The sequence below is a fragment of the Marmota flaviventris genome, chromosome 16 (genome assembly GCF_047511675.1).
Source record: "Marmota flaviventris isolate mMarFla1 chromosome 16, mMarFla1.hap1, whole genome shotgun sequence".
Lineage (NCBI taxonomy): Eukaryota > Metazoa > Chordata > Mammalia > Rodentia > Sciuridae > Marmota > Marmota flaviventris.
In genome coordinates, this window is record NC_092513.1 from 65,786,441 (window position 1) to 65,929,084 (window position 142,644).

Consider the following 142,644-nt stretch of genomic DNA (forward strand, 5'->3'; position numbering starts at 1 on the left):
GGAAGGGGTATGGAATGGGACATGAGGTTTTATCTTTGCCTGTGTAATTTTAACATATTAAAGATTCTGAAAGCTTATCTCTTTTGGAGAAAAATATCTCCCTTAATGTTGGCCTTCTGTGAGCTGAATGATGAGTGCAGTACTTGTAAACCTACTTGACACTCTAGTAAACCAAACTGAAATTTGGGGGGAAAAAAACAACAAAAACTGAAAGCATGGAAGACTGAGAATTCGGTGCATGCAGGGGCTTGTTTTTACCTCCCTCAAGCTGCCAGAAGTTGGGCAGAATCAATTGACTGACATTTACAACAGCCCTCACACTAAAAATGCCATCTTACTCCAAAAACACCCGGGACCTCTGCGGCCTCACCTCTGCACAGATCAGAGAAGCTGCCCTGACACTATCCAGCCTTCAGCACATGCTTTCCAAATCACAGCCTCACATGCTTCCCTCCAGAACACAACTCCCAAGATGACACACTTAGACAATGACCCTGTGAAGTGACAGAGTCATCCTGAAACCTGGGAACAAGAGGCTGCACTGGAAAGAGTGGGGTACAGTGACCCAGAGATTGTCCCTCCTCACCCACCAGTGGACTGGGCACAGCAGAGCCAGTGAATGTGGCCTTCGGGGCCCCAGGGATTAGGGCTGGGTGCATGCAGCGAATCCTCCAGGGGGAATCCTCCAAAGGACCTTCAAGATAATGTTTAAAAAGGAGAAAAAAAGGGGGCTGGGGATGTGGCTCAAGTGGTAGCACGCTCGTCTGGCATGCGTGCGGCCCGGGTTCAATCCTCAGCACCACATACCAACAAAGATGTTGTGTCTGCCAATAACTAAAAAAATAAATAAATAAATAAATAAGTTTAAAAAAAAAGGAGAAAAAAAGCCAGGCATAGCGACACACACCTGTAATCCCGACAGCTCAGGAGGCCAAGATAGGAGGACTGGGAGCTCAAAGCCAGCCTCAGCAAAAAGCAAGGCACTGAACAACTCAGTGAAACTTCTAAATAAAATACAAAATAGGGCTGGGGATATGGCTCTGTAGTCGAGTGCTCTGAGTTCAACCCCCCTAACAACACACAAAAAAAAAAAGTAGGAAAAAAAGACAGTCACAAAACAGTACACACAGCACGATCCTATCTAAGTTTAATGAAAGAAGGGAAAGATCAAACCCCACATGTGAACTTTCACAGGCACGGAGAATTTCTGGAAGGGTCTGTGAGAACAGGGTGGGGGAGTTCACCTGCAGAGGGAGAGCTGAGGACTCTGTTCAACACAGTCCTGTGCTTTTCTTCTAACCAATTAAATATGGGCTGCTTTGACTTTTTTTTTAACTAGTATTGTTCTAAACTTTGATTTCAAAACATTGAGAAAAAGCCTTTTGCCCTGATCCCTGAAATGTCCATGAAACTATGAGGAGAAAACCAGGAAAACAAACTTCAAAAACTTGGAGGTGTTGGCACCCTGAGGCCATCAGTTATAGCGGGAGAGCAGAGCTGGGGCTGGTGACGTAGACAGGGACAGTCCAGCCCAGGCAGGGCCCAAAGCCACCAGTGAGAGCCCAGCAGGTCCCACACCCCAGGTGTCCCAAGAGGGCAGTGCCAGGATCGAGGAATTGCTGCCCAGCCTGTAGGAAGTGGGAGGCCACTGTGTTCCTCCCCTCCCCAGGAGCTGGGGAGTCTCGTCAGAAGTCAGACCACTCCAGAAAAAAGACATTTGGTAATTGACCACAAACCCACCAGACCACAGGACCCCACAGCAAGTCCAGTGGCTCCCAGGGCTCAGCTCCCATCAGTGTGAAGTGACATCTGAGCAGAGCTCCCTGCCAAGGGGTGCAGAGGGGACCTGGGGCAGAAGGAAGCTTCCGGATCAGAGACTGTTTCTGTGAAGCATGGAGGGCACATGCAGGTGGAGGGCAGGGACAGTGTCAGCTCTGCAGAGGGACAGGGCTCAATGGGGACATAAGAAGGAGCTCTCACAGCAAGGTCCCAGTACTGGCAGAAAAGCGCTGGGGGCCGTGCCAGGGAAAGGCAGCAAAGGCCCAGAACAGGCCCAGGGCACAGTGGCAACATGGTGTGGACTGGCGCTGGGGTTCTAGCACTCCTGCAGCCTCCGCATGCCCATGACTGCAGCCTGCACGCTGAGGGCTGCTCCAAGGTCACCAGGGCTTCCGTGCCAGCAGGTTCCCCTCCAGACAGGCCGGAGCCACGTCTAGCTCGCCTTTCTCCATCTTCTTTCTCTTCCTTCCTGTCTTCTTGGAGTTTTTGGGTCAGGAATCTGGTTGAAGATGGAGGCAGGTTAGCTCTGGCTTTGGGGGAAACAGAACCTGAGGAGCCATGACTCACATCAATGCTCGCTCTCTCTCTCTCTCTCTCTCTCTCACACACACACACACACACACACACACACACACTGCAACACCAGCCTGGTAACCTCCCTGAGAGTGCTCAGCTCAGTGCCACCAGGAAAGAGGAAAGACTGTGGCAGCTCTCAGCCTTGGATTCAAGGTCAAGGTCACTGGCAAACTGCAGCTTCAGTGACTGAGGCAAAATCAGCAACAAGTTCTTAAAGACACCAGGACCAGGCAGCTTATTGGCTGAAGGACGGCCAAACGAGAGCAGGCAGGCTGGGGACAGACAGATGGACAAACAATGGGGAGCTGGGCCCAGAGCAGCACAGCCCAGCAGCCTGACGGGGACCAGGAGCATGAGGAGTCCCTGGACAAAGGGAGGCAGGGCTCTGGTCTCCTTTCCCAAGTGAGACGTGGCCAAGGGTGCTGGGCACCCAGTATCAATTTCACAGGCACAAATCAAGCAATGCTTGTGACACTCTCAGACATGCCAGGGATAGTTCTGCCACTGAAGAGAAGCAGGCAGGGGCTAAACACTGGCTCTGGCAGGTGACAGACTATGTATGGTGTGGGGATGGAGCTCAGGGGTAGAAGTATGAGACCCTGGGATCCATCCCCAGCTCCAAAAAAAAGAGAACAAATTTTACCCCAAATGAAATCTCTTCGCCTCAGAAGAGCCTTTAAGCCCATCTTGACCTACCCAAGGAGGGTTCTTCACTAGCCGCGCACTGCAGGAGGAACCTGCAGGCACCAGAGGACAGCAGCTCAAGTGTCCCCGGAAAACACATCCTGCATGAAGCAAGCAAGTGCAAAGCAGTGGGGTTGGAGGGTTCGACCTGGGGATGGACACTGAGAAGCACAGGCCCGGAGAGGAGCGCAGCGGGCTCCTGAGCATCCTCTGCACACGCCCCATGCACGCGGTTAATGAAACGCCAAACATCTGTACCAGGATCACGAGCACTGCAGTGACCACCGTGTATCCCGAGGTGCAGGTCCACGCCTGTTAGCTCACAGCACTTTCAGAATGTTCGATTATCCACTCAATAGCAGCCCAGCCCTGCAGCAACACAGAACAAGGTCCACTGTGAGTTCCGCTGCGGGCCTGCGCAGGCAGCAGGAGAGGGGCGACACTGTGGTAAAGACACAGCAGTGACCTGTCCAGCATCGCCCTCAAGCTCAGAATCAGCCGGAATGTTTTCTCTACCATCTTAGTAAATTGACACCCTTGCTCCAGCTTTCCCAGCCTTGGCACCCCCTTAGTATAACACAGAAGGTCCTCATTCCCCCAGAGGTTTGCGAATGCAACCCTGATGTCCCAAGTCCCAACCCTGAGCCTGCTGCCTAGAGGCCAGGGGGGCCCCGGCCACAGGCCCACCTGCACCCCACCCCCACCCCATCTACACAAGGCTACCAGCTGTTCCTAGGCATATGGAAAGACTAGCCCATCTGCCTTCTTGGTGGCAAAAGGCAGTTCCAGCAGAGAAGATGACTCTTTTCCTCCTAGGTACAGGCAGTGACTCCTTAAGCCTTTCACACACCACCTCTTAGGAAGTGAAGTAAAAGAAAGCCAATGTGGCTCCTCTGCCTTCACCCTGCTTGCTCTCCACGAAGCTCTGAGGGGGCTTTACATCACTGGGCAGCCCCTGTCCCCACCCTCCTGGAATATTTTGTTCCAGTCGACTTCTGAAGCCAAGCACCTGAGGACATGAAGTTGAGGGGCATATCCTCCATGAGAACTCCACACGTTTCCTGCCCCACCTCCCCTGAGTAGAGCAAAGTAACTGCCTACAATTCTCAAATCTGGACTTTTCTTTTTTTGATGGGGGTGGTATTGGTGACTGAACCCAGGGTCTCTTATACTGAGCTACAGCCCCAGCCCCTCTCATTTTTTTAGACAGGGTCTTACAAAGCTGCCCAGGTGGCCTCCAACTTGACATCCTCCTGCCTCAGCCTCCTGAGTTCCTGGGACTACAGGTGGGTACAGCAGAGCCTGCCTCAGATCTAATTTTTCTTTTAAAAAATAATAATAGGGTAGGCAGGCTCTTCTATTTGCAACTAGTTAAAATGCAGGCCAAATGTGGTTTCACCAATTGGTGACTTAAGCATGGAAATGTCAGGGGACAGACAGGTGAGGATGGAGGGAACATGAGGTCAAGAGAACAATTCTATAAAATGGGCCCACTGCGCTGACCCCCAGATGCTTTCTTTTCTAAGAAGCAATTTACATGCATCCTAGCTGGTCTAAGAGGACAGACTATGTCACACTCCTCAGCAAACTACTTATTATCTGCAGAAGAAATCCAAGCCCAAAATAATGTTCATCAGAGGCACCCAGACATTATTATTGGTAATAACCAGATCCTGAAACTCCAGGATATAAGGATAATTCCTCCTAACAATAAAATCTATAAGAATGTATGGTTAAGGATCCAGTTAGAACCAATCAGCACGGGCCAAGGTGACCTAGAGTTGCCATGGCAGTGAATACTTGGAAGTCTGATGTTACCCTGCTGTCATTCAAAGGTCAAGAGGTGGACCTGGGTGGAACATTGGAAACTTCTCTGGGATCCCCAATAAAATGAATGCAGGAGAGGCAAGTTGCCCCTCTCCTCTCCGAGGACCCACTCTCTCCCTTGAGAGTGTTCCCTTTCCCTTTTCCTATTCCTTCAATAAACTCATTTCTGTCACTCTAAGTGACATGCCTGAAATCTTTCTGACTTGATTGCAAGAATCAGGGCTTGGGGGGGGGGGGTGTCTTCATACTGCCTCAGTTTCTCAGAAGGCCCCAGCTCTGAGGAAAGGAAGGACAGCCCAACTGATTCAGAAAATGAAAATGGAGAAGCCAGGGTGGGAGGAATGGACCAGGGGAAGACATGAGCCGTGAAGTGAGCCAAGGTGGAAAGCAAAGGCCCTGCTCTGGCAAGAACCACCTTTAACTTGAGGAACTTCTCCCTTCCCAACTTCCAAGCTCATTCCACCAATCTGATGGAGGGGAAGGACATCTGGACTCCCAGGTTGATCTCTGCCTCTACCCCAGCCCCTGGGCACAGATGGAGACCTCCACAGAGCTCACTCCCAAATCCTGCTAGTGGGCACCACAGCTTGGGGCACTCAAGCACAGCACCTGGTGCCTGTTGTACAGAACATGCTGCCTGACAGCGTCAGAGCACACCATTTCCTAGTGTCATGTGGTGAGCTTGTGTGCTTTTGCAGAACCTCCAGAATTTGGGCTCTCTTGAAGGGGTAGCTGCCCTGGCTGGGTTTATACTCCAGGTCTGCCCCTTACTTTCCCTACTAAGGAGAGTAGCCCTATGGCTCCCCTGGCCATAGACATTTTGCCCTTCAGGCCCTGTCCAGCCTTCCAATGCCACTGGTTTTGAATGTAACTGTGGGAAATGCTGTGGAATTATAAGCTCAGCTACTGATGGAGAGCCCCAGCACCTAGGAGGACTTATAGCACTAAAAATGTCTCCTGCTTCACTTGGCACTTAATGTTCAGACCACAAACAGAGCCCCACACTGGTACAAACCTTCTTGGCATTGGATGATATCGTGTTTGCCATGAGACTTTCCAGATAGCTGCCAAGGTTAATCCCCTTCACGGTGATGATGGCTTCCTGTGTGAGCACAGTCCTGCGGGAGAGAATAGGTGAAGAAGTGGAAAAGGGAGCTCCCCCACCTCTGCTATTCTATGTGCAAATCCCAGGATGAGAAGGCTCACTTTCCAGGGTTCTCCGGGTGAGGTGTGTACACCAACCTCTCATTCACTGACACCAAATTTGTGAGTGTGATCTTCAAAAAGAAAAAAAAAAAAAACAATAGCTTTAAGTTCTATTTCTCTTGTACTTCTTCCCAAACCATCTGCCCATATTCTTCCACCCCAAAATTAACACTGAGCATAGCCAAAGCAAACACATAGGCACCAAAGGCCCAACCACATCACGTTCTAGGGACACCATATTTCAGCTCTTCCTGTGGGCAGCTGGCATCTCTTCTGTGCCAGTGCTCTGGACTCCAGGGTACTTCCAAGCTATAAGATGCACCAGCAGGTACAGGAAAGGACAGTGCCCATGTGAACAATAGCAAGCTCTCTTCCCCCTTGCACCAGAACCAGGTCTTGAGGCCCTGGCTCCTGGGACTGCATGGGACAGACCCCAGTAGCCACATAAAGACTGTGGAGGCCTTGTCTCCTCAACATCACTTCCTGTAAACAGCCAAGTGCCTCATTCATCTAGGTTTTCTGCTTTGGCCTATTGGAGAACTGGTGCTCCAGCACAGCACTGTGAACAGGAGCTGACAGTACTCCCTGACGTGGTGGCTGCAGACACATGAAGTGAATGAACACCTAGAATGTGGCTAGTGTGACTGAAGAATGGGATTTAATTTCATTCATTCCAATTAATTTGTTTAAATAGCCACATGTGGCCAGTTGGCTCCCACCCAGGACCAGGAAGTGCTGGAATTTTTATGCAGGAGAGGCAACTTAGGGAGTCCTTCAGCAACCTAGTATAGAACCCTCTTCTCCAAGAGCCAGTTCCAACACAAAACCTTTGTTTGTTGTTTGAGACCAGGTCTCTCTTTGTTGCCCAGGTTGGTCTCCATCGCCTGGCCTCTAGCAAACCTTAATCCTCCCTACTCTGAAGTAGCTAGGATTTCATGAATGTACCACTGTGCCTAGCAAGACCATTTAAAAAAAAAAAAAGTTTAAGTTGTCAAAAGCAAGATAACCCTTCAGCAGTGATAAACACTTATTTTCTGCTCATATAATAATTTCACTAAAATCCTGTACTTTCCCTATTCCTCCACAGCTAGCCAGCCTCTGCCTGCCCGGCCCATCTGTGTTCTGATACTAGGGTACACCTGCTAGTCTTTCTGGGAAACGCCTGCAGTCTTCAAACCCCAGTCACCCCTTAGCTCCCCTACAAGGTTACCTCATGGCCCCATCGGGGGCTTTTGCCCTTACTGTTTACACACCTGCACAGGTTGGTCATGCTGCACATGGGGTGGTACACCAGCGAGGGCAGGAGTATCTGTCTTGCATTCCCTGCCCCTAGCATGATGCCTGGCAGACAGCAGACTCCTGATGTGGTTAGTGGAACCAATCAATGAATGATTCCAACCAGTGCTGTGGCCCAAGGGACAAAGCAGGCAAACCAGAAAAGGGGGATGATGGAGAAGTAAAGCTCCACAGAGGAGTACTGGGATGGGATTTTTCCCAGAATGGCTCATTTCTGTGGTTACTAAGAATAAGTGATATTTGTAAAATGAGCCATTTTCCTATCCTGTGCATTTTCCCCAACATGCATCTACACAATTTTAATTAAAAGTAGTAAAAGAGGAGTGAAGAGAGAACATGGCTTTCAGCATGACCAGTAGGGCTGAGGGTGTGGCACACTGGCAGAGTTCTTGCCTGGCATGCACAAGGCCCTGGGTTCATCCCCAGCACTGCAAAAACACAAAACAAAATAGGCTTGGTGACATACATCTGTACTCCCAGTGACCTGGAGGCAGAGGCAGGAAGATCACAAGGTCAAGGCTACCCGGGCCACTGAGTAAGAACCTTTCTCATAAAAATTAAAAAGGACTGAGGATGTAGCTTCGTGGTAGAGCACCCCTGGGTTCAAGCCTAGTACCACAAAAACAAAAATAACTGAAAAACCACTAAAAGTCACATCTGCTTCTAGGAATCAAGACAGTGTTTGTTGTTTGTTGTTTGAGACCAGGTCTCTCTTTGTTGCCCAGGTTGCCCAGGGGCTCCTGGGCCTAGTTGTATCCTGTCACCTCATCTGCCAGCCAGTGTGTTCATGTGGTGACAGTCATCAACATGGGCCTTGTTTGTCTTATCCCTCTTAAGTGACACCTGAATACTGTGCATCTTCATGGGCTGGCATGTCAAATACAACACATGCACACACTGTGAGAGGGCTACATCAGGTTGGCACAGTGTCTCCTCCAGTGGTTGTTACCCTTTGTGTTTACAGCACACAGTCTTTCTTCTGGCTTTTCTGAAATACACAGTCCACTGTCGTCATCCATAATCACACCATGGAGTAACAAACAGCTCACAGACTTGGTTCCCTTAATTGGAAATGTGCATTTTTCTACATGCTTATTATATTTGTTTTTGTCTTTTAATTTTTTTTTTTAACTGAGAATTGAGCCCAGTGCACTTTACCACTGAACCACACTTCCAGTGCTTTATTTTTTATTTTGAGACAGGGTCTCACTAGGTTGCTGAAGGACTCCCTAAGTTGCTGATATGGGTCTCAAACTTGCAATCCTCCTGCCTCAGCCTCCCAAGCAGCTGAGATTACAGGAATATGCCACCACACCTGTCTTTATTATATCAGAATAAAAAGTAGGGCTGGGGATGTGGCTCAAGCGGTAGCATGCTCGCCTGGCATGCGTGCGGTCCGGGTTCGATCCTCAGCACCACATACAAACAAAGATGTTGTGTCCGCTGAAAACTAAAAAATAAATATTAAAAATTCTAAAAAAAAAAAAAAAAAGAATAAAAAGCAAATTTAAAAACTCAAATAAATTTGAACTTCCTATGAAATTCAGTGCTCACTGAGGCCAGAGCCAAGCTGGAAGTAAGATTAAATGAAGGCGCTACGCACCATCACCAGGACACGGCTAAGCACCGCTCTCCTAGGCCATTGCTTACATTGCTGGAACAAAGTTCCATTTTCTTTTCCACTGGATCCACAACAGAATGCTCTTTGATGTATGTCAAAGTCCTACTGGTCCCCAAAATCTAAAAAACAAAATGAAACTAGTATAGTAACATGCTAGAATTCCGTTTGCTAATTAATTCACCTATTTACTGGACAATGATGTGACTGGGAAATGGACACAACAGACAAAATCTAGTCTTCAGGACACTTCCATTCCCATAGGAGACAGATGTTGAAAAAACTAAATGAGTTCAGAGCTTGAGTGCATGACAGTAACTAATGCTTTGACAAAAAAGTAGGGTGAGAGATGGGGACCAAAGTGGCCCAGAAGGCCCCTCTGCTGAGAAGGCCTCTGGGATGAATTCTGTGGGAGGGTCAGGCACGAGGGATGTCAGATCCAAGCTGTGGTGTACAAACCCTCATGGAAGAGTCTCTGAGAGAGCCAGTAGCAACAAGGGGCCAGATTTACTCATTTAGTGACCTCCAGAGCAACTCTTCCAGTTATCTGCTGAATTGTGTCCCCTCTAAATCCATATTTTGAAGCCTCAACCCACAGGACCTCAGATTGTGAGTAGGACGGGTTGCTAGACCTCATTTGGTAAAAATGGGGTCCTATGGGTGGGCGCTACTCCAGGATGAGTGGTGTCCTTCCCAGGAAACAGTCAACATGTAGGTAGGGGGCGCAGAGGCCCTGGAGGAAGCCCGCCTGCGGACACCTTGACTTGGGGCTCTGGCCTCCAGGACTGAGAGCCGACAGCCTGAGCTGCAAGTGCACCTTGGCATCTCGGCAGGCAGCCTAGCAGAAGAAGCAGATAAAGCTATTGCGCCCAATGGGGCAGACGGGGTGGGGCAGAGAAGGGCGCAGGGGCCCGCGGCCAGGACGCAGTGGCCCCAAGACGCGGTGGCCAGGCAGGCGCTCACCGCGCGGACGAGGCCAGGCAGCCCCCACTCGGTGCTGAGCAGGCGCAGGCTGTGCAGCCGTCCACGGCCATCCACGCGGCGCTCCAGCACGTCCACGCCCACCACGCACGGGTTCATCGGGTTCGGGTACTTCCGCATGGCTGCCTTGATCACCGTGTCCCACGGGTGGCTGGCGGGAGAAACACAGTCAGCCAGAGAAGTCGCAACCTGGGGACGCTGGGCCGCAGAGCAGGATGCTGCATCTACAGGGAATGGGAGGCAATGCAGTGCTCCTTCCTGGGGGTTCAACGCTTTAGCCAAACTAATCTATGCAGAGAATCTACTCCAGGCCCAACCCTGGATTCTGTGAGCCTTGCTGCTGGTAGGCTCTGGGGCAGAGCAGTTCCCACACCCAGCCTGGCATGCCACAGTAAGCTGCCCTTGGCACCAGGCCCCCGCACACCTGCATCCCTAGCCCAGTTGCCACATGGTGGGCCCTGGGCTGCAGGGTTTTCTTCCTCTGACCCAGGCTGTTTCCTCTCCCAGGCCTCGATCTGTACTCAGGGAGGCAGAATACTGTTGGCAAGAGGTGTCCCTGCAGTGAGTAAATGCTCCCATCTCCATGGTATGTGGCCCTCCCTGGTGCTGCTCCATGGGGACAGAGAACCCTAGGCAGCCAGCACCAGGGTGTGCCTTCCTGCCTGGCTGCCACAGTGAATACAAGCTGGACTCTAACGTCCAGTTGGCCTTGGGGTCCTACATGACCACCTGGACATCTGGTAGCTAAGAATATTATTGTAGAATAAATAGCACAACTTGCCGGGCGCAGTGGCAAATGCCTGTAATCCCAGCTGCTTGGGAGGCTGAAGCAGGAGGATGGCAAATTCAAAGCCAGCCTCAGTAAAAGTGAGGCATTAAGCAACTCAGTGAGACCTTGTCTCTAAATAAAATACAAATTAGGGCAGGGGATGTGGCTCAGTGGTCGGGTGCCCCTGAGTTCAATCCCCAGTACAAAAAATAATAATAATAATAAATAACACACCTGTCTTATATCTGCTCCCAGCCAAACAAGTGCTATCAAAAATCAACTACAGAAGTCCCCCACTTACCATAGCTGGATTTAGGAGTTTTTCAATTTCACTAAGGTACAAATGCATATCCATTCATTCTAGTTTTGACTTACAGTACAGTATCCATAAAGTTACATGAGACACTTAGTGCTCGTGTTTTCTGATATTCATCATAAAATGGGTTTGTGTTGGATGGTTTTGCCCAGGTGTAGGCTAAGGCAACTATTCTGAGTACATTTTAGGCAGCTAGACCATGGTATGGAGTGGGGTAGGCATACTGGATGTATTTTCAACTGGCAATCATTGTCACCTATGATGTGTCTAATTAGGACATGACCCCACGTCCTGAGGAGCAGCTCTGCTTTGTTCCAGCTTCTAAATGGTATATGACCAAGCAGCCACTTTTTTTTTTTTTTTTTTTTTTTTTTTGGTACTGGGGATTGAACTCAGGGTTACTCAACCACTGAGCCACATCCCCAGCCCTATTTTGTATTTTATTTAGAGACACAATCTCACTGAGTTGCTTAGCATCTCAATTTTTTTGGTGAGGCTGGCTTTGAACTCGCAACCCTCCTGTCTCAGTCTTCCTAGCCACTGGGATTACAGGCCAACACCACCGAACCCAGCCCCAAGCAGCCACTTTTATTGTAAAAATGTGTTCAAATTTTTAAAAATAAAGAAAAGTGTGAAGAAATTTAAAAGTTTCTACAAGGTGCCCTCTCCAACAATAACCATGGCAACATTCTAACATGCATCTGCCCCTTCCATCAGCACAAACACCTCGGCTTCCTGGAGGCTAGCCAGTCTGGGAAGATAGTGGGCCACAGGAACAGTGACCATATAAAGGTCACCTTCCACAATGCTCCCCCCTGCTCATACAGGCTCACAATCCTACCACATTCCCAGAGCCTGTGGGGGCCCCAGGTGTCCTCAAGCTGTTTGTAAAGCTTCCCCTACAGGACACCACTTCCCTCTCTGACCCTGAGCCCTGCAACTGAGAAAAGTGAATACTTTTCCCCCTGGTCTGTCTCCTGCCATCAGACAAGCCCCAAACCAGGTACACCACTGCCACTGCTTTCTGAACTCACAGGCCTCAGGCCCATCTGATGGAGCCAACCAGAAGGGCCACCACCCTATAATGGGCATGCACCTTCCCCCAGAACCCTGAGGGGCTGCTGTCAAGTCTGCCAACCTATCCTGGATGTGCTCCCCAGGATGCCTGCAAAAAGAATGTACCTCCACAATGCCATTATCTCTCCAGATGCACCCAGGCAACTGTGAATAGCAAGCTTGGACCCTGCCTAAGCCCTAGGTGCATGCACACACCCATACACAGGTATACACACATGCACACACAATGCATGTGTGCATACACACTCATCTTTTAAAAAATTTAACTGATGATCCCCAGCATCAAAAAAGAAAGATTTGCCAGGCATGGTGGCGCACGCCTGTAATCCTAGCAGCTGGGGAGGCTGAGATAGAAAGATCTCAAGTTCAAGGCTAACCTCAGCAACAGTGAGGTGCTAAACAACTCAGTGAGACCCTGTCTCTAAATAAAGTACAAAATAGGGCTGGCTCAGTGGCTCAGTGGCTAAGTGCCCATGAATTCAAGCCCAGTACAAAAAGAAAGAAAGAAAGAAGAAAAAAAAAAAAAGAAAAACTTACTGGGATTATACTCAATAAGAGTTTATTGAGCACTTCTTATAACTGATAAATTTTCCTGTATCACAAATCTTCTTTCAAAAATATGATTTTTAACAGCTGTATAATAGGTCATCCTATGAATATTCAACCAGTCTCTTAGGGTAACTTATTTTGACTGCTACCAATTTTGCATTATTCAGTCAGGACAGAAGTGAAGAGTGTACATGTGTATAGGAGGTAGTCTTCTAATGTATCTAACTTTTTTTTAGGATAAAGTTCTAGAAATGGAAGTAATAAATCCAATATCAGAAATTATGACCATATTAAAGTTTTGTTCCAGATCTGATGTCGTTTTTAATATAACTGAATGGCCATTAATTTACTTTATTCTCATACAACTCTTGTTGTATAGGTCAAAAAGTCTGCAGCAGGCCTGATTAAAACCAGGTTTCCCAGATCCCTATCCTATTTCTATGGCATTCAGTAGCCTATAAATTGTGAGGACCCAATCTAGAATCCTCTCTTTAACAAGGAACTGCATAGGCTCAGTTTTCAAACCACAGAATCTTGTCACTAGGTTAATGCAGCCACTGGCTTTAACATAAAGGGCTGGGGGCACAGAGAACTGGCTGGTCTCAATCTCTCTAGAGCATCCTGAGAGCCAAGCACAGACACACTCAACCCTAGATCTAGGTAAGGAAAGAGAATCCAGATGCCTGAAAAGCAGAAAGGGTCCTAATCACAAGAAAGGCCTTCTCCATAAACAACCCATGGACTTCTGGTTTGAGTTCCATAAAAGTCATTACTTTAAGCAGAATGGACTACATCTTCCAATATAAAGCCTAAAATGATCTAAATGCAAAGAGATAATTTGCATTACTTATTTTTTAAAATTTTTTTTAGTTATAGGTGGACACAATATCTTTGCTTTATTTTTATGTGGTGCTGAGGATCGAACCCAGTGCCTCATGCATGCAAGGCAAGCACTCTCCCTCTGAGCCACAACCCCAGCCCAAATTTGCATTACTTATCACAGATGGTTCTTTTATATAAAACTTTTGCATCTTTTTGGTTGATGATTTAAACATAATATAACCTGCTTAAAATATGCACATAATTCCATTAATTACAGCATGATGAGCCAAGAACTTACCATAGACATAAGTAAAACTGAAGAAAAGGGTACAATAACCATAACATCTTTATAAGATCTAAGCAGCAAGTCAGTAGCACTCCTGTTGGGTCAACAGTCTGATACCCATTCAACTGGCAAAGCTCCAGTCTAGCATGAGCAAGGGATGGAAAGAGCATGATAGACACAGAGTGCTGGTGGGCACAGCAGTCACAGAAGTGACTCATCTGGAAAGGCTGGTGACAGGCATGCCAACACACTCCCACCTCCAGGTTTAGGAAGATGAGGAATTTGATGAAGTTTACTTTTAGAAGGAGCAGTTCCAGCTATACACTAGACAATGGTGGGAATGCAAACCCTGTCCCCAAAGGGAGGGAGGACTCTGCTGCCTCCCACCTAGGGATGGGTCCCCCATGCAGTTGTACTTTCACATGCCCCCCAGGATGAGAAAGACACCAGGCATCATCTGTGCCAGGGTGGCTAATCCAGGGAAGGTGTAAGGACAATCCTGGCTTCCACACTGGGGCTGCTCTCTCTAGACACAGCTGGGGTGTTACATGAAGAAAAAATTCCATCACTCTAGAATTTGCCAAAAATCACCCAGGGGTAGGGGCAGAGAGTGGGGACACAGGTGAAACCCGAGGGGCTTCCAGAGGACAATCTAGGACATGGCATAAGTACTCAGCACTCTAGTCTAATTTTATATATTTCTGAAATTTCCATAATAAAACTTTTTTTAAAAAAGTAGGTAGCCACAAATAATACAAAAAGGTCAGTTACATCCTACTGCCCAAAGGCTCTTAGGACAGGCCACAGCCTGGGCTCCAGGACCCTTTTAGGAAATGACTATCACAGCACTGCTGAGACATTACTAGCCTTCACCATACTGACGTTTAAACTGATGTTCCAAAAGCAATGGAGGGAAAGTGCCAGACTATCACCAGTGGTCAAGGCAGGACTCCAAACCACAGCCCAGCCACTGTGTTGCTCAACACTGCACACTCAGAGAAACAATGTCAGCTCCTCTTAGGGACATCTGTGGTGAAATGATAGAACGACTAAATCTACTGCCACTTAATCCCTATGTACACCCCTCTGTGCTGTTCTGTGTGAGGCAACAGGAAGTGCAGCAGAGTCCTTCTGCAGCAGACCAAGCTCCCTGGAGACCAAATCACCACCCAAGCCTGTATCTGGATAAACCGCACACATAATTCCATTAATTATGCACATAATTCCATTAATTACAACATGATGAGCCTAGAAGTTAACACAGACATAAGTAGAACTGAAGAAAAGGGTACTGCTTATTCCAATTTGGGATCTGGCAGACTGTTCTAGAAAATTAATAAACTGAGCTTGTTCTTTCAAGACAAACAGTGGTAGTATTTGTTGTCAAAGACGGAATTTGACAAAAACTGGATTCTGGGAAACTTGCCTTGAGCACGTTGACTGCAGCATTCTGCAACACAGGTGAACACTGCGTTCCAACAACCAGTGCAAATGTCACTGAATCACACCCAGGTGAAAGGCCCACTCACAGGCAGTCCTGAGGTTGGAATGGAATGGAGCTGTTTCCTCTGCTCACTATGGTTTTGTTTCAGATTTTATTTTGTAACAATTTTTAATAAGTCACCATTTGTTCTGCCATAGCAGCAAGGAAAAGCCACAAATTACCAACTACATACCTGTGTAAGGCTGGCATTCATCCACACACTCCAACCAAAACAAAACCGCACAACACGAAACACAGAAGCAGGTGGAGAATCAAGCTACCTTCTGCTAATCCAGACTTGCAAATATTGTGTTAAAAATGCCACTCTTCCTGCCAGTTTTTGAAAAATGTAGTTTTTTTTAAATGTTATGTTAGTGCAATAAGTCTGTTATTGTTCATTATATGAATTAATATTTTTTAATTATTTTTTTAATATGGTTGATGTCGATAGACATAATTCATATAAACAAAACTATTAGGGGTCTCCAAAATTGTAAAGTGGTCCTAGGGTTGAACAGCTGAGATCTAGTGGCTTAAATGGGCCCTTGACATAGGGCTGACTACTGCAATAAGCTTTGTAAGGGGAAAATTTGTTTAATGTCCCTTCAAGAAGACAAAGGACAAATATGGCATATTCATATAATGGAATATTATACAGCTATTATAATCAATCCATACATACATTTATACACCTATATACATACACACACACACACACACCTATATGTGTACTTAGGTATGTATCTATCCATATTGATATAGGTATCTATTGATACCGATATCAGATCACATAGATATCAATATGGACAGATCTTAAAAACCTACTGTTGAGAAGAAAAAATGCCAAATGATCTGTCCAAGGTGATGCCATTGATATCTATTTCCAAAAAATGAATGTGTATGTTCTGTGTCCATGTGCATACGTGTACATACATGTAGTCAACTGGACTTTGGCACACACACCAGAGCAAGGATTCCACCAAACCCATCATCTCTTCTGCCTTTGGGGAGAGCAGTGAGGAGAGATGACTGGGTCTGCAGGATGATGGCGATGGTTGTACAACTTACTAAAAATTTAAATTTTCTGCAAATACTGAAATTATGGAGGGCTGGGGATATAGCTCAGCTGGTAGAGTGCTTGCCTCCCATACACAAGACCTTGTGTTCAATCCCCAACATCAAACAAACAAACAAACAAAAGAAAGGAACTGAAATTGTACTATTTAAAACAGGTGACTTATATTACAGATAGGAGTCGAATGATATGTAAATTATATTTAATAAAGCTTAAAAATTAAGTGGGCCCAGGCATTGTGGCTCACACCTACAATTCTGATTTGGCAGGCTGTGGTGGGAAGACCACAAGTTCAGCCAGCCTAAGCAACTTAGTGAGACCCTGTCTCAAGATAAAAAATTAAAAGTGCTGGGGGTGTGGCTCAGTGGTAGAACATTACTGGCTTCAATTCCCAGTTCGGAAAAAAAAATTTAAATGACTGGCAGCTACAAAAATTGTCAAAAATTTCAACAGTGACTTTTCACAGCTGACGCTGGGCAGCCAACATTTCAAGACCCACTAGGGTGGTCCTTCTTAACAGGCCCACAAGGCAACTGATCCCCATCACCCCACTATGTACCGAATTCAACCTCTCCCTCTGCATCCAGAGGAGAATGACTCACCCACACCCCTGGGAGAACAGTCAGAGAAATGCAGCAAGCTGTGCAAAATAATATATCCTATCAAATCTAAAGATTTAATTTAAAAAAAACTTTCAGAGGTTTTCAAGGTACTTGGTAAATATTTAGTATGACTTTACATGTACAAAGGACAAAGAATGACAATTCAAGTTCAAGCAATAATCTCTCACACAAAAACAAAAGGCTTCTCTAAGTGGGGTCGGGGAATTTAAAAATCTTGTTCCTTTAAAAGACATTACAAAATGCCTTCAGATTAGTGACTTGGAGAAGGCCACCACTCAGGTCAGGAGGGCACTTTCCAGTAGCTCCTAGACTGCCAGAGGCTTCCCTGCCTACAAGTAAGCTCACGGCTGTGGTCCCCAGGTGCCTTCCTCTGGCCCAGCTTCCTCAGGGGCCCGAGGCCCCTGGGCCCCTCCTAAGAGGTGCTGTATGTTGAAGATGCCTGCTCTGCACAATCTCGGCAAAGCGCGAGCTGGCTCTGCAGAATCATTGCCTGGGACCTCGCCCCCGCCGCACCGGAGAGCTAGGGTGCTGCGTCCGCCTTCCCGCACCGGAGAGCGAGGGCGCTGCCATCCGGCCTTCCCGCACGGGGAGCCACGGCGCTGCCATCAGGCCTGCACGCACCGGGTGAGGCCTGCGCCCGGTGGCCGGGCTCTCGCCCCAGGATTGCCGCCCCTGCCCGCAGCCCCGCGCAGCGCCCAGCCCAGCTGCCGCAGGCCAGGCTCCGCCGGACTCCGCCCAGCTACGCCGCGGAGAAGAGGGCGCCTGTCCTTAGCGGGATGCCCAGGGCGGGAGCCGAGGTCGCTGCAGACCCCTCATCGGCCCGCAGCCCCGCCTCACCCGAACACGTGCTCGGAGCTCCAGACCTTCATAGCCGCTGGCCCCGCTACTCCGCACTCAGCGATGCTGCACGCCCAGCACGCCGGGGGCGGAACGCGGCGGTGCTAGGAAACGCTCCAGTCACGTGACCGCCAGGTCCCTGCTGCTAAAAATAGGGATGCGCGAGGCTGCCGGCGGTACTCGCACTCTGCAAATGCCAGGGCCAGGCTCCTGCAGGTTGTCCGAATTCTCCCAAAGCCCTATCCAAAAGCCCTTGTTTATATGGCGGGGGTGGGTGGGGGGGCGGATTACAGTGGAAAACAAAACCTGCCAACCCCGCAAGATACTCTCCAGGACAGCTGGGTATTGAGTAAGCTTGAAATCCGAAGGCGATGCGCATTACAGGCAACCCCGGGAGGAGACTGCAAAGACAGAAAGCCCATCGTTTTTCAAACCCCTGGGAAGGTTCTGAACCCAGGGTCTGACTGGGCAATTGAAAGAAGATGCGGGGCTCTGTGGGAATACTGGTCATCCTTTCTTTGGAGCTGGCCATAGTCTTTAGCCAAACCCCCATCTCCCCGCCCCTAGCTACATTTTCATAAGTTAATGTTTATGACCTTGACTCAATGCTGAGTCACAGTGTTTCTGTCCTTGATTAACCATAGCATAGCTGGTTCTCAGCCTTGGCTACACACTAAAAACAACACAGCCTGCAGGCAGCTGGGGAGCATAACTACAGCCATTAGGGGGCCTGCCCCAACAAACTCATGTATATTTGCATGAATGGTCCTGGAGGAAGAGGACTTAACAGCATCTGTCACAGTGTTCATCCTAAAGTCCCCTGGAAATTAATGTGGCACTGTGTTTACCAATTTCCTTCATCCAAAACAGAAATAAATGTATATATTTAGGACAGGAGATAGGTTTGCAACTTGAAGCCTGGTGCTCCCTGAAAATTGGACCCCAGCCCTCCTTGGACGATAGGGATACTTCCTCCTCAAAGATAATATTTCTAGAAGATGATTCCCAAATCCCTCCAGAAAAAAAAAACTGCTCCAGGTTGTAAATACGCAAACAGGCCTTTTTAGCTCTTAAAAAACATGTACCTACATCTCAATAAGATGTAAATTTACAATTATAAGTGTTCTGGGGTAAATCTTCTAAGGAAAAGGAGAGTCTGTTTCCCTTTTTCCCCAAGGGAAAACTGTCAACAGAAGTCCAAGTTCAAAGTTGTAAGATGCTGGTTTGAAGAAGAGGGAAACCCTCTCCAGGGTAGATGTGTAGGGCAGGCCCATTGTCAAGGTCATTACTGACTCTCAACCCCTGGAGCAGGGGCAGGTTGTGGCCAGGAGGAATATTTTTGTGTGAGTCAGGGAAGTGGAAAAAGCAGACAGTGGACAGCATAAAGACCCATGTTAGGACCCTGGCTCCACCATCTACTGTGACCTTAACATCTGTAGCTTTATACTACAGTTCCCTTCAGTTGATATTATTCTACCCATTTTACAAATGAGCAAATGGGTTCAAGAAGGTTTCACAATTCTTCTGCGATTGTAAGCTTGGGGATAAACTAGGGAAGAACTCAGATTTGCAGGATTCACCCTTCACACCATGCCACAGTGATTGGCAACTGTCGCTGTCCAGCCATGGGCTGTGTGTGTGAGCTATGCACATTTGAGTATATGATGGAACTAGGCTGACATTTCTGAGTGATTGGGCTGGGCGAGGTATGTGTGCCCTTTCTCTCTCACTGCCTATGATCCCACACAACACCTGAGATGGGTGTGACTCTTCAAGATGTCATCAAACTGCTGACCACAAGACATCATCAAGCAAGATTCCATCCTCCGAAATCCAATCTCTTGCCTTATATGGGTGGAATATAGTATGAATGGCTTCTCCCCAATAAATAGGGTGTTTTCAGGTGTACTCGCTCTCTTGCCTGCCTCTTGCCTCTTGCCTCCCTTGCTATCCTTGACCTCCAGCATGGGAGCTTAATTCTCAAGAGTGCAGAGCCATCCTGAACCCAAAAAAAGGTACTTTCTGTGTTTGTGTGTTTTTTTTCATTGCCAGCCCAATCCATTCAGAGTGGCCCTGATTCTGTTGCATATTGCGACAAGCAGCTATGAGTAGGTCCCTTGCTGTATGTGTTCTGCATGCTGTGCACTGCTCAGGTACTGCACTTGTGAAGATGTGGAGATGTCACATATGTTCAAGGACACACCAGTAATTGGCTGCCACGGAACTCATGGCCACATCTGACTGACTCCAAAGCTTGGTCTTACTATGTATTTTGCCCCAGGAGTGGGAATAGACTCATCTAACTTGTTTCCTTACCTGTAAAATCAGGAGAGTAATTAACCACTCACACTAGTCTGTTGTGAGGATTAAATGAGTGGTGCATGGATATCCCTGTTAACTGATATTTTTAGATCATCCAGGCCTACTGCCACTAGCTCATACTAGCCAGAGACCTAACTATTCCTTAGCCTTTTATTTCCTAAGTATTCTGAACAGAAGACACTGCAACCATCCTCATCAATGAATCCCATCTGTCAGGAATTATTTCCTAGAAAGATACCCCCAAACCTGGAGGCTGAGTTCTTTGCATGATCATAATTGTAACTTCAATTGTTGGTTGTGCCCTTGCTATGGACCAGAAACTGTTCAATATGCAAAACAACCCTTTGGATGCATAATATGTCACCACCCTAATTTTACTGGCCAGGGAACTAAAGAACATACTCATGGGACATAAGATCTGCAGTTAGAAAGCAAGAAGAGCAGAACCCAAATGTGGTTCTGCCTCCTTGATTGCTCAAATCTGAAGAGGATACTAACCAACCATAATAAATATTCACCATTTTACCTAAAGGCAGAAAGCTATGCTTTGACTTACTTTCCTCCTTTCACTGGGGTGAAAAACTTTGAGATTGGAAACTATGTCATTTTCTTTTTAGTATTTCTGGAGTCAGAAACATAGTAAGTGCACAGTAAGGAAAGAAGCAAAAGTCACATTCCTGCTGTGCTATACTGATGATATCTTTGTTCTCTGCCAAAGTCCCCCCTTTCTAGCCACATCTCTTACTGCCTTCACACTGTTCCACAAGTGGTCTACCTGGAAGTCTGATAGGTCAATTCTTGAGCCCCATCTCAGGCCCCTGGCAGCACAGCATTTTGGGACCAGGAGTTTGTGGTTTAACAAGCTCTCTGGGAGAAACTGATGCTAAAGGGCACTTGCAGTCCAAGATACAGTGACTGTCCATCCTTGGGCAACAGGGTTTTCCATGCACAGCCATTGTCCTGTCCCAGGTATCTGTTCATCATACTATTTCCTCCACTCAGGTGCTCTCCTCCAAATTGTCCTGGAAGCATCTTCTAGGGCAAGAGAGCAGAATGTGCAAAGGCCCAAGGGTGTGAGGGGTGAGACACTTTCAGAGAACTTTAAGTCATCACGAAGGCTGGACTGTACAGTCCACTGCAGGACATGTGGCAAGAACTGAGGCTAGATAGGGGTACAGGAGCCATCACACAAAGGGCTTGCTCCCTCTTCATGGAGCTTTGACAGATTTTAGAGTTGGTGGTGACTGAGGAAAAACAGCTCCAAACCCAGGCTGGATACAGGAAGTGGGCTTGGCTGGCTGTGGGGTCTAATGGAGATGAAGATGAGCAAAGCCTTGACTTCCTTTCCCCCAGTGCAGGGTAAAGATCAACTCCTGGATGCTCGGAGTCCCTGAAGACCTCTGCCCCAGCACCTATCGTCCCCTAGCTGAGTGTCTTGGTGGGTGGGCATGCATGTGCTTCTCACCTTTGTATTCCCAGTATATGGAGGGAGAAGGGCTCAACAGAGGTTTCTTCAATGAAAGGGAGCTACCTGCTGCAGCTACCTCTTAAGATGTGAAGGCAGGGATGGGGTAGGCAGAGCAGTTGGTAAACCAGGCTGCACAGAAGTGAATAATTATCAGAGCAGCTGCTAGGCCTGAACCTCCCACTCTGGATTATTTTTTGATGGTACCTGGACAGTGTGACCTGGACATCAAGAAATTAGAATCTCCCCAGGGGATACAAGTGTGCAGCCAAGAAGAAAAACACAGAAGTAAAGGGAATCCAGGAAGCAAGGAGAACAGTGGAGATTGGAGCCCCAGGACAGGCGAGCGGTGAGTACCCACCTGCACCTGGGCAGTGGGATAAGACCTGCCCACAAGGAAGGCGCTCATAATCAACCCGGTTTGGGGAGAAGAAAAAGGGCTCCTCACCCTCCTTAACTGTTGTCACTGTCACCTACAATTTCTCCATGGCCCCTGATTCTTGCTACACCTCCATCTCTTGCCATAATTCTGGGTGCATTCAATATCCACATGGACAACCCATCCAGAAGCCGAGGCTTGTAACCTGCAGATATTTCTAATTCCAGTTCTTTATCTGCACATCACTTCAGTCACCTGTGCCCCACCAGGTCCACTTCCTGGACCTTGCTGAGTTTTGCATTTTTTTCCACCAGCGGAGATAGATATGTTTATTCTGATTTAAACATTACACAATGGTTATGTGTATTGAAACATTGCTCAGCACCCCATTAATATGGACAACCTTTATGTTTTTATGTAGCAATTTGAAGATCTCAAATTCTAACATCACATTTTGGGGATGCTCTTCTTAATAAACCTTGTCTTATCTGGGTACCCACATTTCTTACTCTCAACCACCCTCATTTCAGTACTGGGGATCCAAACATGGTAAGGAGCCACATGTGACCTGGCACTGGCCAGAAAGACAAAGAATCTGCTGAGAAGCTGTGCAGGGGGAGTTGGGGGGAGGGGGACAGAGCTCTTTGATCCAAAAATCAAGTCCTAAGAAAACTTCTATTATTTAACATCTGGAATTGTGCAGTCTCCTTGCTATCAGCAGAAGGATAAAATCAACACCAAGAAGGAAAGAATAAAGAAGTGATTCTTACAGACATACTGAGGTACTTCTGTCCTAGTCCCATAACAAAATACACAAATTGGGCATTGGAAAAAAACAGAAATTAGTTGTTCACAGTTCCAGGGCCTGTACAGTTAAAGACCCGGGCATGGATAGGTGCAGCATCTGACAGAGTCAGAGCTGTATATTGGCTTGGGGTGGCTAGAGGCCAAGGCTGGAGTGAGCCTACCAGGTGCTAGCCCCATTCACATGTGACTGCAAGCAGGTTAATCTCTGTTTAACAGGGTTGAGTGGACCTCACATAGTCACCAGTTCCGTTCCAGCATAGTGTGGGACCAGGGTATGCCAATCCACAGAGCTGCTAAAATCTACCCCTTCCTGCCCAGGGGGAGGTCCAGGCTCCTCTATCCTCTCCCCACCCTGGACCCTCCTGCATGGTCTTCTGTTCTGGAACTCTCCGTCTTCCACCACTCACACCTCACCCTGATTATCAATATGACCAAGTCTTTCCAACTTAGAAAAACAAAGCCAAAAATCTCTCCCTGACTCTGCACCTGTCAAGAATCCTCCAAGGAATCGCAGGGTTCAATTCATCCACTCGTTGCCTTGTTCATCCCAGAGGAGCCAGGTAGGCTGCTAGGTTTGTGGGGAGAAGGGTGAGAGCCTCAGACACCCACAACTTAAAAACCACATATGCTGTTTAAAACTCAAGGTCAATGAAACAAGGTTCAGGTTTCCTGGAAGTCCTCCAGCCAAGACAAGACTGGCTCAGGGTGTTGTAGACAGACTTACTGAGCACCCCGCAGCTTTGTGGGACAGTTTTGGACAGAGCAACACCTGCCATCTAGACAGCAGCCAAGGAAGCAGGCTATAGGCAGCCACACTGGACCTGCAGACCTGTCTTAGCTATGCCAACAGGTACTTGTTCCAGTCTGGAGTTTCTGTAGAACTTAGACAATGCCATGGAGAAAGGCAACTGGCCAGGTGTTTGCTAGTCTAGCCATGCATAGTCTGCCAGGGTCTCTCCAACAGTTGTCAAGCAGCAACAGGCTGGAGGAGCTGCTCCTGGCTAAGTGTCCCCCAGCAGGGCAGAGCTGGCTTGTCACCAGTGGGCATGAAGACTAATAGTTAAAAAAAAAAAAATCCTGAAGAATGGAGAACTTTGGAGCAAAGTTCATCCCTGGCCTTTATCTCTGGCTGAAATATTTCTACATTTTGGGGAGGTGGGGCAGGTGGCACTTAAGAAACAGGGTCATTTGCCTGGCTACAGAAGCCTGTTTCTATAAGGCAAAGGATGGATTGGACACCATACCATCCTGGAATCTTTGGCCAAATCTGTATGGAGAAGCACTGGTCCCTGTCTTGCAGGCTGTTGCACTGCCCCACAAGTACTGCAACAGGGGTTCACTAGATGCTTCGACTATATCACTTGTTGCTTTGAAACTTCCATGTTTTTTATTTTTCCCAACCTTCTTTTCCCTAACCTCCTCTCTGATCTTCTTTACCCTGATCTTCCCCTTCTTGATGTCTCCTCTCTAATCTCATTTTCTGTGAATCACCTCTTTTAAAAACCCCTATTCCCCATAATGTACAGAATCATAGGCTCTAGGACACGAAGCCCCTGTGTTTCTACCTTGCTAGCAAAGCAATAAAACATTCATTTTCCTGTTCCTGAAGATCTTGTTTTCATTACTGGATTGGCATAGAGGACAAGTTACAGTACCATGCAATTACTTTCAGTTACAGTACCATGCAATTACTCTTCCGCTTCTCAGCCAAATCTTTCCAAAGAAGAGTTCATACTTGGCTATCTCTGTTTTTAATTTTCTATTCATCTTATCATTTTACTGCTTACATATTTCACACTGCTGTGGGATGGGCTTCTAGAGCTCCACACATCACATTAAGGCCACAATAGACCATGGAACTTCCAAACCAGTGGGTCTTGAGAAAAAGGAAAAAGATGGTTTACTGCTTTGCTAGCAGAAGAAAAGCATAGGGGACTCCTGTCCCAAAGGCTGTGATTCTGCCCATCAGCAGGAACAGGGGACTCTTTATAGAGGAGAATCAGAGAAAATGAGATTAGGTTAGGAGAGATTAGGAAGAAGAAGATAGGGAAAAAGAAAAAAAAATGTAAGTTTCAAAGTGACAAGGGATTTGGTCAAAGCATCAAGACTGTTGCCGAAAGCTTGATCCTCATCCCGATGCCAATCCAATAACAAGAACAGTTTTGAGAAAAGGAAAAGGGTATATTGCTTTCCTAACAAAGGAGAAACACAGGGGACTCCTCTCCCAAAGGCTATGACTCTGCCCATCAGCAGGGAACAGGGGGCTTTTAAAGAGGTGACTCAAAGGCTACATTCCTTGTGTTCTCTATTAGAGTTGTAATTCACTTGTTAATTTGGGAGATGGTCTTTTCTGAGATCTTCTGCTACCATCCCTCAAGTTGGATTACTTCTTTCCTGTAGTGGGTGTGTGCTCAAGGACAGATAACTCTGCCTGGGATGAGGAAGAAAGGTAATCCTGTTTCCCCTGAGATTAGGGAGGGGAGAGATTAGGGAGGAGCAGGAGGAGAGAAAGAAACATGTTCATTTTAAAAATAAGTTGCAGTGGCAGAGCAGCAAGTGCTATCTTCAAAGCATAAATTGGACACTGTTACAGGTCTAGAAAGCAATCCCTGAAACACTCCTCCCTTGATTTCAAGGACACTTCCTTTCCCTGTCTCTGTGGTGGATTCCTCTTCCCTAAACCACAACCTGCACAGCACAAAACATTTCTCTGAATGCAGGCAGTGGGTCAGATTAAGAAAATAAGGAATGAACGCCATGCAATGAACTTTCCTCTTAGAACTGCTTTCATAGTGTCCCAGAGATTTCAATATGAGTATTGAGAAACTGATGTGACTCCATTTTTTGAGAAACCAGCTTCTACCTCAAGGCCTGTCCAGAGGGAGGGGGCGTGACCCTTGTCCCTGGAAAAACTCACAGAGTGCTCCTAGGTACATACCCACCCTGCTGAGTTGTTTGTAAATAACAGGAGAAATCTACTGTGCCAGGTGTCCCTGACTCAGTTACGTTAGGTGAGGACCTATAGCAGCCCCCTAGCAACTACCAATCAGTGTGAGACAGGGAAAATACCTGAAATGCCAGGTGACCCTCCCAGTAGTTTTGGTGATTGATAACATGATTAGGCAACCCTGCAGTTTAGCATATAAGCTCTCGCAACCCCTCGAAGCCTAAACCAATTGAAAAACCAGCCTCTACCTCAGAGCAAAGCCTGTCCAAGGAAGGGGGCGTGACCCTTGTCCTTAGAAAGACCCACAGAGCACTCCTAGGCACATACCCATCCTGCTGAGTTGTTTATCTACAAATAACAGGAGAGATCTGCTGCGCCAGGTGTCCCTGACTCAGTCAGGCTAAGTGAGGACCCATAGCAATAAGACAGGGAAAATACCTGGGATATCAGATGACCGTCCCAGTAGTTTATGGTGGTTGATAACATGTTGGGAAATCAAGTAGTTCAGCAGTACACCCCTCATGGCCTAAACCAATCAGTTCAGACGAATCCCCCTCGGGTACTAACCAATCACCCTTACCCAACTTGTTCTCGCCAGTGAATGTGCTAATCAGGTTTTAGAGTTGTTTCATGATTTTCCCGAAGTGTGTGATGATTTTCTAAGAGAGGCTATGATGTATGTGAAGTCCCTGCCTTCCCCAGAGTGTATAAAACTGCTGCAAACCCTGGGCTCAGGGCCTCTCAGCTTCACCAGTTGCTGTGTACCTCAGAGGACTGAGCTAGCTCACAATAAACACCTCTTTGCTGCTTACATCGATCTTGGTCTCTGGTGGTCTTTGGGGGGTCCCGAATTCGAGCATAACATATCACTTATTTGGTGAGTCAAGGATGACTCTGATCCTTAGCTAGGGCTCCATCTAAGGCAATTCCTGATACAGTCAGTCCAGGATGATTCCAGTCATGTTTTGGGAAACCAAGGGATCCTATTGACCACCCACAGTAAGTCAAGAAGCTTTCCACCAATGGTCTTACCTTTATTCTTCTCCTTCTCCTCTCTTGTCTTTGGTGCTAGGGATCAGACTCAAGCACCCAATCATGTGCAACCCAAGCCTGTGCAACTGGGCTGAGCCATGTCCCAGTCCCCTTTTGTTTTTATCTATTTAGATTTTGAATATTGGGATTCCCTATCAAAATTTCATTTCTTATAGAAGACTGCTGCTAAAAATAAATAAATGGGTTTGCAGATTTTGTAGCAGAATAGTTTTTTAATTTACAGAGAAAATCAATCTCCCAGAGAGGAAAAGTTTTTGAAGAATTCTGGAGTTACTTCTTGCCCATTTGCCACAGTTATTTACTGTGTTCATCATTCCCATACTATAACACAACCAGGCTGAGGTGTGTTAGTGGGCCACCAGTGCGGTATTTACAGAGCCTTACCAACCTGCCATATTTTCAGAATAAGCAGACAGGTAGGGATCCAGTCACTGCCACTGCCATGAGGATGGCTAAGATCCCACTTTCAGAATTTACCGAACATGTTGGGGAGGTAGTCCAGTTGTACAGTGCTTGCCTGTCATGTGCTGGGCTGTGGGGCCAGGCATACAAATCTCAGCATCAAAAAGAAAAAAATCACTGGAATCCAAGGACACATTCAGATCCACCCAGAGCCTCCAACAGCTGAACTGCTGTAGCCTACTATTAACCACAGTGAATCCACCTGGCCTTCACTTTCTATGGCCTGGGCTTTCCTTTCCCAGCCCCCACCTAGAGTTCTTCATCTGTCCTACCAGTCACATCTTAAATTTTCCTTCTTATTTCTGCTTTGGAGACTTGGATTCTATCCAATGGAGGCAACATAGCTCTTCACTAGAATCCAGACAAACCATTTCCTTCTCAGGGAGCAAAGTTCTTTCTCACATTGCTTCTGCCCATTGCCACAGCATACTCAAAAGATGCCTCACACCAGGGAGGCATGGGGGCGCATGCCTGTAATCCCAGTGGCTTGGGAGGCTGGGGCAGGAGGATCCCAGGTTCAAAGACAGCCTCAGCAAAAGTGAGGAGCTAAGCAACTCACTGAGACCCTTCTCTAAATAAGTACAAAATATGGCTGGGGATGCAACTCAGTGGCTGTGTGCCCCTGGATTCATTCCCTGGTACCCCACACCCCCTAAAAAAAAGATGCATTATGACAAAATTGTCTGATGTTCCAGAGCAATCATCCATTTTCTCACAATAAACACAATTGAGAAAAATCTAGGAAATTTAAATTTTTCTTGCAGTGCTGTGGATGGAACCCAGGGCCTCCACAAGCTAGATGAGCACTCTACCAATGAGTTGCAGCACCAGCACAAATTTATCACACTATTACTTCAGTATATTTCAGAGGTCAAAACTTTAAGAAAAATATTTGATCTCTATGAAGTAAAGTGGTGAAAAGGAATTTTCTAAATGTGCTTCTGCTGTCTTCCATGCAACTTGCGTTGTTAGCACTCCGGTCCCCCTGTCATGATTCTTTCTTTTTTTCCATTATCATCTAGAAGATATTCACTGGACACTGTATCTGTGTAGACTCCATCAGCTGAGGCACAAACCAGGAGCACAGCTGGAGAATACCCAGTCAGCTTTCCCTCAGGAAAAGCATAGCAGCAATTTGTTAAGGATGAGCTGTGAACGATGTAGAATAATTGAAGTTAAAAAGTAAAAATAAAAAAGGCAAGCCTTGCATGGTGGTGCCAACCTGCAACCCCAGCAACTCCAGGGGTTGAAGTGGGAGGATTGCAAGTTGAAGGCCAGCCTGGGCAACTTAGCAAAACCCCATCTAAAATAAAAATAAAAAGGGTTAGGAATGTGGCTCAGTGGTAGAATGTCCCTGGGGTTCAATCACAATTCCAGCAAAAGGAAGGAGAAGGAGGAGGAGAAAGAGGAGAAACGGAAGGAGGAGAAAAAGAAGGGGAAAAATACCACAAAATAAAATATTCAACCAATCCTGTGAACAAATTGGAGGAGAGAGGGGGACATTCAGAGCAGCCCTTTGAAGGAGAGAGGGGAACATTCCGACTAACCCTTTGAACAAATTTCAAGGTTTTTTGAAATGTGCAATGTTTGTGTGGTTGTCTTAGAGGCCATAGGCCTCTCCTGCCATCTAGTGGGCAAACATACAGAGCAGGTAGCATGAGCAATCTCAGGGTTCTAGCCCTGAGATGATGATGATGATAATGGTACTGTGGACTGAACCCAGGTGTGCTTTACTACTGAGCTACATCCCCAGGCCTTTTTATTTTTTTATTTTGAGACAGAGTCTCACTGAGTTGCAGAAATTGGCCTTGAACTCTGGATCTTCTTGCCTCAGCCTCCTGAATCTCTGGGATTACAACATGCACCACAGCACCTGGCTACATTTTTTTTAAAAAAGTGTGTGGAGGGGCTGTGAATGTAGTTCAGTGGTAGATCATCCCTGGTTAGATCCTCAGCACCCAAAACAAAAAAGCTTATCAAGCAGTGGCTGTGCTAAAAAAAAAAAAAAAAAAAAAAAAAAAACCACCCTCTGAATGGGTACTGGACAAAGAAGGGGAAAAATACCACAAAATAAAATATTCAGACAACCCTGTGAACAAATGGAGGAGGAAGAGGAGAAAGATGGAGGTTCACACACACACACACACACACACACACACACACACACTACATTGTACCATCTGAAATGGAAATAAACTGGAAGCTGGAAACTATTAAGGCTTTACAAGAGAATAAAATGAAGATGATTAAAGAATGGAGGAAATCTATGTTCTTAGTATACAAAGATACCTGTTAACCAAAAAATGAACCTGCACAAAATAACATCATGTAAATATAAGTTTTAGTGTTTGAAAATACATTCAAACAGTGCAGACACACAGAAAAAAAAAAACTGCTTCTGTTACTTTCAGGAGCAAGAATGAGAAATTGAAGGGCTTTTACTTTCCATTTTATAAATTCATACTCTTCTGAACGGATGGGAAAAACTTTATCCTAGAATTTTTATATTTAAATGTTTTCCTTAATTATAGAACTACTTTATGTTTATTATGAAATATTTGGAAAATGTAGATAGGCATGAAATAAATTTTTTAAATTACTTGTAGTCTTAATTTTATGGTATTTTATTTGACTGGATATATTCACAGGGTTCCAAAAAAGTAAACAGTGTCAACAAACACAAGCCAGCCCATCCAGAGGCTGCCTGCCCCCTGCCTTCTGCAGGAAGTCCCCTTGGTTAGATTCTCGCTCACTCTCTAAACTCCCCCAGCTTCTGGCAATCAGTACCTGGGTTCTTTTCTCTGTGGATTTGCCTTCTCTGGACATGTCATAAAAATGGCCTTTCATGTCTGGCTTCACGTGGTGTGATCTCAAGACTCAGGCTGCATGTGTGTGTGCACCTTCACATGGATCAGTGTAAGCATTCCCTACATTTGATGTCTCTATTTACTGGTTGATGAACATTTGGGTTCTTTCCAGTTTGAAGCTACTACGAATAATGCTACTCTCAACATTCAGGGACAGCTTCCTGTGTGGGCAGATGTTTCCAGTTCTCTCAGGGAGATAACTGAGAGTGCCTGTGCTGGGTCACGGGGATGCATGTTCAGCCTTCCCAGTTCCCCTAAGCTCTTTATGATCCTGCTTGAATGGGAGTTCCAAACCCCACTCCCTCAACAATCCTTACTCTCCATTATTTTTTATTGCGGACATCCTGAATTATGAAGTGGAATCTCAATGTGGTTTTGATTTGCTTTTCCCTGATGGCTACTGATGTTGAGCATCTTTTAATGTGTTTATGTAGGCCATTTATATATATATTTTGGAGACACATCTACTCAGATTCTTTGCCCATTTAAAAAAAGTAGCTCTCAAGAGATAGAACTCAGATACTATACAAGTCATCCATTAAAATTGTATAACTCAATAGTTTAGTTCATTCACATAGTTGTGCAGCTATCTCTGCAGTAAATTTTCATGACCGCCCCCCCAAAAAAGCCCCAGCCCTTGGCATGTCCCCTCAACCCTCCACCAGACCTGGGCCACTGTTCATCCACTTCTATATCTATGGAGTTGCCCAGCTGGACGTTTCATGTGTGCACTGTGTGGCTTTTCCTGTCTGGTTTCTGTAACTTAGCATACTCTTTTCAAGGTTCATCCTTCTTTTCTTTCCTTTCCTTTCGAAGCATATTTTTTTTCTGTTGTGTAAAAATTTATAACATAAACTTTGCCATTTTAACAATTTTAAGTGTACAATTCAGTGACCTTAATTATATTCACAATTCCCTGTTGCCACCCTCCCATCAATATCCAAACAGAAACTGTAAGAAGAAAGCAGCCACTCCCAGCCCCCTTTCTCTCTGACCTACTTTGTTTCCATGAAGTTGCCTGTTGAATCAGACAATATTTGTCCTTCTGGCTTTTTTTGAGAAGCACAATGTCTTTGAGGGTCATCCATGTCATAGCATGCATCAGACCTTTGTTCCTATCTATGGATGAATCATATTTCATTGTCTTCCACACTCATTTTGTTCATCCGTCCATTGATGGGCTTGGGTTGTTTCTACTTTGGGGCTATTGTGAAAAATGCTGCTATCAACATTGGTCTACACGTAGTCTTGTTTGCCCACTGGTTACCCTTCCTGGTGCTCCTCCTTCCTTCCTGCAGATCACTTCCCCCTCTGTTTGAAGGGTTTCTGTTTTCTTACAGTACATCCACTCTGGATGAATTCTTGCAGCTTTTTCATATCTGCAAATGTCCTATTTTTCCTTCATCTCATAAATATACTTCCACTGGCCAGGTGCAGTGGCACATACCTGTAATCCCAGCCTCTTAGGAGGCTGAGGCAGGAGGATCCACAAGTTCAAAGCCAGCCTCAGCAAAAGCAAGGCATTAAGCACTCAGTGAGACCCTGTCTCTAAATAAAATACAAAATAGGGCTGGCTCAATGATCAAGTGCCCCTGGGTTCAGTACTCAGTACCCCCAAAATAATAATTTTATTATGTTTTTCCTTTCGGTAGCTTTCTTTGTGTTTCTTGTGCTTATGGTTCATTGAGCTTCTTGGAGCTATGGGTCTATAGTTTTCAGCAAATTTGAAAAATTTCTGGCCATTATTTCTTTGAATATTCTTTCTGTTCCTCCCTCTCTTTCTTCTCCTTTAGGAACTCCAAAGCACTGTCAGATCCCAAAGCTTGTGGATACACTATTAAATTTTGTTGATATTTTTCACTCTTTTAATATTAAATAGTTTCTATGCTATGTCTTTCTTTAAATTCACTAATCTTTCCTTCTGCAATGTAATCTGCCATTCAGTGTCTTTATTCATCTCAGGTGTTGTAATTTTCATTCTTAGATGTTTAGTTTAGTTTTAAATTTGTTTGTGTTCCATGTTTCTCCTTAATATATGCAGTTTTTCTTCTTGTTTCTGGCACATACAGAAAATAGTTGTATTAACTTTTTTCTTTTCTTTTTTTTTTTGTATAGGGGTTTGAACTCAAGAGCACTCTCCCACTGAGCTATGTATCCAGCCCTTTTTATTTTATTTCTTATTTTGAAACAGGGTCTCGCTAAGTTGTTGAGACTGGCCTCAAACTGGTAATCTCCCTGCCTCAGTCTCTGGAGTTGCTGGGATTACAGGAATACACCACTATACTCAGCTATGCTAATGCTAATTCTTTTAAGAGCCCTTATCTACTAATTCTTCCCCCGTGTTATTTCTGTGTCATTTGCAGTTGCTTGATTTTTCTTCTTATTATGGGTGTTCCAAGAGTCCTGGCTCCATCTCTTCAATCTAGGAGACTGTTGTTCTCCGCTTGGGTTCCTTATCTGCAGACCAAGGGATGGAAACTGTCCTGCAATAAGCTGGGGCCATCTCAGGACTTGCCTGTTTGTCTCCTGTCTCTCAGACATTATTGTTGCCTGATGTTCACTGTCTTCAGAATTGTATTTTGTGTCCTCCCCATCTTGTTGTTTCAGGCCCTATTTCTCTATTTTGTCTGACAGCAGAAGTTATTTTCATTTAAAAAAATGGCTATGTAGTATTACATGTGTGAATTTTTCATAGTCTTAGGTCTTAGAGATGCACATGTGTGTGGTTTCCAGTAAATGTTACTAAAAATAACGCTGCAGTTAATATACCTGTACTCAAGTATTTACATGTGGGTGGGTTACCCATCAGGACACATTTCCATAAACCATAAACCGGGTATCTGGGATAGCAAGGAGGATCTTGGTTCTGTAGGTGGCATTGCCCAGGGCCCTCTCATGGGCTTGCACCACTCTGCATACTGTATCATTTATGAGAATGCCTCAGCAGAGGGAGTTGTCAAAGTTTTGCCACTCTGGTGAGTTATGCTGTTAACATTTAGCGTCTGTTTTTCAGTTTCTTCCTGTGTGTACATGCATGGACATGTGCACACTCCTGAAGACTTCTGTTCACCAGTCCTCAGCCTTATCTGCCTTTCTTGCCTTCTACCTTCCACAGCATGGTCAACTAGTAGGCCACACAGCCATGGCAGAGCTAGTGAATGATGACCATGATTCAGAACTTTGTTTCCAAGCCCTCTTTCTCCTCTCTGCAGTCATTGTGTGCTGAACAGTTTGACTTTCTGCCTTCTGGAGGACTCACCTGATTTTGAACATCATTTCTCTTTGAAAGGTATGTAGAGCAGGCTGTGCCCTCTCTGTATTACTCCACGATGTATAGAACAGCAATTTTCAGGCTTTGCCTAAAGCTTTGTTACTTCATTTTGTAAAGCCGTAGTTTGCCATAAGCTGCTCCATTTTGAGTTTAAGTGCTGAGGTGGAAGGACTCCACACCCTCTATGTACAAGTAAACAACCTCCATATGCTGGGTGTAGTCCTAACACAAGAATTGATAAGTAAATTAATCATGCTAATAATGATTACCCAAGAACTTGCCAAATCAATCAGAAGCACACGGCTACATAGAAGCATGTGGATACACGGGCGCATCAAACTCCTTCTGGAAAACCAGGCCCACAAGCTTGTCAAAGACTCCAGACTACCAAATGATGCCTCCTCACTTGAGACCCACAAAAAGAGAGGCACCCTGACCCTGTCACCCAGTCACTCCTTGTCATGAGCTCAGGAAAATTACCATAGCAACCAACTCTGAATTACTGTCCTTGGGCTTCAGCAGAGTGGTTTCTTCTGCCTGTGAGGCTCTCACAGCCCACTCCAAGCTGCCATCTCAAGCTGACACTCCAATATGACACTAATACTGCTGCCTTCTGGATCTTGGCTTAGACTAAGGTCTGTGCTTTGTCAGCTCTGGGCCCTCAACAAGTCCTTTGGCTGGTTCCTGGTCTTACCTGACACCTACAGTCAGTCTCATTCATAGTTGCTCTCTGCCTGCCTCTCAGTCAGCCTTCTAATACCATGTACTTGCCTTAACCGTTTCTTAGCCTTTTGTTAATCTACATGTATGACTGTGTGAAGTATGATGTGTGACTTGAGTGTTACAGATATTAGAAATTAAGATTGAAACAAATCAATCTGATTTCCTGGTTAATGAATACCAGGTGCCCACAAGTATGCGATGAACTGCTGCTGATGAAAGTGGAGTATCCTGTGAGTTTATTGTTATTCCATAAATTCTGACATTGCAGAAAGACACAAATGAGTTTGTCTCTGTTGATGACACAGCACACTTACCACAAAGGGATCCCCATGGGCCCAAGTTAGAGGTTATAGTCTCAACATTTTGATTATCGCGTTTAGATGGCTGGTTTGTGACTCTTTGTGTTGCCTTCCTAGGAGTTAGAGATGTGTTGGGGCATCTTCGCGGCCCGCCACCATGTCGGCCAAAGGTACTGAGCCATATGTGGCAAATGACAGTGAATGCTAAGAGGACAAAGACGACACGGAGCCCTCAGTGGAAAAGATCCTTTCACCCACGACCCCAGCAGCCTTTGCACTTCTTTCTTGCCCTCCCTACCCCCTCCGGTGCCCGCTTTCTCCCTCCCCGCGACCCCAGCCTAAAGGTCCAGCCCTCACGTCCCACCTCCCGCCACGGCCCAGCCCCTTAGGGCCGGCTTTTCAAAACCCCTGCCGACAGGCCCCGCCTCCGCACGCCACGCTTCGCCCTCAGACCCCGTCTCTCGCCACGCCCCTGCCCTTGGGTCTCGCCCTCCACGCTCCTCCCTCTGCCCCTCCTCCTATCACGCTCTCCACGCATTAGGTCCCGCCCTCCACGCCCTGCCCTTAGACCCCGCCCCTCCCTGCCCCCTCCCCGCCCCCCCTCACGGCTCCCTCGGCCCAGCCCTCCACGTTCCTACCCTTCGGTTCCGCTCCGAGGGGGACGTCGACGTCAGCACGCCGGGGCGGGGCCGAGGCGGACGCGCGCGTGGAACTCTGGGGCCCGCGGCAAGCTGCTGGCTTCCAGCCGTCGCGCGTAGCTTTCTACAACCCGAGCCCTCTATCCGAGCCGCCTCCGCACCTGCGCGGCGCTCCGGGCGGAGTGGGCCGCTCCGGGAGGAGTGGGCCGCGCCGGCCGTCATGGCGCACCGCTGCCTGCTGCTGTGGGGCCGCGGCGGCTGTCGGCCCCGCGGCCTCCCGCCGCTCTTCGTTCCCGGCGGCGGCGCGGGCCCCGGCGAGCGGCCCTGCTTGCGAAAGGTGAGTCCCGGCGCCCGCCCTGCGCCTCTCCTGGGCCTGCTTCCGGCCCGGAGGCAGCATCAAGGTCACCGCCCCGCGGCGCGCGGGTCCTGGAGAGCCGGGCCGGCCGCGACTGGCACCCACGTGTGCCGTGTGCTGTCCGCCGGACACGCTTGTCTCCAGAGGGTCGGAGGCTGCGCTCGGTGGGCAGCCCGGCGCCGTCTGGCCCTTGGCGTGAAGAAGCCGCCTCGCCGCGCAGGGCCGTGCGCCGCACTGCGTAACCGCGCCGCCCTCGGGGCGTTGGGGGCGAATGCCGGCCCGCTAGGCCCGCGCGCGGCGGCCAGGGGTCTTTCTGAAGAGATGGTAGTGCTTGACAGCCGTGCAGTCACCTGCCTCGGGTCCAGGTCAGCAGTGTCAGTGACACAGCTTCCTGCTGCCGGCTCCAGCCTGCGCTGGTTTACCGGAGGTACGCAGCAGGTGGTCGAGGCCCTGGGCTCCGTCGCTGGAACTTGGGTGGCCACTTACCAGCCAGATGCCCTTGAGGAAGTTGGCTCAGCCTTTTAAATGGGGGAAGTAATAGTACAGGATCCCTCAGTATCCGCAGGGAATTGATCCCAGGACCCCGGAGGGTACCAGAGCCCAGGGATGCTCTGAGTGTTTGCATATATCCCAGGACCCCGAGGGTACCGATGCTCTGAGTGTTTGCATATATCCTGCCCATGGTCTCCCATATACTTTATTATTTTTTTTAAAGAGAGAGAGAGAATTTTTTTAATATTTATTTTTTAGTTTTCGGCGGACACAACATCTTTGTTTGTATGTGGTGCTGAGGATCGAACCCGGGCCGCACGCATGCCAGGCGAGCGCGCTACCGCTTGAGCCACATGCCCAGCCCTCCCATATACTTTAAATCATCTCTAGATTACTTATACTATTACAATGTAAATATTATGTAAATAGTATACATCGTGGTGTATAGGGAATGACAAGGAAAAAAAGTTCTTTACAGATGCGATCCCTCTTCCCCCGTTCCCATAATGTTTTCAGTCTGCCATTGGTGGAATCCAAGGATGTGGAGAGCTGATTGTACTTGCATTTATGATTTTTACTTGTATGCCAGTCTTGTATTTATTCCGTAGTTCTCTTCATCTTTTTTCTTATTCTCTACTGCGTTGCACTAAGCCTTTTTCAGTTTCTTGTATTGTGTCCATTTTCTTCTTTTCTGGTTTAGATTTTTTTCCTTTTGCTCTAGTGGACGTTGGTCTCAGACGTACAATGGGCAGGTAGGAATCTACCTGGTGAGTTTGCAGTTTTTATGGCAGGAATCTTACCTAAAAGACCTTTCTTTGCAATGGCACTGTTGGCCCTGTGAATCACCAGTGCTGACAGCTACAGCTAATGGATTGGGAGAGTAGTCTGTGCCATATTCCCTAGCATTGAATGGGGGACACTGGGGCATTACTGTGCTACCTATGAGGGAGTCTCATAGGACAGGTTTTCCTTCATGCTACTGTTGAAGATCAGACAGGAGTATTATTCTCACAGTATGGTCCCTTGGAAAAAGATTTTGATGTGTTGAGATACCAGTTCTCAAGTGTTACACCTAGAGGAAATGACTGATAAAGCAACTGAAGACTTCATATTGTCAAACATAGAAGCTGATCCTCTGAGATGAAGTGCTCTAAGCATAAATTTTGTGAATTGGTGTCTCATGTTCTTTGACAAGACACCCTGGGCTTGGGTTGGGTATGCAGAGGAGAAAAGCTTCATTGATGATTCTGTTATAGAAAATAACCTCAGTGAAAAATGCGGTCATGGGGATTATCACTAGGTTAGTAGGAATATTCCATGTCAACGCAATTTGAAAATAGAGCATATAGGGGCTTCTCAATTCAACAAATATTTATGGAGTGCTTACCATATGCCCAGTTCTGGTATGATAAAGAACCTTTTGTATTACCTCCATGCCACTCTTGATTCCATTATCAGGCAGCCCTCCATATCCCAGGGTACACTCACAACAAAACTATTTTTTAAAAAATAGCATTTGTACTCAATAGATAAAGGTTTTTTTGTCATTCTTCCCTAGACAATATAGTATAACAACATTTGACATAAAATTTACATTGTATTATTAAAGTAATCTGAGGTGATGTGAAGTATACAGGAGGATGTGTATAAGTTTTAGGCAAACATTGTACTATTTTAAATAAGGGACTTGAGCATCTGTGGACAGGGGGTCCTGGAACCCCTGAGGAAACTGAAAGATGAGACTACAGGTTTTATATTTTACAAAAATACAAATTTGTAACTGATTTGTTCTCAGCATTTTCTTCCTTGTGCTTCTGAGTTTCCTAGGAGTGGAAACTGGTTCTGATTACCCTTTGGACTCCCCACACCGAGTAGTTGTTCAGGGCATGAGTGTCAGTTGTTGACTTGTCCTGCTTGAAAGACATTGTAATCTATACTCTTAATGAAATTGGCACTGGGAAAAGCTTTATTCACTTATGATGTGTTCTTATCCAGTACCAGTGATTATTTCACAGATCATATGTTTCCATGGCTTGGAAGGTCCAAATACACCATAAGCTCCAAATTCTCTCATACCAGCATTGTGGTCAACTATGTATGTGTAGTGTTTTGGGCCCATTTTGTAGTTAAAATTGTGTATTTATTTTGTGTTGAATCAGCTCATTCTTCTTTTTTTTTTTTTCTTTTTATTGGTGCATTGTAATTATACATAATAAACCAGGCATGGTGGTGCATGCCTGTAAGTGACTCAGGAAGCTAAAGCGGCAGGATCACAAGTTTGAGTATAGCCCGGGCAGCTTAGTGAGGCCTTCAGCTATTTAGTAAGACCCTGTCTTTAAAGAAAAAAAAAAAGAGGGGGCTGGGGATGTAGTTCAATAGTAAAGCACCCTGGGTTCAAATTCCAGTACCCACTCCCCAAAATTATTTATAATGGTGGGATTCATTAGATTCTTTTTCATTGTGCCACATTCATACATGTACATAATAACATAATTTGATTAATCTCATTCCCCCATACTTTTCCTTTCCCTCTCTTTCCTCCCCCTCATTTTTAAATTTATTTTTTATTGACATTTTTATTCACATACCATAAAATTCATCATTTTAAAGTGTACATTTTGGGAGTTTTAAGATATTCACAAGGTTGTACCACCATCACTACTATCCCTAATTCTAGCACAGTTTCATCACTCTAGCAAAGCCCTATAACCATTAGCAGTTACTCCCAGTTTCACCCTAACCATCTTCCCAGGCCTGGGCAACTCCTAATCTACTCTATGGACTTGACTTTTCTGAACATTTCACACTAATGGAACCATAAAATATGTGATCTTTTGTGTCTGCTGGCTTTCACTGAGCATATTTGCAAAGTTCATCTATGCACTGGTATTTCAGTACTTTTTGTGTGTGAATGTGATTCCATTGTATGGATATACCACTTTTTATCTGTTCACCAGTTGATGGACATTTGAGTTGTTCTTCTTTTAACTATTATGAATAATGATGCTCTGAACACTTCTATAAAGCTTTTGGGAGGACATACATTTTCAGGTTTTTATTTTTTATTTTTTTAGTTGTAATTGAACATAACATCTTTATTTATTTATGTTTATGTGGTGCTGAGGATCGAACCAAGGGCCTCGCCCATTCGAGGTGAACGCTCTACCGCTGAGCCACAACCCCAGCCCTCAGTTTTGTTTTGTTTTGTTTTTTTAATAGGAGTGGATTTGCTGGATGCTGTGGTAACTACATTTAACATTTGTGAATCTGCTAAACTGTTTTCCATTGTGGCTTCGCTGTTTCACGTTCTCACCGACAATGTACCAGGGCTCCCATTTCCCCACTTTTTTACCACCACTTGTCTTTTTTTATTATAACCATCCTAGTGGATGTGATGTGGTTTTATTTAGTTTGCAGTGTTTTATTTTTCTCATCACACTATAAAGGAGGCAAATAATGGTGTATATTAATACAGGTGAACATCACTTTAAACATTCCTATTTGTATTTTAAAGCTTGGCCCCATCCCTACCCCCTCAAAAATGGTGGTGAATTTTCACTTTGCAAAAGGAGAATATACCTGAACTTTTTCACAGATTTGGATATATCCTCTCAGTGCTCTTGCCATTGATTGCTTTTAGTTGTACAGTTAAAAATTTATTAGAGAACTTACTTGGTTTGTTTATATTATACTTGGATTTACCTAGATTATGTTTACAGACAACATTTTAGCAACATGTTATGTAAAGCAGAGATGTATGTGTAATGAGACTTGTGTAACCATGATTCTCACAAGGATGTAAATGTATCAAATATCTTTAGCAAATGTTGCTAGTATAAGGGTAATCACTGATTTTGTGTCATAACTTTCTTGAATTAAGATAAATTTAGTATTATCTTTATAAGTGGCAGTGGTCCATAATTTCAGATAAATATCTTGCAGTATTGGCCCTAGCTGGGAACTTGAAAGGCTCCCAAAGGCCATGTATTATATTAAAGGCTTGGTCCCGAGGGTGGTAATATTGGGAAGTGGTGGGACCTTTAAGTGAGGGGATCTAGTGGGAGTTCCTTAGAGCTCATTAGTGATGTACCTTTGAATGGATTAGTGGGACCCTGGCTCCTTGTGCTTCCTGGCAGTGAGTTGAGTGGTTTTGCTCCACGACACATTCCCGCCATGATGTGTCACTTTTCCACAGACCCAAAAGCAACAGGGAAACTTCCAACAGATTGAAACCTCCAAAACTGAGGCGAAGCATAAGTTGATTATCTCAAGTATTCCATTTTAGTGATGGAAAACTAACCACCAGTATTATGGATTCTGACAATGAGTCAGCATGAAACAGCAGATTTTCTGAGTCATAGTTTTATCTTTTGAATGCTACAAGTTAGGTGAACATTGCCAAAGTGAATGTGTTTTCAGATAATTATAATTGGGCTAGAGTTCTAAATTATGTCTGACTTTGAAGTATTCTTATCTTCTGGATAATAATGTGTTGTCTCCTGGTTCTATTGCTGAAATAGAGTAAGAAGTACCAGACAACCCTGGTCCTTCCTGAAAGGAGTCACTATGCTACATATTGCCACCCATGGAAGGGAAACTTTCATCTACTTTGTGATATTAGGAAATAATATTCTTTCACATCTTTTATCTTGATGTAACCCTCGTGCTTTTATTTTGTCATGTTGCAGCTTTATCGATGTGCTACAGCTCAAGCAACAACCAGCAGAAATTCTCTTCTGATAGATGTAATTGCTGCTTATCAACGATTCTGTTCTCGACCTCCCAAAGGTAAAGCCTCTTAGGTATTCCTGTAATGTTCTGCATTTGTTAAAGATGTGTCCTGAGCATGTAGTGACTCATTTCTGTCTTCTGTACCTACTCCTTGACCTCTGACTCAGGTCTTATCATAGTCCTGAAAATGTGGCACCTTCGAATGTAGTGCTTTCATATGAAGAAATAGGCATGTAAGGAAGCTTTTTTTCTTTAACATCTGTGGGTTGTTAAACTACATATTTAGACTTTAATGTACTTGTACACAAGAAATGTAATACCTTTAGCTTATCCTTTTTAATGATATGTGAACTGTTTTAAAAACAAATGAACATACACAGACCTGATGAATTTTAGTTTGAGCACGTGTATATTTTTCCTTTTCTTATAGGATTTGAAAAATATTTTCCTAATGGAAAAAATGGGAAAAAAACTAGTGAACCTCAAGAAGTTACGGGAGAAAAAAAAGGTACCTTTTAAAAGATTATGTGTGAGTTTGGGGTTGGGGCTGTAGCTCAGTGACAGAGTGCTTACCTGGCATGTGTAAGGCAATGGGTTCTATCCGCACCACATAAAAATAAACAAATAAAGGCATTCTGTTCATTTACAACTACAAAAAATTATGTGTGAGTTTTGTTTTTCGTAATAACTGGTGGAGGTTGTTCCACTGAACAAAGAAAGAGTTAATCACTTGTGGAACTATAGGTTATGAGTACATAGAGAATTTTCAGGCCCTACATTTCATTTCACCTTAATTATCTGTTTATACTTTCCTGTCATTTTTCAAATTGAAGTAATTTAAGGTCCCTTAGGAGATACTGACTGATCAAATTAAGACTCTTTGGTAGATACAGATAGCTGACATAAAATTTAAACCATTGAGAAAAGCCTTAGAAAGCTAATACATGCAAGATATTGGACACATATTGTGGTACAGTGCAGTATTTTAAAAATTGATCCTGAGCTTTAATTGAACCTATCTTATCTTGGGGAGTCAGAGAGGGTTTTTTAGGGCTGGTTGATAAGCGGGACAGTACGGGCTCAGAGCCTCCTGCTCCCATTTCACATGTACAGTATTACAATGCCTGGCATGTGCTGGCTTTCAACTGGCTTCCTTTCTTTTTAGGGAAATGTAAAGAAAAATGTGTCAGCTCTTATGGGTTCTGTTGGTGGTGCTGGGGATTGAGCAGGGCCCCACAAAGGCTGAGTAAATCATTCAGCTGCATCCCCAGCCCAGCCCAGCCCAGCCCTTGTTTTTAAATGAACTTGCCATCTAGTTGAGAGACAGATATATGCTCAAAAAATACGAAGGAGTGAAAGGAAGGCCAGGGAATACAGGGAGTGAGGTGTGCTAGTGTGGGTGATGGTGGCCAGGAGGCTGTGGGAGGGAGTATTGGTGTCATGGGCAGCTGCTACAGGGTTTTCCAAGGGTATGGCCAGTATTCTGGGTCTTGGTTTGGGAGTAAATGAATGATAGTAGGTATACTTTAAATACAACCTGTTGCCTAGATGTTACCTTGTCGCAGAGTAGTTTGGAATTGTCACCCAGCTGAGCAATGTGATGATTCTGTTTCCCAGTCCTATGCCTTGTTACAGGTGGGCCTGAGATCATACACCTCACACCTCTCTCTGCATGAAGCACAGGTGGTGAAACCACAGCTTCAGGTGGCCACTGAGGATGGCAGCACCTGTGGTCTCCCCTCCTGCTGACTGGAAGGGTTTGATGGTAGTTGAAGATATTAGTATGGTATTTGTAGGTCATCAACAAAATGAAGAGGACCCCCCCCCCCCCAAAAAAAAAAAAGGGTGTTACTGACTGTATTAGTTTGTTGTTAGGGGTGTCGTCATAAAAGATCACAGCCTTTGGCTTTGGCAACAGAAATGGATTGTCTCATTCTGCATGCTAGAAATCCAAAGTCAAGACATCGGCAAGTTGGTATCTTCTTCTGAGAGCTATGAGGAAGAATCATTGTATGCTCGTAAAGGGCTATCTGCTTTCTGTGTCTTCACTTCGTCATCTCGGCATGAGTGTCTGTGTGCAGATTTCCCCTGCTTATGATGATGCTAATGGATTAGGGCTCATCCTGATCCCTTCATTTTGACTTGATTACCTCTATAAAATCCCTGTTTTCAAATCAGGTCACGTTCTGAGGTACAAAGGGTCAGGACTCATTGTATAAACTGAGGGATGAGGTGGACACAGTTTATCCCATAACAGTGACAAATATCAGATTCTTGCACATGAATTACGTGTGGATGAGAGTGGTTTATTTTGTGGTGCTGAGCTATGCCCAGCCCAGGTGAGAATTACTAATGTCAGGCCTTCCCATAGAAGAAACTTGACAGTGTTTACTTTGTGGAACTGGGGAAGGGGAGCAATTACTTTTTAGCTTTGAAGGAGTACTCAGGAATTCACTTTCCTGAGTATAAATCCCACCTGTCACTCAGTGTCACTTGACAAGGCAACAAGCTAGTCAGTAAGTCAGATTAGCTCCATCTTCTTCTGTAGAATGGGTATAATAGTTCTTGGATTATTGGGAGTTGTGCACGTTTCTCGAAATACTATAAATAAAGTGTTGATCATTTGACACAGTGTATTTTGTTGTAGGTCCTTTATTACACGCATACAAAGAAACCTTATTGACAGGTAGGGTGCCCTGTTTTGTTTATGACAGAATCAAAAACAGCTGCTACCCCACGCTCATCTGGAGGAGGAGGTGCTGGTGGAGGAAAACGCCGCGGCAAGAAAGATGATTCTCACTGGTGGTCCAGGTTCCAGAAGGTTTGGTTCTAAACTATGTGCAATTTTGAGGTTTTGATGTGGCCCCAGAGTGGGTTGGGAAGGGCGTTGTCTTGCATGGCATAGATCATATTGTGGAATTTCATTCTTAGGGTGACTTTCCCTGGGACGACAAGGATTTCAGGATGTACTTTCTCTGGACTGCTCTGTTTTGGGGTGGAGTCATGTTTTACTTCCTGTTCAAGAGCTCTGGGAGAGAAATCACATGGAAGGACTTCGTCAATAACTATCTTTCTAAAGGAGTAGTAAGTATTTATGAATTGGTGGCCACCATGTTTCAAGAGGTGCAGTTCAGGAGAGAGCAAACAGTGATAAGTAGCAAGTTGGCTAGACCTGTCCGTCACAGAGTTCCTTTGTTCATGTTCATGTTGGTTTCTCTAATGACAAAAAGTGTGGCAGTCAGAAAACATGTTCATTATGATCCGCAATCCCCAAACTTACCACAGCATCCTTTTGATGCACTTCATATTAAAAACTGGTGTGTTTGGAGGCACTGCTTCTATCCGTGGTCCTGGCAGTCTCCCATCTGTTTCTGTCACTACTCACCTGCCTCTTCCTGCATGATGATGTGTGGCAGCCTCTCTCAGCTCTTTTATGTCTCCACTGCTTCTAATTAATCTCCAATGACTTGAAGCCAGTCAGAGCTATAAAGTAACAGAGAGGCTCCATGTGTGGGCTGGGTGGAGCATGTGAACTTTGGAGTCGCTAGTCTGCTGGGAATCCTGTGTATATGCCAAGTCTTTGACCAGGTAAGACCATGTCTCAGCACATTCACAATACCTCCACTTATAAGGCATATGTTATTTTATGTATTATTAAGAAAAATTTAATAAGCTGCCAACGAAACTACATCATGCCATTGATTGTGAAATGGATCCCAACTTCTAAGAGGTTAAAAAATATGGAAAGTGTGCATCTTAACATTGATGAATGTCATGCTAATGGAGAACCAGGACTAGGCCTGCTGGGTAACCTGAGAGAAATTAGCCTTGCAGTGCTGGAGTTTTTATCAGTGAAATAGTAAAATAAACATGGTAATGCTTACTGAGGAAATGTGAAAAATAACTTAATTTCTAAAGGTTGTACAAGAGAGTGAGGATAGAACTGGTTAACAAACCCAGATATACACTATTATCAAGAGATCATTGTTCTGAACGAAACTTTTATCTGAGGCCAAGATACCTAGGTAAAAGATGAAAGTTCCAGTCGAGTCCAACAAAGGATGTAACTTACGTATAAAAGACGAAATACAGATGAAGGGGGCAAAACAGAAAAAGGAAAGCATTAGGCCAAACTTAGCTTCTTTTAATGCAAATTGAAAATAAGAAACCAGTTGTGTATAATTATTAATGAAAAAATAATACCCAACACTGACAGGGTACATGAAATAGGCAGTCATACAGAGAATTGGACATTCTGTATAAAGTCTTAAAAATCCTTACATCCTCTGAACCACTTCAGTGGTTTAAACATAAAGTGGTTTAATCATAAGATGGATTCACAGGGTTATTCATTCCAGTGTTTAGTTAAAGAAAACTATAAGGGGCTGGGGCTCGGGCTCGGGCTCGGGCTCGGGCTCAGGCTCAGCAGTAGTATACTTGCCTGGCATGTGTGAGGCACTGGGTTCAATTCTCAGCACCACATATAAATACATAAATAAAGGTCTATCAACAACTAAAAAAAAAGTATTTTAAAAGAAAACAATAAAGAGGAAACAGGTAAATCTTCAATAAGAGGGAAATAGTCAAGTAATAGTGCTGAGAAAGCCTGTTTCCTTTTCCTATCTTGTTCAGAAATCACAGAAGAATTGAATAGTGATGATTATAAATGCTGATTTGCTCTTGATCTTGAAGCTACCAACATTTACCTATGTGACAAATGTCTAGTCCTTGTAGATACCTTGTTTTTACTACATTGAAGAAGTATTTTAGGTTACTTTTAGAGTTGTTAGGAATGGGTATAGAATTTTTTTTCCCTTGTTTTGACCATTTAAGTGTTTTTTTTTTTCTTATTTGATATATTAACTTGGTAGAGTAACAATTTGTTAATAATAAATCATGATTTTATTTATCTTTTTCATGCTTTTTATCTTTGTTTTTCTCAGTTCTTGTTTTTAATTCTGGTAAAGTACATAAATCCTAATTTTACCATCTTTTTTTTTTTTTTACATTTTTAAGTGTACGGATATTAAATACATCCATAAAGTACAGCCATGACCAACATGGACCTCCAAAACTTCATTTTTGTAAACTGATTCCCATTGAACAGGAATACCACTCTCCCCCTTCTCATGGCCCCTGGCAACCACCAACCTACCTTTGTCTCTAGAATTCTGACTACTTGAAATACCTCATATAGATGGAATCATGAGGTATTTGTCTTTCTGTGTTTGGCTTATTTCTCTTAGTATAATGTCCTCAAGGTTCACGTTTGTCAGAATTTCCTTCCCTGTTAAGGCTGCACAATGTTCAATTATGTGTATGTGCCACATTTTGCTTTTCCATTTATGCTTTGATGGGCACTGGGTTGCTTCCAAGTTTTAGCTGTTGTGAATGGTGCTATGAACATAGGTATCCCAATATCTCTTTGAGACCCAACTTTCAATTATTTAAGATATATGCAAAGGAGTGGAATTGCTGGATCAGGTGGTAATTCTGTTTAATTTTTTGAAGAACCACTCCACTGTTTCCATAGTGGCTGTGCAATTTAACATTTCTCTTGACGGTACGCAAGCTTTCCCATTTCTTCGCATCCTCACCAGTGTTTGTTATTTGTTTTCCAGTAGTAGCTGTCCTAGTGGGTGTGAGGTAGTCTCTCACTGAAGTTCTAATTTGCGATACCCTAATGATTGATATTGAGCATCTTTTCATGTGCTTATGGCCATTCATGTATCTTTTTTTGTATGTCCATTCAAGTCCTTTACTCATTTTGAATCAGGTTATTTGCTGTTGAGTTTTAAGAGTTCCAGTGCATTCTGCATATTAATATCTTGTTAGATATAAAATTTGCAAAAATTTCTTCCCCTTCTGTGGGCTGCCTTTTTACTCTGTTGATATTGTCTTTTTTTTTTTTTTTTTTTTTTTTTTTAAGAGAGAGAGAATTTTTTAATATTTATTTTTTAGTTTTTTCGGCAGACACAACATCTTTGTTTGTATGTGGTACTGAGGATCGAACCCAGGCCGCACGCATGCCAGGCAAGTGCGCTACCACTTGAGCCACATCCCCAGCCCCTTGATATTGTCTTTTGATGCACACACAAAAATAGGGCCTTGAGCATTCTAGGTAAGCACTCTATCACTCAGCCACATCCCCAGTCCTTTTCATTTTTCATTTTGATATGGTCTCACGAAGTTGCTAAGGCTGATTTCAAACTTGCAGTTCTCCTGCTTCAGCCTCCTAAGTCTTTGAGTTTACATGTGTGTATTGCCTCACCGAGCAAGGCACAAAATTTTAAAATTTTCATGAAATCTAATTTTTCTATTCTTCTTTAGTTTCCGGTACCTTTGGTGTCATATCCCAGAAGTCATGCCAAATCCAGTCTTATGAAGCTTCTGCCCTTCATTTTCTTCTAGCAGTTACATGGTTTTGGGTCTTCAAGTTAGGCCTTTTTTCCATTTTAAGTTGATCTTCATCTGTAACTTTATTCTTTTGCGTGTGCATATTCACGTTTCTTAGCACCATTTGTTGAGAAGATGGTCCTTTTCCCATTGAATGGTTTGACACGCCTTTGAAAATCATTTGTATATGAGAGAGTTTATTTCTGGGCTCTTGCATATTTTAACTTCTTGAATCAAATCCAGGGCCAGCACCCTAGGCAAATGTTCCACTATTGAGCTATTTCTTGTCTTTTTCATTCTATTCCATTGTCAGTTTTTAATGCTAGTACCTTACTGTTTTGAGTGCTGTAACTTTACAAGAGTGCACCACAGCACTCAGCTGTTATTCTTTTTCAAGATTAGTTTGGCTCTTCTTTGAAATACCATATAAATTTTAGGGTGGGTCTTTCCATTGCTGGGGGAAAAGAAAATCAAGGGACTTTCATCAGTATTGCTTTAACTCTGAATTGCTTTTAGTATTAACATTGTAACTGCATTAAGTCTTTTAATTTGTGAATGTAGATGTGTTTGTATCTTTAATTTCTTTCTAAATGTTTTTATCATTTCATTGTACAAGTCTTTCTTCTGCTTAAGTTAATTCCTAAGTATTTTATTCTTTTTGGTGGTGTTGTAAGTGGAATTGTTTTCTTAATTTCCTTTTCAGATTATCCATTGTTAGTGTATATGTGATTATCCATGTTAGTGTATAGATATGCTTTTTATTTTTGCATGTTGACTTTGTATCCTGCTATTTTGCTGAGTTCATTTATTAATTCCAGATTTTCTGTGTGTGCTGTCGTTGGGATTTTCTGTATGTGTAATCATGTCATCTGCTAACAGATATCTGGCACGTTCCTTTCTAATTTGGATGCCTTTTGTTTCTTTTTCTTACCTAGCTCTGACTAGAACTTCCAGTAGTGTTAAATAGACATGGTGAAAGTGGACATTTTGCGTGGTTCCTGATTTTAGAAGAAAAGCTTCCAGTCTTTCACCACACTGTGTGTTTTGATGTATAGCTTTTATTGTGTTGATGTAACCTCTTTCTAGTTTGTTGAGATTTTTATTATAAGCGGATGTTAAATTTGGTCAAATGCTTTCTCAGGCATTATTTGAGATGACCATGTGGTTTTTCCCCTTTACTCTGTCAATGTGGTGTATGATGCTGATTGATTTTTGTACATTGAACCATCCTTACCTTCTAGAAATATATCCCACTTAGACATGAAGTATGTTATATTCCTTTTAATGTGCTGAATTTGGTTTGCTGATTTTTTTGATAGAGATTTTTGCACGTATGTTCATAATGTATATTGATTTATAGTTTTCTTTTTTGGTAGTGTCTTTGGCTTTAGTATCAGAGGAACACTGACTTCATAGAATGAGTTAAAAAGTGTTGTCTCTTCAGTTTTAAGAATTACTGGAGGGGCTGGGGATGTGGCTCAAGTGGGAGCGCGCTCACCTAGCGTGCTTGAGGCACTGGGTTCAATTCTCAGCACCACATAAAATAAAATATTGTGTCCACCTAAAACTAAAAAATAAATATTAAAAAAAAATACTGGAGTTAGTTTTTTTTAAAGTGTGGTAGATTTCACCAGTGAAGCCATGAGTTCCTGGGCTTTTCTTTATCAGAATTTTTATTACTGATTGAATATCCCTACTATTATAGGTCTGTTCAGATTTTTCTCTTTCTTCATAGTTTAGTTTTTGGAAGGTTTTGCATTTGCAGGAATATGTCAGTTTTATCCAGGTTATTCAATTTGTTGGCCTACAGTTGTTCATAGAACTTAAAAACTATTTTATTTCTGAAAATGAGTTATGTCCATACTTTCATTTCTGGTTTTAGTAATTTGAGTCCTCTCTTCTTTTTTTTGTTTGTTCGACTAGCTACTGTTTTGTTAGTGTTGCTAATTCCATCTCACCCCACTCCCCCAAAAAAACTACTTTTGGTTTGTTTTTCCTCTTTATTTTCCCACACTTTCATATTCTCTGGGCTTCAATCTTTATCATCTTCCTTCTGCCAGCTTTGGGGTTAGCTTGTTTTTTTCTCTGGTTCCTTGAATTGTAAAGTTAAGTTATTGACTTGAGTTCTTTCTTGTATGTTTATTTTTTTGGTACTGTGGAATTAACCCAGGGGTAGTTAACCATGGAGCCACATCTTCAGCCCTTTTTATTTTGAGACAGTCCTATTAAGTTGCTTAGGGCCTTACTTAGTTGCTGAGGCTGGTTTTGAACTTGCAATCCTCCTGCCTCCACTTTCCAAGCCACTGGGATCACAGGTGTACACCACTGCTCCTGGCTCTTTTATTTTTAAATGTACATTTTTACAGTTATAAACTCCCACCTTATTCTGCTTTTGCTGTGTCCTGTAAGCTTTGGTATGTTATTCTTGTCTGCGTTCATCTATATATTTTCCTTATATCCTTGTGAAATTTCTTCTTAGATCCATTGATTATTTAGGAGTGTGTTGTTTACTTTCAACAAATTTGTGATTTTCTGGTTTTCCTCTGTTACTGATTTCTAGCTCTGTACTGTTATAGTGGAGATACTTTGTATGATACCTGTTTTCAGAATCCATGGAGACTTAATCAGCTTTTGATTTATGTATTTGAGTGTTCCATTTTTATGTTTATAACCATTATAATGTCTTACTATGTTAAACCTTTTAGTAATATACAATGAATTTTGTCTCTCGTAACCATTTTTTATTTAAGGCTTATTTTTCCATCTTTCACTTTCAATCTATTTATTTGGACCTAAAGTGAATCTGAACAGCATATTGGATCATATTATTAAAATCTGTTCTCAGTCTCTTGTATTGATTAGAGAATTTAATCTATTTGTATTTAAAGTGTTTACCAATATTCGGGGACTTCTGTCATTTATTGTTTGTTTCCTATATGTCTTAGTGTTGCCTCTCATTTTCTGCATTAGTATCTTTGGTGTTTAGTTTTGTTTTTTTGTTTGTTTTTGGTAGTGAAATGCTTAAATACTTTTTCTTTTTATTCTAAAGCTTTATATATGGTTATCATGGGGGGGGGTACATTTTACATCCTAAAATTACAATTCTAATTTGAATTTATGCCTGCTTAAATTCTATAACATACAAAAAATTCTGCTTTCATACCCCATTTTTTTGGTCATTGGTGTCACAAGCTTATACTTGTACATCATATGCCCCAGAACATAATAATTCTTTTTCTTTTTTTTTTTTTTTTTTTTGGACCAGGGATTGAACTCAGGGGCACTTATCCACTGAGCCACGTCCCAAGCCCTATTTTGTTTTTGGTTTTTGGTTTTGGTTTTGGTTTTTCTCAATAGGACCATTTATTTTGGGGGTAAATACCATTACATGCATTAGAGGGCTTGATAAAAACCCTCGGTACGGAAAGTCTAAGTCATGTTTAATCTTTGGAGGATTTATATCTTAAATATCTTCACTTAAGGCACATTATATAAATATACACTGAATTTACCTCAGACCCATGAATTTCAAGGTGAAGTGGTGTCATGGTAATAGAGATGAACATTTCACAGGCATATAGATTACCTATAGAATATTGCACCTTTGACTCATTAAAATAATGTCCCCTTAAATATTTCTAGAAGACCCTAGGAAATGAATTCTTTGTTTTCAAGAAAAATTCTGCTCCCGTTGTGTGCAGTGTTTTCTCAGCCTATTGCTTCAGGTTTTCTGGCTACCTCTAGTGTTCTGCTGTGGTCCTTTGTCCCTGGAGGTCTCCAGTACTTGTGGAAAGCCCTGTTTTGTATTTTATTAGAGACAGGGTCTTCCCTGAGTTGCTTAACGCCTCACTTTTGCTGAGGTTGGCTTTGAACTTGCCATCCTCCTGCCTTAGCCTCCTGAGCCACTGGGATTACAGGCTTTTACCACCATGCTGGGCATAACCTAATAATTCTTTTAAATAAATACATCAGTCTCTTAAATTATGTAGAAAACAAAATATGGAGATACAAACCTAAGTTAGAGTAATATTAACTTTTACAATTTTTTTTGTGTATTCACCATTCTTGAGATCTTTCATTCTTCAAATGGCTTAGAGTTACTTTCTGTGATGTTTCTTCTTTCTTTTTGCAGGAATTGCTTGAACATTTCTTGCAGCACAGGTCTAGTAGTAAGGAACTCCCCTGGGCTTTTCTTTATCTGGAACTGGGTTAATTTCTCCCTTTTTTGAAGGACAGTTTTGTCAGGTATGTCATTCTTGGTTTACAGCTTCTTTAATTCTACCACTTTGATTATTGGCTCTGTGTCTGATGAGAAGTTTGCTCAGAATCATAGGTGATGAGTTGCTTCTCTTACTGCTTTTTTTTTTTTTTTTTAAGAGAGAATTTTAATATTTATTTATTCATTTTAGTTTTCGGCGGACACAACATCTTTGTTTGTATGTGGTGCTGAGGATCGAACCCGGGCCGCACGCATGCCAAGCGAGCGCGCTACCGCTTGAGCCATATCCCCAGCCCCTCTTACTGCTTTTGAGATTCTCTTTGGCTTTGAAGTTTTTGAATAATATATCTCAAATGTGGTCTCTCTGAGTTCATTTTATTTAGAATTCCTTGAACTTAGATGTTTTTATTCTTGTCTTTCATCAAATTTGGGGAGTTTTCAGCCATTATTTTTTTAAAATATTTATTTATTTATTAGTTGTAGTTGGACACAATACCTTTATTTTTATGCTGAAGATTGAACCCAGGACCACATGCTAAGCGAGCGCTCTACCGTGGAGCCACACCCCAGCCCAGTTTTCAGCCGTTATTAAAAAGAAACATTCTCTGTCCCTTTCCCTCTGTCTCTCATCCTTCCGTGACTCCTACGTTGGATGAGTTGGTCTGCTTGATGCTGTTCTGCAGATCCCTTTACTCTGTTCACTTTTCTTCAATTATTTTTTTCTTTCTATTCCTCAAATTCAGTAATTTCAGTTGTCCTGTTGTTCACTGGTTCTTTCTTCTACCAACTCAAAGCTGCCTTTGATTTCCTCTAATGAAGTTTTCATTAGAGTTATTGTACTTTTCAGCTCCAAAATTCCTGTTTTTCTCTTTTTGGGGGGCGCAGGAGTGGGGGGGAATACCAGGATTGAACTCAAGGGCATGCAACCACTGGACCACATCCCCAGCCCTAATTTGTATTTTATTTAGAGACAGGGTCTCACTGAGTTGCTTAGCTCCTTACGGTTGCTGAGGCCGACTTTGAATTCATGATCCTCCTGTCTGAGCCTCTGAGGTTATGGGCATCTGCCGCCATGTGCAGCGTAGGTTTTCTATCTCTTTATTGGTATTTGTTTTGCTCAAATATCTTGACTTTGTCCATTAGTTCTCTGAGCATTTTTTAATGGAGTCATTTTAAATTCTTGTCTAGTATATTTGCAATCAGGTCTTTCTCGGGGACAGTTCTGTTGGTTCACTTTTTATCTTTGAATGGGCAATGCTTATCTGTCTCTTTGTGTGCCTTGTGATTTTGTCATTGAAAACTAGACATTTGAACATTTGAATCTGATAATGTAACTGAATATCAGATTCTTCCTTTTCCCTCAGGGTTTACTGTGAGGTTTTTGTTTGTTTGTTTATTGTTGTTATTATCATGGGCTGTTTCAGTGCCCAGGATCAGATTTGCTGAGGTCTTTTCTGAACCTTAAGTCTTTCCCTTAACATACATGGTCTGATTTTCCCTGTATATGCAGTTGCTTTAAATGTCACAATCTTTAATATCTAACTCCAAAGTGGGGGAAAAGAGATAAATGAAGAAAATGGAAAAAAGGCAATGGCCTATTAGATTCCCTAGCATGCACTTCAGTCACAGGAGGGGACTACCACCTATTTGCTCCACTGTCATCAGAGGCAGCATTCAGAGCACAGATTCCTGGTCTGTGGAGGACAGGGTCCTTTAGCCTACCCTCATGCAAGCTTTATGGCAGCTGCTCCAGTGGCCTATCCTGGGCTGGGAGTGTGCTGCTACAGTGCTGACAGCTAAAGTTAACCGAAGTGAGCCACAGTTGACCAGCTAAGCCTCTAATAACTCCAAATTTCCAAAATAATTACAACAAACAGATTTTACCTATATAGGTGGGGAGGTAGATTCCTGGTGCTTCCTACTCCACCATCTTCCATCTACTCAGATTTTTTTCCCACCCATACTGTGATTGAACCCAGGGCCTTGTGCATGCTAGGCAAGCACTCTACCACTGAGCCATATCCCCAGCCCTTTTTTGTTTTATTTTGAGACAGGATCTTGCTAAATTGGTGAGGCTGGCCTCAAACTTGCAATCCTTCTGTCTCAACCTCATGAGTTGCTGGAATTACAGGTATGCACCACTGCCCTGGTTCTACTCAGATTCTTGAAACAAGTGTTTTTTTTTTTTTTTCATGAAAGTGAGGATGTTATATGCATAATTCTCAGATGTCGTGGGGAGCCAACATTCTCAAAAGTAACTCTTGTCTAGGTGTGGAAGGGGCTGCAGTAGTCCTTCCAAGAGTACTAACCAGTGCTTGAGAGGAGTCCCAGTGGTGCCAGCTCTCCTGACCCACTGGCTTTTTGGAGTCAGTCTGCCACTTCCCAGGCAGCTTTGTAGGGGATAGGGTTCTTTTCCCCATTCCTTTCCAGACCAAGAACAGTTCCTCCTCTAGGTCAGCTTCTCTACTTTCTGTTTGTCATTTGTATTTTTCAGATTTACTGGTAGAGCACATAGTGAGAAGTAGGCATATCTCAAAGGACTTCAATCCTGAACTAGTCCTTGGGAAGAGGTATTTAAGAATGTTCTTAAGAATCTGATACATTTAGTGATTAAAGAAAGCAACTTTTTATACTCATGGAGTGGCCAAAATTAAAAGGCTTTATAATCAAGTGATGGTGAAGATTTGGAGCAATAAGAATGTTTTGCTGGTACAAGTGAATTGGAGAGCCACTTGGCAATATTTTGTGATGTTGAAGGTATGGTCTACCCTGTTACCCAGCTGCACTTTGTCTGCCTATAGATATATATATTCCTGGGGACTTTTTGAAGGTATATGCAGGAAGCATTGTTTATAATGAAACAACAGGGAATGGGAAGGAACTTGGGGTGTACTCATCAAATGTAACATCCCACAGAATGAAACGTCAATGTGGTTAAACTGAACAAATGTGATATTGGGAGAGAAAGGAAAGGAATAGAAGAGTGGATAGAAAGCAAGACCTTTTTTTTTAAGTTTAAAAACAGGCCAAAGTGAGTGTGGATATCGTTCAGGGTTATATAGACGTGTAGTACAAGTGCAAGGGCAGGTTGAGGGAGACCTTCCCATGCATGCTGTCCCCTCTGGGAGAGGGTATGCTGGGGAGCCTCCCCAGTATTGGAGGTGGGAATGTGGGGCATCCTCCGATTCATGATTATTTTCTGTGTGTATGGAATGTCATCTTCATTTTAAGTGAGCTTAAAAGAAAATTTGAAGTATTTATTTAAATATATGTTTGAATGTTTAACTTTTTTAAATTTCCAGGTAGACAGACTGGAAGTGGTCAACAAGCGTTTTGTTCGAGTGACTTTTACGCCAGGAAAAACTCCAGTTGATGGGGTAAATAATTTTATTAATTGATGTGAATTAGTCATAACTTTGCAGATTGAGAGCTGAGAGAAAACACCACTCACGTTGCAGCGGTGTGATGTACCCTGACAGGTGGGAATATGTGGTGTGAGTTAGTGCTAGGGGCTGCACCTCTGACTCACTCCTGGTGATGCCCATACTACTGGGAGGTGCTCCACAGAGTCTGATGAGAGCCAAGCACTCAGCGTCTTGCCCCGTGGATAGTTGGTGCTGAGTTAGGGGCTGTTCAGGCAGGTGTGGTTAACCTGCTAGGTACATGTTTTAGGGTAAGAAACCACATGACTTTTTATCTTTGTCAGGAAACAACTTACCAAGAGCTATTGTTATTTAAAACTTCTCATCTTTTATTTTTAGGTGTGTAGAGAGAACTTCCTTGCTCAGTAACACTGATTGCTGGGAAGAATATGGAATGACATGTTGATGTCTTCTGAGTTTTGTATCTTAATTTTTTTTTTTAATCCACTTAACCACTGAGCCACATTCCCAGCCCAATTTTGTATTTTATTAGATACAGGGTCTCACTGAGTTGCTTAGTGCCTCACCATTGCTGAGGCTGGCTTTGAACCTGCGATCCTCCTGCCTCAGTCTCCTGAGCTGCTAGGATTACAGGCATGCACCACACTATGCCCAGCTTAAATCACCACTTTTTTAAAAAAAATGATTGCAGGTTAAAGGAGAGCAAAGTTTTTTTGTGTGTTATAAAATGAGACTAATACTTGTAAAGTGCCTGGAATATAAGCACTATTTTTATCTAGTCAAACTCCATAAATATGAGTCCTTACAAGTATTAGCATCTTGTGGTTGTGCAGAGAGGCAGTTTGACAATGCTTAGGACACTGCCTCTGGACCCGGACTCCTAGGGTCAGATCCCAGCCTCTGCCTCTTATTCTGTACATAACCATGGGCAGGTTAAGTCACTCTCATGGCTTCTTTTTTTCTTTTATTTATACTGGACATTAAACTCATCGGTACTAGACCACTGAGCCACATCCCAGCCCTATTTTTTTATTTTATTTAGAGACAGGGTCTCACTGTGCCTCACTTTTGCTGAGGCTGGCTTTGAGCTTGTGATCCTTCTGCTCTAGCCTCCCAAGTTGCTGGGATTATAGGCATGTGCACCACGCTGCCCCTGGCTCATGGTTTCTTATCTGTAAGAATTAGAGCTTGGGCTAGGGTTGTAGCTCAGTGGTAGAGTGCTTGTCTAGCACATATGAGGCACTGGGTTCAATCCTCAGCACCACATAAATCAATAAATAAATAAAATAAAGGTATTGTGTCCATCTTCAATTAAAAATATTTTTTAAAAAAGAATTGAAGCTCATTTTCAACCAGTAGATACTAATACTATACAGAATACATTTAGACTCGTGTCCATGGGTTCTGTATCCATAGATTCAGTCAACTACAGATTAAAAATATTTGGAAAAAAATTGCATCTTCAATGAACATGTACAGATGTCTTTCCCTGTCATTTCCTAAACAGAGTATAATAACTTTGTAGCATTTACATTGTGTATTAGTATTTTAAATAATCTAAAGATGAATTAAATTACTTTAGGAGGAGGCATGTAGATTATATGCAAAAACTATGTCATTTTATAAAAGGGATTGAGCATCTGCAGATTTTGGTATCTGTAGATACCAAGGAGTGGTTGTACTTGTGTGCTGTAAAGTAGCCATCCCCCCTAGTCCCCTAGGTGTCCTTTCCTATGGCACTCAAGACTTCCCGACTCTGGGGAACTGAAGGGTGCTGCTGGACAGCTTGGCACTTCTATTCCGATTGTACATGCTAGTGTTTTTTCTAATGATTCATATTTTGACTGTCACCCTGTTCCTTCTTCTTGGGATGGTTCTCGAGATTGACTTGATATATTTAAAGGACTTAGAACAGTACCACGCACTCAGTAATTGCTCAGTGAGCTTTTAGCTATTATTGTCATACACATTTGTTTTCAGTTTGGGAACAAGATGCTAGGAAATAAAGAAGAGAAAAAGAATGAATATGTATCTAAAAATAGGGTTATCTTTTCAAATAGGACTTTTTATTCTGTTCTTTGAATTTATAATTTTAGAGCCACGGGAAAATACTCCTAAAGAAATGCTTATTTGCTAAGGACTACCAAATGTTCTGAGTGATTTAATCACCAAGTCATTAAAACCAGGCTCTATTACTGCTATTTTTAAAATTTGTAAATCTTTACTGTTTCTGAAAACTTCAAAAAGTCAGCTCTCCAAGTGAATCACATCATTTGTTCCACTTCATTCTTAGGGTATTTGTTTTTCTGTTTTTATAGCAATATGTGTGGTTTAATATTGGCAGTGTAGACACCTTTGAGCGGAATCTGGAAACCTTACAGCAGGAATTGGGCATAGAAGGGGAAAATCGGGTGCCTGTTGTCTACATTGCTGAAAGTGATGGGTAAGAAGTACTTTTTAAATCGTTTTGAAAACTGTTTGCTGTGATGGTTCATCATGTCCTATGTCACTAGGTAGTAAAGTTACACATTAGATTCTCAAACAGCCCTTTCTCAGTTTGGCCAGAGTTTAAAACAATCACTAGTAACTTAGTTTGTGTACATGAATGATTCGTTTCCTACACATTGACATTTGTCTTGATTAAGCAATGGTTTGATTATTAACATCCAATGTATTGTTGACATAGAGTTTCAGCATAAAGAGTCTTTCATATAAGAGTAGCATTTCTATCTTTTTTTTTTTTTTAAGATTTATTTATTTATTTATTTGTGGTACTGGAGATTGAACCCAGGGCTTTGTGCATGCGAGGCAAGCACTCTACCAACTGAGCCATATTCCCAGCCTCCATTTCTACCTATTTTAACAATCATTTTTACATTTATATTTCATAGAGTTTTCCAGGATTTTTAAGTGATTCTTCCTCTCTCATCAGAGCTACTTCTTCCCTTGGGGGTTATTTGTCTTTAATAACCCCACTTACAAGTCTTAATAGCTGCTCCATGTATTCAAACAGTTTTTGGGCTGGGGGTGAGGCTCAGTGGGTAAGCACTTGTTTAGCGTGCATGAAGCCCTGGATTCCAGTTCCAACAGCAGAACCAGTCTTTGAGCTCATTTGGAAGTTATGTTGCCTTAGAGTGCTCATCCACATGCACCCAAGAGAACCATTGGCAATTACCTCTTTTGTATTGAATGCAGAAGGTACCCCTAGCCATAGAATTACTCGTTCTAGAGCAAACCAGAAGTCTTAATTTTTTTGTATATGTAAGAAGAGCAAAAAATAACCTGATGGTTAGTATGTTAACTGCATTGGTGGTGTCACTCAGATTTAAGGATTTCTGGAGTCTTGGGTACATAGACTTGCAGTCTATCTGCATCATGTGATGCTAGGTAGTTGTGGTGATGATGGTTCAGGGAGGATTTATCCCCAGCTCTGAGGCTATAAGGTGTAATGACTTTGTAGGCTGCTGCTGCAATGTTACATGGGTTAAATATTCCTTATCTGATGTATTGGGACCAGAAGTATTTCAAATTTCAGATTTTTGGAATATTTTGCATAGATTTTATCAGTTGGGCATCTCTAATCAGAACTCTAAAATGCTTCAAAATCCTTAAATTTTTAAGCATCATGTTGGTGCTCTGAAAGTTTTCAGATTAGGGATGCTCAGAATCTGTACAGACTTCTACTGTACCATTCTTAAAACTTTTCTTATCAGTGTAGCTTTTTTTTTTCTTTTTCTCCAGAAATAAACCAAAGATAAATTTTTCATGGTTTTCACTGCTTGCTTTAGCAGCATTGAAAATTTTGTAATAAAAAAATTAGAAAGCAAGGAAGGGGCTGGGACTATGGCTCAGTAGTAGAGCAGTCACCTGGCATGTGTAAGGTACTGGGTTCGATCCTTAGCACCAGATAGAAATAAAATAAAGGTATGTGTTCACCTACAACTAAAAAAATACATATAAAAAAATTAGAAAGCAAATCCTGGTTTTTGTTTTGATTTTGACCTAAATCACATGCAAAATTTTAATCTAAATTGCTGAGTAAGTTCAACTAAATTGTATTAACCAATATAAACAATACCTGTACCCACGGTTAGTTTGAAATAAATATTATTAAGACAAAAAGAAAGCATAATGCATCCCCCAGGCTTTAAGTCATTCAAGCGTCTCTCTGGAAGGCAAGCACCATGTTGGAGGGGACCCTCGAGTCTGTTAAGCCTGCAAGGAATGGTCTGTGCAGCATTTGGTAGGAGGGAAGTGTAAACATGTATGCATTACTTTTGGAACTGATGTTTTTCAATTAAAATAGATCTGACATTTGCAGGACATTTCTTTAAAATAGCTTGATGTATCCCCCAAAAAAGAACTGGAATTTCCACTCAGGTTAACACCAGGATAATGTTAAAATTCTTTTTTTTTTTTTTTAATAATTTTTTTTTTTAAAGAGAGAGAAAATTTTTAATATTTATTTCTTAGTTTTCGGCAGACACATCTTTGTTTATATGTGGTGCTGAGGATCAAACCCGGGCCGCACGCATGCCAGGCGAACGCGTTACCACATCCCCAGCCCAATGTTAAAATTCTTGAGTAATTCAAAAGAAATTTCTTTGAAACCCAGATATAATGATAGCAAATAATAGTACTTTGCTTAAATGGTGGTTATTGGGATAAATATTAATAAAATATTGATAGACGGTATACATGTTAAGAACAGATTTCTCTCTGGTATCATCTTTTGTGATTCCCCACCAGTGGTGATAACACCAAGATTCCCCATGTGCCTCAGATAAAATACTAGAATGTTTAGATATTAAAAAAATTAAAAATGGGGGCTGGGGATGTGGCTCAAGTGGTAGCGCGCTCGCCTGGCATGCGTGCGGCCCGGGTTCGATCCTCAGCACCACATACAAACAAAGATGTTGTGTCCGCCGAGAACTAAAAACTAAATATTAAAAAATTCTCTCTCTCTCTTCTTAAAAAAAAAAAAGAAAAAAAATTAAAAATGGTTGCAGTCACATTTGAAGCAGCTGTGGAAACGTGTGTACATTGCAGAACAGTCTTAGCAACATCCATGTCCTGTCCTCCCTCTAGCTCGTTTCTGCTGAGCATGTTGCCTACAGTGCTCATCATCGCTTTTCTCCTATACACCATAAGAAGAGGGCCTGCAGGCATTGGGCGAACTGGCCGGGGCATGGGTGGCCTCTTTAGTGTTGGGGAAACCACAGCCAAGGTCTTAAAGGACGAAATAGATGTGAAATTCAAAGATGTGGCTGGTTGTGAGGAAGCCAAGCTGGAGATCATGGAATTTGTAAATTTCTTGAAAAACCCGAAGCAGTATCAAGACCTAGGAGCAAAAATCCCAAAGGTAAAGTGAACCTTCAGAAGATTAACTCAGAAACCTTTTGAAGTATTTCTTTGTCTCTGAAGTTGTCATTTTATGAAGTTTGAATATTTTAAGTAGCTACTTGTCTTAGTTTCTAACTTGAGTGTTTTGTTCTGTTTTTCTATGTATGTATGTTTGTATGTGAGTGTGCTTTGTTGTTGGATGGATTTTGTTTGTCCCTGAAAGAATTTGTTTTTTCGCTTGACAGCCTTTCCCAATCTACTTCTCCCTCCAGTCTGATTTAGACACCACACCCTCAGCAACATAGTCCCCTAGAGCTTATCACACTCTGCTGTCCCCACATACCCCCCTTCCAAAGACACCTGTGGACCATCTGCCTCAAAGGTCCTGGCTCAGGGGATGATGAGGAGAGACAACACTAATGGTCACCTTCCCTGCTGCCAGCAGATACCTGTGGCCACTGTGCCAGGGACAGCTCCTGTACCTTAGGGCTGGTCCTGACCCAGGACTAGGCACAAAATAGAAACTCTGTATTTATTGAGTATATCAACTAGCTGCTCAGTAAATGAATTTATAAAAAACGTCTAATCGGTTTATAGGGCTGGGGATGTGGCTCAAGTGGTAGCACACTCGCCTAGCATGTGTGAGGCACTGGGTTCAATTCTCAGCACCACATAAAAATAAAATAAAGACATTGTGTCCACCTAAAACTAAAAAATAAATATTTTTTTTTAAAAATCTGGGCTGGTGTTTTGGCTCAGAGGAAGAGCACTCGCCTAACATGCATGAGGCACTGGGTTCCATCCTTAGCACCACATAAAAATAATGATAATAAAAAAAGGTATTGTGTCCACCTACAACTAAAAAAATTAGTGGTTAAAAAAAATCTGTTTATAATCCTTTAGTAAAGTTTACTTTAAAGGAATTCTTTGTACTGTGAATTGTTTCCTTGATTTTCATTTCCTATTTATATGGATAAAAAATCATGTCTCATGATTTTATGCTTTGCTGTCACCTAACACCCATTTGTATCATATCTAGGCATCTCTACAACTTAATAGTTTTTATATTGTTTAAATAAACCATTTTTTCTTGTTAACTTCATCATCGGTATTTTTATTTTTTAATTTTTTATCCTACTTCTGAGACTTTCTTTTTTCCCATCCTGGTACTGGGAATTGAATCCAGGGGTACTCTACCACATTCTCAGTCCTTATTTTGTTTCATTTATTTATATAAATACCTTTATTTTTTATTTTTATGTGGTGCTGAGGATCAAACTCAGTGCCTCACACATTGCTAGGCAAGCACTCCACCACCAAGCTACAGCCCCAGCCCCTTTTTAAATGTTTGTTTGTTTGTTTGTTTGTTTGTTTTGGTGCTGAGGATTGAACCCAGGGCCTTGTGCATGGGAGGCAAGCCCTGTTTTGTATTTTAATAGAGGGTCTCATTGAGTTGCTTAGCGCCTCACCATATTGTTGAGACTGGCTTTGAACTCGTGATTCCCCTGAGCTGCTGGAATTATGGGTGTGTGCCACCGCAAGAGAGGACACTATTTATAGCTAGTCACTTAATGGAAAATAAAATAAAAATGAATTCATACAGTTGGTTTAAAATATACATTTATCTCTGCTAAAAATGTTCTGACTTATACATGGAAGGTAGAAGTCAGTGGTTGAAATTAGTTATTGTCGGGATTCAAAAGCCAATTTTACTTGTAAACAATAAAAGAATTATGTGAATTGGGAGACATAGTTTGCATTTGTCTCCTTGAATTATTCAAATAAGTCTCAGTTGGTTCATTAGTAAATTCCTTGCTGACGTCACCTTTTTAAATATACTATTAGAAGGCCTAAAAATCTAAAAGGGAAGTATTTAAGATTTTAACATATATCAGTAAGACTTAAGAGACAGAGTTATACCTTGAATAATTTCTCTTTTTTGAATCTGAAGGGTGCCATTCTCACTGGTCCTCCAGGCACGGGGAAGACACTGCTAGCTAAGGCCACTGCTGGAGAAGCCAACGTCCCCTTCATCACTGTTAGTGGATCTGAGTTTTTAGAGATGTTTGTTGGTGTGGGTCCAGCAAGAGTAAGTCTGGTTCTTTTCCTCATCTTCCTTATCCCCGTTTATTCTCCCCACATGGTGACTTGGCGAAGATGCCCCTGCCCTCAGGGTCTCCAAAGGAACCTCCCACCGGTCACTGCCTTGAGTACTAAGGACAAGCTTGCAGCAAGGCCTGTGACGTCAGCTCACCTTCCCAGACCAACCAGAACACAGTTTGGGCCCTAAAATGATTCTCACTTACATGCTTCAAGAAGTGGCTTTGATTTGTGGATTATTATTATTTTATAATAGCTTTATTAAGACATAATTAACATGCTGTAAACTTCACTACCTTAAAGTCAAGTCTACAGCTAAATAGCTTAGGGTACATTCAAACTTATGCAATATCACCACAATTAATTACACAACACTCATCCCCTTGAAAAGCAGCCCTAGAACCCTAGGCCCTTTGTTACCCTCTCCTCTTACCCCTCCCAGCCCTAAGCAAACACTCATCTACTTCTGTTTGTAGGTTTTCCAGTTACAGATATTTTATATAAATGGAATTGAACAGTATGTGGTCTTTTTTTGTTTCGTTTTGTTTTTTTGAACTGGGGTCTCACTGTGTAGCCCAGGCCGGGCTCAGACTCTTTCTGCCTCAGCCTTAGTAGCTGGAGGATACACGTGTTCACCACCATACCCAGTAATATGTAAAGCTCTGTGTTTTACTTTGAGAGGAACCGCAGAATTTTCCAAAGTACCTGTGCCTTTCACATTCCCTTCAGCAGTGTGTGAAGGTTCTTGATTCCTTCACATCCTCACTGTCACTTGCTGTTACCTGACTCTGATTGTAGCCACCCTAGTGAAGGTGATGTGGCATCTTGTTTTGCTTTTGATTTGCATTTCATCGATGACAAGAAATGTTGAACGTTTTCTTTTTTGGGGTGGGGCATGAATCCAGGGCCTTATGCATGCTAGACAAGTGCTCTACCACTGAGCTATATCCCCAGCACTTTTGGTTTTATTTTGAGACAGAGTCTTGCTAAGTTGCCTAGGCCAACCTGGAATTTGCCATCCTCCTGCCTTAGCCTGGCAAGTCACTGGGATCACAGGCATGTGTCACGGTGCCTGGCTCAGTGTTGGGCATTTCTCATCTGCATATGAGCCATTTTCAGACATTCCTCAGAGAGATGTCTATTTAGATTCTTTGCCTGTATTTTAATTTGTCCTTTTCTTATTGACCCTGGATACTACCTTCTAATAAGATATGTGACTTGCCGATATTTTCCCTATTCTATGGGTTGTCTTTTCACTCTTTTTGATAGTGAAGCACAGAAGATTTTAATTTTGATTCTGTTCATCTCTCTCTTCTTTGTGGTTCTACCAAACTGAAGGCCATGAATGTTTACCTATTTTTTCTTCTAATAAGTTTACAATGATGGATCTTACATTAATGGATTCACACAAGTTTATAAGGCAGATAAGTCTTAGGAAGATAGGAGAACAAGGGGGTGTGGAATTTTATAATGAAGGGCCATGCGATCTGATGTGGATCAGGAGAAGTTGAAGGTAGGAGAGGACCTATGAGGAGTGGAAATGTGAGGCAGTGGGCTGGAGAACTGAGAAGTGAGTGAAGTGTTGGTTGGATACGACACATAGGATGTACATGGCTGGCTATTCCGAGAAGCAGAAGTGGCCAGAAAGTAGAGGCTGAGGCTGATTGTTCAGAGTGTATCTGGACAAAGCTAGCCTTGTCAGAGTGGACCAAAAGGTGCTGGAAGAGGTAGTCAGGGACCTGAGAGGAACCGCGTAGATGTGGAAATCACTCAACAGAGAGTGCTTGGGAGAACATCAGACCTGCAGGAGTACCTTGGCAAGGGGAATGGGTATGCCTGCCACATGGTGTGAGTGTCACAACAAGAGTGTTTTTTTCAGCAGAATTATTTTGACAGTGGTAGTGGGGCATAAGGCAGACAGACCCCCAACTCTGACTAGGAAAGGAAGACATAGACCCCTGTACTTGAGAATTTTGCAGGTTCTGGTTAAGGTACGGAGGTAAAGGGATGAGCTTGAAGACAGAGGGCCTATTGATCACAAATATGGAGCTGGGAGCAAGGGAGGCAATGAGGGTTTGAGTTCTCTCAGGGGATGTTTTCAGAGCCTTGTTGGAATGAAAGTCCAGAAACTCAGGCAGAAAGGATGAGAGGAAGCCTTTAGAAAGGGAAATGAGGCCCAGGGGGCTTGTCTCTTACAAGCACCAAGGACTAGTGGTGAGGCAGTGGGGTGGCTTCTCCTGTTCATGGCTTGAGGGGTCCTGCTCAGTGGGACAGTCTGGGTACAGGGGCAGACAGCAGCTGCTCTGTCATAGTGGCGCTGGGGGCAGGAGCGCTGTTGGTTGCTCTGCGCTAGTGCCTGGAACAGCCGTGGGCTTGGAACATCCTTGCCTTTACTTCCTATGTAAGCACGACCTAGACAGTCACTGCTGGAGGCATGAAGCAGGAGCCCTGAAGAAGCCTCAACTTTCCGAACATGAAGTTTACAGGTCTACTATGTTGTCTTTTAATAGGGCAAAATATCTAATGCTTTTTGTTGATATTATAAAAATAGCAGATATTGTTAGTATTTATTACATTTCAGTTATATATGGATTATGGAAATAGTATTTGCTCACCTTAAATCGGTTACTTTATTATTATTACTCGCCCTTCTTTGCTACTTGTAACTCTTAAATATGAATGTACACTGTGAAAATCAAAAAGGATGTCTTCATGGAATGAGAGACTTGAGTTGATTTTTTTTTTTTTTTTTTTAAGATGAATGACATTCATTTGTCCTGTGGCTTTGTGCTTCTCCTTTGTCAAGGTCCGAGACTTATTTGCCCTTGCTCGAAAGAATGCCCCTTGCATTCTCTTCATTGATGAGATTGATGCAGTGGGAAGGAAAAGAGGGCGAGGCAATTTTGGAGGACAGAGTGAGCAGGAGAACACACTCAACCAGCTGCTGGTGGAGATGGATGGTGAGTGGTCAAGCTTTTGGTGTTTTAAACTGCACTTTCTAATTATTTTATATATCTCTAATGTGAAAATTATTATTACAAAACCAAGTTCAAAAAAATCAAAATCAAACTTCTTTTTAAATGCTCTTTTACACCAAAACAAATAATAACAAACTATTATGACTGTGTATTTATCTCTTGTGCATTGAATAAGAGATAAATTATGAACATTATAATCTTATTATTAAAATCACCTATGATCCTGGAACATCAGGAAAACTCAGGGATAACCAAGTGTGAATTTGGTGACCAAGTTAAAAAAAAAAAAAAGATGAATAACCCCTGACCTGCCCACCATCACAGTGCGGCAGTACAGTGCACAATGTAGAGTGGCAGTTGTTTCCCCTTACGTCTTGGGCTGACTGGGAGCTATGGCTTCCTGCTGCTTCCCAGTGTTGCACGAGAAGATCAGACTACACAGCACTCGCCCAGGAAAGAGCCAGATCCAAAGTCTGAAGTAACAAAGCCTGTTGCTTTGACACCATTGTAAAGTTGAAAAATCACAAGTTGAGGACCATCACTGTGCTGCTTGACCAAGAGAGCAGTTTTTCCATGTTAGTCAGCTTGTCTTTCATTTAGGAAAGCCAATTTCCTGGGCATGCCATATTCCTCCTGCTGGGTTGTTTGTGCAGAAAGAGGAAGCACAGTGCCAGGTATCCAGCTGGCTTGGATGGGAACTAGACACAGCATCAGAATGAGAAGGTAGTGGACGGGGTATGAAGCTCAGTGGTAGAGCACTTGCCTGTTGTGTGCAAGGCATGGGTTTGATCCCCAGCACCATAAGGAAAAAGAGAAAAAAAAAAAAGGAAAGAAAGTAATACAGGTTCTGCTCTATTCTGTAGCAGTCAGTTCAAGTTTAGAATGATGAGATCAAATCAGCCCAATAACTCTTTCAATGCTAGTGTCCTAAGAGTTAATGTGTGGGCAGACATTGAACCTACTAGAACTGAGCATCTCAGTGGGAAGAAGAGGTGGGAGATTGAGCTGACATATTTGCCTTCAAATATACAGTTACTTATTCCTGTGGCCCAGGGCATCACAAAAGTTGACAATATTTCGTAAGTTTCTACTTGAGTAAATTAAAATCTTTGATAATTTGCCTTTAGAAAATATTTTGAATGTTTCTAAAAACAAAATGTGTTTGTGGTAATAGATGTGCCAGTTATCATGAGCTGATCTTCACATATTTTATTCATGTATTGAAATGGCACACACCTGTAATCCCAGCAACTCAGGAGGCTGAGACAGAAAATGGCAAGTTTGAGAGTAGCCTCAGCAACTTAGCAAGACTGTCTTAAAAGATAAAATGGACTGGAGATGTGGCTCAGTGGCAAGTTGCCCCTGGGTTCAATCCATAGTACCAAAATAAAATACACTACTATACCAAATAAATATGTACAACTGTATGTCAGTTAAAAATAAATGTTATTATTTTAAAAGAACTCTTAAGTTTAATACATGATTCTTGTTGTTAAGAACAACATGAATAGTAAGAACAATTCGGGTTTGTGACTCAACCATGTTGGATGTAGCTGGGGCCTTGGGTGCTCATCCTTCTCCACAGATGCACTTGTTCTCTGCCCCATGCTGTTTAATCAATTGCATTTTCACTATCATCTTTTCAGGTTTTAACACAACAACAAACGTAGTCATTTTGGCAGGCACCAACCGGCCAGATATCCTGGATCCAGCGCTGATGCGGCCAGGGCGCTTTGACAGGCAGATCTTCATTGGTGAGATGATGTCCACTGGGTTGGTGCCACCATCTGTGGGTTTAGATGTGACTGTCTCACTGTGACTTTTTTCCTTAAAAATAATGTCCAAAGGTCCACCAGACATAAAAGGAAGAGCCTCTATTTTTAAAGTTCATCTCCGACCACTGAAACTGGATAGCACCCTAGAGAAGGAAAAGCTGGCCAGAAAACTGGCCTCTTTAACTCCAGGGTTTTCAGGTGAGTAGAAATAGTCACTGTCCTCTTTCTAGTGCTTTTAAGTCACTGACATGTACCAGTTCACTTGGATGCTCTCACCTTAGGACTTCATAAGTAATTTTTACCTTTAAATTATGGGAAATTTTGACATAGAATTAGAGGAGATAGTGTAGTGAGCCTATTAGCACCCATCAGTAGCTTCAGATAAGGTCACTGGTTCACGTCTAGTACCTTACCCACTTCCCTCTGATGGCAGATTTTTTTTATGGACAAATATTGAAGGAATTATTCCCAAGTGCTTTTTTTTTTTAATTCTACTGAGATAAAATTAACATGCCATAATATTCATCAGTTAAAGTATATAATTCAGTGGTGTATTAGCTTCGTTGCTTCTGTGACCAGAAGACTTGACAAAAACAATTTGAGGAGTTTATCTGGGGGCTCACAGTTTCAGAGGTCTCAGTCCAGTCAGCCAACTCAGTTGCTCTGGGCCTAGGGTAAGGCATAAACATGGCTGAGGAAAGCAGCTGGGGACATGGCTCCAGGAAGCAGAGAGAGAGCTCTACTCAACAAGGACAAAATATAATCCCTAAAGGCATACCCCCAGGGACTACCTCTTCTAGCCACACCCCTCCTTCAGTCTCTGTAGATTTCTTATTCTGGACATTTTGTGTGACTAGAGTTACATGACATGTTGCCTGGTTTGTGTTTACTTGGCACACTGTTTTCACGGTTCATCCATGCTTATAGCAGATATCAGAACTGCATTCCTTTTTATGACCAAATAGAATTTCATTGTGTGGATATTCCGCATCTTGCTTGTTCATTCATCAGTTGATGGATTTTTAAGTGGTTTCCATCTCTAGGCTCTTATATCATTCATCTACAGATGTTTGTGTGGGTTTATATTTTCATTTCTCTTGGTTATGTACTTAGGATTGGGAAGTCTGCTTAACTTTTTGAGGAACTACTGGACTGTTTTCCAAAGTAGCTGCACCATGTTATATTTTCACCAGCTGGTTTCTCCACTTCCTCATCAGCACTTATCCACATTTGATTATAATTATCCTAGTATGTGTGCAGTGGTATCTCATTTAGGTTTTGATTTGCATTTGCCAGGTGACTAATGATATTGAGTATCTTTTCATGTGCTTATTCTAAGAAATCTTTAGTGTAAGATAAGATTCTTTTTTTTTCTCATTCTCTTTCTCCCTCCTTCCAAACTCAAAATGAAAAGTAACGTATGAGAATTATGAGACTATAACTGTATGGTCAGAAGATAGTCATCTTGAATATCCCAGGAATCCTAATTACTTATTCCTTGTCTTTAGAATTAAATTTGTAATGTCTTAATATTTATTTATTGAGCACATATATTGTGCTGTAGCTCCTTCGTGTTTATATATATATATATATATATATAATTTGAAAAATTGATTTGAAGGCACTTAATAATCTCAAAAGCATTTGGCATGGGCATGTTGGCATATGCTTATAATCCCAGGGACTTGGGAGGCTGAGGCAGAAGAATTGCAACTTAGCCAGCTTCAGCAACTTAGCGAGGCCCTAAGCAACCTAATGAGACCCTGTGTCAAAATGAAGAAGGGTGGGGATGTGGTTCAGTGGTTAGGCTCCCTGGGTTCAGTCCCTGTAACCCCAAAAAAAGAAAAAAAAAAAACACTTGGCATGCTTTCCAAAATGTTTACATTTAGTTGTTTGAGTGAATGTTTTGATGCTTGTCTTTATCATTTTATGTAAACATGCTACATAATAGGCACATAAGTCATCTTCCCAGCAGAAATGGTGAAACTAAATACTGTCTTAGTTTATTGTTATGTAGCTTTATGGCCTATAGTATAATAGTTGTCTGTAATTATTTATTCACTACTAATGTGTATATATCATTTTGGAGAGCCTAGATTGTATCAGGCCAGTACTAAGTACTAGAATAGCTTGGAATTATGAATAAGCTATATTTTCAACTAAAACCCTTAGCCAGTCCACTGCTGATTGAGAGGTTAACTCGGTTTATGTTGGTGGGTCAGCTGTTCTCCATGCTTATTTTGTAGGAGCTGATGTTGCCAATGTCTGTAACGAGGCTGCTTTGATTGCTGCAAGACACCTCTCTGATTCCATAAATGAGAAACACTTTGAACAAGCAATTGAGCGAGTGATTGGTGGTAAGGCAACTGAAGATGTCTCAGGCCAGAAGGCTGGTACAACAAATATGAGGCCAGCAGGTTCTGTTTTGGCAAAACTAGAAGCAAAGAAAGTGTTTCCTGTGCCTGTGTGAGGTCTGCTCTATGCATTCTTTGTACCCAAACCCTGTTTCCCTTGCCCTGAGGTGGCTCTTGCCTGTTCACCGTGCTGCCACCATAAGCCAAAGCCATAAGCGATCATTTTATAATAAGACAACATACGGAGAAAACAAAAAACCCTGTGATACACTATGGGGAAAAGACTTTGTTTATTCAGATGAGCAAGAAGTATTTATCAGGGCAGCTCAGTGATAGAGCACCTGCTCAGCATGCACAAGGCCCAGGGTTCAACCTGCAGCCCTGCAAAAAGAAGAAGAAGAAAAGCAGTTATGGAAAACAGAGGACTTGTGAATTCACCCTTTATAACTTTGACCCTGACAGCTCTGTAGAATACATTTGTCTTGGGTTGTGTCGTTGTGGACTTTTTTTTTTTAATCTTTTAATCTCCTTAATATGTTATCAGTTGAGAAACTGTCTCAGATGAATTATTTTGAGCACAGCAGAACTACTTCTGCCACAGTGCAGTGGTTTGCACTAATAAAACTATGTAAAATAAGGTTTTACACCGCAAGAGTACAAAGGGAGGTTCAGCACTCCCTCTCTTCAGGCCCAAGAAGAATCATGCTTAGACTGAAGGTCCTTCCTGTACTCCATAGTAAACCTGGGCTCCACATGGGCTCCTCTGGACTCTGTCCCTGAGGTTACCTTCTCTGCTCTGTTCTACTTTGTTGGCTAACTCTTTAATCCCATGGGTTTCTGGGTAGTATAACGGGTGCATTGGTCTAGCCAGCTCTGAGTAGGTATTTCTAGCTCTATAACTAGCTCAGCACTTTTTTTTTTTTTTTTTTATCATCTCCCATCCATTAGGAAGAGACTCCAATTGGTCTCTTGTGGCAAGCATCATTATTTACCCATGACTTAATGATCCTGAATACTCAAGAGTAAGCATGATAATCTTTCCAGAGTTCTTTCTTTTCTACCAGTTTTATTTTATTTTAACCTAACTACTGAATTTTATTTTACATTTCTGTTTATTTCCCCAAACAGGATATGTGGCCTAAAAGAGTGGGAGAGTTAGGATAAAGGGGGCCTGGATAGTGAATGCATTTTTGCTATAGTTGGATACTGCAAACTTGATCCTTAATTCTTTTTTTTTTTTTTTAATTTTTTATTGTTGGTTGTTCAAAACATTACATAGTTGATCCTTAATTCTTGATTAAGAATTTTTGAATTGTCGTGGGAAGTCTTCAATGTACATTTTACTTTAAAAAGGAGTGCATAGCATTTTATAACTGTGTTTTAATGTCATTGTCCCTAAATTAGTTGTTTAGGATTTTTTGTTATTATTTTGTTAGGCCTGGAGAAAAAAACCCAGGTTCTGCAGCCTGAGGAGAAGAAGACAGTGGCGTACCATGAAGCAGGTCATGCGGTTGCTGGCTGGTATCTGGAGCATGCAGACCCTCTCTTAAAGGTGAAGCAGTGTGTGCTGGACAGTGCTGGCCAGCTCAGCATATGAGCAGTGACTTAGAGGGAGTTTCACTCACACAAAGAATATGTAGGATGTGTTACTTTAAAAGAATTTGGCAAAAACTAGTAATGGCTGAATGAGGTGGTTACACAAACCCTGCTGTAGATAAGCTATAAAAGTTGAACAGAAAACTATTTAAAGGGACTGGAAAATGTCCAAAAGTAGAATAGAGCTGGGTCTGGTGGTGCATACCTATAATCTCAGTGACTTGGGCAGCTGAGGCAGGAGGATTGCAAGTTTGATGCCAGCATCAGCAACTTAGCTAGATCCTATCTCAAAATATTAAAAAGTGAAAAAAAAATGAAAATAGAAACATTCAATTAAAAAATAGTAAATAAAAATTTTACTGCATTTTTCAAGAACATCCCAAAACATGAAATATACAGGGATAAAGTTAAGAAAATACTTGTATGACCTATACACTGAAGTAATAAACCCAACCCAAATAAAAACAGAGTGTATATGGGATGTTATGTCAGCTCTCCTCACGTTGCTCTGTGGTTTTAGTGTCATCACATCATAATTATAGTAGAATATTTTTTGGGAAATTGTGAAGCTGAATCTAAAATTGTTTGGAAATACTGATAAACTGTAATAGCTAAAGCAGTTAAGTTGAAGTGGTTTACTACCTGATTTCAAGCCTATACACAGCTGCAGTAATGAAGACTTGCTTTCTGGGGAGAGGACCAGTGCAGAGATAGTGGACAGAACATAGGCAGAGAGACCCACACATATTTGGTTAATGGATTTTCAAAAGAAGTGTCAACATGATTCAAGGGAGGAAAGGTTTTCTTATCAACAGATGTTTCTGGTAACTCAGTGTTCATCTGAGAAACTTGAATATTGATCCTTATATCATAAGCAAAAGTGAGTTTGAAATAGATCACAAAAGCTAAAACTAAACCAGACATGTGGCATATGCCTATAATCCCAATTACTTGGGAGGTTGAGGCAGGAGGATCCCAAGTTAAAGACACGTCTCAGCAACTTAGCAAGATCGTGTCTCAAAAACTAAAATGAGCTGGGGATGCTGCTCAGTGGTAGTAGAGTGCCTTCAGTTTGGCCCCTACAGTTACCCCTGCCCCCAACTCACCAAAAAAAAAAAAAGCTAAAACTTATAGAAAACAGTAAAAATCTTTGTGGCACAAAAAGAGTGAACTACAAAAGAAAAAGTTGATAAGTGGAATCTCACTAAAATTTAAAACTGTCTTCAAAAGACACCATCAAGAAAATTGAATGAATACTTGTATTTTATACTATATATCTATACATGTATATATATTTATATACATACATACCTATGTGGCAGAGAACTTGTATCTGGAATATGTAAATAACTCTTAAAACTCAATAAGAAAACCAGCAACCCTGTAAAACAGTGGGTAAAAGATTTGAATATATGGTTCACTGAAAGCATTTCATGAATGGGCATTAAGCACATAGAAAGCATCTTAAACCGCAGAGCAATACCACAGGAATGGGTGCAATTTGGAAAAGGAGTCCCCTAGTGGCAGTAAGGTGTAGAGCAGCGGAGCCCTCTTGCATTGCCCACAGGAATGAAGCATGGGTGGCCATACAATTTGATATTTTCTCATAAAGGTAAACAACACTTCCAAATGACCAATTGGTCCCACTCCCTGCTGTTTACTCAAGAGAAATTAAAACATGTCCAAATGAAGACTATTATAGCTTTATTTGTATCAGCAAATTAAAAACAACACTGATGTGCTCCAAGAGTGCAGTGGATATGTGATCTGTTTACACATGGAATGCTGCACAGCATTGAAAACAGGTGAACTGTCCACACACAACAGTATGAATGAGTATCAGACACAGGAAAGAAACCAGACCGAATCACATGGTACAGGATGGCATTTACATGCAGTTGCCTGGGGCTGGGTATGGAGGATCAACTGGGGAAGAGTGCAAGGGAATTGGGTAGAATAATGTTTTGTGATTTCATTGGGGTTGAAAGTTATGTTCAGCAAAACTCACAACTTTATACTTAAAAGTAGGTATAGTTTTCTGTATAGAAAGCATCCCTCGACCAAACTGGTTTTTTAAATTAAGAAAATTATTCAAACGCAAAAAGAGGAGTAGGAAAGAAAACAAAGGCTGCTGAGTGTCTTGGCCTGGCCATCCCCTCTACTCTGAGGGCCATGGCAGTGATCAGCAGTCACAGTCTCCAAGAAGAGTCACCAAGCCCACCAGGCACCTTTCGTCTCAACTTGAGTGGTTTGGGCTGGGGTTGTGAGCTCAGCAGTAGAGCGCTTGCCTAGCAAGTGTGAGGCCCTGGGTTCAATCCTCAGCACCACATATAAATAAATAAAATAAATGTGTAAGGCCAGCCTCGACCTAAAGGAGGCAAAAAAAAAAGACTGAGTGGTTCATTTGAGTTTCACAGAAAGTCAGGAAAAGTTTTCTAGAACTTTCCCAGGTTCAGGTACCGATCTTTCTCACCACGGCTGAATCATCCAACGTTGTACTTGCTTTTCAGCTTTTCATTGGTGAGTTTGTCTGACTAGACACACACTTTGCTTGGGTTGACACTTGGTAGTGGGTTTCTCTACCAAGGAGCATTTTGTGATTTGTTCTCACCAGGTTTCCATCATCCCCCGTGGCAAAGGATTGGGCTATGCTCAGTACCTGCCCAAGGAGCAATACCTATACACCAAGGAGCAGCTCTTGGACAGGATGTGCATGACTTTAGGCGGTCGTGTCTCTGAAGAGATCTTCTTTGGAAGAATCACAACTGGTGCCCAGGATGACCTGAGAAAAGTCACTCAGAGTGCTTACGCCCAAGTGAGTACATGAAGCAGGGCTGCTGTGCTGCACTTCCATTTTGCTGGAGAGACTGATGGTCACGAATGGCTCTGAAACAGCACGGTCAAGTTTTGGTGGCCTAGCTTTTACAGCAAGTCTGTTCCAGAAATGGCCCATTTTCTCATCCCACAGTGTTAAGGCTTATGTCCTAGGGTACTGCCCATAAAGCGCAGGTCCAGAGTAAGGTTAACATGAAACCTGTGGTCCCACAGGAGGGCCCCTCCTGGATTTGCTGTCTCTGCATGCCCATCCCTCATCACTGACTCTAGCAGTCACCTCCCGACTCGTCAGGATCAGTTCCTGTTTTCTTTGAAAATATTTACCACTGGAGCCCACATCCTCAAACAGTAGAGTTCGTTGCCTTTGAATTTGATATGGATGACTTCCTTTGAGAACTCCTCTTATTTGTGAGGTGACTTTTCTTTGTTGTGTGTCTGTCACTTTCTCTATTTTTTTTTTTTTATATTAGTCATTTTTAAATTTTTCTTGAGGATGCAGTGCTACACGCCTATAGTCCCAGCTACTCAGGAGGCAGAGGCAAGAGGATTGCAAGCTGAGGTCAGCCTGGGAAATTTAGTGAGACCCTATCAAAATAAAAAGGCTGGGGATGTGATTCAGAGGTATACAGCACTCCTGGGTTCAGTCCCCAGTACTACAAAAATAATGATGATAATTTTTTTCTCTTCTAGTGCATTCTGGCACTTTGTCTGAGGTTTTCTAACAAGTTCTTTTGTGTTTTCTGTCATTTTTCTGACTTCTTGCAGCTGTTTTTAGAATGGAGGTCACAGGTTCTTCTGTGTCATGGACTGGTTATTTCATCCCACTCATATTTTCTGTAAGATGCTTTCTACGTCTTATTCTTTCTTTTCTCAGGGTAACTTTATTCAGGATTTTTTTCCATTGCCCGTTTTTACATGAAATCTGTCTTCCTGACCTAAGTGGGGGGAGGTCAGGCTGTGGCTTTGAGTCCCTCCCTTGTTTGTGTGCCGTGGTACAACCATGCTTTCCGGCTTGCTGAGCTCTGTTCTGGCTCCCACTTCGATTAGGGCCTTTTCTCTTCTAGTCATTTTGGATCTTACTTCCAGAAGCTGCTTCATGTGGTGCTGACTAGTTTGGTGGACTCCTACAGCTCACACTGAGCCTCCTTACACTGCCCCCATAGCCTTGTTCTGTGTACACTTGTGTGTGGCACAGGAAAATGCCAGCACCCCTCCACTGTCACCTATTCTCAGGTTGGCACATGGCTCTTCCCCTGGTGAACCTGTTAGCAACATGGGGTGCAACTCCTCGGGTCCTCCTGGCTTCTCTTTCTCTTCTGTTTTTTGGGGTACCAGGGATTAAACCCAGGGGCACTGGACCATTGAGCTACATCCCCAGTCCTTTTATTTTTTTATTTTGAGACAAGATCTTCCTAAATTGTTTAGAGCCTCGCTAAATTACTGAGACTGGTTTGAACTTGCCATCCCCCTGCCTCGGCTTCCTTAGCTGCTGGCATGACAGGTGTGCACCACCACACCTGGCTTCCTTCTGGCTTCTCAACTTCCCTCATAGACATGGTGATAACACAGAGGCCTCAGAGCTCTTAGGATCTGGCCCCACTTGTTTGTCCCCTCGTTGTGTTGTGGGTGTGGTCTGTGTGTTTCTAGTTGTGTGCTCCTGGTGAGTTTAAAGCACAAAACCCTTTCTGCCACCATCTGCTTGGAACATCCTGTCCATTTTGCCAACTTGAAGCCACTGCATGGGTTTTGCCAGGCTACAGAGTAATGATTTGTAACCACCACTGGTCATGTGTTGTTTTTCAGATTGTTCAGTTTGGCATGAATGAAAAGGTGGGGCAGATCTCCTTTGACCTCCCACGTCAGGGCGACATGGTATTAGAGAAGCCCTACAGTGAAGCCACCGCCAGGCTCATAGACGATGAGGTGCGGGTGCTGATTAATGATGCCTATAAAAGAACCGTCGCCCTCCTCACAGAGAAGAAAGCCGAGGTGGAGAAGGTAGGCACCAGTCTTATAGGCAGTCTCCACACTATCCTGCAGTGAAAGGTCCAGCTGGTGTCCAGTCCTGAGAAGCCCCTCCCTCTGGCTCCCCCTGAGGCTCATTCATGCTGATGCTCAGGGTCTGCCATCTCTAGGAGGTGCATGGTGGGACCAGAGGCTGGCACCATCCCAGCTCTCTTGGGCAGACACTTCACCAGTACTCCTAAGAAGCACACCTGCCTAATTGGAATTTATCTTTGTTTTTCACCTCTTGAGTAAATAGGTAGTGAGAAATGAAAGAATTAGACCAACTAGGCAGGTGGGAATGGAACATGAAAATTATATTGTCTTGGTCATGGCCTCCACAGATGAACATGCTTCGATTTTCAGCGTTGTACCTCACCTGATGGCACCTACTGAAGGGAGGGCCCTTTCTGAACTCAGTGGGTTTCTTGCACTCAGTAACCTCTTAAATATTCAGAATCCATACAACCAAAATTAGAATATTTTGTTCTTTGTACATACCACACACTCATGAGAAAAACACAAATGAAAAAGCCTCTTGTAAGGACTGATGCAAACAAAAACATTGTTTTGGGGGGAGTTTTTTGTTGTTGTTTTTGTTTTGTTTTGGTACCAGGGATTGAGTTCAGGGTCATTCAACCACTGAGCCACATCCCCAGCCCTATTGTATTTTATTTAGAGAGAAGGTCTCACTGAATTACTTAGTGCCTCACCATTGCTGAGGCTTTGAACTGATGATCCTCCTGCCTCAGCCTCCTGAGCTGCTGGGATTACAGGTGTGCACCACTGCTCCCAGCCAGTAAAAACATAAGATATGCTGTTCAAAAAGGGGTCTTCAGAGAAGCCAGTTACAAGACTGTCCCTTGTAAGGTGATTCCAAAAATCATACCATCTGTCACAGATGTGCAGTGTACTTGGAGGGTGAGCAGTGTCCTTGAGACAGGAAGTAGCAGGGCCTGAGAAAGGAGGTCAGCATGGACAGAGTGGCCCGGGAAGCTCTGCAGAAGCCAGGCAGGGCCTGAGTTGTGTCTTGAAGGATAATCGGGTCACAGTGGAGGAGAAGGCAGGAGGAATAGGCCCCAGGGAGGGCAGGCTTGGGCCTGTGCAGTGCAGTCACAGCACAAGGCCCTCCAGAGCCAGCAGAAAATGGAGAAAACAGCTTTAGAAATACAAGTGCCCTAAAACTAACCAAACCCAGCCCCCATGTTTTCTAGAAGTCCCTAAAGAATTTTCAGCAGGAATGATTAAAACTGCCAACTCGATAAGGTGGAAAGGCGAGAGCTAGCTGCAAGGGGGCCTGGTGCTCTTCAGATGGCACTGGGGATGGTGGCAGAAATCAAAGGCACAGGCAGGCCTGTTATTTACAGAGAATGGAAGAAGCCCTCAGAGGCTCCAAGGCACCACCTAGCAGCAGCCCAGGAAAGGACAGGAGGAGAGGTAGGAGCAGGGTTCAGTCTCCCCACCCAGGACCAGAGGAGCACGCTGTGCAGGTGCAAGTGGAGGTGGAGTGGGAGGTCCACACTGAGGGACAGAAGTTGTTGAACAAGGAGGTGAGCTATAGAAGCGGAAGGAGAGGGCTCACAGTAGGTCACTGGCTCTATGGGGTTACACACTCATGTCCACAGGACTAGAGAGAGAGGATTCCGCTCACCCACAGTAGATGCTCAAAGAGGTCCCAGAAATTTAACCCAGTTATCTTACCCTTCCATGTTTGCTGGGATTTATAAAAAGGAAAATTAATGGAACACAGGATCTTGAAGTGCTCCACAGAGTTCTGAAATATTTCCTAGCTACTCAGAGAAAATTAAATACATTAAGAAGATGTTGAGCCAGCAAGAGAAGTCTACTGAGAGCAGAGGGCTGGGCCTTGCTTCTGCAGCCAGTGCCTCTAAACCCAAGCCTCAGGAGTTGGGCAAGGCAATGTCTGCCCCCGTGTCAGGAGGGAGGAGGGTGGGCAGGCAGCATTTGCCCAGCATCTTGTGTACCAGGCACTGCTTTCTTTCTTTTTTATATATTTATGTATTTGTTTTGGTACTAGGTATGGAGCCCAAGGGTGCTCTGCCTCTGAACCACATCCCCAGCCCTTTTTATTTCTTATTTTGAGACAGGGTATTGCCAAGTTACTGAGGCTGGCCTCAAACTTGCCATTCTGCTGCCTCAGCCTTAGAGGAGTTGCTGAGATTGCAGGTGTGCATGACTGTGCCTGACTTGGTTGTCTTCATTGGGTTTTGTTTGTTTTGTAGGGTCTTTCGTTATGTTTTTTGCCATGCTGGGGATGGAACCCTGGGCCCCATGCATGCTGGGCAAGCACATACCACTGAGCTACATTCCAAGCCCTCTTGATTGTTTTTTCTGCTTTTTCTGTTCGTAGCTCACTCCATTTCTCTCCTTTCTTCTAATCTGATCCCTCCACAAAACCACTGTTACTTTCTACATATCCTTTGAGAATATTATATTTCTTTGTGTGTAGAAGCACATTAAAAGGAAAACTTGGACAAAAAAAGTTTGAGCCAAAAAAAGAAAAAATCATAAATCCAGCAGTGCTCAAAATCAGAAGATTTTGCAGAAGATATTTAGAGAGCTTTGGAGCCAAACCCTGAAGCAGAGTAGAGAAGCTGCTTGATTGGCTCCTGCTAAGCCTTTACCTTTTTTGGGTATGGTATAATAGGAAGTCCCAAGTTATATAACTAACAGGCTGCTTGGCTGTGATTAGTTGAAGCGCCATTCAAAATCAGCTACAGAGAATGCTGTTAAGGAAATTTCAGTTCGCTTGTGTGTGAGTTATAGGTGAGAAACAACCCCAAGCTAATGGCCTCCAAGACAGCACATTAAAAAATATATTATTATTTGCTTTGAAAAGCAAACCTAGTGTAATCTCAGCTACTTGGAGATTGCAAGTTTGAACCCAACTTGGGCAACTTAGCCAGATCCTATCTCAAAAATGAAAAGGGCTGGGCTGGGCTGGGGATGTGGCTCAAGTGGTAGCACACTCGCCTGGCATACGCAAGATACTGAGTTCGATCCTCAACACCACATAAAGATATTGTGTCTAGCTAAAACTAAAAAAATAAATATTAAAAAAGATGAAAAGGGCTGGAGATGCAGCTCGGTGGCAGAACACCCGTGGGTTCAATCCCCAGTGAAACAAAAATTAACCAAGAGAGCCCTTGTTCTTTATCAGAAGCATGTATTCATTCATCCTGCAGATGTGCCCTCTCACTCAGGAGGGAACTGTTATTTCACGTATTATACACATCTTACTCTAATGTCATGTGACCTTATTTATGAGACATCTTTCCCATTTATCTTAGATCCTTTCTTGGGGTAAGGTCAGCTATAAATAAAAACGTTAGTTTTGAATAGTGCTTGCTAAATAACTGTACTTAATGGAAGTTGTTCATATTTCAGGTTGCTCTTCTATTGTTAGAAAAAGAAGTATTAGATAAAAATGATATGGTTGAACTTCTGGGCCCTAGACCATTTGCAGAAAAGTCTACATATGAAGAATTTGTGGAAGGCACTGGCAGCTTGGATGAAGACACTTCTCTTCCTGAGGGCCTGAAGGACTGGAACAAGGAGCGGGAAAAGGAGAAAGAGGAGCCCTCCGGCGAGAAAGTCGCCACCCAGATGCAAGGGTGGAGACCGTTTTAGTGTTAGTGTATGGGCCTGTGGGTTTTGATTTGCACATTGTTCCAGCACTGGCTTTCAGAAGAGTTACAGCACTGCTCAGTGGATACAGCCAGCTGCTGAGCCAGCAGCCAACCAACTGGAAGTGTGGGTGGAGGGGCACCCCAGCCTCTCCTTAGAAGGTCGGGGAGATCACTGTGCCATGGCCTCTCTGCCTCCAGGCCAGTCCCTGGTACACCAACAGCAAGCCAGGCAGGAGCGGCAGGGATGGCATCTGTGGGATCTCCACAACGAGGGAAGAGGAGATTCTTCTCTTTTCGTCACCCATTCTTCATTCCTATTTCTCTTGAGTTTCTTTTTGCAGATGGACTGGTGAAATTAAATTGGAGTACTGATAAGATTTTTGATTTGACTTAATTTTGAAAACTTGATCGAGATCACTTGTTGCTTTTTAACAGAATGTTTTTTCTATAGAGAACTGTAACATATTTAAAAATGTGAATGTATTATATAAATATGGCTTCGTTACACCAAAAATAAAATGTAAACACTGTATTTTTTTCCTGAATGCACAAAGATCACTGTTTGTTTTGGTTACTTTTAGAAAACATGACAAGAAATCAAATGTTCTAATGTTTTAGAGGGTGATTCTTCACAATGTCTCACTGTCCTCGTCAGTTCCCACAGAGGTCAGTGTCTTCTGGATTTGTGTCCCAGGATGATACATGTTGGTTCCCAAAGTTGGTCTTTGAGAGAATGAATGATAAGCCCTGTTGGTCGGGGTCATCATGAACAGGTGTGGGTCACACATCTCAGTCTAGAAGTTGGTGTGGCTGGTCGTCTGTCCCTAACCACGCCTCGTTTTCAAAAAGGTGACAGTGGATCTTGACCCCCCCAGGATGCCTCGGGAGTGGTCTGTTTAATAATTGCTACTTGCTATCAGAAAGCTTAAGTGTATGGTTCCAGAAAACTGCAAGTTTGCAAACCTAGATCAAAATTCTTACAGAAGATGGCATGAGGAAGACTTAACTGTCTTCAGATGCTGTTATTTGGACTTGTGAGGCACCAAACACTGGTGCATTTGTAAGTATTTCTTTTTTAGCTGCCTCCTTTAATGCTGTTCCAGCTTGCTTTGTGTGACATTGAAGCAGTGAGAACGGTGACTTTTCAATCTGGTGGCATCCCTATAGCAGCCCTACACTGGGGTTAGGCCACAGAAGCAGCCTTGTGTACTCCACAGACCCACATTACAAAATGGGAGCCTTGGGGCTGGGGATGTGGCTCAAGCGGTAGCGTGCTTGCCTGGCATGCGTGCGGCCCGGGTTCGATCCTCAGCACCACATACAAAACAAAGATGTTGTATCCGCCGATAACTAAAAAATAAATATTAAAATTCTCTCTCTCTAAAAAAAAAAAAAAAAATGGGAGCCTCCATACCTAGCTGGCTCTCTACCAGCACCTGTCGTGCCTGGTGACCTGCAAAAAGAATGGACTTTCCAGCTCCTTCCCTCCTTGTGTGCTTTTGAGAGGTAGCCAGGCTGTAAAGACCACTTGGGCACAAGGGTGGGGCTATTCCCCGCCCAGCAGAACCACTGTAAAGAGAGGTACAAGGTTGACAGGCCTCAGCTGTGAGTCCTCCTGGTCTGGGCAGGCGAGTAGTACCCTATGAGTGAGGCTTGGAAAGTTACATTAGTCACATGGCATTTTTAGTGAGGGAAAGCATGCTAAGGCTCTGGGTTAGGGTTAGGGTTAGGGTTAGGGTTAGGGTTAGGTCTTGGCCAGCCAGTGTGGCCTCCATACCTATTTTGCCCTTCCCAGGTGGATGAGGCATGGAAAGGGTGGCACAGGTGAGCCTGACCCACTGTTGGGACTCACAGTCATCTTAATCTCCTTAGTCAAAGCAGCGTCTTCTAGGATAGATGTGAGTGGTGAGGTGGTAGATTACTGTTGTCTATTGTCTCACAAGAGATTAGATTTCTGCAGATGAGAACTGCACACCTTGGGTCACACTGCTGTGTTCAGTGATTAACTTTCTATCTGCCCATGGCTGGGGCATAACAAAGCAAAGTTACTGAAGGACTGGGGTCTCGGAGCATGGGCGTTCTGGTTAAGCTGAGGGTAATGCTGGCTTTCAGTTCCAAATAATGCTTCGTCTCATTCTGTCAAAGTGCAGAGGATATCTGCTCAACATGGTTACTCAGGGACTAGATGAATGAGTGGGAAGGGTCTAGGCTGCCAGCAGGTGGGCACCGGCTTGAATGTTTTCACCTGGGAGTGACACCATGCTCACTAGGTCTGAAGCAAAGCCACACGCAGTCGCTGCTAACCTCAGGAGGGTCAAAAGGATTAAACCAGAAGTACTAGTGAACAGCAAGGTCTACCAATTACCAGTAAAGCTCACCTGTCAAGTCCTATGGCATTTGCCTCTTTTTCAGAGAATGAATGCAGGAGTGCTCTACCACTGAACCACATCCTAGCCCTATTTATTTTGAGACAGGGTTTCACCAAGTTGCTATGACTGGCTTTGAATTTGTGATCCTCCTACTTCTACCGCTGAGCCACTGGGATTACAGGTGTGTGTCACCACACCCAGCTGGATTTGGCTTTAAGACTTTCCACAGAAATTGTGGAAACCAAGAAGTGGGGAAAGCCCCTCCCTCTCCAAGCTGGGCCTGGTTCCAGCCCCCAACCCCCAGCCTCAATGCTGGTGGAAGAACACATGGCAGCTCTGAGGAGCTGAGTGCTTCCACTTGCTGGTGGGCTTTTCTGGCAAGAAGGCTGGGAGCCTGCAGCCCAGAACCTGACAGCTGAGATGAAAGATTCTGTAATGGGGACTGTAAACAGCCGAGAAGCTGGGAGCATGGTCATTGGTAGAGGGCTTGCCCCAAGGGCAAGGCTCTGGGTTCCATCCCCAGCGCTGCAGAAACAAACGGGCAGAAGGGCTTTCCTTTATGTCTGCACTACTTCCAAGCTCAGGAACAATGTGATTGCCACCCTTTGAAGCCTCCAGTTTTAAAAAGGCCCCAGTTCCTTTAGTGAGCTGGGTGCAGTGCACCCCAGGGAAGGACCAGTGGCCCACCTTGCCATTGTAACCATGCAAAGTAACTTTCTGTTGCACAGGGTTGGATGCCACAACAGAATAGGTTTTATTATGACTAGATTTGTTTCAAAGTTCCATACTGTATATTCAAACAAGGCAACACTGCAAGCTCCAATGTTCATCAGGAAGGATGAAAACACCCTGTTTCTAAGCCCCTTGCTATTTCTCACAGATGTCTGAATGCATACTGGCAGGTGGGTTTTTTTTTCCATTAGCCCTTCATGGCTCCCTAGTTGTTTCTCTCAAATGCTCCAGTACAGAATCTCACTAGGCTGACTGGAAAGGGTAGGACCGCCTATTCTCTGCTATTGTAAAATATAGACTTTATTCCAGCTGACCTCTCAGCTCTGCACTTGCCAGGGACCTACCCCATGTATCTAGAGACCAGTGCACCTCTCCACAACCATCAGGTAAAAGGAAGAATACGCGCATTTCACATTGGTTGGGGACAGGGCAGCGCCTTTATTCATTGATCTCCTCTTCCTCATCTTCAAAAGCTTCCTCTCCATCGTTTACAGTGGCATCCTGGTACTGCTGGTATTCGGACACCAAGTCGTTCATGTTGCTCTCGGCCTCGGTGAACTCCATCTCGTCCATGCCCTCACCGGTGAACCAATGCAGGAAGGCCTTGCGGCGGAACATGGCTGAGAACTGCTCCGAGATGCGCTTGAACAGCTCCTGGATGGCTGTGCTGTTGCCAATAAAGGTTGAGGCCATCTTCAGGCCACGCGGCGGAATGTCGCACACGGCCACCTTGACGTTGTTGGGGATCCACTCCACAAAGTAGCTGCTGTTCTTGTTCTGGATGGCCAGCATCTGCTCATCCACCTCCTTCATGGACATGGGGCCACGGAAGACGGTGGCCACGGTCAAATAGCGGCCATGGCGTGGGTCACAGGCAGCCATCATGTTCTTGGCGTCGAACATCTGCTGAGTGAGCTCGGGCACTGTCAGCGCGCGGTACTGCTGGCTGCCCCGGGCGGTCAGTGGCGCGAAGCCCGGCATGAAGAAGTGCAGGCGCGGGAAGGGCACCATGTTCACGGCCAGCTTCCGCAGGTCGGCGTTGAGCTGACCGGGGAAGCGCAGCGAGGTGGTGACCCCGCTCATGGTGGCTGACACCAGGTGGTTAAGGTCCCCGTAGGTGGGAGTGGTCAGCTTGAGGGTGCGGAAGCAGATGTCGTAGAGCGCCTCGTTGTCGATGCAGTAGGTCTCGTCCGTGTTCTCCACCAGCTGGTGCACCGACAGCGTGGCGTTGTAGGGCTCCACCACCGTGTCAGATACCTTGGGCGAGGGCATGACGCTGAAGGTGTTCATGATGCGGTCGGGGTACTCCTCGCGGATCTTGCTGATGAGCAGCGTGCCCATTCCCGAGCCCGTGCCGCCGCCCAGCGAGTGGGTCAGCTGGAAGCCCTGCAGGCAGTCGCAGTGCTCACACTCCTTGCGCACCACATCCAGGACCGAGTCCACCAGCTCTGCGCCCTCGGTGTAGTGGCCCTTGGCCCAGTTGTTGCCGGCGCCCGTCTGTCCTGCAAGAGAGCAACAGAGACCCATGTGTTTCAAGGGGCGGCTGGGAAGGAACTCTCCTCGGGGTTAACGCTCTTTAAATGGCCATGGAAAAGGTGTGTGAAATGGTTACAAAACGCAGTGCGGGCCCAAGTCAGAGGGATGAGGAAACAGGCTCCACCAACCGCTGGCTGGCATATAAATTTCCTTTTTTATTTATTTTTTGCGGTGCTGGGATCAAACTCAGCGCCTTATCACATGCTAAGCGAGCCTTTACCACTGAGCCACATCCCCGGCCCTAAGTTAGTACTTTCTATTGATTGACTGACTGATTCATTGTGTGTTAGGGGGGAGGGTACTGGGTATTGAACTCAGGGGCACTCAGCCACTGAGCCTCATCCCCAGCCCTATTTTCTTTTTTATTTACAGACAGGGTCTCACTGAGAGCTTAGTGCCTTGCTTTTGCTGAGGCTGGCTTTGAACTTGTGATCCTCCTGTCTCAGCCTCCGGAGCCACTGGAATAACAGGCATGCACCATCACACCCAGCTCCTAAATTAATACTTTATAGACAAGTCAAAATATTTCACAAGGGCTGAGGGTGTAGCTCAGTGATGGAGTGCACACCTCTGGGCTGTAGATTCAGACAGGCACGGTTACGATGCCTATAATCCTAGCTACTCCCCAGCACCTAAATAAAAATTTAAAGATACTTAAGATGTATGTCCATCTTGATGTGGTAATTTCATTTGTGTGTGTGTATGTGCTCATGGCACACAGTACTTAGCACTGAACCCAAGGGCTTGCTTATTGTAGGCAAGCACTCCACCACTGAGCTACATCTCCAGCCCTTTTTATTTTTTATCTTCAGACAGGGTCTCACTAAATTGCTGAGGCTGGCCTCAAATGTGGGATCCTCCTGCCTTAGCCTCCCAAGCTGCTGGGATTACAAATGTGTATCACCATGCCCACTGAAAACTCATTTTTAGACTCATGATTACAAGGTGTTAAAAATGGGGTTGTGGCTCTGTGGTAGAGTGCTTGTCTAGCATGCACAAGGCACTGGGGGTTGATCCTCAGCACCACATAAATGTAAAATAAAGATATTGTATCTACCTAAACCTAAGAATAAATATTTTTTAAAAATGATATCTATATTTTTTAATTAGTTCATTTACCCAATGGTGAATATTAAATATTGCCAAAATGGGACAAGGCAATTCTATTTCTTTCTGTACATATATAATAAACACTGAAAAAATCTCATCCACCTATGTATGTAAATGGAAATTAATTATGTTATACAGTATCATTGGGTTCTTTGAGTTTATTCTGAGTTACATGCAAATCTATCAAAGTATTGTAAACTGCAATACCTATAATCCCAGTTGCGTAGGAATCTGAGACAAGAGGTTTTGCAAGTTCGAGGCCAGCCTCAGAATTTACGAGGTACTAAACAGAGACCCTGTTCAAAATAAAAAATAAAAAGGACTGGGGATGTAGCTCAGAGGTAAAGCACCCTAGTTCAATCCCCAGTACAAAAAAAAAAGTATTTTAATCGTCTGTCAATCAACAATTCACATTGTGGAAAGCAGAATTGGAAACAACCCCATCACAAAATAATGTGTCATATGTTATACATATTTCACATCAGTCATTCCTTTCTTGTTTCTGAAGGAATAACAAAAAGGCTTACCAGACTTACTAAATGTGTGCCCACTCTTTCATTTTAAGGCAGTTTGTTTATCTCAGTATACTTCAAAAGAATTGGAGAAATAGATATTAATTCTAATACAAATTTGTCAGTTTAATTTTTTTTTTCTTTTGTCGTGCTGGGGATTGAACCCAGGGCCTTGTGCATGCAAGGCAAGCACCTTACCAACTGAGCTATATCCCCAGTCCATCAGTTTAATTTTTAATGAAATATTTTAAATCTGTTTTCATCAAATTCTTCAGGCTGTACATTTATCTTGCTCAAGTTGTATACATACTTGTATAGGATTACACAGACCTTTACCCATTCACTGGGTTTTGTTCTTGTGGTACTGGGGTTGAACCCAGAGGTACTCTACCACAGAGCTACAGCCCCTTATTTATTGATTGATTATTATTTAGAGACAGGGCCTCACTAGATTACTGAGTCTGGCCTTGAACTTATCATCCACCTGAGTCAGCCTCTGGCGTGGCTTGGATAACAGGCCTGGGCCACTACCCAGGCTCCCCAGGTACTCAGAAGGTGATCTGACTATTCCAGTGGGTAGTCACAGTGTGCGGCTGCCCTCAGAGCTCAGCCTCTCTTCTCCAGGGGCAAGTCCACCCCTGAGGCCACCCATGCCCAGGAGAGTCCTGTGCAGGAAGGCAGGACTCCACCAAGCACCTCTGAGCGCCCACTGCCACATCAGATGAGAGGTGCCCCCTCCCTGTCCACCTTTGACCAGCCGACGTGAGGCTCCTGGCCACGGGGTCTGCTGCGGTCCCTAGCAGGCTCAACAGGTTCAGCCTTATCAATGGTCCTGCTCCGGTGGCCCTGCTTCACTGGATACCACGTGTATCCAGTGAAGTCGGCCAAGCAAGAAAAGCAACCAAAATCCTATGTGAGTTTAAAACGTATTGACCTATCAGTGACTCACGTCACATAGGAAGGGGCAACTTCCTTAAATATATAAAGAGTTCCACAAATCAGTAAGGAAGTCCACAGCAGCCACTAGAAAAATGGGCAAAGGATACAACCAGGCAGTGGACACAAAAAGGGAAATTAAAATAGCTTAAATATTTGAAAGAGTGGTCAGCCTTTTTCATAAGACAATTACAAATTAAAACAAAGACACTCTATTTTTCCCTATAAAATTGACAGAGATCAAAAAGCTGGATAGTATTGGTGAGAGTTTGGGGAGAGGCCTGGTCATCCAGAACTTCTGGAGGTATCAAGAGACATGGCCCTTAGGGAGAAGGACTGAGTGCAGCTATCAAAATCAGTGTCTAGCCAGGCATGACGGCACATGCCTGTAACCAGGGACTCAGGAGGCTGAAACAGGAGGATCGCAAGTTCAAGGCTAGCCTCAGCAACTTAGACCCTGTTTCAAAAATAAAAGTGGGGTGGCTGTGTGTGCTGGGGACTTAGCTAGTAGTAAAGCACTCCTGAGTTAAATTCCCAGTACTAAAAAAATAAAATAAAAAATAAAAAAATCCCTAGATTCAGTCATTATACTTCAGTGATTCTAGATATATAAACCTGTATATGAGGAAAATGAAATATATACAAATATTGACTGAGAAGTACTTTGTAACAGTAAAGAAAAAAGGAAACAATTCAAAATCTATTACCAGAGGTCTGGTTAAATCTCTGTCAGGCTGGGTGTGGTGGCACATGCTATAATCTCAGCAACATGGGAGGCTGAGTCAGGAGGATCACAAGTTCAAGACCAGTCTCAGCAATTTAGGGAGACCCTGAGCAACTTAATGAGACCCTGTTTCAAAACAAAAAATAAAATGGGCTGGGGAATGTGGCTCAGTTGTTAAGTGCCCCTGGGTTCAATCCCTGGAACCAAAAAGAAAAAGAAAATCCATGCCAGTATCTATACAGAGGAACACTAATGGCCACATCAGGAACGAGGATCTAGCTCTGAAATGGAAAGATTTTCAAATATGTTGCTGGGAGTGGGAACAAGTTACTAAACTGCTTGATGCTGGCTACCACGGTGCGTATCTGCACAAAAATACAACTGAAAGAATGCAGGAGATCTTCTGAGAGGCAACAGGGACCAGCTTGGGGAAGAAAGGAAATCAACCTTTTACTACTCACTCTGCTTTTCCTTTTGAATCGTGTACCACAGAAATGCTGTACCCTGAGCCAGCAAAAGCTCTGAAAGACCAGGCTGTCACTGAAGGATGGGGCCATTGCGGGGGAGGCAGTTTCAACAATATTGGTTGCTTAGAACATTTCAACTACACAAAACGTATTTTGTGATAATCAAGAGAAATTAAAATATGAAAACATGCCTTTAAGGAAATTACGTTAAAAGCCTTCAATAAACAGGGAAATGCTAAATGACCTGTACACAGGAAAGGTTCAGGGACTGTCGTAAAGGATGCCCCACGTATGTGATTGAACTTTTCACAAGGCTGTATCTGAGGCTGCACAGCTGCATCATTTTCCAAAAGCAGAATCAACTGTGTGTGAGTGTGCACCCAAGTGCACACAGAGAACCCCAACCTTCCTCAGAAATAAGATCCCAGGGGCACAGGTAGGAGAGGGGATTCCATTTCTACACCACATACTGTGTCTTGTTTGAAAAAAGCATGTGTGAGCCCTTTGCCTTCATCTGGTGGTGAAGACACATTTCCATATTAAGAAGGGAAGTTTCCTGAGAGCAGAATTGGCTGGCTGAAGCTGCACAGCAGGCCTCCCAGGTCTCTGAGCCAGCCCCACTCCTGTTGCCCAGCTGGGCACAGCAGGCCTGTGGCTCAGAGCACTCCACCTGCATCATACCAGCCCTCTCAGGTGGCTGCCCCCTTGTTCTGTCATCACAGTCCCCAGCCTGTTCTCTCAGGAACCGGGACAGTCTCTCTCTTCCACTCGGCCATGCTGGCTGGCTGCCTTCTGGTAACAGACTCAGTCCTTGTCCCTTCTGAGCCTCAATCAATTCCTGTCTCCTTCCCTCCCCACCCAGCCCAGCAGGCAGCACCTGACCAGATCCTACCATGGGCCTTGGGAAGAATAAATCAGGGCTAGCCTTATACTCTGGGAGAGCCTTACCTTAGGACTAGCCTCTTATTTGGTGTTAACCTTGAACTTGGGGCTAGCCTTGTACTCAGAGCTCAATGCAGAACTATCACATCTTTACAAAAGAATTGCTGAGTGCAATTGTCAATAGGGCCTCATTAAAATAGCAGAAACCAACAACTGAAAATGGAGGCGGCTATTCGGACATTTTTGTCTGATTTCAAGTATCCAGCAACTCTGGGCTTGACCCTTCCTCTTCCTCCAGCTCCCACCAGCTACTGGGTTTCCTCTACATTCACATGATTGTCATGAAGTTTTCTCTGCCCCTGACAAAAGAAGGAAGCTGGTAACTTTTGAAAATATTTTCCCAGTCTCATAGCAACAGACATTCCTAGTTAAATATTTGGGGGTCACAAGTTGAACATCTTCTGTAGATATGCCATGACATTCATCAGTGGCTCCAGCTCATTAAACACTGGCTGGGATCTTTGGCAGGCACACTGCAACGGGTCCCCAGAGTTTTCTAGGGGTGCACTCTCTGGTTATCCCCAGCTCACACCAGGCAATGGACCCATCCCCTGCCCCTGTGTGCTCCCTGCCTGCATATCTAGTCCTGAATCTGGAAGAAAGAGCTGCAAATATAGAAAAGAGGAGAACTCACCTTGTTCTGCTGCTTCCTTTTCTTCCCATAATTTAATTGGAAGGACTGATATGCAACCAGCAATTCATCAGGAAAGAGTTTTTAAAAGTATAACCATGTTGTGGGAAACACAACTCTTTCACTTTCAAAATTATATGTTCATTACCAATGCAAGTTTCTTCAACCATTTCAAATTATATCTGAAAACAAAATGACGCTGGTGTGTCTATTTTGGGGGTGCTGAGATGGAACTCAGGGTCTCCCATACACTAAGCAAACACACTACCCTTGAATGGCACCCCATACTGGTTTATTTTAGTTTGCCTACAATTCACAGACAATTCTGCCTCTTTGTTATTTGATATTCAGCCAAACAATTTGGTAAGTTTGCATAGTCTAATGCTTCTTCATTCTCCATTTGGTTATTTTTACCAAAACAAGTGCATTTACTTAAAAGAAATCACAATTCTTAGTTAAAACCATGTCACTTTTTCAAAATTACAACTAGTTAAAAATTTAAACTATTCTAAGTCAAAAACAAGGATGTTTCTGGGGATAGCTCAACAGTAGAGCAAGTGCCTCACAAGGCTCTGGGTCCAACTTCCAGCCCCTAGGGGTGAAGGCAAAGGAGGACCATGTGTCCAGCAAAGAAGGAAAGAGGCAAAAAGCAACTCAGGAGCAAATGCCATTTCTAACGCTTCTGAAGTCTTACTGGGGACACCTGGAAAACTACGTGGTCACCATATAGGTGTGTCTTAAATTGTTCTCAATCTTCTTGATCCCATGTATCAATAGCTAGAAAGATGAAGACACACCCATTCTCAACACTCTTCTAATTTTCAGCTCAAGTAAATTAAACCAAAGAGATCGTCTTCCACTGGTGACACTGCTGCTGTGACAAACCATCTTCTGGCAGCTTCCTGAGCAGTCATGATCCACTTTCCCAGGGACCAGTGCAGCGCTTAACTGACCATGTCCTCCTGGCATGGAGCCCAGCCCTGCAGAAGGTCCAGGCTAAATGGAGCGCTCAGTCCTGCGCCAGGCCCAAGGCGGGAGAGATGCCCAGCCTGGGCTCCTAAGGGAAGCTGATGCCAGGACCTGCTCTAAACCTCCCATAACAGTGCCTCTTCGTCTCCCATCATGAAACCACCAAGACATCAACGCTTTGCATAGACAGATGGAAGGCATGCAAGGCCACGGAGAGTACCATAAGGAAGATCTACTGACCAGTGGCTCATCTGAAGAGTAAAGCATTCCAAAGTCACAGGAAGCCCAATGTTACAAAATTTGAGTTGAATTTCATATCAAATTGGAGATTTTTTTCCTATTTCCTCTCCAAAAGCAACAAGGGAACAGGGCATGGCCCACACCTTAATCCTCACGACCTGAGAGGCTGAGGCAGGGGGATCCCAAGATCCAGACCAGCCTGGACAACTTAGCAAGACCTGTCTTAAAAAAAAAAAAAAAAAAAAAAAAGGGCTGGGGGTGTAGCTGGGTGATACAGCCTCCTTGGGTTCAATTCCTAGCCCCCCCCCTCAAAAAAAGGCAATAAGGTGTATGAGTGTGGTGTGTGTGCCCACAGGAGTCCACACCAAATTGTTTTAACACCTTGCCTTCGGTTTTCTGTCATTGTGTCATATGTGAACAAGAGACTCTTTTTGACACTGACAACTTATACAGAATGGTCAAACTCAAGAGTTTGTGTTTAGTTTACATTTGCTAAAAATGTTTTGAGGCACTGAGTCCCCTAAGGTGAGAGTTTGGTTACTAAATCTCTTAATTTCAAGCAAAAGCAGAGCAAAGCACTGCTGGTGGCATTAATGCCTCTGGAAAGGATGGAAAAATATAGAAAGGGTTTAAATAGTTTAATTTTACTTTTGAGAATCTACTCTGAAATCAAAGTCAGAAACACAATTTTTTATGTGAACCAAGATGTTGACTATAGTATTGTTTATGAGAGCAGAAACTGCTCCCGGATGAATGAGCTCCTGGGTATTGGCAATTATAAAGTTAAGAATTAATTATGCATCATGTAACTATTAAAAGTTAGATTCTATAAACTACATATTAACATGGAACATGTCTTATAATATGTGCAGTGGAAAAAATACAAAATATGATTACAACAAAAGAAAGTCAGCAAAAAAGATGAAAATACCTTTGTTGTTGTTGTTTGGGTTCCAGGGACTGGAGCCAGGGGCACTTGACCACTGAGCCACATCCCCAACCCTTTTTATTTTTTGAGACAGGGTCTTGCTAAGTTGCCAAGGCTGGCCTCTAACTTGTGATCCTCCTGCTTCAACCTCCTGAGTTGCTGGCATGTGCTACCACACCTGACATTAAAAAAAAAAAGTACTCTTCAAATAGTGTGACATATTAACTTTTTCTGAAGTTCACGGAGACTGAGGTAGGTTCTCCCAACTAATTCAGGTTGAAGAAGCCTTATGGTATTCTCAGATTCATGCAGAAGCCCGGGACCCCTGGAGGGAGGAAACTGCAGAATTCTGAAGGGCATGTATTTTTACGGGAGTGGAGGAGTCAGGGCCGTGGCTTGTCCCAGAGTCTTGCAGGCTCGGGTGCCCTTACAGTCACGGGTTGTAGAGCTTTTTCTTTTTTACTTTCTGTAGTGCTGGGGATGGACTCCAGAGCCTCAGGGGTGGCGGGCATGTGTTCTCACTGAGCCACTGCCAACCCCGACAGGGCACCAAGCCCAAGAGGCCCAGAGAAGACGCGGGGCGCCACAGGAAGTGTCCAGAAGGAGGCTGCTGCGGGCGCAGCCCCACGCACCCAGAGAAAGCTGTCTAGTTATCCAGTGCGACCTGTACAGTGCGGAGTCCGCGCTCTTCTCAGAGGGCAGGACACTGAGTCAGTAGTGCAGAATTGCTGCCTGGTTTGCAGGGGCATGTGAGCAGTGCTCCTGGCCACCACTAGAGGGCGCGCAGGCACTGCATGCTGGACGTATGTGGGTGGGGTCGGCTTTTTGGTATTAGGGATTGAACTCAGGGTGCTCTGCACTAAACTATACCCCCAGTCCTTTTTTATTTGGAATCAGCATCTTGCTAAGATTCTGACTCTGGCCTCGAACTTGCAATCCTCCTGCCTCAGCCTCCCCAGTCGCCAAGATTACAGCATGTGCCACGGGGCCAGGCCTATATTTATCTTCTGACTGGTTACCTTGCTGAACTTTCACAAGTGCAAGTCATTTTTCAGTGATAGCCCATCTGGAAACTCCAAAAGAACCGTTCAATCTATAAATCCATAACAATTTTGTGTTTTCGCTTTACATAATTTTTGTCTATTTCCCGTTTCTGTGCACCACTAGATCCTTCAGAAGTAAAAGCAAAGACAGTGGACATATCTTCCTTTTATCTGACTTTGTTGGGAATACTTACTTATAAGGTTTCTCCGGGGAGTATGAAGTTGTTATGGGTTTCTGGAAATCAATCCTTAGTAAGAGGAGTTTTTACTGCCAGCTACATGGAAGTTTTTGTTCTCTACACATTGGAACACATAGCAAAATTCAACAAATGTTTTTGGGTATCTTACAATGTCCCAGCCTGTACCAGAGAACAGCGACCCACCCTTTTATTCCTTTATTCCACTCCTTCCTTTAATCCTCATGTCTCACTAAAGACAAGTCACATCTATAGATGAACAAGTTGAAGGACCAAGAAGAGGGTAGCAAGCCCAAGGTCACAGGTGACAGAAAGAGCTAAGATTTCAACCAGGGAGGGCATCCACTCCCTCAGCCATCATACCTGGTAGCCATCATACCATCATAGCCCTCCCTGGTCTGTATACCCTCTGCCTTTTGGTCTTATTTGGTCACCATGTCCTGAGTGTTTTTTGCTTTTTTTTTTTTTTTTCCTTCTTAGAAACACAACTGCATTTGAAGTTTGTAATGTTTTATTTTGGAGTTTTTCATTTTTTTTATTTTTGTGGTGCTGGGGACTGAACTCAGGCCTTGGGCATGGGGACAAGGGCTAACCAATGAGGTACATCCCCATCCCTTTTATTCCTTTGGGACAGGTTCCTTCTAAGTGGCCCAGGCTGGCCAAGAAATCAGTGTCCTCCTCCTGCCCCAGCCTCCCAAGTAGCTGAGATCACAGTGTGCACCACCTGGCTGGCATCTGTATTTTTAAGTGAGTTTGTTCATGGCTTTCACCTGCATTCAGGTGCAGCTACCTGGCCTCACAAGGAGTGCTAAGGAATTCCCACCACTCTTCCTCTGGAGGAGTTATTGCCCTCAGTTAAACTATCTCTACCTGCTGCATTTTGAGGAAGGGGCTGGAATGCAGGTTGTAAATAATGTATTCAATTTCTCTACCATAGTAACTTTACATCAAGACAATGACTTTACAATTCTCACATTTCCTTGGAAGGTGCTTTCACCCAAACAGGTTCAGCATTCCTAATCTCAAAATCCAAAATGTTCCAACATATGAAGCTTTTTGAGAACTGGTATGAATGACATCACAAGGGGAAATTCCACACCTGACTTCATGTGATGGTCACAGTCAAATGTAGATGCACCAAAAATAGTGTATAAAATTACCTTCGGGCTCTGTGTAGAAGGAACACACATGAGTTCTGTGTTTAGACTGGGTCCCATCCCCAAGATGTTTAATTAAGAAATTGCAAATATCCCAAAATCAAAAAAAGAATCTGAAATCCTTCAGATCCCAAGCATTTCAGATAAGGGACATTCAATCTATACTAAGAGTGTGCGTGTTGACTGATTTGAGGCATTTCTGTTGATTAGCAATATTTTTCCCCTCGAGGCACATGCCTCATACAATAATTAAAGTGGTAATTTTGATATATAATGGGAATTGTATATAGTATCTAACATTAATATCGTCCAATGGGAAATTTTCAAGTCTGCTGCCCAAGCTGTAGGCTCTACCTGTAATAATACTTCATTTAATTTTATATCACTTTTCTTCAGGAGTCTGCAAGAGATAGGGTCTATCATGATTGGGTAGGTGGGAAAAGGAGGAAAAAGGATTTACTCAACTCTGATAAAGCACAACTCATATGGCATCAATCTTTTAGAAAGAAAACAGCACAGCTGTCTATAGGTGATGGAAAAAGAAATACAGGTAAAAACACATTGAAGTTAAAATGACCATTAAAGTACCCAAAACAAATAGTGAAATGGCTCTATAATGAGAGGGAGAAAGAAGCCAATGTGGAAAACTGTCTCCTGGGCTTTGTCTCTCAAACAAGAACTGCCAACACAAGCACTGCACCTAGAGACAGAGGTCACGTCCCTAAAGGAAAGTCCAGATTTCAAAGCGGTTCCCTGGTCGTGGGCCAGGCAGGACTGTCAACGTTCTTGCCAAACGTATCTACACCATGGGATGTTTTTAGTCTTACACATAAACTGATTTTTTTTTTAAAGAAGACAAGCAGGAGATAAAGCTCAGTGGCAGAGCACTTGATTAGCAGGTGCAAGGCCCTGAGTTCCATCCCCAGCACCACACACACACACAAATGACGAAATAAAAACAGAGGAAAGAAGAAAGCAAGAAAAATGGAACCTACCAAAGATGAAGTTATCAGGTCGGAAGAGCTGCCCAAAAGGCCCGGACCTCACACTGTCCATGGTGCCAGGCTCCAAGTCCACCAGGGCGGCCCTGGGCACGTATTTCTGAGCTGGAGGAGAAAAATGCCCACCTGTGAGTTACTTCAAGGTGTGTAGAGTATTCTGATCCCCCAACCCCCAAAAGAGCTGCTTAGAACAGGTGCTAATGACTTTTGATTTTGTGACTTATAATCACAAAGATTCTTTCTTTTCTTTTTTTTTTTTGAGATAGGGTCTTACTATATTGCCTGGGCTGGTGTCCATCTCCATCTCCTGGGCTTGAGGATCCTAATAAGAAGCTGGGACACCCAGCCACTGTGGGGACTACCCTGTGAGCCACTACACCCAGCCAGCTAGCTTCACATAACTGGGATGGGGACCCGGTCCAGGAAAAGGCAGGATGAGATGTCTGATCTCCCCTCCCAACTCCTTCCTGCCTACTGCATTTTCCAGTTCCTCCTGACACCTCTTTCCTGTTGGGCTATTTTACTTTTTAGCTTCATAGAAATAAACGTCATCCGTAGCAGCAAACTTCCATGTTGCTGTGACATTCCACTTTTTGGCTTCTCCTGCTTAATGCACACATGCACATACCCAAGTTCCAGTCAGAACACCTCCTTCAGGTGTTCCCTCTCTCACTGGCTCTGTGTTCCCAGGGACGCTGTCATTTATGATAGTGTAGCATTTCTATTTGTAAGCACATCATTAACTGGGCAAGAACTTGTTCCCTGTGAGAATGGGGTTAATATGATCCCAAATAAGTATTGTCCTGCTCTGCACACACCCAGCTAGAGGAAAAGAGGTGACCAAGCTGTGCATAAGTGTCAACAGGAAGTGCAGAGCATACTGGAATTTTCTAGTGCCACCTAGAAATTCCATCTTCTCAGCCTGGTGTTCCAGACCTATTGTCATGGTTGCTTACATGAATAGAAGCCAGTGATTCATGTATAATGCTCTTCCCAGCTCTGTGTGCACAAAGAGGAGGTGACTCCAGAGTGCGGTCACTCCAAACCACTGAGTGCAGTGAGAATCTCCGGTGACATGTTTTGTGTGCTGCCCAGGCTGGTCTTCAACCCCTGGGCTCCAGCCATGCTGTGCCAGCAGAGTGCCAGTCATTTCTGGGTGTCCTTTCAGTGTTTTAGAGTTTTGTTGTTTTGAAGGGCATGTAGCATTTTTATAATAAAAATTATTGTAGAAATAGTGTATACATGTAGTCACTATATATGTAAACATATCCAGGATGGGAATAATGCTATTCCAAAATTATTCCCAGTCTTGGATAAGCCACAGCTTGGATTAGATTTTTATCTTACTAAACTCCTCCACTAGTTACCCAGAAATCATAATTTCAGCTTCCAGGGATGGCCGAACTTTTCTGAAGTTCGGCAAAGGAACAGAAAAGTCATTTAGGAGGGTGTTTTTTTTCAAAATTATAGCCAAGAGTCCCCAGTAAAAGATAAATTTTAAACTGAAAAATAAAAATCACTGTTTTTCTCAAGGATCCTCCTCTTAGGTATTCTACTCTGTTGTTTCGTTCCACTGTTGAAAGGACGAAAGAGAAGGCAGGCCAGGGCGCATAGCTGATTTCAAACCCCAAGTGGGTGGTCAGGGTTGGGTCCCAGAGCTCAGACCCTCGGGATAGGCGGGATCCGCAGTTTGAATAAATCCACGGCGGATTTCCCGCCCCAGGGGGAGCGAGGGAGTGGCCGGCATCCTGCTACGTCCTGCGGGACTGTTTATCCGGAGCAACTCGCAGGGGTCTGGGCGGCAAAGGCGGGGGTCCCTGCCCGGGATGGCGGGGATCCCGGCCGGGGACGGCGGAGTCCTGCAGGGCAAGAAGGCGTACCCGGCAGGGGACGGCGGGGTCCCGGCGCGGAAGGCGGGGGCGACGCGCTACTCACACGATGACTCATTGTAGTAGACGTTGATCCTCTCCAGCTGCAGCGCCGAGTCACCCACGTAGCCTCCGGCCGGGTCGATGCCATGCTCGTCGCTGATCACTTCCCAAAACTTGGAGGGCGCGGCAGAGAAAGCGGCAGTCAGAACCCCCGCAGCCCGGGCGCCCCCACCCGCGCCCCCCAGGGCCGGCCTCGGGGCAGGATTCAGGGCGCGACAGAGCCGCGGGTGGCCTTTCGGGGCTAAGGGTCCAGGCGGAGGAGGGTCCCCGGCCCAGATGCCGCCCGCGGCCCGCCGCGCTCTCGCGGGTGCGCAGTCGCTCCCAGGTCCCGCGCCGGCAGACCCCGCAGACCCGGCTCCGAGCACCGACGGCGCCGGGCGGGGTCGTGCGGGGAGACCCCCAGCGCGCCGCCCCCCGCAGGGAGCCGAGTCCCTTCGCGGCCCACCTTGGTGCCGATCTGGTTCCCGCACTGGCCCGCCTGGATGTGCACGATCTCCCTCATGGCGGGGGCGCTCGGTGCTCGGAGCTGGCTCTCGGACTGCGGCGACAACTGCGGCCCGCGGCGCGCGCCCCGGCCTGGGACCTCCGGTGTCCCCGCCCCGCCCCGCCTGGCCAATGGCCGGCCGCCGGGCCCCGCCCCGACCCTCCCCGCTGCGCCTCGCCCAGCTCGGAGACAGCTGCGGGACCCGGTGCCGGTTGCCGGGAACCGGATCGGAAAGGATGGGGTGGGACTGCAGAGATTTTAAAAGTGGGGGCGTTCGGGAGGGACTAACGCCTCCCGCCCCGCCACATTTTGCGGCCGGGTGCTGCCCCGCGCTGGAGGACACTCGAGCCCCGCGCTGGGCACCCAGGGCTGCGGGGCCAGCCGGCTCCAGGCCGCGGGCGGCGGGCTTGGGGACACGACTGTGGAGCGTCTGGAGGTGTCTCTGACCTCTGCCACCCGTCTTCAGCCCGAATCCCGAACACAGGGTGTTCCACCCTTCTCCGCTCCCTGGAGGTAACAGGTACCATCCGAACCGTCAGTCACTGAAAGGGGTCCATGGCTGCACATGAAGTGAACCTCCCTGTCCACTCAGCCTCCCGTCTGGACTTTGCCTTGAAAAGCGCTTGCGCGCAGGTCTGGGCGCCACCGCCAGCCCAACTCCCTGACTCTCCTTATTCTTCAGGGTCTGGAGAGAGGTGCACCCCAGCTGATTCTAGGGAAGTTACTTAGGGCCTCACTAAGTTGCTAAGCTGGCTTTGAACTCACAATCCATGATCCTCCTGCCTCAGCCTCCCTGGAATTACAGGCGTTTTTTCACTGCCACCAGCTGACCTGTTTCAACTGGAGGAGTAGGGACCAGAAGAAAACTGTGACTGTGCAAAGTTTGTCTTGTCTCATCTGAGGCAGGGACCATCAGAAGACACCGGTTAGCTGCAGAATGAGCTAAGCCCTCCCTGGGGACAGGAGGTACTTTTGTAATGCAAACCATGCCCCTTATTTCTCCTATAGTATAACTCCCAAATCTCTCTGTAGCCTTGACCTCCCTGGGAACCTCAGCCCTCCCAATTCCAGTGTCTCCTGGACATGGCCTTGAGACCTGTGCCTCAATCCCCCAGCAGGTGAAGCCCTAACTTGTTAGCTGGGCATGGGGCCTGGCCAGGTTCTGGGCTCCCTACATTTCTGGCTCAGTTGCCCTCCCTCCCCATACAGCCATTTACCAGCCTGGTTGGTGGACGTGTTCTATCACCCAGACACCTAGAAAGAGCTCTCTGGAATAAACTCTTACAGGGAACGCTGTCTGGCAAAGTTCACACACATACACTCCTGGGGTAAATATGCCTGCCAGGCAAAAACTAAGATGCCTTTAGGGAGCAAGACTCCCTCTACCAGTCCAGTTGTGTGCAGTAGAAAAAAAAATGGCCATTAGATGGTGAATAGGTGGCTTGCATTTTATTTATGATTCAGTTTTCAATAGCTCTGTGTAGACTCACTCAGTTTTTTGGGCTTTACTTATCTATAAAAAGAACGGGTTATTCTGGGGGACCACTAGGAGCCTGGCAGGCTTTCAAATGCCAGGGTTCTCTGGCACCTGCAGTCAAATGTGCATCCACCAAAGACTCCCGGAGTTCTATCACTTCAGGTCAGGATACTTCCTATCGAATCACTCTCTCCATCCCCAAGCCAGGTAGAAACAACCACAAGGAAGAAGCAGTGGTCTGTCATTCCAACCAGCAGTTTCTTTTCAATTCATGAAAACTTGGGGGAAATCCTGCTGTGTGTATGTTTGAAAGGGGGTGGAGGACTTAGAATTGCTTTTTCTTGTGGAGTTTTTCAATGTTTCTGAACCTGGGATTTGCTGTCTTACCATGGGTTTCTGCTCTGACCCCAGTGCTGATCTCTGCCTGGTCCTGGGCCCAGTCAGTGTCTCTTCTCACACCTGTACTCCCAGGGAAGCAGGTAAGAGGCCTCAGCTTTGCCTCCCCTTCACACTGGGCTGAGATGGCCCAGGGCCCTCCTCTGACTGTTCAGACCCTTATTTGGGCTGTTTGTTGCTTTGCTGATATAATTACTGACTCCAAGTAAATGCTACCTTTCCTTGTCTGGCTGAAGCTGCGTCTGGTGGGGAAGGCGTCACGTTGAAGGACTGTGTGGTCCGGAAGGGCCTTTCCCTCAGCCTGGACCACTCACTCCCTGGGGACAGAGCCATCAGCAGAGTAAAGGACAGTGTCCACTCAGTAGTTAATTGAGAGAACTGCCTTTTCAGTGCTGGTTCTTTGGCTGGAATTTGAGTCTACAGGGCTGGGAAGGGGGTGTCGGTATAGCTTTGGGACCTCTGCTATAACCTGGATTCAAGGGAACATGCTGACCCACTGGGATTTCTGAAGGCCACTGCTTGTTGGTGGACCTTTGCCAAATGCCCACACCTTGACAAAATAGGGTGGGGAGGTAATAGGGGCTCTTTGCTGGATGCTGTCATTCAGAACTTAGAGAATCCTGACCCTTCAAGACAGGGTTCTTGCAGATGAGAGAGCTGGGGCTCAGGTCAGAACCTATAACCTTGCTGACAAGCAGGGCTGAAAGGATCTCACCCAGGCCCGAGGCCTGCCCCTAGTACTGAGGGGACTAGAGTAGGAATGCACATAAGGAAGTCCAGAAGGCCAGCTGTCTAAGTGTGTCCATGTCATTAGACAAGCTTGCTAAGAGTCCTCAGGAGTCCTTCTACATCCTGTGCACGTGTGCGCGCACACACACACACATGCAACCTTTGTAGCTAGAAAACCAGTCTCCAGTTTAGGACTCAAACTCCTTGTGAAAAACCAGCCTCTACCTCAGAGCAAAGCCTGTCCAAGGGAGGGACATCACCTTTGTCCTTGGAAAGACCCACAGAGCACTCCTAGGCACATTCCCACCCTGCTAAGTTGTTTATCTACAAATAACAGGAGAGATCTGCTGCCCCAGGTGTCCCTGACTCAGTCAGGCTAGGTGGGGATCCATAGCAGCCACCAATCAGCATGAGACAGGGAAATACCTGGGATGCCAGATGACTCTCCCAGTAGTTTATGGTGTTGGGAAACCATGTAGTTCAGCACGAACACCCCTTTTGGCTTAAACCAATCAGTTCAAACGAATCCCCCTCTTGTAATAACCAATTCCCCCTACCCAACTTGTTCCCGCCAGTGAATGTGCTAATCATGTTTTAGAGTTGTTATTTGATTTTCCTGCGGTGTGTGATGATTTGCTAAGAGATGCTATGATGTATGTGGGGGTCCCTGCCTTCTCCAAAGAGTGTATAAAACTGCTGCAAACCCTGGGCTCGGGCCTCTCAGCGTCACCAGTTGCTGTGTGTGCACGCGGGGGACCGAGCTAGCTTGCAATAAACACCTCTTTGCTGCTTACATAGATCTTGGTCTCTGGTGGTCTTTTGGGGGTCCCGAATTCGAGCATAACACTTGGGGATTTGCCTTAAGGAGTGGCGGTGGGGCAGACACAGTGTCTAGCTAGACTCTAGTCCCAATTCTCCACTCACCTCCTCTTCCTCCCCTTCCAACTCCGGCCCACGCTGGGAAGTGTCTCCCCACTCAGTCTGCTCATGTCTCCCCACCCACAGCCATCCCCAGGAACCCTATGGAAAGAACAGGCCCTGGAAGCAGGTTCAGGGAGTCCAGAGGTCTGGGTGCTGAGATGCAGCCCATCAGCAGTCGTCTGAGCCAGGCATGGTGGCGTACACCTGTCATGCCAGCTACTCAAGAGGCAAAGCAGGAGGATCCCAAACATGAGGCCTGCCTCAAAATAGAGCAGGACTCTGTCTCAAAGAAAAAAGCGGGGAAGGGGCTAGCAAGGATGGTGGAATGTGATGGACATCATTATCTAAAGTACATGTATGAAGATACGAACTGCTGAACATACTTTATGTACAACCAGATAAATGAAAAATTGTGCTCCATATGTGTAATAAGAATTCTAATGCATTCCACTGTCATTTATTTTTAAAAATCAATAAAAAATAAATTTAAAAAAAAGAAAAAAGGAGTAGTAGTATGGACTTGAATGGACAGGTCCTGCTGGCCCTGTAGGGAAAGGGCAGCACCAGGGAGTGGCCTTCAGAAACCCTCTTTCTTCTTGTGTCTAAAGCAGCAATGCAGGGCTGGAGATGTGGCTCAAGTGGTAGTGCGCTCGCCTGGCATGCGTGCGGCCCGGGTTCGATCCTCAACACCACATACAAAGATGTTGTGTATGCCAAAAACTAAAAAATAAATATTAAAGCAGCAATGCAGCTCTGACAAAGGCCATGGCCTTGGTGCCCTCTGTCTTCGGGTTTCCCCTCCCAGTGCCCACTTCCCGTCCTGCTGTCTCTTCTGTGCTTTAGGTCACATGCTTACTTCTCCAAAGGCCCACATATATTCCAAGCAGTCACCTGTATTGGAAGGATTCTAGGCTCATGGCCCAGGTTCGAATCTTGATCTGCCACACCCAGAACATAGGGGACAGGTAGTCAGTGTCCTCCTCTCCGGCTTCTTCTGAACTGCACCCAGGCAAAGCCATGAGAGCCCACCCTTCCCCTCTCCATTACTGGGGAGACCAGGGCAGACCTTTTAAGCTGGGTGGTGATGGCCAGGGGAATGTTATTTTCAACTAAAACCTTAGACTGAAAAATAAATATCAGACCATTGTATTGCTATGTGAGTTTACTGCTGATGGATAGAGCCTGTAATCCCAGCAACCCAGGAGGCTGAGACAGGAGAATCACAAGTTCAAGGTCAGCCTGGGCAACTTAGTGAGACCCTGTCTCAAAATAAAAAAACAATAAGGGCTGGGGCTATAATTCAGTGGTAGAGCACCCCTGGGTCTAATCCATGATACTGCAAACAAACAGTAATTGTACATATTTGTGGGAAACAGTGTAGAATTTCCAGTAATCGTATGCAATGGGCAATGCTCAGATCATGGTAACATGGCTATCATTTCTTTGCATTGGGAATGTTCAAAGTTCTCTCTATTGGCTATTTTGAAATATTCAAGTGTTGTCACTGTAGTTATCCCACTGTGCTATGGAGCATGACAAGACATTCCTTCTGTCTGCACTGGCAGAATCTTTGCTCTACTGTGATTCAAGGTTAAAGAGGGAGAGGCGCTGGGAACCCCTATTTCAGGACTCAGCTGTGCCCCCATAATTCCATAACTGGGTGTTGGGGACACAGCTTCTCAGCCTCTAACTCAGTCCCACCAACAGAAAGTGAGCAGCACATTTGCAGCTCTGTGCTGGTCCAGGAGGCCGACAGCTTGCTGCCCACCACTGCAAGCTGGCGAATGATAACCAGACCCTGGGCTGCACTCTCCAGGGAGGACATGGGGCCAGAACACAGCTGGAGGTGAGAAGCACGTGTGCCCTCACCCTGTGCCCACCAGTTCCCATGCTTGGGTTCATCTAGATGGTGACCATGCTCGGGGGATGGGGCACATGGACCCACACCCCTCTCGGCTGCTTCCATGGAGAGTTGGAAATAAACCATTCACACACACACACACACACACACACACACAGATATATGTATATGTATATATAAACAAAAGGATTTATAAAGAGATATATATATATATATGATTTATTTAAAGTATAGATACATATAAATGTATGTATTTGTCCTAGAAAAGAGAGCAAGCGTCCAGACAGGTTTGGGATATCTGATTGAAAAATATTTCTGTTGTTACCAGATGAGGTGGCGCACACCTGTAATCCCAGCTATTTGAGAGGCCGAGGCAGGAGGATGGCAAGTTTAAGGTCCATCTCAGCAACTTGGCAAGATCATGTCTCAAAATAAAAAATTAAAAGAGCTGGAATAGGGGCTGGGGATGTGGCTCAAGTGGTAGCGCGCTCGCCCGGCATGTGTGAGGCACTGGATTCAATCCTCAGCCCCACATAAAATAAAGATAAAAAAAAAAAAAAAAAAAAGGCCTGGGATGTAGCTCAGTGGTAGAGCACCCTGGGTTCAGTCCCTACCTATTCCTGCAAGTGATGGTATTAGGCCCTGCCCTGATCAAGGGGACAGGACCAGAGAAGTAGAGGTGTCCCTAGGAGACCCCAGATGCCACTGAGGAGAGAAAGAGCAGGGGAGAGGTGGGAAGCACCAGCTCTGTGGGGTCCTGCCCTGTGTAACGGCCCAGATGTGACAGAAATTGGGTAAAAATGTGGCTCTAGGTGTTACAGGCCATGTGCCACACAGGTTCATTTGCAAAGTGAGTTCTGTGACCTTCCATATGACTTCTGCCATGTCTTCTCCTCCAAGTGCAATAGCCCAAGGCCCTTGTGCTAAGGAAGGGGGAGGCTGAGGCAGCAGAGCTTGGCTATGCCCGGAAGAGAGACCTGACCTTGGGAAGTCAATTCTGCTGTGTACCAGGTGCCATGTGTTGTGTGTCCGGAGGCTGTTCTGCGACCTTGGGAGGTAGGCTCCCCTCTGTGCCCTGTGTGTTACAGCAGCACTCCACACAATGGCTCAGTGTGGTGCCAAGTTATGTGTACCCTCAGTTCTGAAAGTGGAGGGGACAACACTTTTTTGTGGACAGCTGCTGGTCAAGAGCAGAGGTCAAGGTTTTAGGTAGAACATAAGTTAATCTAAGTGATTATTTGATTAGTGAGGTAATGGTTTTATGGTTTTTGCTTTTGTTAGCATTTGTTGAGAGCTACAGCGAGTTGGAATGTCCCCTGGCATTTTGCCAGAAGTAATGGTTGAGAGGTGACGCCAGGGAGCCATTAAGATGATGATAATTAAGTTAAGCTGTATGTAATTGCTGTGACTGGATGATGCCGGATTGAAACAGGCTGTGTATTCAGTTGTATATTAGACCCCTGCTGTTCGGCAATAGGTCGCCTCCTGCTGCCTCTGGCGCCCGCTACTTTTGAGCTCTCACGGGGATTCCTGGAGAGTTTGTGTTGATTGGTGAAGTGCCAGTGGAGGGAGTTCCGGTTGGTGTGTGGTGTTTCTGGTTGGTGGGTGGTGTTCGCAGGAGTTGGGAAATAAAGTTTGTTCCTGCTTGAGTGGCTCGTTTTTTGTGCCCAGCCAGACTGCGGCAAGCATTTAAAGGAGTTTCTTCCCCATGGCTTCAAGCCACCAAGACACAGTCCCTTAATGTCCTAAACCCTTCTGCTGAAGGATTTGGGTTCTGTATGTCATGCTGCTTCCGAAACTTTCCTTCTTAGCAATTTACAGAAGCCCTAGAAACAGAAAAGGGTTTATAGTCACTATGGCAAGGGGTCACAGCCTCCTGACACATGGCACACAGGGGAGTCCACTTCCCGAGGTCACAGGAGAGCCTCCTGACACACAGGGCTCACAGGGGAGCCCATCTCCTCAGGTACAAGGAAAGATGCCACCAACCCACACTCTATAGGACCCAGGAAGAATGTGTTTCTGGTCTGGGCACTCAGAGGGGATCTGGCTGTCCCCACCAGGAATCTCAAGCAGCCCTGAAGACAGAGCTCTGTTGGTGCTCTGTGTGAGATAGAGAAACACCTCCTCAATCCCAACCTCCTTTTATTTAAAATCAAACAAGTAGCTACCAAGCTGATAGAATGAATAGTAAATGTTCCATTCTATATTTTTGTTAGGAAAGTGAAAAATTAGGGCAGAGAGAGGGAGAGGGCAGACACCCGAGAAGAACAAGGCTTGAGCAGAGATGAGACCTGGAGGAAAAGGCCAAGCTGTCCCCAAGCGACCCACATCCAGGCACTTTGCTGGGGTCCTCCAGATCTTCCCTCTACCTGGATGCTAGCATACACAGGCCCAGGACTACAAAGGTCCTCCAGGAAGAAGGTCCAGGGACATGGCGACATTGGTGGGTGCCATTGATTCTGTTGCAGGAACCCATCTTGAAGTTCATTTGATGATTTGTTCACTCTTTCTCTAATGAGGAAAATGTGTTGGCACCCTGCTAGGTGATAATGGTGATCCTATTGACCTGTTGGTGATGTGAGGGGTTAGTAAGGAGGTGGAGTGCTAGGTGCTGAAGGTGATCTTGGTGACATGTTGGTGATGTGAGGGGTTAGTAAGGAGGTGGAGTGCTAGGTGCTGAAGGTGATCTTGGTGACATGTTGGTGATGTGAGGGGTTAGTAAGGAGGTGGAGTGCTAGGTGATAATGGTGATCTTGGTGACATGTTGGTGATGTCAGGGGTTAGTAAGGAGGTGGAGTGCTAGGTGCTGAAGGTGATCCTGGGGACATGTTGGTGATGTGAGGGGTTAGTAAAGGGGTGGAGTGCTAGGTGCTGATGGTAATCCAGGGGACCTGTTGGTGATGTTAGGGATTAGTAAGGGGGTGGAGTATTAGGTGCTGATGGTGATCCTGATGACCTGTTGGTGATGTTAGTTGATCAATAAGGTGGTATAATGCAACCCCGTAACACAGCAGTGTCACAGGTTTTCTTCAAATTACTTTTAAGCCAAATGAACAATTGAGTAATTTATAGGAAACCACTATGTGCATTAACCCTGAGAATAAGCAGGTACAATCAAAGGTAGCCACTTAATAAATATGACAGGAAATACATTTGATGGACTAACTCCTCCTAGAGTTACTGAGGTTTATGTGCAGGTAGGATTTATGACCTGGGAACCTCAATGTGTTTCAGAAGAGAGATCTCTCTGGTAGCACAGGCACACTCAGGAAAACTCTGACCGCCACTGACCCCAACACCCATGTTAACACAGATGACTTACGGATGAAGGCCCTGAATAGGATGGCCACCAGGACAGTCCCCGTGGGGGCCAACTAGTGTCACAAACTCCCCCACCTGATGTGGAGAAGGAGTTGAACATGTGACTGGCCTTGAGTGCAGAAGGTGGTCCCCAGCTTCCAGGCACACATGGAAGTAGCCCTGTTTCCTTGGTGCTTCTCGAAGAAAGAGAGTGTTTTGGGCTTGAGCCTTATGTCACTGACAGCCCTGTTAGGTAACAGGCAGGCACTGGCAGGGCTTTTAAAGCTGTGTGGCATGTTCACAACTGAAAGCACAGGAGCCAGGCATGGTGCCCCAAGCCGAAATATCTCAGCAACTCAGGAGGATGAGGCATGGGGATTCAAGTTTGAGACTAGATAGGCAAGTTAGTGAGCCCTGTCTCAAACAAAAAGGAATAAGGGCTGGGGATTAGCTCAGCAGTCAAGCACTCCTGGGTTCAATCCCCAGTGCCAACATATAAATAAATAAAGTTTACAACACAATAGGAATGCTCATCCTTAAGGTACTCCCCCCCCCCCATTGAATTCAATCAAGGTCACCAGCATCCCCTCACCTCCAGACTAGCATGATCCCATATGCCCTTTTCCTGGTCCCAGGGTCCATTTCCATGTGACATCTCTAAACATCACCATACACCTGTCAGATTTGAACTCATTGTCCCCCCATGTCTGCATCAACCACACTCTCATGCCCTCACTGAGTGTTGCCCTATAAGAATAGCCAAACAGTTCGTATCTAAGAGTCTTACCTTTGCAGTTAAAGACGAGACTTTTCTCTTTTTCTTTCTTTCTTTTTTTTTTTTTTTTTTGGTGTGTGTGTGTGGTTTTGGGGATGGAACCAGGGCCTCACACGGGCCAGGCAAGAGCTCTACAACCAAGTGAGGCCCCTAGCCCAAGACTGGACTTTCTGTATATTGACCACAATTCCCAGCTTCTTACCTATTATGAAAATGCACCTAATAAATGTTTGCGAATGAAGAAAAGACAACAGCAGGACATTTGCAGCACAGAAGGACTTTCTTTTTTCTGATGTAAAGAAAGATTTAATGATGTCAATGAACCAAGACAGTGCTTTAAAAATGTCAGAATGGGGCTGGGGATGTGGCTCAAGCGGTAACGCGCTCGCCTGGCATGCGTGCAGCCCAGGTTCGATCCTCAGCACCACATACAAAACAAAGATGTTGTGTCCGCCAATAACTAAAAAATAAATATTAAAAAAAAATTCTCCCTCTCACTCTCTCTTTAAAAAAAATAAAAAATAAATAAAAATGTCAGAATGGTTCGCAGCTGATTATGACCAGTCACCAGTTGTGTGTGTTTTCTTGAATTCTGCCCCCAGCTAATACCCACGGGCCAAGTTAGGAACCCATTTTACACCTTGTCCTGGTCAAGTGGCCCCTCAAGGGGCTGGTGGGGAGGCAGCGGGCCTACCCTGTCTTTCCCTTTGAGGTGCTACCTGTGGCTTCTCTCTGCTCTCAGGTGGGTGGGCATCCTCTCCATCTGACAGGTTTGCTGGGAAAGCGTCTGAGATAACACATGCAAACAGCCAAGCATCATGCAATTCCCATTATTTCCTCTCTTCTCCGAGGCAAAACTGGCTATCTGGAGAGTCTGGCTCAGCTGAGCTGAAGCTGCCCCCTCCCCAGCTGCCTCAGCTGTCTTCAGGAATTCTGCGGCTGTCCCTCCCTTGCCCTCAGCTGGTCCAGTGACTCAGAAATCCTTCCTTTCCCACCTTGTAACTCTCCTCTCTCAATTCTGCAACCCTTTCTGTAACTAATATACAGAAAGTCCAGGTGTCTGGTGCAGGCCCACTGGCTGAAGCAAGGGAGAAACAAAGTCGAGGGGTCAGAGTCCATCACAACTGGTGATCATTCTGCTAGGCAGGTCCATTCATGTATTCACAACTGAGGGAGCCAGAATCCAAGAGAAGCCTGTCCAGGGCCATGTGTTTGGGCCCCAGGTTGCTCCTTCTCTTTGTTGAGAACAGAACCCAGGGCCTCATGCCTGCTACTCTAGCTCTGTACTCTGCCATTGAGCTCCACTCCAGGGCTGGACCCCAGCTTCTTAACCAAGAAACAGTACCCCCAGCACTAGGTGTGTTCATCCTGTGTTCATCAGGACACTTCAGTACAATGGAATTGGTTAGGAACGGATTAGACAGGACAAGTGTTCCTTCCAGGGAGGGGGGGTTCTCCCAGGGAACACTGGGGGTCACCAAGTGTTCTTTGTCAGATGAGATCTTTTCCCTGGCCCTGCCCTTCCCAGGCACACTGCCTGGGTCAGAGCCTCTGCTGGTCCATGGTGCCAAGGCCTGCAGCAGCTGGGGCCCCACCCTAGGCCTGACTAGGGACATTCCTCCTCTACTCTCTCATCTGGCTTCCGCTCAAAAGGACAGCTGAAGAATTGGTCCTTCCAGGGCTCCCTGACTATTTTTATGTGACCATCTGCTATGGAGACCAGGCCTGGCAGGCAGCAACAAGCCCAAGGAATGCCAGAGCAGGTGCCATGCCTGGACAGCTGTGGACACCCAGGCCTGCCTTGGACCGTGGATCCGGGGACCTGGAAATGGGGATGTGAGAAGGGTCCTTCTACCCAGCCCATCCTGGGGCGGTGTGGGGGCCTTGCTTCTGCTCCAGGTGGAGAACGTGCTGGGGTCTAGGTGTGGGGTGCATGGAGCACAGGGCGTGTAGATCAGTGTGGCCAGCTTGTCTGGGAAACCAACCTGCTGCTGACCTCACTGCCACTACAAGGAAGAGCCTTGCAAGGAAAGTCCAGGCACAGAAATCCTCGGCTTGGGTCGGGTGACAAGATGCAGTGAACCAAGCCTGGTGCAGGAAGGGCAGTGTGTCACGGGAAGGTAGGAGTCACAGAGTGGAAGAAAGGGATGTGCTCCAACCTTTCTGGGAGAAGGAAGCACTAAGGAAAATACAATTAATTCTAGAAAATTAAAACAGACAAATTAGAACCTCGAATAATGCAGCTCCAGTATCCAGCACCCAACTACACGGAGAAGCTTTTTCTCAAATGGATCTTAGCACTGTACCCTTTTCCTAAAAAAGAAAACAGCTGGGCATGGCTGGGCATGCCTGTAATCCTAGCTACTTCGAGGGAGAGGCAGGAGGATTATAAATTCAAAGCCAGTTCCAGCAACTTAGTGAGACCCTGTCTCAAAATAAAAAAATAAAAAGGGCTGAGGGTGTGACTCAGTGGTGGAACATCACTGGCTTCAATCCCCAGTACCAAAATAGCAACAAAGACAGAACAAAGGAACAAAGGGTGTGTTTGAGTCAGATTTATAATAAATATTTTTGTTTGCCATTTTCCAGGAAGAAATGGGAAAATAAGCTGGTCAGATATTCTGAAGATAGTGTATTGAATTGCTCTTCCTTTTTTTTCTCCTTAGCATAAGAACTGAAACCTGTTTATTTCCCCAAATTGGCACCACACTCCCTTCCATGCTCCTTCCTGCTCCACTAGGGCATCGAGCTCTGGATCTCAGTGTCCAGAGGAAGAGTGGCCCTGGGGGCTGGAACCCTGGTTTGGCCCCAGAAATTTCCAGGCCTCTAGGCTTTCTTGAATGTTGATCTTAAGTGTATTGTTTTCAACCTATGATTGTATTTTATAATTTAAAATTTATTTTTTTTTTAATTTCAAGGAGGACTTTTTGATTTGCTTTTGAAATGGGGTTTCCCTGTGCTGTCCAGGCTGGTCTTGAACTGCTGGACTCAGGGATCCTCCCACCTCAGCCTCTGAGTGGTGAGGACCGAGGTGCAGGTCACCAACCCAGCTTAGAGGAGTTATCTTGAACATATGTGATCCAACAGGGCTCAGAAACTCTCTCTGGGTCCCCAGAATCACCCTCCCCCAGGACGTAGGAGTTGAAAACATACTCTAAGCCTCGGTGTGCAGGTGACACAGCCCTGAAGACCTGCTCTGGAAGGGACTCTGCCTCCTGCCCTCTGACCCTGGGCAGGGCCACCAGGCACCCCACACGGCTGCCACAGCAAAACCACTGCAGCCCCAGGGGCGAGCTGAGGGTGGTGAGCAGCAGGAGCCAGTCCTGGTCCCTGGGTCCTGACTCCGGCTCCTCCAGTGGGGACTCCATGAGCACCTGACACCCTGTGTCACCGCCTCTCCTCTTGAGCCATCCAGAGTGGCTGCTTTGCGTGCCTGGAGCCTGTCTAGAGCTGGTGCTTGGAGAAAGGAAAAGGGCTGCAGCCCTGGCCTGCTCAGGAGCAGATGCAGAGGGCCCTGCGCCTTGGTCCTCCTCTCAGTCTCTCTGCTTCTGTTTGGTTTTGGTCCACATGTTTGTCATGTCTGTTAGGCTCTAGTGGCCAGGGCATGGGTACTGCCTGGATCTGCCAAGTTAAGTGGCACGTGGCAGAGTGCAATAGGGTATCAGCAGGTCCTCAGAGAAGGGCGCTTGTCTAACTTGAAGAAATAGAGAGGTGCTTTTCAGGGACTGGTGACTCACAATGCTCTGTACAGCTTCAAAATCACTCCCAGCCAAGACGCGAGAACAAGCCTCTGGGGTGAGTTGGCTGTTGCCAAACGACTCTACAGAACTCCCACCCCAAACACAGTGACCTGGACAACGTGGGCGGGCTTCTAGTTCTTGCTGCTGCTCTGCTGATGGCTGTCTGGTGTAGCCGTACTGTGGACGTGGCTCCAGGCTGTGGTCAGGCTCATTCCTGGTCACGAGCTTCACCGGGGAATGCTCTTGTTATGATGGTCATGAGAGCACACAAAGGCAGACAGAAGGTGCAAGGCAAAGTTCAAGTGGTGTCTGCTCACATGCAGCCTGACACCCCAGGTGAGGGAACACCTGGGCACCAGCCCCCTGTAAGGCCACCTGTGACAGGAAGGAGAAAGGACCCAGTCCATTCCAGGAGCTAAGAGGAGCAGGGCCAGGTGTGGTGGAACCTGCCTGTTGTCCTGGAGATTCAGGAAGTTGAGGTAGGAGGATGTCAAGTTCAAGGCCAGGCTTAGGAATTTGGCAAGACCCTGTCTCTAAATAAAACATAGAAAGTCTGGGTGTATAGTGGTAATACACCTCTGGGTTCAGTAACGAGAACTCAGAAAAAAAGTCAAGAAATAACATAGGGGGGCTGGGGATGTGGCTCAAGCGGTAGCGCGCTCGCCTGGCATGCGTGCGGCCGGGGTTCGATCCTCAGCACCACGTACAAACAAAGATGTTGTGTCCGCCAAAAACTAAAAAATAAAATATTAAAATTCTCTCTCTCTCTTTAAAAAAAAAAAAGAAATAACACAGGAAATAAATATTTTAATCAATAAAAGTATAATGTAATTTCTTTTTCTTTCTTTCTTTTCTTTTCTTTTTGGTACCAGGTATTGAGCCCAGTGGCTCTCAACCACCAAACTGCATCCCCTTCTTAAGTTTAAAAAATTTTTTTTTTAAATTTTTTTAAAGAGAGAGAGAGAGAGAGAGAGAGAATTTTAATATTTATTTTTTAGTTTTCGGCAGACACAACATCTTTTTTATGTGGTGCTGAGGATCGAACCCGGGCCGCACGCATGCCAGGCGAGTGCGCTACCGCTTGAGCCACATCCCCAGCCCAAGTTTAAAAAATTTTTAAAAATATTTATTTATGTATCTTTAGTTTTATAGGTGGATACATTAGTTTGTTTTTATGTGGTGCCGAGGATCGAACCCAGTGCCTCATGCATGCTAAGCGAGTAGTCTACCACTGAGCCACCACCCCAGCCCCAAATTTTTTAATTTTGAGACAGGTTCTCACTAAATTGCTTAGGGCCTGGCTCAGTTGCTAAGGCTGGCTTTGAACTCGTGATCCTCCTTCCTCAGCAGCACCCCCCACCCCACTGCTGATATTCACTTTTTTTCTTCTTGTCCTGCTGGGAATGGAGCCTGCCATGAACCTGCTGAGAGGACTCTGTCACTGAGCCACCCTCCCTCCTGCTCAAGGTCCTGAGAGTGACTCTGCAAAGCATGATGGTATCCTTCCTGCCACTCTGGGGGTGAATTGGCCCTGACTACTGCCCCGGAGGCCCAGCTGGTCACCCTGGCTCATCAGGTGTTCAGGTGCTCCTCAGGGGACATCTGGTAGTAAGTAACATGTTTCTGAGAAATTTCAGATTTATTTATATTTTGTTGCATTATCCAGTGGCTATTTATTTATTTATTTTTCAGAGTGGAAAGTAGAGGCTTTATTAAAGGACAGCAGAAAAGACTTCTCGGGAGGAAGAAGGGGACCCAAGAGATGGAATCTGTGGAAGTGCAGTTGTTTCCCCTTTTTATAGTTCTTTCAGTGATGGAATGTAGGTGGGAAGGCCCGAAAGGTGGGTCACAGGTGGGGCAAAGAAGTAATCTTCATTAACATTTCTTTGGGATGGGCTCTGGGCCTTGGGCTTTTCTGGGAATTCATTAAATTCCAAGAGTTGTTCTGCTTTTCCCAGAATTCCTTCTTAACATGGCCTCCATTTTGGATCTTACTCAATATTAGACCTGATTTACCTAACTACACTGACAACCTAACTTTAAATCTGGCTTCATTCCCCTCTCTAATTTTGGGAACTTTTTACTGCTGTAAGGAAAGGGGGCGAAGATCAGAACTGGCTTCTTCAGGCTGGAAGGGGACGATGTTGGGCAAGCAGTTTGGAGTCCCCCTTTAAAAATCGGGTCTATCGAGTGGTCCATGATAGAAGTCCGATTGAGAAGTAATAGGCTGGAGGGCCATTTGAGTGATGGGTGGTCTTGGTGTAGAATCTTGGTGGGACCTCCAATATGTTACCACTGTTGACCGGTGACCAGTCCTTGCTTCCCCAATTTTGAAGAATAACACCAGAGAAGCACGCCGAGGCAAGGTCAGAGTGGAAAGTAGAGGCTTTATTAAAGGACAGCAGAAAAGACTTCTCCTGGAGGAAGAAGGGGACCCAAGAGATGGAATCCGACCAGTGGCAATTTAAATAAGGCAATTTAGACCGTGACCCTCCACAGGCCTGGCTGAGGGCCCAGGGACAGCCACAGCCCGGTCTGCAGAGAATGGTTCTTGAAGTCCAGGAAAGAGGGTGTTCTTCTCCACTGCTGCCAGGCTGTGGCAGATCCCAGAGCCTGTCCTGATGACCCTCAGGTCTGCCTCAGGGCCTGCTCAGTCTGCTTCCTTAGCGATCCAGGGTGGGCAGGACCTGGCAGCCTGTGGGTGTGTGCCCTTGCTCCTGTGGAGAGCTCATCTTCAGCATTCCCCCCACCCCCCACAGTGCCAGGGGCTGCAAGGAGATAAAAACATGTCACACAAGGAGCATTCCATTTAGGGGTGGGGTCTGTTCAGGGTGCTGTAGAGGAGAGCCCATGCTCAGTCCCATGAGAGGATTCTGCACACTGGCCCATGTGGCCAAGAAGACCAAGGCTGCAGCCCCGTGGTGGTGAGAGGCCGCAGCCAGTGTGACCCCGCATTAAAGGTGCCACCTGGGAAATAGAGAGGATTTCTTTCTATTACTCAAATGAATGGAAGTTTCAGGAATCTAGACATTTGACTTTAAAAAAAAAAAAAACTAGCAAATCTGTGCCCAAGTGGAATGAGCTTCCTTTACAAGGCTCACTCCTGAGTGTGCAGGCCGACAGCTGCAGACCACCAGGGTCCTGACTACTCAGCGTCTCTGCTGAGCACACCTTAGCCTCTGACTCTGCTGAGGTCACATCCCAGTGCCCTCACTTACCACATTTTATTCTTTGAGAAGAGAGGTGATTTTTTTTTTTTCTAAAGCAAATTACAATTTGGAGTGAATCCTGGTGAATTAGGTAAAGAAACAAGTTGAAGCAACTTGTGGACTTTTATTTTGTTTGTAGATCTTACTGTAATCCTGAGACCAGTGTTGGTATGAGGCTCAAAGGACAGCCCACCTTAATGGTCTTGCCATGTCGCCTTCTGAGGGATCATGACCATGACGAGAAGCGGTATTAGTTAGCTTTCAGTCACTATGACAAAAAAAACCTGAGAAAATCCACTTAAAGGGGGGAGATTTACCTTGGCTTATGGTTTGGGAGGCTTTGGTCTGTGGTTGCTTGGCCCTGTTGCTCTGGGCCTGTGGTGAGGCAGCAGGTCTCAGCATGGAGCCCGTGGAGTGGAGGGTCCTTCCTGTTCCTGGTGGCCAGGAAGGTGAGGTGGGGGGGGGGGTGCCAAGCACAAGACACCCTTCTAGGCCAAACCCCAGCAGAGGTCCTCTCTCTGGCCCCACCTCCTGCAGACAGTTTCCACTCCTCCCTGTCCCCCTCCACAAGCCCACCTCTGAGCTTCTTCAAGACTCTTGCCTTTCAGGGACAGTCCAGAGCCAATCTACAGCATAGCCCAGGGCTGGCACTGCGAGGCCACAGCCTCTGTGTGGTGGGCACAGGCTTCCTGCTGCCAGCCCAGGCTTCCTGGTGTCCTGGTTCCCATCAGCTCCCCTGGCTGGGTGCTAAGCTGGGAAGGGCTGCCGGAGGAGGGAGCGCCTGAGTCCCCTCAGCAAAGATGGAGTGGCTTTGGAAGAGTCAGCTCCTGGTCCTGAGACGGGGTTGGGTGTAGGGTCCCAGAACCCCCCCTTGAAGACTGGGGAGCTCAGGTGCAGCTGACTGTGGAGGCGTCTCGATGTCCATGCCTGGCACAGCATGGATCAGACGGGTTCTCCAGCCAGCAGAACTCAGGGGTGCACATGGAGGGTACATGAAGAAATCGTCTGTAACATGAAAGCTGCAGTCTGAAGTCTGCAGGGCTGGCCAGCAGGTCGGGGACCAGGGAAGTGCTGAGGCTGCAGCTCAGGCCTGCAGGCTGTCTTCTGGTGGGATTTCTCTGTGGGGAGGTGAGTCTTCTCTCTTAAGACCTTCAGTTGATTGGATGAGACCCAGCCGTACCCTGGAGAGCCACCTACTTCACTCAGAGTCCACTGACTAGGTGTTAATCACATCCAAAGGACACCTTCTCAGCCACACTGATGCTGATGTTTGATTAAATATTGAGCCTCTGGGCATGGAGGCACAGGCCTGTGATCCCAGTGGCTCTAGAGACTGAGGCAGAAGGATCATAAGTTCAAAGCCAGCCTCAGCAAATTAGTGAGGCTCTAAACAACTCAGTGAGGTCGTGTCTCTAAATAAAATACAAAAAGGGCTGGGGATGTGGCTCAGTTGTTAAGCACCCCTGGGTTCAATCCCCAGTGGCCAAAAACAAAAAACAAAACGTGAATACTGTGCCTAGGCATGTGTGATGGTGACTCTTGATTGCTGACTCGTTGGACTGAGAGCTGCCCAGAAAGTTAGTGCCACACACTTCTGGGGTGTGCGTAGGTTGTTTCCAGAGGCGATAGGCATGTGGGACAGAAAACTGAGTGGGGAGACCTGCTCTGGATGTGGGTGGTACTGTCTAGTAGGCTGGGGCAGGAGAGGACAAACATGGAAGGAAGAGGACGCGGCCAGCCTATGCTGCTCTGTTTTATCCTGAAGAGTTAAAGTCGCTGTGCTACAGGGACACAGCCATGCCCACATCCAGGGCAGCACAGCTCACAACTAACCAAGCTAGGAGCCAGCCTAGGTGCCACCAGGCCCTGTGCTTCTGGGGTTTGGGGGGCTTCTCTACTTAGGCCTGGTTTATCCCTCACTGGCCAGAGGGGTGAACTCACCCTTCAGCCCCCTCCTCTTCCTGGGGCTGGGGGCAGGGCTAAGCACCCCACCCTCTCATCAGATGGTGGGCTGAGCCCCACCCTGAGGCTGTCACAGAGCCACTTAGCGTCCCCTCTAGAACAGAAGATGCTCCTATCACCCAGGGAAGCCCAAGCTGTTTCAGGAGCCTAGGCCAAAGCCAAACACCAGTGCAAAAGATTCTCCTAGAGCCACTGCCCATAAGGGTCAGGAGCTCTGGGTCAGGACAGGGCAGAGATCAGATATGCATTTCTTATCATATCAATAGCACAGGGCCTTGTGCCTGGATGTGTCCCTCTGGCAGAACAGGGAGGACCTGACTCTGACCCCGTGGGGTGAGGAGGATGTGGCAGGGACCCTCACAGACTGGCCTCCAAAGCACATGGTCAGGGGTACAAAGGGGAGTCCTGAGGGTCAAACAGTGTCCCCCAGAGCCTCTGTACTTGAGCCCCCAGAATGCTGGCCTGAGAGGTCCCAGGGTGTGAGGCAGGGAGACCACTCAGTGCAGAGAACCTGGCATGTAAAGCTGTGCCCTGCCAATCAGACCTGCAGCTGGACCTCGGCTGTCCCGCACACATTACCACAGCGCAGGGACTGAGGCTCAACTTGGCTGCATAAGCTGGAAGGCCTTAGGAGGGAGGGACACTGAGCAGTGTCTTCCTGGTCCCAGGGTGTGTGCATGTGTGCATCTGAGGGTGGTTCCAAAGACAGAACCAGCGCAAAGAGCTGAAGGGAACTGGCAGGCAAGGGGGGGTCCCAGAGGGGGTGACAGAAAGGAGAGGGATGCTGCCAGAGTTTTCTCTCCGTGCGGTTTAGTGACACGAGATGAGCAGAGCCAGATGGGAGGCCCCTGCGTGGGTACAGCCCCCACAGTGCAAGCAGATTCCAGGTGTGCTGGACCCTGGGAGAGCTCACACAGAGGACCAGTGTCCCCAGGGCCAGGCCGGACCCCTACAGCGGCAGCTCTGGAGGGAAGAGAGGACAGGTCTGGCTGCGTGAGGAGGAAGAACTTACAGGAAACAGAATCCCAGCTCTGGGATCCTGGGTCTGGAAAGGCCATAGGGTGTCCCTGAGGTGGCCTGGTGGGGACAGACGCCTCCTGTAGGGCCAGTAAAGCACAGAACTGGGTTGACCAAGAGGGCTCGGCTGGCCAGGGGCCACACTCATACTCTACCGTTCTGTATCCAGCACTCTGGGTCCTCTGATCTCACCCTAGTTGTACAGACCTGAGAGAGACTTGGGCAGGGACCACACTCTGCAGCAGGGCCATTTGCTCCAGAGCCTGGCTTTGACCAGGTGACAGCTTCTAGACCAGTTCACTCTGCCTCCCTGGTGTGCTCTGCTTGGGCAGAAAGCTCCTTGAATCTGTCCTGCTGATCACATGGTGGGGACATGCCTGGAGGCCCCCAGCTTCCCCTCCGGTCTGCAGCCTCTGTGGCTCATCTGGGTCATCCCAGGAAACCACAGCCTCTGCAGCCAGAGGAAGGCAGGCTGTGGCTCCTCAGAAGCCCCAGCAGCACAAGGGTCCCCAGATCCCCCAGCTCCTTCTCTCCTGCCTTCGCCCAGCCCCTGGCTTCCCCGCTGTGGGGACTCAGGGAGGAACAGGAAGGCCCAGGTCAGAGGAGCGGGGCTGGCTCAGGATCAGGCACTGGAGGAAAGCTCCTTTTTTGGAAAGCAGGCAGTCACTTCTCAGGAGGGCGGAATCTTTGGGAAGTGACGCCAGCGAGAGCCGGAGGGGCAGGGCAGAAAGCCCTCCTCCTCAACTCCCCGTCACACACAGGCAGGGGCTCCTGTCTCTGCTCAGGGACGTCACAGGGCCACCTAGGGAGGCTCAATGAGCTGCTCTTTATAGGTTTGAAAGGGGACAGCACAGGGATTGCATCTGCAACACCTGCCCTCCCACGGCCTCGAGCAGGACACAGGAAGTGGGGGCTGGGCTGCCCCTCCAGGAGGATGAGGAGGAAGCCCCCTGGACCCCCCTGTGGGTTCCTGGCTGCTTCTCCAAGGACACAGTGCAGGTGCAGGGGGCGGGAGGCAGGAAGTCTGGGCAGCAGGGACGGTGGGGATGGGTGGGGATGGGGCTCTTTGCTTCTTGGGTTTCAGGCACCTTTGGTGGTGTTCATTGTGCCAGAGCTGGCAGCCAGGAAAGGAAAATGGCCTTGGGACTTTTCTTTATAGGAAAGTCACAGATCTCCCCCTCACAAATCTAACCCAGAGGTGCTCTGCACTGAGCTATACCCCAGCCCTTTTTAGTTTTTATTTTGAGACAAGGGTTCACTAAGTGGCCCAGGAAGCCTTGAACTTGCGATCCTTCTGCTTCGGCCTCCCAAGCACCTGGGAGTACAGGCATGCACCTTTGCACCCAACTCCACAAACCTTAATAGGCATAGATTTGTCTCCAGAGATCTGTGACCCTTTTTTCCAAGAATAGCACCCCATTTCCTTCTGCTAGGATTGCCAGGTGGGGTGAGGTGCAGCCTGGAGCTTCCTGGGCAGGGCCCCATCGACATCCAGCTTCCACGGAGGAAAGTGCACCAGAAGATGGAGCCAACCGGAAGGAAAGAGGGACCAGGGGAGGGAGAGCTGATCCCCACAAGGTCCTCCAGTGCCTATGTCCAGCTGTGCTGCTCCCTGGCCCTGGGCAGCACGAGGCAGAGCGTTGCCTGGCCACCAAGTGTCCTGCCCCGGAACAGCACAGCGCCAGGCACCCAGGGTAGGTGTCCAGCAGTTTTGTTTGTTTCTGAGTTTCCTTTGTTTCTGGAAGTGCTGCTTAAAGGCCTCCAGTCAGAGCCTCAAGCTTTGAACCCCCTCCCCCAACTGCCGGGGCTCACTGAAGACCCACCTCTAAGGAAAAAGACAAACCCCAACCCCACACATCTGACAACTCCTAGCACCTCGTATCCAGAGACTAAGAGCAGCCCCTCTGCCTGAGGCCCTGGCCGTTCACTCCCCCGGGGACTTTTAGCAACCACTCCACATACTGAATGTCTGTGTGTGATGGGTTTACTGCAGCAGGCGAGCCCCCAGGGGTCTGCTGCACACACGTGCTCCCAGACACCCCCCTGGTCCCTTCCTGGGCCACGGGGCCCCTCTCCTGCCTCCTCCATCCAGGGTGTCCTGCTGCACACCCCAGACCAGGTGTGTTGAGCTTTCCCTTTCCCTGTGTCACTCCCAAGCAGCAGTGGCCAGCAACACAGGCACATGTGGCGAATAACACAAGAGCATCTTGGAAAGTTTGTCATTGGAAGGGCATGTTTGGGTCCAGAGGCTGGCCGGGCCCCAGCGGCCATGTCTATCTGTTCATGAACCAGCCCCTGGTGGGTGACTTAGGAGAAGGCTGCTCTTCTGTGTCTCCCAGGACTCGGAGCATGTAAGTGCCTGCGTAGACGAGGAACTGTCCCATCACCTGGGAGGTGTAGGACAGGAACCGCAGAAGACTCCTGCAACAAAGCAAGATGCAACGCGTCAGGCGTGGGGCCTCCCCTGAGGACCTAACAGCACTGCTGGCCAGTGGCCACTTCCAGGCTCCCGGGCTGTCCCAGCAGCCATGGAGGAGGTGGGGCCTTGCTGAACTCCCTCGGGTCAGGTGTAGGGGAAGGAAGGACAAGAGGGAGCCTCAGGACACGGGATTTGTGTGGGCTTGAGTGGGCTAGGACCTGCCACAACTCATCTATACAGGCTGTCCCATAGCTACTGGGAGGACAGACATGGCCCTGCCCTGGCTTCTAAGGGAGGGAGGGAGGGAGGGAGGGAAGGAAGGAAGGAAGGAAGGAAGGAAGGAAGGAAGGAGAGAGAGAGAAAGAGAGAAAGAGAAAGAAAGAAAGAAAGAGAGAAAAAGAGAAAGAGAAAGAGAGAAAGAAGGAAAGAAAAAACATAAGTGGAGTTCCTATTCTCTGCCTGGTCCCAAACTAGAAAGGGCTTTATCCAGTTTTTAAAATTCTTTAATCACCTCACAAAATGGCAGCAGGTTGGCCATGGCTGAATCTGTCCCCTGGGAATGGGTCCCCCAAACCTGAGCTAGGAGAGCCCACTACCCCGGGAGGTGATGCCTCTGACATGAAGGCTTTGGTGAGTTGTGGCTGCTTGTGGTGCCCTAAAAGCTATCAGAAGACAAGAATTACCATAGAGGAGAATGTGGTGGCCACGCCGGTGATCCCAGTGACTCAGGAGGCTGAGGACGAGGATGGCAAGTTCAAGGCCAGCCTCAGCAAATTTGTGAGACTGTCTCAAAATAAAATAAAAAGGGCTGGAAGTGTCACTCAATGGTAGAGTGCCCAAGTTATAAAAGGGGGAAAAAAAAAGCAAGAAGGAGATGAATTTGTCACTCAAGGTGGGGTTTGGGTGAGGCTCATTTTCTCCATCATGTTTTCCAAGTTGTTGTAATTCTCCCACCCTAAAAATCCAAACACCCACTTGCTCCCATCTCTCCTGGGAGCCAAGATCTCACCACTACCGAGGGACAGCCTGGGGGTCAGCCGCTGATGGTTCTGGGGGCTATGGCCACAGGGAGCCTCACGCAGGGGCCAGGGTGGGGGGAGCAGGTGGAGTCTCAAGCCCCTCTCCTGGCCCAGTGCTCAAGGCAGATCAGAGCCATCCTGCGGCAACAGCACAGAGAGGGAACCTGGGTCCTCAGAGGGCCACAGCAGGCCTGCCCCGGGAGTGCAGAGAGCAGGGAAGGCTAGCAGAGACTCCGACCCCCGAGACCTTCAGCCACTGCTCAGCCTCCCCCGGCTCGCCCTCCACAGGCTGAGCTGTGATGGAGGTTTCTATTTTCTTTCTTCCTTTGTTCTTTTTCTTCTGTGGTACTGGGGTTGAGCTCAGGGGTGCTCCACCACTGAGCTACATCCCCAGCCCTTTTAATATTTTATTTTTTAGATAGGGCCTCACTAAGTTGCAAAGGCTGGCCTTGAACGCGTGATCCTCCTGCCTCAGCCTCTCCAGTCACTGGGATGACAGGCTTCAGCACCTGGCCAGGACTCAGTTTTTCACGAGATCATGGTGTATTTCTACAAGAGCACAGGTGGCTGCACTTGAGCCTGTGTGATCCTAAAGAACTTCTCATTTTAAAGATGATGAGGTGGAAGCTCAGAGAAGTTAAGTAACCTGTGAAAAGTCACAAAGCTGCTTACTCAGGAGGTATTATAGATGTCCCTCTCATTCCAGGACCCACTCTGAGGCTCCCTCTGAACACACACAATACAGTTTGGATGAGGGTCCCCTGAAGCCCACATGCTAAAGGCATGATTCCCCTACGATGCTATTGAGGAACCCATGGGAGGCAGGGTGGAGGAGGTGAGGTCACTGGAGTGCCCCTCAGGGCACCTCTCCCAGTCCTTACTTCCTGTTAGAGTCAGTAAACAAGTCAAAATAACACCTGGCATTTTGCCAGGGGAATGTTAAAGTTCCTAAACAAGTCTGGATGGTGCCTGGCAAAATGCCAGAGGGAGTGGTTTGAGAAGTAACAAAAGCGAGCCATTAAGTGTGGAGATTCCTTATTGGTTGACTGATGTATCTAGTTTATGCTAATTAGATAAGCTGTGTGGAATGTATAAATACTGCTCCTGTCCTGCAATAAACGGCTCCCACTCCTGCTGTATCAACGTACACAAGTTGTTCATCACCCCCCCTGATTATTCTGCAGCCAGCCGGGCTGCGGCAACTTCCCAGTCACCAGGCAGTGAGCAGCCTCCCCGTCAGGGGCTCCCTGAGGATGAGCCGCCTTGTCTCAGGTGCAAAAGCAACAGGAACAGTGGCATTGTAGGTGTTCTACAAAATTCTATAGATTTCCAGGTGTCCCCCATATAGGATGATGGGGCACGTGGGTTAATGGTCTTTGGAGGGAGAAAAATCTGTTCTGGATTGATTTTGTGTTTTGTGAAGCAAGTCTGGCTTGGATGTAAATGTGCTCCAAATGGACCGAGGGCAGGGGAGCACCTGGGACAGCAGGACAGAGCACAGAGGAGCAGGCTGGGGGACACCTGGGACAGCAGAGGGCCAGCAGGCAGAGCACAGAGAGGCAGGCAAGGATGGGCCCCCAGGGATCCCAGGTCTGTGCAGACTCCCGAGGTCGACCCCGTCAACCCATCCTACCTCAGCGTGGCTTTGAGTCCTGTGCAGCGGATGTCGTAGGACACCGAGTACATCTCATACATGGTGGCCTTCACGTTGAGGCAGCCCAGGAAGTCCTTGGGGTTCAGCTTGTACAGGTCGAAGGTGACTCTGGCGATTCCTGACTTCTTCGGCTGCCTGCTGACTGGGCCGTACTTAGCACCCTACAGGGCAAAGAGGGGTGTGAGGGGCCTTCCCCCTGTGACGCTCCAACTTCAGGGGTCCGGTCTGTGTCCCCTTCTGTGTTCTTCATGGACTCTCCTGAAGGTCATTCAAACCCGTCACCACCTGAGCTAACCAAGTCTCTCTCAGCAACCAGCAGCCCGACTGCAACTGCGCTCACACACGTAACCACGGACTTTCCCTTCACTCTCAGGGCAGGGCCTCGGGAGGACCTGGTTGGCCTCGGCCTGGACGGCCAGACCCGCTGCACTGTGTGCAGAGCTGCTGTGGCTACAGGGCTGGTGAAAACAAATCCCACTAAAAGCTTCTAGAATGTTCTTGCTGCAGTCATTCATCTTGTTCCCTTCACCCTGTCCCACACCTAAGGGATGAGATTCTGGTTGACGTCTATGTTCAAAGCACAAGAGGCCCAGCAGCCCTTTGTGGGTAGAACTAATTACTCCTCATCTGGGAGTAGTGTTATTACTATTGTTATTATGGTTATTTTTTGGTACTGTGAATTGAACCCAGGTGTGCTTAACCACTGAGCCACAACCCCAACCCTTTTTATTTTTTGAGACCGTATCTTGCTAAGTTGCTTAGGGCCTTGCTGAGTTGCTGAGGCTAGCCTCAAACCTTTGATCCTCCTGCCTGGGCTTCCCAATTTCCTGGGTTACAGATGTGTGCCCCTGCGCCCACTCAGCCAATACTGTTTTAAACTGGTTCTAACCTATCCTCCTGCCACAGCTCATGGCCTCGGATTCCTTTCTGACTTCTGGAAGCTGTTGTCAACTCCCCAAATGTCTTCCTCTCGTTTTGGTCTTAAACCGAAAGGTCCACACAGAATTGACTCACACGGCCCAACTTAGGCACATGGTTTCTAGGACCCACTGATGGTCAAGGCAGAAAGAAACAATTTGAGCCTTCCTCTTCCTTCAGGGTCCTGAGGCCCAGAGGCTAAGGAGGGGACACCTGGCAGCCACTGCTTGCTGGAGGTCCTCATCTGGTTCACCAAACCCTGACAGGCAGGTAGGAGGGGTGATGGCAGTGAGGAGCCACATCCACCCTGCAGGCCGGAGAGGGGGCTCTGCAGGGAGTGTCCTGGTGCCATCCCCAGAAGGCTCCACAGGCCCTCAGCTGCCCTTGATGGGACACACCCACATCCCCAGGGACTGTGCCTGAGAACTCAGTGGCTTCCTGGGCCACCACTGCAGGACCATAGATACGTCACCTTTCCCAGCCCTGCACAGGCACCCGGTGTCTCCTTTACAAACACACACAGCTTCCCATTGTCAAGGTCAGTCACCAGAGAAGCAGGGATTAAACTGCACACTCAAGGCCTGTGGCTCTGGAGGTCGGAAGCCCCTGTGAGTGAGCAGGGCCAGCTCATCCTGGAGGCTGTGGGGAGGCAGGAAGGCTGCCAGAGGCCGCGTTCCCTGCCTGTCCGGCCTCCTCAGCTGTGGCCCAATCCCCGTCCCTCCTCTGCCTCTCCTGAAAAGGACCCTGAAGCTGACACTGGCCTCGCTGGGGTGGCCAGGACAACCTCTTCCCCACCGCAAGACCCTTCCCTTCTCACCTCCACCGAGCCCCTCTGCCTTGGGTTCTAGAGCTGGGGGTGACGTGCGGAGGCAGTCCTTCTGGCTGCCACACCCCTCCAGGGAAGGAAGGAAGAGCTTTACAGCCCAAGATCATCTCCTAGAAGGTCACCCAACACACCACACGCGCACACACACAATTGTGTACAGACCATGTAGTAAAAATAAGAATAGAAGACCTAAGCAAAACAAAAAAACGTGGCCCTGGGAGGCCCACTGTCTGAGCAGGCTGCCTTTCCCTGTCCTTCCTGTATGTTTCTGTGCATCTCAAACATCATGCCGCTAACTTTGCATATTTTAAATTATATGGAAGGATTAACATATAGGTTTTAAGTGTAGTATAGAAACACCCTGAGGTCACTCCTGAGACCCTTTCAGGGAAATGAGTGGGCAAAGCTATTTTCACAGTCAAACCAGTGATGCAATTAGGCCCTGTTTGTTCTCATAGGAGTAAGGTTCCCACTGCACGCTGGGAAAACTGCACAGCTCAATCAATCAGTACTTTTTCCTTTTTTGGTGCTGGGAATTGTGCATACTAAACCTGTATTCTCCACAACACTTACATGGATAGCCCCAAATGTACTGGGGATTATACCCAGGGGTACTCTACCACTGAACTATGTCCTCAGCCCTTTAATGTTGAGAGCCACAGCCAATTCAGGATGGTGCCTGGCATTTTGCCGGAAGGAGTGGTTGAGAAGTAACGCCAGCGAGCCATTAAGATGATGATAATTGAGTTGGGTTGTGTATAATTATTAAGATAATGACTGATTGCTGTAACTGGATGATGCTGAATTGAGGCAAGCTGTGTATTCAGTTGTGTATGTAAACCTCTGCTGTCCGGCAATAAGGCGGTGCCTGCTACTTTTGAGTTCTCGCAGAGTTCCCGTGGAGTTCTAGAGAGTTCCCGTTGGGTTCAGGCAATAAAGTAGTTCCTGTTTGAACCTACAAGTGGCTCGTGAGCTCCCGGTTATTTGTGCCCAGCCAGACTGCGGCAAATTAACAACAACAAAAATATATATTTTTAAAAATTTTGAGACAGGGTCTCACTGAATTGCCCAGCTGGCCTCAAACTCGTGATCCTCCTGCCACAGCCTCCTGAGTAGCTGGGATTATAGGTGTGCACCATTGTGCCCAGCCCAAATCAATGTTTTCTAAATGACTAATGCATGGTGTTACAAAATAATCCCTGGGAGAAGGAGCTTCTCAAAGTGCAGGGAAGACGGATGGACTCAGTGCCACAGAGGAGACTCCACACTGTAACTAACCTGTCTGAAACCACCACTTGGTGAGTTCTGGTGCAGTGTCAGAGAATACCCTAAATGACATGAAAAATCTGTTAAAAACCTGCTCCCTCTTCCAACTACATATCCGTGTCAGGCCAGACTTCCATCCAAACCATACATTGCAACAAATTGAATACAAAAGTGGACTCGAGTATTTAGCTGTCTTCTACTAAGCCAGGCATTAAAGAGATTTATAAAAACAAAAAGTTTCACTTCTCATTTTGTTTGGAAAACAGTCAACTTTTCATAAAAACACTGAGCCAAGCTCAGTGGGACACGCCTGTAATCCCAGAAGCTAGGGAGAATGAGGCAGGAAGATTGCAAATTCAAGGCCAGCCTCAGCAATTTAACAAGACTCTATAAACAACTTAATGAGAATCTGTCACAAAGTAAAAAATAAAAAAAGAGTTGGAGATGTGGCTAAGTGGTTGAATACCCTTGAGTTCTGTTCCCAGTACCAAAAAAAAAAAAAAAAAAAAAAAAGTGGTTTAAGTTAACCTATATTGGGTTATTATTTTAATGAATTAATATATATTTTTAATTTCTTTAATTTTTACTCCTTCCTTTTTAAATTTTTTATTACCAGGGATTGAACCCAGAGGCACTTAACCACTAAGCTGCAGGTCTAGCCCTTTTTAATATTTTATTTAGAGACAAAGTCTCACTAAGTTGCTTGGGGGGGTCTCACTAAATTGCAGAGGCTGGCTTTGAACTTGCAATCCTCCTGCCTCAGCCTCCCTAGTGTGTGTGCCCCTGGGTTCAATTCCCAGTCCTGGGGGGGGACAAAAAAAATCAGGTGAAAACCGCTAATTGACAGATGTCTATTTACTGACTGACATAAGCCAACAAAAGCTATTTGGGATCCTCATTGATTTTTAAGAACACAGAGGACCCTGAGGTCAAAAGAGGTTTGAGGGTGACTTTTTAAATGTACTTTTCCTTGGGTCTTCACTCAGAATTGTTGAGGGATATCCTATGATGCCTACAGCTATACTGAACACATTTTCAGTTTTCGTTTTGTGCCCTGGGCCTTGTGCATGCTAGGCAGGTGCTCTGAGTGACCCCTAGCCCCATAGCATGGCTGAAGACCATTTCTTTCAATAAACATGTAACAGCTTATTTATGTGTATTTACCCAGGGATATACTGCTAGTTGTGTGTGTGTGTGTGTGTGTATACGCATCTCCATTCTCCTGTGATAGACAGGTAACCTGCTTCCAATGCTTATTGTCATCCACTGGTGACATGGGTGCACTTATGAATGGGTCTACTGATGTGTGGGACCAGTCTTGGGGCACACGTCTAGGGATGGAGTTCCTGCGTCCTGGACGGAGCCTCCCCTCTATGGGATCAAGGCAAATTCTTTGTAACACCGGTGGGTGGCAGTATAGGAGCACTTGCTGCCCATATCTTAAAAAACGGGGAAAAAAATTTAACAGTCTAGTACCAAAGTTGGCAGTATGACCTTACAGTGGTGCAACTGGATGGTTGGTTGTTTGCACAATTGTTTTACGTGAGTTCCTCACATTTGCTGAATCATCATCCTCTGTTGGGTCTTGTTAACAACACCTCCACCTCCTCCTCTTTGTGGCCTGTTGTTTAATTTCCTTTATAGTGGCTCTAAAACAATATGTTTCTTTCTGTTTTTTGCAGTATTGGGGACTGAACCTGGGGTGCTTAACCACTGAGCCACATCCCAGCCCTTTTTATTTTTTATTTTGAGGCAGGGTCTCTCTAAGTTGCTGAGGCTGGCCTTGAACTTTTGATTCTCCTGCCTCAGCCTCCCAGGTAGCTGGAATCATAGGGATGCACCGTCGTGCCTGGCCTTTTCTGATTACCTCTTATTCTTTGTTACTTTGGGTTATCTTTTAACTGTTTTGGAAAGTTTTACTTTTATTTCTTTTTTTGTGTTACTGGGGATTCAACTCAAGGAAGTTTTACCAACCACTGAGCTACATCCCTAGTTCTTTTTGAGACAGGGTCTTGTTGAGTTGTCCAGTCTGGCCTCTAACTTGTGATCCTCCTCCTTCAGCCTCCCAAGTCACTGAGATTACAGATGTGCACCACTGGGTCTGGTGGAGAGTTTTATTTTATTTTATTTTTTAAATATTGTTTTTATTTGTAGTTGGACACAATACCTTTATTTTATTTATTTAATTTTTATGTGGTGCTGAGGATTGAACCCAGCATCTTGAACATGCTAGGCGAGCATTCTACCGCTGAGCTACAGCCCCAGCACCTGGTGGAGAGTTTTAAATACACAATGTTATACATTGTGTGTTAGGAATGCAGCTTTGAGGTCTTGGTAGTTGTGACTTCATCATTTCTGCTCATTTTTTCCCTGCGGTGCTGGGGAAGGGGCCCACAGCCCAGCATGCTAGGGAAGCCTCGCCCATGTGGATGCACAGTGCTCTGTCCTGTGCTTTGTGCTTGAGTGGTGAGCTCCCTTACTAGAACTTTTCAGCCTGGGTCAACCTACCTTCCATTTGTTCCCGCTGATTACCTTGGGAACCAGCACTGGGGCTCAGGAGGGACTCGCTGCATAGACGATCCAGTGACTAAGCTCTGGCCATCTGGGCCTCCTCCCAGCTCTTGGCTGGAGTGGTCAGGACCAGCAGGGCCTAAACACTTATGAGGGCAACATGAGGCCACAGATGGTCAGGAGAGACCCTCACGACACCCTGCTTCAAGTGGCCATGCACATCTCACCTCTCTTTGGGTCAGTCCCAGTCTTTCTCTTCTGTCCTCCCAGCATCTGTTGAAACTAAAGCGCCTGATCCCCGAGGTCAACGGACCCCCAGTGGGGAGGCCCACGGGAAGGGGGGGGGCGTGTCCTGGGGGGACCAGCTGCAGTGGTTTCTGTCTTCTCTAGATTCTGGCTCCCAAACATGTTGGCCTCTGAGTTTTTTTGTTTTTGGTTTTTGTTTTGAGACAGGGTTTGCTCTGTTGCCCAAGCTGGCCTTGAACTCCTGGGCTCAATGACCCCCCTGCTCAGCTTTCCAAGTGCTGGGACCATGGGTGCCGGTCACTATGCCCAGCTTTATTTCTCTCTCTCTCTCTTTTTTTTAAAATACATATTTTTAGTTGTAGGTGGACACAATAGCTTCATTTATTTTTATGTGCTGAGGATGGAACCAATGCCTCAACATACATGCAAGACAAGTGCTCTACCACTGAGCTACAGCCTCAGCCCCTTTATTTCTCCTTTTGAAGGTCAGTTAGATGTTTTAATATTTTGAAGATGTTTTAATATTTTGCTTTCTATTTTATTGTTCTTGAGATATATAATTTATGGTGCTTCCAGAAATAAAAGGCTTCCTTTGTGGCTCACTTTGCCAAATCTCTCTATCCGTGCTGCTATAGTTTGGACCTTGATCGTCTCCCAAAGGCCCTTATGTTAAATACTTGGTCCTCAGGGTGGCGCTAATGAGGTGGTGGGGCCTTGGGAGAGGCCCTTAGGTCACCGGGGGTGTGCCCTTGAGGGGGACTTGAGACCTGCTCCTCTCTGCTCTCTTTGCCCTCTGGCTGGTGACGGAAGCAGGTTTGCCCTTTCATTTGTCCAGAGGAATGAGGCTAATAAGTCATGAACTTGGCCTCCAAGTCAAACCTCCCTTTTTATAAAGTAATCATCATGGATACTGTGACATTTAGTTGGCTGTGTCAGTGTGTCTTGCTTCCTGGGGACTAGGCCATCCACAGTCACCAGGTCACATCTGTTGCTTTAGAAGGGTCTGTAGCTATTCACTGGCCAAAGCCTGTTCCTTGGAATTACATTTTAAAATTAAATACCGAACCCAAGTTTCCCAGGGGCACATAGGAACCCTTTGAGGGCAGTGGATTCACTTAGCAGACAGAACCCAGCGCATCAAAAGGAGTGCAAGTTAGTACCAGGGTAGGGGCAAGCCCACTGGAGCTGTCCAGACGACAGGGTCACGGCTTACCTGCGTCCACTTCTGTCCTTTCTCCAAGATCATGAAGTGTGTGTTGTCTCCCAGGGTCTGGAAGAACTCCTCGGAGTCCACCACCGTGCCATCCTCCTCCAGCACCAGCGTGACCAGCCCAGCCGTGATGACCAGGGCATCCAGAGTCTAGGTGGCAGCGAAGTAGAGAAACGGCATGGAGTGGACATTCCCGTTGGACCACCCAATGACATTTGTGATGTCATAGTTTTCCGAAGAGTTGGCTGATTTGAATAAAGTGATTTTTCTTGAGATGGGAACACAGTGCTGGCTGTGTTCCCAGGTTGGCCCCAAACTCCTTGGCTCAGACAATCCCCCTACTTCAGCCTCCTGAGTAGCCCACACCATAGTCACATGCCCCTGTGCACAGGCCTGGCTAAGATAAAATTGTAATGGCAAAGAGATGTATTGACTGAGGTCCATGAGTCAGTCTTTGTTTTGAGAAAGAGACTAAGATTTAAATGGTACCATCTTCCTAAGAGACACAGGATAAGCGATCACACTGAAAGTGTATGATCAATGGCCACCGAGTGATATTTGGAGGGACAGGCAGAGCATGTGTGAAGTCGTAAGAACTGTAGCCCCAGGTGGCCCGAGGGCTAAACCTTGCTTTGGAAGCTGCTCCTTTAACATCTCACGGACATCTTAGAGGTACACTTGCTGGGAGTCTGGGATTCTTCCTTACTTGGAGCTCTAGGTCAGTGTTTTAATTAAGGACTAGTCTGTCCTGGCTTTTATACCTAAACTCAGACTCCCTGAGTCCCTGGATTCTCCCTTGTCAAAGAAACAAGGCCGCTTTGTCAACGCAGCAGCTTCTGAGTTTCTGTGTCCTCACCTTTCCTGGTGCAGAGACGGTCATCGCCCGTCTGACGATCTGGACCTGCCCTATCCACTTAGAAACAGCTCCCTCAGACTCTCGAGGCTGAGAGGGGCTGCCAAGATGGACAGGAGGTCTTTCTCAACCTTTCTGTCTTGGCATTGTGTGGCACCATGTCCTTGGCCCCAAGCTGGTCGAGGGTACCTCTCTGGACTGGCATGAGTGGCTGTGGCGCATGATACCTTGCTGATGAGCTCCTTTAGGCTGCTGGCCATCACCCCACGCCGGCTGCTTCGGTCATGATTGGAGACCCGGAAAGGGCGAGCTGGGTGCATGAGGGGCGTTAGCAGGACCTTCTTGGTCTGTGATCCCATAAATGTCAGGGGCCTGAAAGTGGAGGCGAAAAGAAAACGATTTTGACATTGCTTTGTGTGTATGTGTGTGGCACTGGGGATTGAACCCAGTGGTACTCTACCACTGAGCTGCATCCCCAGTCCTTTGGATCTTCAAAGAAGCCCTCACTAAGCTGCTCAGGCTGGCCTCCAATTTGTGATCCTCCTGCCTCAGCCTCCTGAGTAGCTGGGGATACAGACATGTACCACTACAAATGGCTTTAGTAGAGGTTTGAAGTACATATAGAAAATGCACTTGTAGGGCTGGGGATGTGGCTCCAGCGGTAGCGCGCTCGCCTGGCATGCGTGTGGCCCAGGTTCGATCCTCAGCACCACATACAAACAAAGATGTTGTGTCTGCCGAAAACTAAAAAAAATAAATATTAAAAAAAAACTCTCTCTCTCTCTCTCTCACTCTCTAAAAAAAGAAAGAAAATGCACTTGTAGTATTTGCAACTAAAAGAAAGAAATTCGGGCTGGGGCTGGGGCTCAGGAGTAGAGAGCTCGCCTAGCACAGGCGAGGCCCTGGGTTCAATCCCCAACACCACAAAATAATAATAATAAAAAAAAGATATTGTGTCCAACTACAACTAAAAAATAAATATTTTTAAAAAAAGAAAGAAATTCAATGGTTGCAAGTTACTAAAAATTACACATACATCTCCAAGGAAGAAACAAGTAATATGCCAATTTAAAAAACAGTTTCATCTTCATTCCTATTTTTCCAGAATGTTGACCTATTTTTCCAGAATGTTGAAAGTCTATGAGGTAATGGCTTAAGAAGCATGTTAAGGCCATCAAATTAAAAAGAAATTACATTTAACAAATATGAATAGATTTCAGAGCTAAAAAAAATCCAACAAAACAATTCCTAGCAGCCACAAAGTAATTAAGCAGAGTTAGAGGATTAAGCGTGTGCGCGCACACACACACACAGAGTCACATGTTTGCATATTAAGACTATACCAGAAATGTTTAAGATACAGATATCAGTCACTGTAGCAATCGACCAAGTTTTTGAAGTCAACTTAGGATAAACCAAGAACAGCACAGCCACAATCATAACTTTCTTTGGAAGAACAAGATCTTCAGGCCCTGTGTCACATGACACTCTGGAGTAAGCGCCACATTTTCCAAAGAATTAAAACTATGTGCCTAACACTAAGCTAGGCTAAAGCTCTTCCATGCCACACATGCAGCGTGATTCTTCTCTGTCACTGGCTTTAGGCGGCTGGGGGCTGCTGAGCTGGGATGCAGCCCAGGGTCCTGCACGTGGCCAGTATGTCTGCACTGAGTCACAGCCCTGGGCTCCAGCATCAGTGTCCATCAGTGTCCCAGCTGTGCCCACCCACTTTGGGTGACCAAAGAGTGGCTAGATATTTGGACAAACACTCATCTGGGTACATTTGGAAAAACAAAACACAGGCTTTATTTTTAGGACAATATTGTAGATGATATAAAGTGACCACTTTGCTGCTTCCTAACCCTTACAAATTTGCCTAGATTAACTCTCTGAGGCCCAAATCCTGGGACACCTGCACTGGCTGCCAACGCTCGTCACCCATAAGGTAGCACTTTACACTGTACCCGTGCTTGTTTCCCGGGCTAGATTGGCATTGCTCATGGACAAAGGCTTCTTTTTCATATTTCCTATGATGCCTAACTTAGTGCTAAGAACACACGCTTTAAATCACAGGTTGTCTGACTTGAAGCTCTGCTGATGACCTACCGAGGACTTTGTGGGTGAAAACCCAGTGTATGGTAATAAACCGACTCTCAGAAACTGCCAGGTTGAGTTCCTGCACGGAGCCCCATCAGCCCCTTCAGGAGGTTCTCCATAATAGTGTGAGTTTGTCCTTATCTCTGTGTCTTGCCAACAAACTGGCCTTCTGGAGTCAGGAGGGTAGTGTTTGTTCTGAGTGTACTCAGCCAGTGCCACAGTCCTCGTAACTACTTGCCCCTGTGTACTTGCTATGGCCAGCAACACCCTAGCGCTCGTTAGTCATACTAATGAGTTATCACCGTGCCCGTAGAAGGAAAGGGTCATCATATCTCACAGATGAGAAAACTGAGGGTCAGAGTAGCTTCCAGGGCACCTGGATAATAAGGGAAAGGGGCAGACAGAACAGGGTGCCTCCTCTGTCCACAGTCAAGCTTCTTTCCTCTTTGGTGGGGGCGGGGGGTAGGTCTTGTCACAGCACACCCTGAGCAGACCTGCTCTAGGGTACACCAGTGTTTCCGCTTTGCAGCCGCAACTCCCTTTCCTTCCAGGTACAGTGGCTGTACAATGTGTCCAGAGAGCAAAGCCAACAGGAAGGTGCCCCTGGACCAGGGCCCTCGTCAGGCTGACCCATGAGCTTGAGCAGGCACCCACACCGGGGCAGCAGGGCCCGGCCCTCGGCCTCTCACCTCTCGCCTCGATTTGGAGGAGTTGCACGGGTGTCCGTTACACAATGCAATGCAGGAGACACAGCTGCTGATCCAACAGGACACTTCCTCGTCTCGGGTGACCTAGGGAGCAGGCCAGGGGGATGACCCCCTCACCCTTCCCTCAGAACCTGGCTTTGTCCTCAACCTAACCACGACTCGGAGGCTCGGGCTACCAGGTAAGGAGGTCGAGGTCAGAGCAGCAAACACAGAATGGAGCTCTAGATCCAGCCCCGACTATGCTAAAGTGCTGCTGCCCACTGGGTGAAGCCCTTCCAGAGAAGGGGACCCTGGACTCCACCTGCAAGGCCCGCCTTCTCCCCCAGAGCCAGAAGTCACTGCTGCCACCCCTGGGCTTCCAGGGTCTGTCCTCAGAGGCCAGGCCTGCCAGGCCATTTCCTACCTTCCTACAGCACCTAGCCCAGATAGGGACAAAGTCGGAGACAGGCAGGCCCACCCCCTGGTGGCCAAGGGCACACCTGTGGCCTAGTTAGCTGGGGCCCAGTCTTGCCTCCTTGTGACACCCACACTGCAGGGACAACGCAGCTGAGGAACTCAATGTCCCTATTGTCTTTGCCCAGTGCTGGCAACCACATGTGGTCCTCCCTGCCTTCCCTGCCCTGGGGATGACCATGCTGATTAAATAAAAGGACATACAATCCTTGCTCTTCTTCCCTGTAATACTTCCTACCCCAGAACTGGCTCACTGCTGGAGAACAGACCCCAGGAGAACAGAAAATGCCACTGAGGACATGAAAATGGAATCCCGCATTCTTCCCAAGGCTGGCGGAGTCAGATTAGATGAGACCAGGACTCTCCTGTGTGTGACGCACAAAGGGGTTAAATGACCTTCACGCACACCAAACCCGCCTAACAGGCACCCACGGGCACTGACGCTATCCAGCTAAAGATCCACCGTGCCACACCACTAGACAAACAGGCAACACACTGACCCAGCTGCCTTCTGGCTACCGAAAATACAGGGCAGTCGATGTCACTGGCCATTATTACAATGCCTAACAGAGTCGCTATTTCCACCACACCCCTGTGTTTTAATTTGTCAAAATGAAAATAGAACCACCGAGACTCGAACACAGCTCAGTGGTGGAGCATGTGCAGGGCCAGAGGCTCAATCCCAGTGCCACCAAAAACCAAGACACAGGACAATGGGAATCCTGCGTCTGCCCACCACCATGAGAACAGCCACTCCCTGGTTCCTGGGAGAGTGGCTCCTGACAGTCCCAGGGCGGGGGGGGGGGGGGGGGGGGGGGGGTGGGTGGGGGGGTGGGGAACAGCTCACACAAGGGAAAATAAGTAACAGGTCGTCTCAAGGGAAAAGGAAAAATAATAAGGAACCATTTCAGGAAATAGGTTATTTCAGGGAAATCAAGAGGGTAACAGAAGTCAGGCTTCGTGGAAAGCTCTTCTAAACTGTGTGAAGTCCCATCTCCTGGGTGAGGGGCAGAAGGAAGCCTGCATTTTCCCTGAGGGAAGCAGGGAGTCGCCAACTTATAAAAATGTGACATTCAGTGACCGAGACACAGAGTGACAGAAGATGTGAGTGGACTCCAGCAAGGCAGGCCTGCCCCTGGTCTAAGCTTTTTTCATGTGCCACGCTGTGTGCTGGCCTCCCTCTGAAGGTGCTGGGGAAGGAGGGCCCAGGTCAAGGTGTGCGTAGGAGAAAAATACAGTTGTCCCACAGTATCCTCATGGGTTGGTCTAGGTCCCCAGAGACCAGAATCCAAGGACACCCAAGTCCTTTGTATGAAAGGACATCATAGCTGCCCATCCTTTGATTACACCTTAAATCATCTCTAGATCACTTATCATGCCTAATACACTGTGAATTCTATGTTGATATTTGTTATCCTGCAATGTTTAAGGGATAATTATAAGGAAATCTGTGCATGTTCAGTCCAGATGCAGTTTTAAATACCATTTTTAGTTGTAGTTGGACACAATATCTTTATTTTAAGTATTTTTATGTGATGCTGAGGATCGATCCCAGGGCCTCATAAGTGTGAGACAAGCGCTCCACCATGAGCTACAGCCCCAGCCCCCAGATGCAATTATTAAAATACTTTTTTCTGTCATTAGACCTTAGGATGTGGCACCCACTGGTGGGTGTGGAGGGCTGCCTGTATTTGGTGTCCCTGGTGATAAGGGAGCAGCCCAAGCTGGGTAAGATGTCACCCAGGATCACTTGGGATGCAATGTGACTGGGGCAACACCACATCTCAGGGTTATGTGGAGAGGAGGGACCCATATGCCAGACGGGGCCAACAGGACTGCAGGGGTGAGCAGGGATGCCAACCAAGGAGAGAAGCGGTGAGGGCAAGTGCACTCACACAGGGAAGACAGACAGGGCTCAGACAGCTCCTGGGAGGTGTCTGTGTGCCCTGGGGACAGTATCCAAGGCGCCAGTGGCAGTGGAGCAAGTGTCGGGATGGTGAACTGCCATCAGGCTCGCCAGGCTCAGATCACGCACAGATCGGAACACGCCTGCCCAGCTCCTTCCCATGGACTCGCCCTGGCTCAAGGCCACGTTCTTACCAAACTACCCCAATCCTTGGCGTCACAGGGGTATTTAAGACAGGGCAGAGGAGGCCTGAGCACCTTGAAATATTACTAAATAAGAATTTAGGTGCCAGCTCTCTGCTGTGAGATTTGCTTGGAGAAAACTTAATTCTTTATTAACGTCACTGGGAAGACTGGGTAACACGCTTACTGAAGTAGCAGCGGCTGTATGAATTCTAGAGTTCCTTTCAGAGGGCAAGAGGTCTAACTTTCTTGTTTTTTCTTTTTGCAGTTCTGGGGGTGGAACCCAGGGCCTGTGGACACTGAAGATGTTCTAAATAGTCACAGTAGCAGCCATTCTGAGCAAAGTATGGTATGTGTCAGCTTCATAACAAGCTCAGGATCTGGCGTGACCTGGTGAAGACTTCTGTTATCCAAAGCTTGGCTCAGAGACCTCACAGTGAGGCCTGCAACAACTACAGCTGATCAGCAGACTAATGACAGCCAGGGAACTTGCAATTACTGAGAAGTACCTTTTTTCTTTTTGCAGTCCTGGGGATCCAACCCAGGGCCTTCTACTTGCTAGGCCAGTGCTCTATCACTGAGCTGCATCCCCAGCTCTATAAGTACCTTATTTGTAAAAAAAATGTGTGCATTGATTAAGTTACTTCCCTAGAAAAAGCAGTTATTTACTAATAAATGACAGTTACAGCATGCTGCACCAGGCAATTTAAAAGAAGGATCACTGGCAGGAGGCAGAAATCCAGGAAGACCATAATTAACAAATATAACCTTGGTTTTGGCTGTTTAGTCTAGACAGAATTTTAAAGAGGGGTGGGGAAATAGAAATTATCTGCCCTTCAACAAGTGTTACAGATTGCTTTCTTCCAGTTTAGTTTGAATCAGATAGATTCCAAAGAATTTCAAGCCTATAGCTTTCCAAAAAAAAAAGCAAAAACAAGCCAGGTGTGGTATCGCATGCCTATAATCCCAGAAGCTGGGGAGGCTGAGGCAGGAGGATCACCAGTTCAAAGCCAGCCTCAGCAACTGTGAGGCACCAAGCAATTCAGTGAGACCCTGTCTCTAAATAAAATACAAAGTAGCGCTGGGGATGTGGCTCAGTGGTCGAGTGCCCCTGAATTTAATCCCTGGTGCCAAAAAACCCTACAAAAACAGTTTGTCCCCAACAAATACTCACCCTTAAACTTGCCAATCTGGATGGAGAATGTCTTAAAAGATCAAATATTTCAGAGGGGAGGGGGGATAGTAGAGGATAGGAAAGGCAACAGAACACAACAGACACTAGTATGGCAATATGTAAAAAAAGTGGATGTGTAACCAATGTGATTCTGCAATCTGTATACGGGGTAAAAATGGGAGTTCATAACCCACTTGAATCAAATGTATGAAATATGATATGTCAAGAACTATTTAATGTTTTGAACAACTAATAATAAAAAATAAAAATTAAAAAAAAAAAGAAGGGGCTGGGGATGTGGCTCAAGCAGTAGCGCGCTCGCCTGGCATGGGTGCGGCCCAGGTTCAATCCTCAGCACCACATACAAAGAAAGATGTTGTGTTTGCCGATAACTAAAAAATAAATATTAAAAAATTATTTCTCTCTCTCTTTAAAAAAAAAAAGAAAGAAAGAAAAGGACTAATCATATAAAACCACCAACCCTGAAAGATGAAATCCCACAGGAATAATAAATCTTGTGTTTATTTTAAATATATGAATAAACTTAAAAAAAAAAAAATCAAATATTTCATTGTGGGGTTATTTTTTTTGGGGGGGGGTTGGGGACTGAACCCAGAGATGCTTAACCACTGAGCCACATCTCAGCCCTTTTTATTTTGAAACAGGGTCTCACTAAGTTGTTGAGGCTGTCCTTGAACCTGCTATCCTCCTGCCTGAGCTTCCCAAGACACTGGGATTACAGGTGTGCACCACCATGCCTGGCTCATTGTGTTTTGATTACCAATATGTCTTCAGCAAGCCTCACACTTGACCCCACAGAGACCTTCCACAGGTACATCCTGGATTTCCTTAAATGTTGTAATGTTCAGATGCAGGTTTAACCTAATTCTTAATTCCTCCCACTCTGAGGCAAACCCGGATAGATCGGTGCACTCTGGCCACCTTAAGCCCTCAGCCACCTACTCATTCCTCAGTGCTCCTGAGGAGGCTGAAGAAGAGATGTTTGTACTTCAAACTATTCAGTCCTTTCCTCCTAGGGATGGGACTGTGGGGTGGGCAGAGCTTAAAGAAAATCAGGAAAGAACCAAGGCCTTATCTTTGTGCTTAAAAGTGTTTTATCAAGCCACGTGCCTTGGCCCACCCTTCTAATCCCAGGGAGTGGGAGGTTGAGACCAGCATCAACAAATTAGGGGGATCCTGTCTCAAAATTAAAAATAGAGCTCAGTGGTAGAGTGTTCCTGAGTTCAATACCCAGTAACAACAACAACAACAAAAGTGTCATGGTGAAGGCAGGTTCCAGGTCCCACTGTGAAGGTGAAAAGAAGTCCTGACACTGCCCAAGAAGTGAGCCAAGGAGATGGGCGAAGAAGGTCAAGCCTTCAAGCAGAAACAAAAGTAAGAGAAGAAACTCCAGGAGCTAAAATAGAAGGTGTCTGAGGAGGGCCACAGGTGTCAAAATCAGGCAAAGGTGAGCTGTGTGCCCAAGACCTGGGTGACCCTGATTCCACTCCCAGACCCTGGGATTCCCTACAGCTAGAAATGAAGAGCTGTCTTAGAGCTTGCTGTACATTAAAGAATAAACTTGTTTCTTAAAAAAAAAAAAAAAAAAAGTGTTGGTGGAGATAGAGGAAGAGTCTTTCTAATCTTCCTGGAGTCCTACCGCTAGGACAAGTTGTGTGACAGACATCAGATGCCAGCCAGAGAGGCCACCTTTCCATTTTGGCAGCTGCTTCTAACCCTGAGCATTTGTGCAGCTCCCCAAGCTCCTGGATGGTCCCTGTAACCAGATCTCCCTCTTTTCCACCCTCCATGTCTCCCTCCACACCCTTAAGATACACAATGGCATCTGTCACCAATAAAAACCTATGTTTTAAAGAGCTCAGGGGTTTCTCCGTTTTTCAAATATTTGGATGATTTTTAAAGAAACACCGCCACTGCGACGACTAGGATTTTATCGAGGATTGGATTGTTCTATCAGGACAAGAAGATAAACCCAACAGAGAAAAAGTGCTGGCTGCACTTTCAAGCCGGAGCCTTCGGACCAGGAGTGGGAGAAATGCCTCCCGCAAACTGCACCTCGCACACCTGGGAGAGTCTGCGGGAGGAGGCCAGGGCCCCGACGCGCCCAGGACGGTTCAGCCTCCCCAGGAGGTCAGATCGCGCGCTGTACCTGGACCCCCCTTGCCCCAGTTAGGGTCCGATCCCAGCCCCTGAGGAACCTTGTGCCAGCACACCGTGGAGTTGTCGCCCGGGGCTCCTGGGACCCGGACGTCGTTAGCACCCCCGGCTGCAACAACTCCCGCACTCCCCACTGTCACCTGATCCGTGGACGCCCGCGCACCTCGGGAGCCATACCTGGCACCCACTGAGCCAGTTGGAGGAGGAGACCCGGGACGGCTCGGGCCTGTGGGCATCATCGGAGCCATTGGGCGAGGGATAGCGGCTGCGGGGAACACAGGGAAGCAGGAGGAAAGGAGGCGCGGGAACGCGGGGCGCATGGGTGTGTGGCACTCGCCTGATCAGGGTTCCCGCGTAATCCCGAGCGGTCTCCATGGCGCAGTCCTGACCAGTCTCGCCCGACCCGCTCCCGTCTCTTTAAGCGCTGCCTCGGCCCCGCCCCTCCCCGTCCCGAGCCACGCCTGGCCCCGCCCACCCGGGCCCTTGGCTTTGGGCTTTCAGCTCATCAAGTCTGCGGTGGCCTCGGAATCCTGCGCCTGGGGCCCGGGTCCATGCCTCTTCTGCCCCTCTGGCTGCAGAGCCCTGTGCCCAGGACCCTTAAGCCAGATACTCCGCTGGCCTCGCACTGGCCATTTGCCAGCCTGTGTTGGTTTTGCACTCCTGGGGGTTTGGGAGCCAGTGTCTGCCGCATCGCTTGGGCTGTGAAAAGGCAGGTGTGTTGATTTTAAACCCAGGTCGCGGGTGCAAGGCGCAGCGCCTGGTGGTGGGATACGTCCAGGGCTGGAATCCCTGAGGTCGCGCTCCCGGCCAGCCAGCGAGACAGCTGTTTCCTTGTAGAGGTGAGGAAGTTGAGGCAGATCCAGGACCGCAGCCCTACAGGTTCTTGGAAGTGCTTTGGCTTTCTTCCAGGCTAGTTGCCTTCACAGGTGTGCCAGGGCATTAAGGGACAGTGAGAAGGGCATCCAGAATGGAGGGGTAAGGCCAACGACCATCCTTAAGCCATAGGTAAGGGAGCCTCTGAGAGTAGGAAGGAAAGAACAAACTGACCAGGGCCCAGAGGGATCTCTGTGCACCCCCTTCCACACTGTATCTGTGTCATGGTGCGCAGAGGTGTGCTTCACACCCCCAAAGAAGGTGGGGGAACCCCGGGCTCTTTCTACAAAATTGAAGCCCAGGTCTCTTGGGCACATTAACAGGTGGGGAAGTAAAAACTTAAACTTTCTGGGACAGGGACTGCTAGAACCTACTTCTTGCTTGTGGCCCTGTGACCTCAGTACCCATCTGCTTCCCTCTGTTTGGCTTTACTGAAACAATTGCTTCTCCCCCTTTAGGGTTATCCTTGTTACCAACCTCAGTGACTTGCAGGAATGTCAAAGCCAGAGCAATTTCTCTGGGACAACCCTGGCCCCAGGCTTACAGAGGGGCATTTCTGGCCTAGTGCTCTGGGCCTGGATTGGCTGGATACAGGCTGAAGAGACCGACCCTTCGCTGTGCCTCCCACTGACACCTGCAATTTGGTGGATGGGAAAATGGGTCCAATCAATTTTTTTTTTTTTTAAAAGAGAGAGAAAGAGGGGCTGGGGATGTGGCTCAAGCGGTAGCGCGCTCGCCTGGCATGCGTGCGGCCGGGTTCGATCCTCAGCACCACATACAAACAAAGATGTTGTGTCCGCCAAATACTAAAAAATAAATATTAAAATTCTCTCTCTCTCTACCTCTATCTCTCTCACTCTCTCTTTAAAAAAAAAACTAAATAAATAAAGATATTGTGTCCCATCTACAACTAAAAAAAATGCTAATGAGTCTTACTTAAAAAAAAAAAGAGAGAAAGAGAGAATTTTTTTTTTTTGCGAGAGAGAATTTTTTAATATTTATTTTTTAGTTTTCGGCGGACACAACATCTTTGTTTGTATGTGGTGCTGAGGATCGAACCCAGGCCGCACGCATGCCAGGCGAGCGCGCTACCGCTTGAGCCACCTCCCCAGCCCAGGGTCCAATCATTTGACTCGACTTTGTAAAAAGAACTTCTTGTGAAGAAATTCAAATATAGAGAAATATATAAAGAACCCAACCATGAGCACCCTCATACCCAGCCCCAGGATCCACCTACTACTAACACTTTGACATATTTGCTTGTTGTTTATATTTTTATTTGAATCCCTTCATTTTAGATCCTTTAACTTGAATTTCTGGAAGAAAGAAAAAAAAAAAGAAGTTCTCATAGCTAGTTCTAGTGGCACGATCACTCCTAACAAGGTTAAAACGACATCCTAAAAACATCCAATACTCAATCTGCTGTTGAGCTTCCCAACCATCCACACTGATTGACCTGAATGCCAAGGCAGTGCCCACAGTCTGGGGTGAGGGTACATTCTACCTGGTCCAGAGCAGTGGAGGTCAAGGTCTTGGAGGATGCTCATGCACCAATGACCCAGACCTGGATGGGAGAAGAAGACCATGCTGGGTGGCAGGGCGGCTGGACCAGGCAGGGGGCATCTGTAGGTGATCCAAGTGAGAGATTCCAGGCGAACTCCGGGCACTGACAATGGGCAGGACGTTGGGAAGACAAAAGAGAACATCCAAAGTGGATGCTGGTGTGCTCAGTTTGGTGGCTGGAGAGACAGAGATACCTTCTGGAGATGAGAAACCCAGGATGGGGGCAAGTCTGGGGTGAAAGTGGCAACTGTCGAAACTCAAGAGCCTGCCCCACAGTCATACAGACAGGTGGCCTGATGCTCGGAGAGGGGCCAGGCCTGTGCACATCTGCTGCTCTCAAGGGGGAATGTGGGCAGGGTGAGGGTGTATGGGGAGGGAGAAGATGGCAGGGAGCTCATTGTGCTCCCAAGAGCAGGAGGCTGGCCCTGCCTGCCCCACCTATGCGCCTGTGAGGGAAGGTACCTTTCTAGCAGGTCCTCATTCCTGTCACTGACAAGTTCCTTCCCCACCCACGTCATTTACATAAACTAGCCCATTCAGCTGACTTCTCCTGAGCGTCACACCAGTTATTTCCCACCCAATCCATTCTCTGGCACTTCTGCCCAGCCCTGTTCTCCAGGAGGCTAGTCCCAGGGACAGCACTAGAGGTTCCTGCCTTGGGCTCCTAGCTGGTCTCACTCATGGGAAGCACCTGTAGACTTTTTAAAATGAAAAACCATTGTGTTGCAGAATAAAGCCTGCCTGGTTAAGTCTACACATCTTCAGTGTACGACTCATAGAATTTTTATTTTTAGAAACAGATCAAGACAAAGAATATTTGCAATACTCAGGAGGAAACTTTTGTCCCTTGGCCACAGGCTGGGTGACAGCAAAAACTTGGAGTGAATATCCACAAGAGTGGGGGGCCTTGGTTGTGGTCAACTAAAATGACTCTTTCCCATCTGCTGACTAAGGAGATTGGTATGGCAGTTAGGAAAGAGAGACTGGGGTCCCTGTGGTTGTGCTAGTGGTCAGAAAGGCCAGGGCTGTGGGAGTGGCAGGAGCCACTCACACAGAAGCCGGGGACTGGCAAGGGCATGGTGTGGGAGGTTCCTGCAGGAGGCCAGGGCACTGTCCTACAGCCCTGATGGGAAAGAGAGGAGGCCACTCTGTCATTCTGAGTGGGTCAGTCACTTGTGAGGGACAAGCCCGTAGTCTGAGGTCAGACGCATCCTGAGGAGTGTACCCATAACGCTAATGGGAGGAATTAAAAAGCCACCTGTGGGGCTGGGGATGTGGCTCAAGCGGTAGCGCGCTCGCCTGGCATGCGTGCGGCCCGGGTTCGATCCTCAGCACCACATACAAAACAAAGATGTTGTGTCCGCCGAAAACTAAAAAATAAATATTAAAAAAAAAATTCTCTCTCTCTCTCTTTAAAAAAAAAAAAAACGCCACCTGTCCCCGCCCACCATGGCCCCACTTGAAGCTGGAGCCTCAGGTGGGGGTGGGGCGGGGCTGTTGGAGAGCAAGACTGCAGGAGCCCAGGGTGGTCAGGACACAGCCCAGGGAGCCTCGGTGGTCAGGACAAGTGTTCTCCAATGAGGTTAAAGGCAAGAGTGCCTTGGAATTCTAAAATGGATGTTAAGATTTTCACCATTTCTTGCCAAGTTTGCATTAAAAACGTTGGGCCTGGAAGTTGCTGAGCACTAACACGGCGTGCACAGACCCTGGGTCTGTCCCCAGCACCACAGGATAAACCATCAAAAACAAAACCAAACCTACAAACCAGCAAACCCAGAACTCCATGGTGAACCCATGTACCTGTGGTATTTAATAGGCCCCTCATAGGGTGGGTCACAACCATCTGAGGTCCAGGGTCTCCTGTCTTCCCAAGGCTAGAGCCACTTTACCATGGGGACTCCGTAACCCACCAACTGTCCGCCAACACTGGAGGAGGGGCAGTGGCTGCCCAGAGAGCTCTGCTGTGGACACCCAGGACAGCCCTGGGGCCTCAGGCCTGCTTGTGTGGCTGCCCTGGCCAGGCGCAGGGGCCTGCTTCCCTC

The 142,644-nt window shown here is 46.0% G+C and overlaps 4 protein-coding genes across 4 annotated transcripts; 1 reads left to right on the top strand and 3 right to left on the bottom strand.

Annotated features, from left to right (window-relative positions):
* Positions 1-1,724: 1,724 nt before the first annotated feature.
* Positions 1,725-17,853, bottom strand: Prelid3a (PRELI domain containing 3A). The gene is made up of 7 exons (XM_027920272.2): positions 17,805-17,853; positions 9,950-10,118; positions 9,019-9,108; positions 6,073-6,143; positions 5,882-5,984; positions 3,298-3,408; positions 1,725-2,278 (listed from the first exon to the last, which is right to left on the bottom strand). The coding sequence occupies exons 1-6, from the start codon at positions 17,834-17,836 to the stop codon at positions 3,355-3,357; spliced, it is 519 nt and encodes a 172-aa protein (XP_027776073.2). The 5' UTR covers positions 17,837-17,853; the 3' UTR covers positions 1,725-2,278; positions 3,298-3,354.
* Positions 17,854-35,144: 17,291 nt separating this feature from the next.
* Positions 35,145-79,853, top strand: Afg3l2 (AFG3 like matrix AAA peptidase subunit 2). Its single transcript, XM_027920269.2, has 17 exons — positions 35,145-35,374; positions 40,573-40,672; positions 41,046-41,123; positions 43,330-43,436; positions 43,547-43,699; positions 54,533-54,607; positions 56,932-57,056; positions 59,702-59,975; positions 61,908-62,045; positions 64,863-65,016; positions 66,681-66,788; positions 66,882-67,007; positions 69,056-69,166; positions 70,600-70,715; positions 73,374-73,574; positions 75,398-75,592; positions 79,007-79,853. Exons 1-17 carry the CDS (start codon positions 35,258-35,260, stop codon positions 79,247-79,249), a joined length of 2,421 nt encoding a protein of 806 aa, XP_027776070.1. The 5' UTR covers positions 35,145-35,257; the 3' UTR covers positions 79,250-79,853.
* Positions 79,854-82,763: 2,910 nt separating this feature from the next.
* On the bottom strand, positions 82,764-97,250 carry Tubb6 (tubulin beta 6 class V). The gene is made up of 4 exons (XM_027920268.2): positions 97,119-97,250; positions 96,678-96,786; positions 94,737-94,847; positions 82,764-83,851 (listed from the first exon to the last, which is right to left on the bottom strand). The coding sequence occupies exons 1-4, from the start codon at positions 97,173-97,175 to the stop codon at positions 82,788-82,790; spliced, it is 1,341 nt and encodes a 446-aa protein (XP_027776069.1). The 5' UTR covers positions 97,176-97,250; the 3' UTR covers positions 82,764-82,787.
* A 21,508-nt stretch (positions 97,251-118,758) lies between these two features.
* Cidea (cell death inducing DFFA like effector a) lies at positions 118,759-138,591 on the bottom strand. The gene is made up of 5 exons (XM_027920266.2): positions 138,504-138,591; positions 129,697-129,841; positions 128,620-128,766; positions 121,619-121,800; positions 118,759-118,968 (listed from the first exon to the last, which is right to left on the bottom strand). The coding sequence occupies exons 1-5, from the start codon at positions 138,539-138,541 to the stop codon at positions 118,821-118,823; spliced, it is 660 nt and encodes a 219-aa protein (XP_027776067.1). The 5' UTR covers positions 138,542-138,591; the 3' UTR covers positions 118,759-118,820.
* Between the last annotated feature and the right edge of the window lie 4,053 nt (positions 138,592-142,644).

Bases quoted from the DNA above. Each gene is read 5' to 3' on its own strand.
- Prelid3a (XM_027920272.2), bottom strand. From the start codon at position 17,836: ATGAAGGTCTGGAGCTCCGAGCACGTGTTCGG. The intron at 10,119-17,804 runs GTGAGGCGGGGC...TTCTCCCGCCAG, and splicing joins AGCTCCGAGCACGTGTTCGG to CCACCCGTGGGACACGGTGA. The intron at 9,109-9,949 runs GTGAGCGCCTGC...TTTGTTTTTTAG, and splicing joins TGCCTGGCCTCGTCCGCGCG to ATTTTGGGGACCAGTAGGAC.
- Afg3l2 (XM_027920269.2), top strand. From the start codon at position 35,258: ATGGCGCACCGCTGCCTGCTGCTGTGGGGCCGCGGCGGCTGTCGGCCC. The intron at 41,124-43,329 runs GTACCTTTTAAA...TGTTTATGACAG, and splicing joins AGTTACGGGAGAAAAAAAAG to AATCAAAAACAGCTGCTACC. The intron at 69,167-70,599 runs GTAAGGCAACTG...TTATTTTGTTAG, and splicing joins AATTGAGCGAGTGATTGGTG to GCCTGGAGAAAAAAACCCAG.
- Tubb6 (XM_027920268.2), bottom strand. From the start codon at position 97,175: ATGAGGGAGATCGTGCACATCCAGGCGGGCCAGTGCGGGAACCAGATC. The intron at 94,848-96,677 runs GTGAGTAGCGCG...TTTCTCCTCCAG, and splicing joins CTACTACAATGAGTCATCGT to CTCAGAAATACGTGCCCAGG. The intron at 83,852-94,736 runs GTAGGTTCCATT...GCTCTCTTGCAG, and splicing joins ACCTGATAACTTCATCTTTG to GACAGACGGGCGCCGGCAAC.
- Cidea (XM_027920266.2), bottom strand. From the start codon at position 138,541: ATGGAGACCGCTCGGGATTACGCGGGAACCCTGATCAG. The intron at 128,767-129,696 runs GTATCATGCGCC...GCTGCCACCTAG, and splicing joins TAAAGGAGCTCATCAGCAAG to ACTCTGGATGCCCTGGTCAT. The intron at 121,801-128,619 runs GTAAGCCGTGAC...TTTGCCCTGTAG, and splicing joins AAGGACAGAAGTGGACGCAG to GGTGCTAAGTACGGCCCAGT.